Source organism: Parasteatoda tepidariorum, chromosome 4 (genome assembly GCF_982258835.1).
Source record: "Parasteatoda tepidariorum strain Cologne lab strain chromosome 4, Ptep-v5.0, whole genome shotgun sequence".
Lineage (NCBI taxonomy): Eukaryota > Metazoa > Arthropoda > Arachnida > Araneae > Theridiidae > Parasteatoda > Parasteatoda tepidariorum.
Window position 1 is genome coordinate 78,742,658 of NC_141758.1, and position 120,771 is coordinate 78,863,428.

The window sequence follows — 120,771 nt, forward strand, 5'->3', positions numbered from 1 at the left end:
ACGAAGAAGAAGGAGGTGTTTTAGTTTGGCGCTGGATTAGTTTTCAGGGCCAAGGAATTGGCGCTTTGGCTATGTTTTTACACATAAATGCATCAAGTAGTGTTGAGAATCCTGAATATACAGTCAGACCTCTATTTAACGGAGTCACTAAATCCCGATAAGTTTGTTATATGGAGAATTCGTTAAATAGAAAATCACCTTTTGAAATACTTAAACAACACAAACTAGGTTTTAAATTCATAAACACAAGACATAATTAAAATAGCAACTGATGCACCTTTATCTCGTAAACTAGTATCTACTATTTATTTTATAAATCTCAACCATAAAAGAAATATGTAGGGAAAGCAAGGAGCAAAACATTATATCCAGTACATGCTACATACATTTTCAACTAAAAAAAGCTACGTTTATGTGTAAAAATTATAGCTGCATTTATTATAAAAGTAATTTTAAACATACATTACCACATGCGTTCTTAAGTTTAATTACTACTGATAAAATCCGTAAATTTTGTCTGAGTTTTTCGTTTGAAATGCAAACGAAGAGGGAAAGGGATTTTATTGCTTTCTCTAAAAGTTATGTGGCTAAGAAAAACAATTCAAGGTCATTTTCCCCATAAATGCGTTAACAAGTTTAAAATGTTTTGAAAAATTTGGGGGAACAAGGAAAGTGGATCTCAAAGAAAAGTTCGTTAAATACAAAATTCTCTTCTCAATTTGGACGTTATTTTACGAAGAAATTTCAAAAAGTTCTTGGTTACTCGAAAAAAATGCAAAATAACGAAATTGGCAAAATGGAAGTTCGTTAAATAGATGTCCGACTGTAATATATTCTGGAAAGTATTAATCAAATGATAAAAAATACTGTAAAAAAAAAATTTTTTTTTTCCTTAAAAACTTAAGTAAAGGCTATGGCACATGTAATAATAATCTAGTAGACTTAAAAGGTACAATAAATGTACGATTTTAAATGTACCTGAACTGATGCATAAAGAATATTGAATTTAGGCAGGCGGCACATGGTGGAAACAAGCGGCAAAAAAAGAGGCATACAGGTGACGAATTCCTATACTTCTGCATTAGGATGCGCAGGGGTGATGTGCGAATGCTAATACAAAAGTTAGGGAATCTGCTTGTCGTATGCCGCTTTCTTACTGTTTGCTTCCCCAGTGTGTGGCCCTCTTCAAATTTTCACATTGATGGAAAAATATACATAAACTAATAAAGATGTTGGCAATTAAAATGTATCCCTGCAATCTTCAGTAAATATCTGAGATGTGATAAGAATTTTGGTAGACGGAAAAAAAAGGTCCCGGAAAAAAAGGTACGGAAAAGAAGGTCCCGGTAAAAACGGTCCCTGGAAAAAAAGGTACGGAAAAAAGGGTCCCTGGAAAAAAAGGTCCCGGAAAAAAAGGTCCCGGAAAAAAAGGTCCCGGTAAAAAAGGTACCTCCATAGGGAAAATCTGTAGGGATATTTCTCCCTTCGCTCTCTGGGCAGCATGAATGCTTCTCGCTGTTTCAATGAATATTCTTTTTATCTGTAATAATTCAGATTAGATCATTGAGGTAAGGAGAAGGGTAAGGGGGGGGGGACTTATAAGCAGGTTGCATTACGCTTTTTTTAAAAATTTTATTTCATTCATTTATTCTTCTTTGATTATTTTTTAAAGCGGGAAGATACTATTTAAATTTTTCAATAATGTTTTACGTTTTTTTTTTGTAATTTTTTTAAGTGAAAAATGTGATATTTTCAATTTTATATTATATTTTGTGAAGAAGTTGCTAATGTGAGGCTTAAAGTAGCCAATCGGGGAAGTTGGGAGGATTTATGTGTTGGATGTTTATTCGTGATTGGAGGTGAAAGTGTTGGTCCTTTTTAATTAGTTAAAAACGCGCGACACGAGAAAAAAAAAAAAAAACATGCACGGAACAGCAAAAAGCGCTTCAATCTAATCTTCTCATTTCAAATATTTTCCCCTACAGAATTTTCCCTACACAGGTACCTTTTTTACCGGGACCTTTTTTTCCGGGGACCTTTTTTTCCGGGACCTTTTTTTCCTAGAACCAAGTATTTTATCCCTAGGAGACTAATAATAAATTTTGAATACTATGATCTAATATATCATATCAAAATAAGAATCCTGAATGTGGCGCGTAATGTGAAAATCAATGAATAGAAAAATATATAGTTAAAAATAATGTTACATAATTTATCCTTACAAACCTTCGTTAAATTTTGAGGCTTGATAAAAATTTGGTCTCTAAGTCACTACAAATAAATTATAAATCTCAATCATATCGTATTCATAATCCTGAATGCAACTTGCAAAAACCTTTTGACTGTGAAATATATGATTAAAAAGTATTCTAATTTAAAAATTAATCTGCAAAAGCTTTTATTAAGATTTTCAACGTGTTAAGAATTAGGTCATAATTAATTAAAACTAAACTATGTATATTAATTCCATGCATCATAGAGTATTGAGAATCATGAATGTAACTTGAAAAAATACCCTGATTGGTAAATATATAATAAAAAATACGTTACTTAAAAATTAATCCGTAAAAACTCATGTTAAGATTTTTGACGTGTTGAGAGTTAGGTCTCTTATTGACTAAAAATAAATTATGAATATAAATTTAATGCATCATATCGTAGTAAGAATCATGAATGTAACTTGCAAAAATCCACTGATTAGAAAATATATATTAAATGATAAAATATATAATAATATAATTTATTTGCAGAAACTTCTGTATAGATTATTATTTTTTCCTAGAAGAAAAAAGTTCCTAAGAAGTTCAGAAGCTTGTGTGCTTCATTAAATATTTCGTGCAAAAAAGCATTTAAATAACTAAGTGTCTTTCGCTCTTCGTTTCAAAAGCAAATCGTTTTAAAATTTTCACAAGTCTTGCCTTTACACAATTTTATAAAATATTTAATTTTGAAAGTCCCTGAAATGTTTAAAGGTAACCCACACCACAGATTGTGTTTCAAACGATAATTATTTATTCTCGACAGCTAATACAGCGGACAAATTCAAAGAATTATTAATGAGATATCGTCTGAAAATATATCTGTTTCATTCATTGTTAGCTATCATTCGACTTCTCGGGGATTTGATTCGCTTAGAACATATATAATTTACATAAATACATAATTCACAGTCCCTTTCACGACAGCGCGCATCGAAGAAAGAGCCTTTCTCCCTAATTAAAATCTGCATGGAATACTTCATTCGTGTCATTAAAGCGATAAGAAACCAGATTTATCGTCACCCCTATTTAGATAGGAATCGGAAATCCAAAATGTGTAATTATTATCCCTAAAAATTCGTTCATTGTAATTGGCAACAGGAAAGAGATTATTGGGTGGTACTCACAAACAAGACGCGGACTGTCTCTTCTCGCACGAAACTGAACGATTCAGGCTTTAACTTGTTGAAACGGACGTACTGAGAGAAATATTTCAGGGCAAATTGTGTTCTATCTCCATTGTGGTACTTTAAACTTTAGAGTTAGTGGGGGGGGGGGGATGAATTCAGTTAAACCTAGAGTAAATCGTGAAGTTTCAAGGGTTGAAGGAATGTTTTCAAAATATGTATTAAAATGCAAGCAAATTATTGCAGAATTATTTCCCAACTGCGTTATCCTGTCAAAATTTGCTTGCATTTTGATATTTCACTTCTTTTTTTTTTCTTTCTCCAGCATTCGAAACTTCATGATTTACTTCAGGTTTACCCATAATCACTTTTCCATGCTTTTATTTTTCATTTACTTACGACGTTGAATTTGAATTCGCCATTAAAGTTTCAAGTGCTTAAGAAATGTTTTCAAACGAAATGGAAGAAAATTCGCACAAGATTACTTCCCCCACTGTGTTTTAATTAAATCAATAAATTTTCTAAATCTCGTTAAAGAGTTTTATTTATTTTTGATTATTTTACTTTTTTTGCGAGAAATAAATATTTTAAAAAGTTTTCTACCGACAACAAAACAATTCTCGAATTCCCTTCCTTTTAAAGTTCTCGAATTATTTTTAACAGAAAAAATTGCATTTGAGATGCATTTCTATCGCTTAAAATATTTTGATTTTGTGGAAATAGATAATGCCTTTGTAGAAGATCAAAATTGTGCAAGTTTCCGAGATTGTCGATAATAGCCTATTGTGCAACTCTAGTGCACTTAAATAAAGTACCTACCCTACCTAAAAAATCTCTTATCATTCCTTAGTTCTTTGAAAATATTAAAGAAATGCTTCTTATCATAAACAGCATTATTTTTTATGTTAAAAAGTAAATAAATTGTTTACTTAAATCAAAATAAGATAAGAGAAGCAAAAAAGAAAAGGAAAAAAAATGCATCAACGTGATGTTTATTTATAAATTTCTCTTCAATGTTTAGACAAACAACATTTACTTTCTTTTTTTTTTAGTTTATGCCTGTTTTAATATTATATTTGTAGAGGAAGCAAAATGTTAAAAGGATAGTTACATAAAAAAGAATTTTTATTATGACAGAACCAGATGCACAAAACCAAAATTAATTGGTTTCTATTAGAAAATGGAACAAAAACAAATGAATTCAACTTCGTGAATATTATTATAGTGGAAAAGGAGAAAGAGCTTCCGGTGTGCGGTAAAAACTACCTACTCAATGTTACTCCTTCGCTTGAATGGAAGGAGTACTATAATATAGGATTTTTCGCTTTTTTTGGCGCACTACATAATGCAGTTTTTTCTTCTTTTTTTTAAAAAAAAAATAAAGTCGCAAAAAATGTCTTTTTTTCATGTTCCATTTTTATTTTTCTTGCTTTCAAACGAAAATGGGCAAAAATGTCATAACCGATTGCTTTCAATTTTTATTATTTGATTATTATTTATTATTTTACATTAATTATTTTACACATGTTTTTTTATTTTACATAAAAAATAAATGAAAAAAATTAGTGAAAATTTTTTATTCATTGAATGATTTTAAGGTGGAGGAATAAATAAAATTTATAATTTTATACAGTTTTTTTTATTAAAAAATAAATGCAATGTTTTGAGTTAATGACTGACAATGTTCAACTCCATTGCCTCGTAGTTTTGAACCCAATCCTGAGGACAAGGGGACTCTCTGATTAAGTATTCGGAGAAATTTGACTTTGTTGATTACATTTTGCTGGAACTAACCTGCATTTGCGTTACATCCAAAACCACGAAAGAAAGAAAGGAAAACCACGAAAACCTGTCACCGTTACCCTGATGAATGAGCCGTTAGCCTGATTGTATAATACCTTGTGTAACGGCCGAGGATAAAGTTTTCAGAAAGTGGCCGTTTTATTAATATTTCTTAAATAATAATTAATGATTACTCCTTGCGAAAAGAACATCTACTTTTTCCCTCTGAAAAAATTCAATGTGCTGAGCAAAAAGTTAGTAGGAAGGGGCAGTTTTAGTAGTATTTTGTAAATAATAATTAATAATTACTTCTTTTTAAAAGAATATCTATTGTTTGACTCCAAAGAACCAGTGCGTCTAGGATAAAGTTGGTAGAAAGTGACCATTTATACCTTTCTTTAATAATAATTACTCCTTTCGAAAAGAATATCTACATTTTGCTTCTGAAACATGCAATATGCCGAGAAAAAGTTTGTAGAAAATGGCCGTTTTATTAGTATCTCATAAATATTGATTTATAATTACTCTTTTTGAAAATATTTGCTTCTGAAAAGATTCTATGCGCCGACGATAAAGTTGGTAGAAAGTGCCCGTTTTATTAATATTTTTTAAATGATAATTGCTCCTTCTGAAAAGAACATTTGCTGTTTGCCTCTGAAAAAAATTCAATGCTCAGAGGATGATTTTGGTAGAAAGTGGTTTCTTTATTAGTATTTCTTAAATGATATTTAATAGTTAATAATTACTCCTTTCGAAAACTTCTACTGTTAGTTTCTGAAAAAATTCAAAGAGTTGAAGATGAAATGAGTAGAAAATAGCTGTTTCAATAGTATATTTCTTTAATAATAATCATCTCTTTCAAAAAGAACATCTGTTGATCGTCTCTTAAAAAAATATTGCATCTAGGATAAATTTAGTAAAAAGTAGCTGTTTTATTAGTATTTCTTTAATAATTACCTTTTTCAGAAAGAACACCTGCTGTACGACTCTGAAAAATATTGCATCTAGGATAAATGGAGTAAAAAGTAGGTGTTTTATTAGTAATTCTTTAATAATAATTGCCTCTTTCAGAAAGAACACCTGCTGTACGACTCTGAAAAATATTGCATCTAGGATAAATGGAGTAAAAAGTAGGTGTTTTATTAGTAATTCTTTAATAATAATTGCCTCTTTCAGAAAGAACACCTGCTGTACGACTCTGAAAAATATTGCATCTAGGATAAATTGAGTGAAAGGTAGCTGTTTTATTAGCAGTATTTCTTTAATAATAATTACCTCTTTCAGAAAGAACACCTGCGGTTCGAATCTGAAAAATTTCAACTCCTGACATTAAGTGTATTTTTTCTCCACAAATAAATAAATAAACAGAAATGGCGCATACAAACAAATTGCCGGCTCTTCCAAAATGAAAGTATTTTTAAAAACATAAACTAACACGTAATAATACATTTTGAAACTACAGCATCCTCCTCAATAAATAAATAAATAAATAAATAATAATAAAAGATAAAGAAAATAAATACCGATCTGATAACTACTATTAATTTTAATTCTGGATTGAAAAGGAAATTATTTTTTTCTGTTTTGCTTTCAAAAAACCTTAAGAAGAACTAAATAATTTTTCGAATGTTTCGCTCAGTAATGATTGAGTTTATGAAAAGTTAAATGGCCAGTTTGCGTACAACTAAAAATGAATTTTTACTAAAAAAACATAAAATCTCCGTGTTAGGTCGATGGCTTTTTCTTTGAAAATACGTCAAAAAGTTTAAAGCACCCATCATGGACGTATAATAATAAATCTAGCGTAATGATAGATTTTATAAGAAAACATCCATTTTTAAAATTGCATATAATTTAAATGAATCAACATCTTTTCTTAAACTCGGTTTTGATAGCGTTCGTTTTTCGGCTCATGAAAGCAAACCAGCGAACCATATCGACTATGAAATAAAATTGTATTTTCGAAACATGACATTAAAGTTGTTGATGTTACGCGTGTAGAAAGCATTACCCAAAATAAAATACGAAATTACGATGCTCGGCACAAAATAAAGAAATCTTCCTGGTTTAATTTTAAATTTACTTTAGATGCCGGTGGGAAATTGCTCCTTTCGGAGCGAATAGAAAGGATTCTCGAATTGGCGGTATCTTTCAAAACGAATATTTTAATTTTCGTGGACCATTTGATTTGTATTTTAATTAAAAAAAATAATTGAAATTGCTTATCTGAAATACGAAAAAAAAAATTTTGAAAAATAAAATGTGAATTTTTCAGTATATATCATCATTTAAGTGGAAATTCATTTCCATTATTCTTTAGTTTTATACTACTTTCGAGGGAATTTTTTTTTTCATCAGAGGTATTTTATTTTTAGAGACGTTTAAATTTCGTTCTCGTAATATAGAAAAGCTTTTCTCAAAATTTAAATGAGTGTTTATAATTTTGCAAAATAAAAATTCTGAAATAAATTAATTATACGCGAATGTATAAAAATATTAAATTTTATACTTAAAATATAATTATTTACATATAATATTTTATACATTCTTATGTAAAGTATATTTTTTAAATTAAAAAAAAAAATTCACAATATTCTTAAAAAAAAAATTATGCAGAGAATATTTGTTTTACGAGTTTCATAGTTTCGTTTATAAAAAAAATTACTTTGCATCTCTCTACATTAAAAAGTTACAGGGGCCGCAGAAACTGCCGCTGCTATGGGTGTTCAACTTAACGTTATATTTTGTTGGCAGCGCAAAAACTGTAAGACGTAGAAATTTAAAATTATTAAAGTGTGTAGAAAAGTGCGCAGTGATTACGATGAAATAAAAAAATTGAACATTGGATAATTTATTCGAAAATTATTCACTGTTTTATTTATTTGTAAAAATTACATACGGGCTACTCTACAGGCTGCGGGAAAGTTCAATTAGTAATGACAAGTACAATTACTACAGAGTTGAAATTCGGTTTGCCGAAAGAGCCACGTTAGTTTATGAATATAACATGGAATTTTTTTCGAAATTTCAACTTATTCAAAAGTTTTTAAAGTGCTTTTTGGCAAATTTTTTCTTTCTTTTTTTTTTGTTTTTACATTATACTTTGCTGGTCAAAATCTCTAAGACTTTGAAACTTGACATTACCAAGGAGTGTAGGAAAATATACTAGGCACTGCATGGAATAAAAAAAAAAAAAAAAATCGACTACATTAATCGTTCGATAATTATTTACAGTTAAAATTGTAGTAAAAATAAAATTTGTTGGTCAATCTACTGTCCGCTGAATTATTTACATACGGAGGCGAACTGATAGGGCGATTTCATATTATCATTTAAGAAGATTTTTTTTCTTCAAAATTTATAATTGTTAGAAAGTTATTGCAAATTTAAGTGATTTTTCATAATTTTTTCAGATTGTATCTAGGAAACTCATTTGCTTACCTTTTTAATTATCGTTTTACCGTAACTAAACAAATTTGGTTTTGAAATGAAGGGATTTTAAGAATAATTATAATCTTAATTAATAATGACTTTTTATTAAAATCGTTTTTTTTATTATAATTTTTTTTTACTAAGCATTAGTCAAACATTGGCTCAAAAATGTTCAAATGCGATACATTAAATTTGTGATAACTTATGATTTAGTTAATTGTCATAATATTCATTTGAGCAATATTTTAAGCTACATAATTATAAATTATTGTATAAATAACGTTTATAATATTCAGACACCTCTTTTCTTCTTTTAATATCCAATTAAAATCATGAAACAATTTACTTAAAAGTTGTCGAGGACTTAACAACTTTCCACAAACCAGAGTCAAGCAAATTTTTTCAACACCGACCTGAACAACAAATCACTGATTTTTAATTAAAATTTTCGAACACAAAAATTTAAATGCTTGTTCACGACAAACTAATTCTAACTATCTCCGTAGGATGATTTATCATGTTAGGATGCTTATTTTTTATATCTATGTTTTTAGTATTAAAAATTTCAGACTCGAAAACCCAGCCAATAATCGCCAAATTCCACTCATTTCTAGCAACCTTGTTTTCTAGTAGCTGCTCATTGGCCAGGAAGTTCTAACATCCTGACGTCAGAGATGTGAGTAATTCCTAGAGAGTCTCCCATCGTTCTGTGTGGGAAAACGTGTTTCCCAATCTTCATTCATCTTTTGGTCGGAGTGTGTTTGCCAGAACGTGTGAATCATGAATCGCATCTAGGTGAACATCATCTAGCTTGGCTTCGTAGATAGTTTAACTAATTAATTTGTTTTCAGTTAATTGTATCTAACCATCATGCATCTATTACTGTTATTTTCTACTTTTTTAACATTCGGATTAGTTTTTACCACGGAACTCTGCAAGGAGAAGGAATGGTACGACGATATGACAGGTAAATGCCGTAGGTGCGAACCTTGCATGGATAAGTCATGGGAGGTAGCCCCCTGCACGGCGTTCATGAACACGATGTGCGTAGATCTTGCTGAGATTAGTCGTTCATTGGTCAATAACATTAAGGCTGGAGAGAAGGCTATTAATGAGGAATTCAAAGTTGAACGTAAACAACAATGGCATGAAATGGAAGGTAGTGATGTAAACAAGCCTGCACCAGACAATGTAAATGAAATTCCCGTGACCAAGAATTTATTCGATGGCTCTTTTGATCAGTGGGACATGTTGTTTATGACGATATTATGTCTGCTGTTTTTGTTTTTTGTTGTGTTCCTCATTATGGGTACTGTTAGATATTACGGAAATCCGCTTCAGTGGGGTAAGTAAATTTTTATTCCTATTTTTTTAAGTAATAAAATTATACTCAGGGGTTAAGAAGAAATTTGGGTCCGTTAACGGACACTTCCAAATGTAGTATTCTAAGAAAATATGTCTACTTTTACAAGCATCGTGTGCACTTTCTTATTGATATTAAATGATAATTTTTTTGTAAATAAATAATTGATCAATTTATATTCATGCATAAAATTAATTAATGGAATATTACGTAAATAAAAATTACTTTTTAGCAATTTTTTAAATAAAATATTATAAATTTAGAATTGTTTAAATTTACTTAATGCGTAACACATTAAAAGTGATATGGAAATGAGTTTTGTTACTTAAAATATGTCAAATGAAATTATTAAAAATGTGAGTGATTTTGTTTCCATTATTCATCCAAAATAAATAAACTTTGTTGAGCAGTATAGGCTGAATACCAAATATTGAAATATTTGTATGTTGCATCTCTAATTTAGTAAGCAGCAATTGCGGTGCAGAATCTTGCATCTATTTACAATTTAAAAACTTCTTGAAAAGGTTTTTAGCAATTTTTGCAATAACAGGATCCTATTTGCACAAATTCACAAAAGCAGGACCCTGGTTGAAAGAATGTGACTTGACGCTTATTTTGTATTCACAAATTATGCATGTTCTCCAAAACTGACTAAAAAGGGCCGTTTAAATATTATGCAAAGATTACCTGATTAAAAACTTCATTCGCTTCAAAAATATATTAATAGGAAATATATATATATATATTTCTATTTATATATTATTTATGTATATATATTTAAAGCAAATGAAGTTTTTTATCAGGTAATATCTTATCTTACCACTTTAGTTTCTTGGAATTATTTGTTTAATTATGTAAGCATATTTTTGCAATTTGGGACTCCCCTAATACACTTGCCAGCAAGAGTAAGCATATCCCCCTCCGTGCTTACAATACGATAATAAGCAAAATCCTTCCATGCTTACATTTGTAAGAAAAATGCAATGCTCTCTTCCTTGTTTTGCACATTAATTTAGACTTTTATTGCAGTAATCAAAGATTAAAGTCAAGTAAATTATGTAACATAGCACAAAATAAAATGTACGTTTTCATTCATTATATAAAATTTTGAGTTGAATATTCTTTCGCAATTTTTTGTGCTTTCCTTTTGTGGACAAAATGTTGACCTCTGAAACGAAAATTTGTGATACATGAGTGAAAATTCAAAATACTTATTAATTAAACTGTTATTTACTTTTAAAAGAAAATTCAAAATAGCTTCTCTTGTTTTAATTACTAGATTATTATTATGAACCTTAAATACAAAGTTTTGCATTATTCGATTTCAATGCGTGAACATTTGCTATTTAATTGTAACAATAAATTTTATAATTTATTCAAATAACCTTTAAAATATAAGAAATTGGAAGATTTTAATTGACGTTAAATTTTTATTTTGTGCTAGAATTTTTTTGTTTTTGTTTGAATTAATAATATTCAAAATTGAATATTACTTTAAAAAGAATAGTCAGGTAGTTATTTATTATATTCAATTAGTGTGTATAAAGTTGTTAAACATTTTGTTATTTTAAGGAATATAGGTTTTCCACACTTTCCGAGGCTATCTAATTTTTATTTTTACAATTCTTCCTTCCTGGGCTCTGACCAAACCTAGATTAAGACATGCAGGAGTATTAAACCTCAACCTTGTCATAAATTATTTCATGTATTTTATTTTTTGACAAATAGTTACAAATTATGTAAAAAACGAAAAAGAAAAACTTCGTTTTTTTTTTTTATTTATTATTTTTTTTTTAACTTGCGAAATGTACTAATGAGGCGGAAGTAAAATGAGTAAGGCAGAGATTTTTGGAACAAAAAATTATTTGCTATTGTTTAAAAATTAAATTTGGTGATTTTAAAATAAGCTACTTAAATAAGGAATAAATAACTCCAATCTTTAATAATAGTAATTACTTCCTTAAATATCTTAAAATAATATATTTAATTATTAATAATTATTAGTAATAATAATTTAAATAAAAATTTAATTTAGCAAAAGTAATACATCGTAATTATTTGACTTATGTTATTTTAAATCTAAGAGAAAGCTTTCTTTTTACTCCAACAAATGTGTTATTAATTTATTAAACTTATTTCATTTATTGTTATTGGATAATTTAAGTTTGGAGACGGGAAAAAAACTCATTTTAAAGAAAACTCTAGACAGAAAAACAATTATATTTCCTCTAAGTTAACCTACAAAATCAAATGAGTGCTATTTCTTCATTTTTTAAGAAATTAATCATTTCTTTTTGTTTTATTTTATTCGTTTAAATGTATTCCGTGACCCTTATTTCCAGTTTTTAAAGTTGCAAATAATTTTGAAATTTAAGTAAAAAATACAACTTAAAAATTTCATAACTGAGTTAATACAATAAAGAAAATTAAAAGCAATAAATAATTACTTTATGAATAAAGAAATTGTGTCCATAAAATTTTCTTTTCAATTTTTTTCACATTGCCTTGTAATATGTAAAAAATGTACTAACAGTAAACTTATTTGTTTTTATTTGTAGTAAATTTTTGCATTAAAAAAATTAATTAAAAATGAAAAGCATCTAACATTTGTTTTCAGTTATTTTTAAAATCTGAATGACCTTTGGAAGGAAATCAGAGATTATCTTATAAAAGATATAAGTTCATGTTGCCTTTACTATATATTTTAAGTTAAAAATGAACCCATTGCAAAATTTTTTTCTTTCTTTTTCTTTTCTATTTTTTTTTTTCTTTGTTGATAAACGGAATCAATGTTGTCTTTAATTTATAATTTTAAGATTGCAACTCCTTAAAAGGCATGATTTTTGTGTTTTTTTTTTTTTTTTGGAAGAAAGGAACCTTATTTTTACATATTCGCGAAAACTGGAACGTGGTTGAAAGACGATACTTTTATATTCAAAAAATAATAAATAGAGTTTTCCCATAATAATAGACATCAGAAAAATATACATAATAATTCACATACATAATTCTAGTTTGCGCGTTCTGAGGTTCAAAAATTTTTCTGAGTTCTTTTATGCAGAAAAGATCTGATAACACTTAATCAATTATAGTAGTTTTTAAATTTGATTGCTATCGCTACAGTAAAATCTTAAATATGTTTATTTTGGTTATCGTAATTTGTTTTTGGCGACAAGGGGTAGGGGGTAATATATGTGGGCGGTCCCTTACATTTAAATTTATTCTTTGGTTCCGTGGCTTATAATATCTAAAGCTAAGTAAAAAAAATAAGCAAAAAAATTGAAAAATCTGTGGTTTATGACATGATTTCGTAAGGGTAAGTATGGATACTAATTTTATGTATAATCATTTTTGATTTTATGGTTCAGTATTTTATTTAATTTAATATTTATACTGAAAGTGTTAGTATGAAACTAAATTTAAATTTATTGGGTAAATAATAGATGAAGAGTAATTTTTTCATACTTAATACATTTAGTAATTCTGAAGTATCCGAAAAGTGAATAACGTAATCAGTGAATTACTTGGGCTCATAAGTCTGATGTTATCGAACACTTTAACAATAAATTTTATTTTTATCTATATTTTAAAAAGAGTAAGGGTATTTTTATTACTCTACGATAGTTTATTTGACTTAAATAAGGAGAATAAAAAATTAGTTCGATTAAGTTCTAATCATAAGTCACAAAGCTAGTTAGAATTTGATTTGAATAGTTAGAATTTGACTTGGTAGTCGTTTAAAATTGATTATGAAATATTCTGTTTTTTTTTCTTTCTTTCTTGATAGAAATAGTAAGGAAAATTACTTGTGTTATTTGGCGAGGGAAATAAAGGTCAAAAACATTAAAATTCTTTCTAGAATGCAGGGCTCCGTGAATTGAAATGCATGAATACTTTTTTAATTTACTTAAAATTCTAAAAATCGAATTTATAAAACCTGTAATGTTTGTGTTGCAATGTTAAGATAATCAATGCATCTGTAGTGCATATTAATGTATTCTGAGGAAAAATAAAAATTCGTATAAGTAGGCTTCGTTGATATAGTCGTGGGAAAACGCGTAACCTTTGCACAGATTTTGAAAATTTATTTTCGTACCGCTCGCAACTGTTGACGTTTGAGCTCTGATTTATGAATAAAAAAATCGGGCGATGGTTTACATTTTGTTATCTTTCTTCACTGTTGCCATCTGCAAGTACTTTCAAATATGGTTGATAAAAAAGAAAAAATCGTCTGTTCCTCCGAGATAATTTTCTAGTCTGAGATTGTTTATTTATTAAGTACATTGTTACTTATTTTTTCATTTATCGCTTAGATAGCACTGTGTTTACAAATGATTTTTTATTAGTTAACCTTTCTTTTTTTCTTCTTTTATCATGATTCTACCTTCAATAGTTCTTTGACTTGCACTTCAACTATCATATCATTTATCGTTTGAAGATGAAGTATTAAAAGAAGTTAGTTAAACAATCTCTTTTATTAATCCACATGATACGTGATATCCTACAATACGAGGTTTGTTCTTAATTTCTTTCAAGTTCTGTTTTTTTTTTTCTTTTTAAATTAAAGATGGTCGTAACGCATATTAATTTTCTAATTATCTTCAGTCAGTTGTTTATTCTGTTGTATCTTTTTTTCTTTCTTTTTTTTTTCAAACAAGGTTAAGTTATTATTTTTGTAAAACGGGGAGTACTTATTAGTATATAATTGTTGTATATAAGCTTTAATTTAATGTTCGTAAAAAAAATTGGAATGTCTTTCGGTATATGATGAGGTGCTTTTTAAAAATGTGCCTCCGTTATTTATTAATCGTTTTGGTAATCTGCAAAAAACCTTTACAGAAATGTTAGGTGTAATATTTCCATTTTGTATCTTCATTTTTCAGGATTTTAAATCAGATTGTAAGAAGGACGCATTTACTCAATTGGTAAACTTTTAATTTCATTGAATTATTTTAATTATATATGTTCTTTTTTTTATTCCTTGAGTTAAAATGTAGTCGTGATCTTCAAACAAAAAATAAAATTTATTAAGGTTGAAGGTTCTTAAAACATGTTTCTAAGGAAATTAAAAAATTCTGATTTGTGTAAGTTATTTTTTCACAGCAAAACATAGTTTTGAATAATGGAGCTATCCCATTTCACAACAATTTGGTTTCTTGGAATAACCGATTAGCGTGACTTCGTCGACTAGCAAGTGGCAAATTGCTAGTTAAAAAGAACCAAATGCTAATATAAAAAAGCGCAGTAACAAAAATTACTTGTAGCGTTTAATGATCTCGTCTTTCTTTCACGTGATTTTTCAAATTTCGATATTTTAATGCGATGTTTTAACGACACACTAATTTTGAACTAGACATACTCGATTTACGACGATTCCATCGTCAATCTTCATCTTTTTCCATTTTCTCTTTCGATAGTTATTTATAATTTTTTCGGCGATCTAGATATGATTTTTTCGAATTCGATATATTTACAATACGATAATATTGCGACACTCGAAGTTCGAATTTGAGTAATCACTTTTTCAAGCTCGTAATATATTTTCTTTTTTACGGTATTTTTACATGGTCATCTAATTTCCAATAATTTTTATGCAATTTTATTACGACGCGTGAATTTCATATTTGAATAATAATTCTTTGATGTACTCGATTTGCGACGATTCTGTCGTAAATTCGACTCCTTTTTCTGATCGTTTTTTTAGTGTTCTTTATTAATTTTCCAGCCGTTTCAACATAGTTTATTTATTAAATTACGATATTTCGACTCACGAATTTCGAATTTGTGTATTGATCTACTTTATTCGCGACTATTCCATCGTTCATCCACGTCATTTTTTGACCATTTTCTTGGTAGTTATTTTTTGTTTCTAAGGTCTTTTACACAGTTTTTCAAACAGCAATATTTTTAATAATATGTTATTACAATATGCGGATTTCAAACTTGAGTAATCACTTTTTAACGCGCTCAATTCGCCACTATGCCATCGTAAATCAAAGTCATCTTCTAATTGTTTTCACGGAAGTTATTACACTTAAATTTACATACGATCTGGCATTTCCGAATAGTTTTTAATGCGATATTATCACTACCGATGTATACGGAATCGCCTGTTTAAGTATTTAGATATTTATTCGAGTATAAATAATTAATATTTACCCTTGATCGTTTAATCGCAATATGTCAAACAGCAATGATTATGTTGAATTTTCTGCTTTACAAAATGTATTACTTATACCGCTTTAAAAATGCATGTATGAACCCTGTTTTTGATAGAAGTACAAGCAAATTTCGCTGTTGATTTTGAAAAACGAATTTCTGCCCTGTTCGAATCCCATTAATACAATATTGCTATTTTCTTCCTCAGTAAAAATTAACAACGTATAAAAATCTGAAAAACAATTTTCTCTGTAATTTTTCTAAACAAAAAATTTTTAATTCATAAAAAAATTCAACCTATAATCGAATTTTCTTTCCAAAATCCACTCTTTCAAATTTACTCTGAACTAAAAAAATTTATTTCAAAAGACATCTTAAAATCAGCGCTCTTCTAAACAAAATTCATTCTAAACAAAAATTTCCACTCATACAGAATCTTAACCATCTTTTTCCGATTCTCTCTAAATTAAAAAATTTTAATTCATGTAATGTCACGAATTCAGATAGCCAATTTAAATATTATTCTCAGAATGGTATTTACAACAGATCCTGTTATATTATCACTTGCTTCATTTTAAGTTTCAATTAAAAAAATATCCTCTATCAACTTTTGATGCTTAAAGAGATACCCATCATCAACAATTCTCCTTATTAGAGCTGAAAGAGACAAATTCTAACTTGTTAGATCTCGTACCGGAAACAGTGAAAGTGATCGAACACCCTGGGGATACTGTCCCCCATGAATATGAAATGCTTCCTGGGGGTTAACTCTTTTTCCCTGTTGCGCTTTGATCTTTTTATCACCAGAATGAAGATATAAATCACGTTTGCGGATAAAAGAAACACAGTAGGTTCCAGACGATGTCTGTAGTCGCCTCTCCGTTTTATTTTGCTGAAAAATGATGAAACCAAAACCACCAGACCTCAGTGGGGGTTGGTTTATTTTTTTTTTCGTAACACATTCTTTCATCAAAAAAGAAGTGTTATCAGACTCTCACATGTGAAACTGAACCTTTGAAAGTGCCTCTCTCATTGCAACTCAGTGATGGTGAAAACAGAAATGTTTCTTATATATTTCCATTTATTATCACCAAAATTCGTGAATAGAATTAAATTGAAAATTATTAAATAACGAGGTACAAAGCTACAGTTGTAAGATGAATTAATAATGAAATTCATTTATATAATATTCGATTCATTTATTTTTGCTATTGAAGGGAAGAGGGTTTAATATTACCAAAATATGCGTACGAATTATTTCAACAACCTATATAGTGAGAAATCTGAACTCAATACAACAAAACCTGTTTGAATGTCTGAGAAAACAGAAACGAGTTGAAAGCGAATTACTACCTCCGGGTTTTATCAGGCTATCAAATTGGTTTCGATGTTTTTTTTTTCTTTTATTCAGTAATTCTACAGATTTTGATATCTTTTTTTCTCTCCTTTATTTAAATATTAATTTGCGACTCCTATTGCGATACTTTTTTGCAGAAATTTTTAACAAATATTCTAAGAATATTCTTTAAAAATGGTAATTGCGGAACACCTTGTATATTCTATTCGCGTATTCTTGGAATAAAGACAACTCTTAATCTGAAACCTTAATAACATACAGACCATATTATTTCATTTTCTTCGTTTTAATACTCTCAATACTTACAGGAAATCACCTCCAAACAGAATGAGCGCACCTTCAAATACAAGCTCACATTTTTTAATTACTCTACAAAATGTCGCTTTTGCAATCGCGTATATTTATGTTCATTGTTCGGATAATTACTTATCATATAAATAAAAGCATTTGCTTGAAGCAATATCAGGTTTCGTCGAAACGTTTAAGCAAGCAGCATTCATAAATAATTGTCGGTTAGGCTATATGTATGTAGGCTATGTATATTAGGCTTCTGTGATTGGTTGTGCATTCTTTTAGCTTTTTCAAGAAACATCAAATTTTTTCCTATTATAATTTTAAAGATAAATATTTACTAATTGTAAGGAGACTTAAGTGAATTTGTTATAAACTTAATAATTAATAATTATAATAATAATGTTATAATTTTTAAACAATCATTTTTAAACATGGCTTTAGTAACAATCGAATTGTTCTTTATTCGTTCTCTTCATCTTTCTTGACAACTGATGATAGTTTTATTGCCATAGAAAATTATTCATTGTTTTTTTTGTCATAGTTAATTATCATTGCGAGCTAGCGATAATGATTTGCAGGCATTATTAATTTTACATTATTCTTTTAGTGAGTCAATTTTGTCTTCGACTTTTTGCCCGAAATTAAACTGTGTGCATAAGTTGTGCTTAAACGTCAATTATTGCCTTATTAATTTTTATAATTACTTAATAGACTTTCCTTTTTTTTTTGTTTAAATTTTTTATAGAAAAAAAAAGTGTGTCAGCTGATAATAGGGTATTTTTTCTTAATTTTAAAATTTACAAGTTAGTTATTTGAATTTAATTTTAAATAATAGCCCTGCTTCGTAAGTATTATTTTTAAAGATTTTATGTCTACAAATTAAACAATTTAACCCTTTCATCGCTACATAAGAGTTAATAAGCAAGGAAACGTTCAGCGGCGAAAAATCAAAGGGAAAATACGCTATGTACCCCTTCAGTTCATAAGAAAGTTTATTTTGTTTTCGTTCTACAAATAGAAGTTAAGATAAACTAAATATTCGCGATTAATGCTTAACCGAAGTTCAATGGCTTTGAAGTTTTGGTTTTCAAGTACCTCTCCTCAAATATATATGTAATCGCGCATAAACTTTTTTGCCGACAGCATGATTCAATCTTTTATTCTGTCATGTAGTAATATCATTTTATCAAAAATATTTATTCCCACATTCGGAACTCATTATTCTGCAACTTAAAGATTTTAGAATAAAATGATTTGCTAGAAACAAGATGTTTGTAATTTGAGCATTTGTAAGTTTAAAGTACTTATAACTTATCTTTTTACTACAGAAAATGCGAATACATTATGGACTTATTAATTTGCATTTTATTACTACGATATTAAACTTCTTACAGATTAATTTTTATATTGTTATATTTAATTATTTTTTACTAATGCATGAGAAGAATTCTCTTGTAAAATTTGATTTTAAATAACTTTTGATTTAGTGTTCGTGATTAAAATCTTGGAAATTCAGAATATTACATTTTTAATGTTTCGATTTCCATAATAAATATAAATAAAACAAAATTCAACTTCATCGTAATAGAACAAAAATAAGCGAATGAACATTGATTCTTAAAAAGAAAAAGAAAAAAAAGTCTGCTACTATTGGCTCTAAAAATAATTAATCTAACCGAAAGAATAAATTTGATTCGTCAGAATGAAATCATTTTGTTTTTATAAAATATTTCAATATTAAGGAAGAACTTTATTTTCCATATTTGCAGTTTCCATTGCGAATTATTTGATAGCGTTTACATACTTGATAGCAACTCTTATTTTGTTTTGTACGATGAACGAATTTCATAAAGGTTCTGATTCTGATGAATCTAAGGAAGCAGTACGAAATTTATTACTCGCGGAAAATACCAATTTATGCCAGGGGCCAATTCGGAAGCACAGAGTAAAAGCTAACATGACTGAACGGAAAAGAATGCAAACTATTAATGATGGATTCAAAAAACTCAGCAGTCTCTTGCCTGAACGCAATTACAAATTGAGTAAGGCAGCCATTTTGAAAGAAGCTGCGGACTACATTGTGGAATTAAAGCATTTTTTAAAGCTTTACAGCCGTACGATGCCGATGAATGAAGACAAATCGCAAGGTATTTTGCACAACTTGAGAGTGCAACTCCAGCATGAAAAAGCAGAAATACAGCAACTAAAAATGCAAGTTAAAGTTTTAAGATCCTGCGCCAATCTTCCAGTTTTGGACTGTGTGCCCGAAAGTCAAGTTGTAAAAACTGTGCATGAGTCAGGTTCTGCTGGTAAATCTATCGGATCCTATGACAATCGTGAAGTCTTGCTTGGAATGTTGACGAATGAAAAAATAGCTAAAGGAATGTCTTATGAAACAGCTGATTATTTTGAAATACAGTCTTGTGAAAAAAATACATCAGGTGAACCATCTGATAGCGAAACTATAGTTGGAGAACAATCTTGTGAGGAATCAGTATTAGAAGAGTCGCCTTGTAAAGTGGAACTTTCTCTTCAAAAAGCTACCCTTTTAGAACCTACTTCTGAAGAAGCAGCTTTTGAAGAGCCGTTATTTGATAATGGAGTGAAGAAAACAGAAATGATTACGCTTTTCAATAGAAAACTTAAGTCGTCAAATATCACAGTCGAATTAGATCCTTTTGTTCGTTGCGAAATGAAACAAGAACATTGTTGTAGAAGATGCTCGATTAAAGATAACATTGATGAGCGTAATGAAAGCAAGTTTGTTTCCCCTTTTAACGCTGAATCAATGTGTCATGCAGAATATCAAGCGAGACTTGGTTTCGAACCAATATTTGAAGCTATTCAGCAAGTGGAAGGCAATTTATTTGAAACTTAAAATAATATCAATCTTTAATTTTATCATTATCATATTTTGGAAAACGTTAGAGCATTATTTGCTCCGTGCTTTCGTAGGTATAGAGATATTTTTTTAATATACTTATCATTATTACTAAAATATATTCTTCCATTTTATATTTCGATCTTAACTGCTTCTATCATTGTTGATATCATAAAAGGATATAAATGTTTCTTAAAAGTGGACATTTTTTAAAAATGTTTTATCTCTTATTCGTTTACGAATGATTTTGATAACAATTGTTCAATTTGTGATACAAAATAGATTCTTCTGATTACTTAATGAATACTCATGTTTTCTGATAAAAATTGTGTAATGAAAATATTTATCAGTAAAATAAAGTAAAAATTACCTTTTCTTAAGTTTTGTTTTAAATTACCCTTTTCTAATGTTATTTTCATGGTTTCCTATTTTGGTTTTCATGTAAATTGTGGAATTATTGATTAATTAATTTCATTGAGGATTTGGTTTTCTATGTTAATTTTTTATAACTGTGTATTTTTTTTAAAACGTAATATTGCAGTAGAATTTAAGTTCTTCTGTTAGGAAGTAACTTACTTTTTTGTCGATAGTGTGTGTTGTATAGGTAATTAACATTATTTGTTAATTATAGTTATATATTCTAAGTCGAGTTTTTTAAAATTTAGATATAGTCTATTATTGAACTCTTGCAATGCAGAACATCCGAAAATGGAAGAATATTTATTATTTTTAAGTTATTTTTCAAATTACATAATATTTGTTATTCCTGTAATTACTTAATAATTGTTTTCTTTTAAGTTCTAACTATTACTTTAATCCCGATATTATTCATATTTTTTTAATTAAATGACATACAATTTACCTTTTTTTGATAATTGTTTCTTGAATTAATTTAAAAAAATCAAAAATTTTTGCTACATGCATTAATATGCATGTTTTAATTTTATCAAATTCTTGTCTTAAAAATTCGATATTTATAAGTCTAGCATTGTAGTTAAATGACATGTTCAACCGAACGGATTACTTTTGCATTAAGAAACTGAACATTTGTTTCTTTTATTTCTAAATGATATCAAATTTGCAAGAAATAAATTTAAGCGAAGAAACGAATGGGACACAACAAAAAATTAGGCCAGAAAATAGAACTATTAAAAAATTAATACGGAAAAGTTTTAGGTTAAGTTTGCGAAACGTGTCCTTTGCAAGGAATTTTATTTTTAACGTGATAATACAATGGTTTAATATCTGAGCCATTTTTAAACTGAATCACTTTGTTTGATGTCGTAGATAGATCTTAATTTTTAATATGTGATTTTTCTAGCTTTTATTTTCGTGGGAGAAACATAGATTTTAATTGTGCAGCTCACTTTATGTTCTAATAAAACTGTAATCGTTCCAATGATTATTATTATTCTTATAACTTACACAAAGGAGCTTTTTACTAATTCAGGATAGTAATAATTTTTCCAATCTTCGCTTCGCATTGTTTATTTGTTAGAAGTAGTTTTGAAGTAAGAAGAATTGAGATATTTGAATATTTATATGACTGTTGCCATCCTCGTTCACGTAGAGGTTGACCCGGATGGCAGTGTCAATAAATTTTCCACTTTTACCACATTTTTTCTGTGTTTTTGTCCTATGATCATTGTTTTACGACAGCTATTTTCACGTGGGCACGTCTGAACGCACTGCCGCTGATGCGTGGTAACTAAAATTAGTTTTGACCCTATCTTTTCCTACAACAGAAGAAAGTCTTCTTATGATGAATGTGTGACGGGTCTTTGTCTTCCCGACCTCTTCGTTTGTTTTTTAGAATTTTCTACCTATCATTAGGTCATTACCTTTATCACCTAAAGAACTCATTATTTCTAATTTAACTTTTCATTAAAGTATCTAGTGCAGTAAAACACTTGAATAATTTTTTATTGTTATAGCTTTTTTGTCTTAAAGCATTTGTAAACCTCAATTCGTTTCAGTCGTGCATAAATAACCTTTGTTGAGGTTGTGTAGTTTAATTACATTAAGTCTGTTTGACAGTTTATTACAGCTTTTGTTTTATATAATTTATTAATAATTGTTATAGGGATAGTTAATCTAGTCACTATGCCAGTGACCAACCTTTGGTGAGGTTAAAAATTTTAATTATGCCTGATTAAAATTTTGTTGTAATTTTTTAACTGTTTCATCAATGGCTCTCTATTACAGCTAAATATTTAAATGATTTAGATTGCTAATGATTTATTTGATTTGGTACAGTTGAAATTTTTAGTTATTAAAATTTTGTTCAAAATTTTGTGAATTCTGTTTTAAAAGTTTTTTTTGTTTTTTTGAAACCGAAACATCTTGTTTTGCAAATCATTTGTAAAATATCTTTTGTTCGTTTTTTAATCGGGTGGATTGTGGAATAGCCTGATTGTGAACTTTTAATTAAAATTATATCCAAGTAAGATTTTATAAGTCATTTTGACCAAGTTATTGCTTTGACTAAATTCTTGTTATGGCGTATTTTCGATTTCTTAACTTACCATTGAATATTGAATTTAAAAAATAAAAGAATAAACAGCTTTAAAAAACGTAAATGTAGTTCGTTCTAAAGTAGAAAAACGAAGGATAAAATTACTCTCGAAACAATCAATTGTGGATCAGAATAAAATCGTGGAAATTAAAAGCTCCACAATTTTGAGGAACAAAAGCATGACAGTTAGTATTGAGCACTAACCGCCTTTACCTCCTGGACAGGCTATTACCCATCCATCTAACGCTGGGAAAATTTCAAGCCAAGGTCGTGAATCGAATCCCCCCCCCCCAGTCCTTAGTGCATCAACTTAGTGCATCGCATCTCAAACATACAACTTAACTAATGTAAAAATTAATTATACTCGTAGTCTTGTTCAGAATTATTTAAAATTAAAATATTTTATTTAGGTTATTAAAATTTGCTTCTAAAGACGTGTTTTAAATATTGATTTCAAAGTGATAGTTTGATGAATTATTTCTGAGCATATTAAATTATTTTATAATTTTATGCTTTGCCTAATATCGCATAGTTACGATCAATTTCTTAATTTAATCAGTATGTTTCATTATTATTCATTTATAAGAAAACATTTTACTGATTGAACTTGTGGGTAACTTTAAGAGTAAGTTGAATGTTTCTATACAATTGAATGTAACATTGAATGAATTGAATAATATTTATTTAAACGGAAACAGCTGCAAGAAACAGCTGTTCTAACTAAATGAATATACAGATTTATTCCATTGAAAGAACTTATAAGGGGGCACAAATTTAAATCTGCTCAATTCATTTTACTATGTTAATGCAGCTGTTATTTTCAATATCAAACGTAAATGGGAAACAAAATGTCGACTTATTTCCCTAAGTTAAATTGTTTCAATGTACATAAATTGGTTTTTGACTGGTGCGTCGTTGAAATATCAAAAAGAATCTCACTGCAAAATGAAAATTTTTGTTAAAATCATTTTCTTTTTGCATATTCCACAAAACGTCAAGTACATGTTCTACAAATCTAAGTTCTCAACTGAAATCCTTCTATGTAAGTATGCAGGGAACATTATAGCATTTATACACAGAACAACAGATAGAATAGACCTTCACAAACTTTAAATGATTGAGTTTGACTCAAAATTATAACAATATAGAGTAATTTCCATTGCGCCTGTTAGAAATATTATTTTTAAAAAAATTTTTGTATTATTTATTAGTTTGAGTTAAAATTAACTAATTTCTTCCTAATTCTTTATTCCAGACTTTATTTTCTGATTTCTGATGCATTTCCTTTCCATCGCATTATCGAAATTACTTAACAATTCCTTCAAACTCATTAAATAATAAAAAGTAAAAGAAAAAAAAACTAACAGCACTGGAAAAGAATTTTTTTTCGAGTGCTGTTATTAATTTTAGTAATGTCATTTATTTAACCAGTAAATGTCAATTTTTTTTCTGATCTGATACTGATTCAACTATATACAATTAGCATCAGATCAGTAAAAAAAAAATTTAACAACAGCATTCGAGAAAAAATTCTTTTGTTATTAATTTTCCTTTGCTTTTTATATATATTTTCTGATTAAATACTAATTCTATATAAATTTTTTTGTCTCTTAACTTCTTTTATCTAAGACAAAAAATTTATGTTTTTGATAAATTGTTGAAATATGGTACAGTTGCGTATGCTTGGTTTCTAGAAAGTTTCCAACCCCTCCCCATTTTCACAGTGTTCCGAATATCTGAATTTGTAACAAAATCCTCACTCATAGTCATATTTTATTTTAAAAAAATGCTTTTATCCTGTTCTTTAAAAATTATGGTGTTCTTTCAAAAAATGAAAGAACACCATTTCTGGAGGGAATAATTATCTTTTAAACTTCAGTGATTTCAGAATTTATTTATTATTTTTATTTTATCAATTTAAAATTCTAGTTTAGGCTTTTTATATTACTTACTTTTAAGAAGAAATAAAACAGCTTTAAATAACTACATATATCTGACTGTATTTAGTTATTTGCTAGTGTATTTTCAGGGGTCTGTTTAGAAGAAATTTGGGTCCGTTAACGGACCCTTCACAAAATATCTTTTCATGAAAACGGACCCTTCACAAAATATTTTAACTTAAAAACGGACCCTTCACAAAATATTTTAACTTAAAAACGGACACTTCACAAAATGATTTTTCTTTTAATCGGACCCTTCACAAATTTGTTTATCTTCATTATTATTTTGTTAATCGAATAAACCCTTTCCAGGGCAGAAAACAAGAAAGATGGATGTAAACGAATAAGTTTTGTCGTCGGCAGACGATTCTTCCATTATTCGTCCGAAATTAATATCCTGCGTTCAGCAGTATAGGCTAAATACCAAATATTTGTATGTTGCATCTCTAATTTAAAAGCAGCAATTGTTGTTTATTTTTTAAAATTTAATTTTTTTAATTATAATTTTACAGTGTTGAGTATAATCTTGTATGTCTCTACAATTTAAAAACTGCTTGAAAAAGTTTTTTTTTGCAATAACGGACCCTATTTGCACAAATTCATAAAAGCGGACCCTGGTTGAAAGAATGTGAGTAATTTTTTCACAATTTCACGAAAAACGGACCTTTTACAAAATGTCTGGACAGACCCCTGATTTTTTTCAGCTATTTTATTGCTTCAACTCTTTCTTTACAAGTTTAAAATCAATAAAAATGAAGATGCAGAGTATAACAGTTTTAGTTATGCCTATCATTTCAATTAATGTTATTACATTGCCTTTTTAAATTTATTGTTGTGTTTTTGTCGGAGAAAATAGAAACCTCGGTAAGTCATAAAAAATTCTTGGAATTATTCATGAAAAGTCAATGGATTTGAAAATCTAATATGTTGCAGATACCCCTGTAATTAATAATCGTCACTTGGATTTAATTGCTGAAACAGTGCTTGTAACTTTCTTTTAAACTAAATATTGTTCGTCCGTCGACACCGGATTTTCTATTTCATAGTTCTTTGCTTGTAATGCCTGCATATTTTAAACCACAGGATTTTAGTTTCACAGTCGGTAGCCCTAAAACAGGACATAGTAGTTTAGAGTAAAGAAAAATCATGAATATTTGAGTGACATATAACCTTTTCGCAGACTTTTTGCGCAATTAATTCATTTCCCACGTTTTGAACTACTTTTTCTTCCTCTTTCTCCCTGAAGAAAAGGAACTACGCGCTCTTACTACGTGAGACGAGTGACTGATTAAAACAATCATGGCGGATACACTGATCATTTGTTTATATCAGTTGGTGGTAAAAATTTTTTTTCTGCGTTGAATCGGAGAGTCTTATGTAAATTCCTAAACGAATACTTTCAAAAGGCGGCATTAAATTTATGATAATTTGCAGCTTTTTTGTTTGAAATGCGCGATCTATCAGTACGCCTTGTCTCGGCAGAAAGAAAACAATTTTCTGTATTGTTGGGTAATGATTTGGTGATTCGAAGTAGTTGCGAAATGAAATAAGTTAATCACATATTGGAATCATTATATTAATCAGGGGTGATTGTGCTCCGGAAAAAATCCGGATTTTTCGCTAACTGCGACCCGAAAGTTTCCGGAAATCCAAATTCCAGAAGTTTTAAGAAATCATCGATCACATTTATATATGAAAATTCTTGTATATTTTATTTAAAAATATTAGAACTAGAATTTATACTTGGAATCTCTTTCATTCGTAAATATTTTTTCTGGAAGAATAATAAATGTGATTAGAGATAAAAGTAAACTTACACATAATTATTCATTTAAATTAGGCTGCATATAATTCATTTAGAATATCATGTTTTGAAAATTTCAATGATTTAAATTTATAAAGATATTAATTTTTTAAATGATTTTACTCAATAAATTTTAAGGATTTTTGAGTTGGACCCACAATCACCCTTGTATTATCATAGTATAGTTTAATCATTGCATTCGCACCAGAAATCAATTTGATTCAAATCGGGGGATCTGAATGAGTTTAGTGATTATCGATTCAGGGAGTGATTTTAATCTGAAATATTGATTAGAATCGCCTCATTCTATGATTCGAGTTAATTTGATGATCATTCGTTTTGCGCTTTTTTCGTGTCCTGAGTGGTTCGTCACATCAGCCGCTCTTTTGTCCAATCAAGGCTGGTTCAATAGGCTTCCTGTATCCATTTCTAGTTAGAACACTGTTGAAGAGCCGATAATTTTAAAAAATGCAATCAGAGGTCGGTTATTTAGTATTGCACTCCGATTATAATTTATTCAGGGGACGAGAAAAATTTTTTTTTTTACTTATACGAACCTTTCCTTCAATATTTTATCATCAAACTGAACCGTTCACGAAATATTTTATCTTAAAGCAGACTTTGCACAATATTCATTTTGAAAATGGACTCTTCTCAAAATTCTTTATTTGTTTAACGGAGTCAATCTCGACTTTAATTCTTATATTTTTTAAAATTTCAACAAAGATGGCTTTTATAAAATTTAATTATTTTTATTTAGCAAGTAGTTCGTACGTAAAGTTTGGTTTTTTGTTCTTCTAGGATGATTTATCAGTTATAAAGAAAACAATATATATTGTAAACAGTTTTTTATTTTTTGTGTGATACATTATAGGATATATTTGAATCTTTGTATTTTTGTTTAATTGTGTGAGCTTTATTTTGTTTTAATTTTCAATCTTTTTTATGGACTTATTTCTTGCAATTGGCTTATTTCTTTTCGATTTTTTTTAATGGAGAATTTTACAATTTTCTACAACGAGAAACCATTTACTCATATAATAATCATTTTGCAGTGTAGGCAAACATTTTTTAACAATTTAATATTGATTACTTAAGACACAGGAATTATTTTCAACTGTATAACGGATAGAGAAAAGTTATTTTTGTTCCCGAAAATAGCCATAAAAATTGTCATATGCTGGTGCAATACCACGCATTCCATTCACTCCCTAACTTATATTTATAGACTTGTTTTAAACTAGTTAAAAAAAATGAGGTAAATGTTTTCCATTTCTTTACCTCTTTCTCTTAGCATACGTTTACAAGTTAATATATTTTTCGTCAGCAGTTTTTTATTTCTTTAAACATGTATGTTTTGTTTTGAAACTTACTATGTTTTGTAAAAGCATAGTTAAAGATAAAATTTTGAAACGAGCGTATGACTCAAAGCAATGATTTATTTAAACTTCTTTTACGATTTAATTTGTAAATAAAAATATATCTTAAATGTAACTTTTTAAAATAATTTCTGCTCATTATGAATAGATTAATTATGAATCTTAAACCTTGATTATTAAATTCTAAATGTTTTTTGTCTGGCAATTTTTAGGCGCTAAAATAATCATTTGACCAAATGAACTGATTCAAAAAGCAGACGATAGTGAAAGTACTATATTAAAGTATGGAAACGAACGTTTGTATTCTCGAAATAATATGTAATGTCATCGTGTGATATTTTATTATTCAACCAGCATTTAGTGCTAAAGACTTGCTGTTATCCGAATAAAAATAGGTTTGGTTTGGATAAGAGCTATTATTTGTGCTAATCATAAAAGAAAGTGCTATTCGACGTAATAAATTAAACTACGCAAGATCATAAAGTAGATAATCGTTTTTGTAAAATGCCGAAACTATCGTTTGCTTTACTCACGTTTTCTTTACTTTATTTACTCGATTTCTGACCAGTTATTTGTTTTATTGTATTTTGTATTGTAACCAGCATATATATTGACTGTTGTCCAAGCTCTGCCTAATAGGATAGTTGTTATTATCTATTGAGCTGTAACTAGACCATTATTAAATCTTTAGTATTCGAATTTTTCGATCGTTCTGAATTAAATTTTATCTACATCGCATTTCAAAATTAAAATTTTACTGTACTTTAATATTGAATGGAGAATTAATATTGAATGAGTTAAATACTGAGTGAGAAAGTTTCGGAATTAATTTCTTAACAGTCACATATGGAAAAGCTGTAAGTTCATCTATTTCTCGAACTTCATTTTTTTCTAACTTGACAGCTGTTGTATGTAAGTAGTTGGACCTCTCTTCTTTCAACACTTGCTACCACCTATTTACTGTTGACCACCTGGATCTTCCAGCTGCTTCAGTAAACCTGTTCTGCTAGTTTCGGAATTACAAAGGTTGACTATTATTATTATTTATTTTTTTCTTTTCTTTATCACAGTGGTGAGGTAGAAAAAGCTCCCGTTTATATGCCATTGGGTACTCAGGGCTATATCTTTAATAAAGGAGATAGATTTTTCTTTCTTTTTTTATTGTTATGGAGAATGTCTGGGAAGACGCCGATGTGTCGCCATTTTCTTTTGTTGTGGCTTAAATGTTGTTTTGGTGTTTTTGCTTCACAATTTCGGATTTATTTTCTCTCTTTTCCATACATAAAATAAAATAATGTAGAATTCTTCTACTTTGTCTTATTATTCGATATTTTTACTGTGCTTAGAACCCGAAAGTTGCTATGTTCTTAATTAAATTTTAAAATAAAATAAAAAATTGTAAATCATTTTATTCTATTTTGAGACTTATTATTCTTTTTTTGGCATTCGGTCTGTAAAATTGTTAATAGATTGATTTTTGTTTTTGATTTTGTTTGACATAAATAGTAATATTTTCAAAATATGTATTTACCTTTTCACTTTACTGAAGAGAAATCTTTCTTTTAATCATTTTATTATTTTTTAAGATATTTATTTTGTTTATAATTTTAGCATTAGCGATGCGTCACTTTAAATAGACAATTAGGTGATTGCACTGGTTTCACATTCATTGTAATTTGTCTATTGTGTTTTATGTTATCTTTTTCTGACTCTAGTGTAAATCTAATTTTAGTAGCTTTTTAGGTTATACTTAACTCGATAGTCCATGTGATCGAAATATTTCTCTTTTGTTCACTTTCTTGTAAATAAAAATTAAAAATAAATTAGATGACATTAAAGAAAATTAAGAATTTTCCTTAAACCTTAGTTGATCTAATAAAGTTTAAACAAACATTATTTTAGTAAAAAACTCAAATTTTTTATAAATTTGGCCGATTTATGTCACATGCAAGGCCGTTGCCCAATCACTATCTACGATATAAAGCGTTCGGTATTTAAGATTCTTTATAAATTTTTTCTGAAAAAATTATACCGAAAAATTCTGCAATCAGTAGTTTTTAATAGGTAGTTAAATAGTATACAATTGCTTATTTTTAAATTAAGTATCTTTGTTATTCTGAATATGCCTGTATATAAGTATCGTTGTTTTTATGCAATTATCGTTAAACAAATTTTTTAGCGTCGTCCAGATCGGTTTTCATTAATTTAAACTGTAATAAAATTAGATTTTTAAGAAAAAAGGTCTAAAAACTGAGAAACGTCTAGTTTTTTTTTAAAAATTATTTACTCAAAAGCACGAATCGCTTTTCGCATTATTTTATTGCTTTAAAGTTTTGAGAAAAATTTAAATAATTTTGGAGAAAAAAAAATTATATTTAGTTATCATTGTAAAAGAATATATTCTTAATTTAAAATTGAATATGAAAATTAAATTTCACAACAAATCAAATGTACTTAACTTCAAAAATTGAATGAAATGAAAAAAGATCAAGAGAAAGTGGAAGGTATCAGTATCAGAATTACGTTATCTAACCGTGACCTAGATTTTTTTTTTCTAAACGCCTTAGCACGTAATGCGGATTCTTTTTGTATATAGTCGGTTCAACACCTGTGTCTGAATTGGTTTAAAAAAACTGGTCTAACAGCCTATTTTTATTTTTATGGGGTTTTCAGTCTAATTTATCCATTTTTAAAATCGTTTTAAGATATCGAAAGTTGTTACGATTTATTTTCTGGAATTTCCCTCTGTTGTTATTCTACTTCTTAATGAATGATCTCAAATTTGGGTGTTACGTATTTAAAGTTTGGGCATGCGAGAAACCCGTAATTTATTCTCTATTAAATTATTATTATCATTTTATTTATAACATGTAGTCTCCATCCATGTGTAACTATCACATAAATCCAACAATTAAAGCGATTTGGCATTTTCTCCTGTTCATGTATAGCGAGAGAAAAATTCATCATGAATAAATAACATTTGTTCTAATGATCGGATTTTCAAAGACTTTATGGTTCCAACTTAAAGCCAACTTCATGGTTAGAAGTATGTGATCTCAAATATGCTAATTAATTACAGTTAACTTTTTCAAGTTATGGAATCAAAAAGAAAAATTTTCTTTACCTGAATAAACATGCCGTTTTTTGGACAGATTTAGATTTCCGATTTTAAAAATTTGGGGAGGACAATCGCAATCCGGAAAATATGTGATCATAAGATCGGTAGAAAGCTGACCTCACTTAAGTTCTGAGAATTGAAATCAGTCTAGAGAAGAAAAAAAATCAATGAACTAAATTCCATCAATTCATATCGCTTTCCTATTTGTTTTTAAATTAAATTTTCTTTCTTTCCTTACAAATGTAAGAAGTCTTTTCTGTTAAAAATAATTACATTACAATGAAAACATTGCTATTTTTCATAATTATTGCGATTTGATCAAAAAGGAATGCCACACAGAAATGAAAGAATGGAATTGATTGAACTTACAATTATTTGCGTAAACAAAATTTGTTCCATTGTTGAGCAAAGGTATTGTTTGTACTATTGTTATATGGGGCGTAAACTTCCAATCGCATCCACAATTGGGTTGGGACCACGTTTTCTAGATTGCGATTATTCCCATATTTTAATAATCGATATCGGTCACAAAAAAAATTATGTTTATTTAGGGAAAATTCGTTTTTGTGTCAGATTCCGCCACTTATCTAATTGTTAGCACAAATTAATTACCGTCCTTTGAACCATTAAGATATAGTACGTGAAAATCCGATCAATAGAATAAAGGTTATTCAGGTTTATATCTTTTTTTTTTTATTTACTTCGGTTTTTTGCGGGATGTATTACGATATTGTCTTATTTTATGCATCGTTATTTAACTATATTAATTTAACAAAATTAATTTAATTGTTACTCTAATTATAAGAATTGAGTTTTTAAGATTCCAAAAAACAGGTTAGGATCGGAAATGCCTAAGGACTTGAGGGCAGATTATTTACCATTTCCTGTCCATTTTTCGACCAGTCCTTCGCTGTTTCCTGTCTGTTTTTCCCTTAAAAAATGACCGGTAGGACCGGAAATGCCTATCTACCCTGTTTTGGGGTAACTGACCCCCTTTATTATTTCCCGTGTTTTTAAAGGGGGTAGGTAAAGGTATGAAGAACCCTTCGATGATCTCCCTTATGATTTTCTTGTATAGCTTATGCTTGGATTTTAACTTTTTAAGGGGGTTGAGTTTTAAGGTGCAATTTAAAAGATTTCTACAGTTACGAGAGAGAAATTGAGCATGGAATAAAGGAGGCAATATATAGAACGGCAATAATGAGTGCAAAAAGTACAAGATAATTAAAAAAAAAAATGATAATAAATAAATAAATCGAAAAAGGTAAATATCTTCCTTTGTTCTCTATTTGTGTGTTTAAACGATATAATATATTTAATATGATATTTCTATAATGTTAAGTAAGAAAAAATATATTAAAGAAAGCGTTTTATTTCGTGAGTGATGTTGAGTTCAATCTTGTACGTAGTCTTTTTTATACCTATTAACCCTTTGGCACAGAAATTTTAATGAACATATTTTTCATACTTTTTTCCAATTATTTAGTATTAATAAAGGTCAAAATAAGCGAAAAATATTAAATGTAGCATTTTAATAATTTATGGTTATGAAATACAGCAAGAAAGATCGGCGTCTTTTTCTGCATGCATAAGTTAAAATCTTCCAAACGCGTCTTACTTCTAAGCAATATTTTTCAAATTTGCATTTATTTTAGATCTTAGAAATAGTTATTCATCATTGAAATTTCTTTAATTTTCAAAGTAATTGATAAATTTAATAATTTTTTTGAATTAGTCATGAAATTGCATTTCTTCTTTTGTACTATTTTTTTTATATTTTAGTTGAAACATAATCAATAAATCTAACGGATTTTTTAATAACTATTAATTAGACTGTTTTTATTATTAAAAAAATATTTTTGCTTGCAATTAGAGCGTCAAAAACAAAATGTATTAAAGGGACACCGGTGTTCCATCTGCGTCCAAGGGTTAACTAATGCAATTGTGGCAGGTGCTAGGCAAAAGAGCTAGATGCTACTTCTCTCTATTAACATGTGTTATCTAACAAGTTGTAAAAACTAGTAATCTCAGCTTGTAGCCATAGCCATACTTAGAGTTGAAAATTACACTGATTAGTAGTTAAAAATATTGAAAATAAAAAGTTCAGTAAATGGCAATGAATTGCTATCTGACTACATTCTCAGGAAATATTTATAAAGCCAATTTATTAAATTCTCAGAACAAGTAATAAGTCTAAGAATTTTAAATGATAAGTAGCTGCGGCACAAAGATTAAAGAATTTTGTACATGTGACTTCTTCCTATGTTTATCAGCACTGTATATCACTAAGAGAAAGAAACTGGTTAACTAATTTTAATTACAGGCCTTTCGATTTTTATCATTTCACTCTTTTTTAATTTTAATTGAAGGAAATTTTTTTTAATGATCTGTTAATTAATTGGTTACATAGATATAATGATTCTTTTTTTAGAAAGAAAGGAATGTTATAAATAACAGTAAGCTAAACTTAGTTTAAATTTATATGAGCGGCATATATAAATTAATTTATGTGAGCTGAAAAATTAATTTAAATTTATATGAGCTGCAAACTTAATTTAAATTTACATGAGCTGCACTATTATTTATCATCTTATATTTGGCGTATTCAAAACCAATTGTAGCTCTTAGATATTTTAAATCCAAGAAGTAAAAAAAAAAAATAGGTTTGACTATTTATTTTTTGATTGAATTTCACATGAAAGTATGCGCACACCTTTACAAAAGCTTGATTCAAAAGCCTTGAACTACTTTGTGAAATACAAAGAAAATAAAATGAATATTAAATGTGCTGGTGTTGGCTGGTTTGTGTTATGCCTTTATTTGAGTTTTATCAAGTGGAATATAAAATATAGGCGTTGATTTGTTGAAAATGTTATGTCGCCTTATCTGTTACCCTGAATTCGGTATTGAATTTTGTTCTTCTTTCTGCGGCCTCTTTCCAGTTTGGAAACAAATATTTAAACTTTTTCTTCTTATTATTGATAACTGACTTCAATTTTATTTAAAGGATTAAATGATTTTGGGCGAATTTTTCCTAGTCCATCATTATTTTAAAGAAATCGTTCAATTTTTTAGAAGCTTATGTTCATATTTTTTTTTGCAGAATGCGTTTATTATTATTCTTATTTATTTATTTGAACAATTGATCCGTTTCAGTTGGAATGAGAGAATTTTCGGCGTTTTTTCAGTACCTCAGTTATGAATGATGTAATGTAAAGTTGAATCATGTTCTTCCTTTCCTTCTCATTACGCAACATGTGCCGACCCTTCTGTACTAAAAACAGAATTAATAATCTAAATACAGAATTGTTTCTTTAAATTATTTAATATCACTATTAATTTAAAGAAATCGTTAAATTTTATAAAAGGTTATTTTATTATTCATATTTTTTTTTTTTGCAAAATACATTTCTTTTTTAAAAATTTATATATATTAGTTGGAAAGGGTGAATTTTTGGTGCTTTATCAGTCCCTCAGTTATGACGTAATATAAAGTTGAATCATGTTTACCCTTCCCTTCTCATTACTCAACATGTGCCGCTCCCTTCTGTTCTTAAAACAGAATTAATTAACTATCAACAGAATTAATAATCTAAATACAGAAGTTTCTTTTTTAATTATCTATTTTTATCAGTAATTTAAAGAAATCGTCGAGTTTTATAGTAGTGTATTTAGTTCATATTTTCTGTGCAGAATACATTTCTTTTTTAACAATTTATCTATATTAGTTGGAAAGGGTGAATTTTTGGTGTTTTATCAGTACCTCAGTTATGACGTAATATTAAGTTGAATCATGTTTACCCTTCCCTTCTCATTACTCAACATGTGCGGTCCCCTTCTGTTCTTAAAATAGAATTAATTAACTATCAACAGAATTAATAATCTAAATACAGAAGTTTTTTTTTAATTATTTATTTTTATCAGTAATTTAAAGAAATCGTCGAGTTATATAGTAGTGTATTTAGTTCATATTTTCTGTGCAGAATTCGTTTATTTATTTATTTTAAACAAATTATCTACTGCTAGAAAGGGTTAATCTTTGGTTCAGTTATGAAGCAATAGAAAGTTGAATCATGTTCACCCTTCCCTTCTCTATCCGGTCATTATGCAACATGTGCGGTCCCTTCTGTTCTAAAAACATCTCTTTCAATCCCCTAGGTGCCTCACTTTCCCACATTCATAATGCGGGGGAGAAAAGAATAGTTTTCACGCAACTGTTAACAAAACGGAAAAATAAATTCTCTCTCTATGATACATCAAACGATAACGATACCATGTTTTGATTTTTGGATCGATAATTCCAGATCAGGGCATAGATAAATAGTTAGAAGTGATGTGGCAAAGATCATTTTTTTTTTTATCATCGTCTTCATTTAGGTGTTCAGTCTCTGAAATTTACTCACGTGTGAAAGTTGTGGAAAATATTCCAACGATTTATTCTGTGAAATAAATGAAAGTAGTTATTTGATTAAAAACTTCAATCGCTATACAAATTAAATTTAACAGTCGCCCATTTTTAAGACTTGCCAGACGTGAATGAGAAGAAACTAAAGTGATTTGAAATGTTAAGTTGCCAGCCGAAAATGGAAAAATAAGATGAGAAACAAAATTAGCGAAAACCACAGTAACCGAGAGAGAAAAATGAAAAATAGAGCAAGAAAAACCACAGTGGCCGAGAGGGCAAATCAAATCTGGTTTTTATAGCCATTTGTACAGCTCTAGTGCGATGCAAATAATTTTTTATATAATCTTTTTCTCTCTCGGCTACTGGTGGGTTTTCTTTTATAGTTATGTTTCTTACCACTATTTTATCGTTGCCAACTTTACGTTTCGTATTTTAAATCCCATAAGTTTCTTTTCACGTATGGCAAGTTCTGAAATTGGGCGCCTGTTTTTAAGCGCTTAAAACATGTCGATTGTTATTTCAAATTTGTTAATTTTTGAAGCGAATGAAGTTTTTAATCGAATAATATCTTACCTCTTCAGTTTCTTGGGATTATTTATTTAAAATGTAAGTAAGATTAGTAGCGATTAGTAATAGACTTTCCTGAAAGTGAGCTATTATTACTTAAACCCTGTTTCCACTAGCTGTAGGTAATCTGGATTGCCAGTAATCTAGATTACACGAAATCCGATCGTCAAAAGAGCGTTTCCACTTATGTACTCTCGAAACTAGATTAAACTAACGATTGCATCTGGTACCTAGATTATTTAGATCATTCATGTTGAGCAAAGTAAGCTAAAAGCTTGTTACAAGTGTGGCAAAAAAGACTTCGAAACTGAAACCCTACATAGCGTCGTTTGACATCCATTATATCCTGAGTTGCCTGTTGCTATTTAATTTATTCCTCCATCATTCATTATCTTTAAAAAAAAACAGTTCTTTACAGAACTAATATTTTCATTGATTTTTTCTTGTTTCTCTGTTTTACATTTTTAAAATAACATATTTTATTGCATTATCTTCGATTTTAATTTTTTCATATAACCATTTGACTGTTTTGCTGTTCTTTAAAACCGAATTTTTAATTTTCATTTCTATTACTGCTTAATTACTTTACTACATATTTTAACACTACTTTTTTTTTCTTATCTTACTTTCTTCATCTCAAATGTTTTAATTTTGGATGGAGACCTTAGAAGTCAGTTTAGTTCTGCTACAGCAGAATCAGCAGCTTCTACTAAATTTACTTCAGCAAAGAAGAAGAGAGCGAAACAAAGTGTTGCGCTTGTTTTTAATCTTAAGTGCATCCATTTGTTTAAGGAGGCATTCTGTGTGGACTTTAGAAAGACACAGTTACTTTTGGCAAGATTTTGTTCCTCCAATGTCTGACAGCCAGTGGAGAGAAAACTTCAGGATCAGCAAAAGAACGTATCAGTTCTTGTGCGAAAAGCTATGCGTCCTTGACAGAAAGGATACAAAATTCCGGAAGGCTATTCGTAAAGAAAAGCGAATTGCCATTGCTTTGTATGCTTTAAGTTCATCTGCAGAATATAGAACAGTTGCTCACTTGTTTGGTGTATCCAAAAGCATTGTTTGCAAAATTACCCTTGAATTTTGTAAAGTTTTTGTGGAGGAATGTGGTGATCTAATTCATCTTCCATCAACCGAAGAAGAATTGATAGAGGCCAGAGATGCATTTAAGGATCGCTGGGGTTTTCCACAGTGCTTGGGGGCTATTGACGGAACCCACATTAAGATCCAGCCACCGAAAATGCATGCTACGAGCTACTATAACTACAAGTCATTTTATGGTATCGTGCTGATAGCTGTTGTGAATCACAATTATGAATTTACGTACGTGAATATTGGGTCTCCTGGACGAAACGATGACGCTTTTGTATTACAGAATTCTGCGTTCTACAATTATCTGACTGAAAATCCTTTGCTGTTCAAATTATCTGAAACAATCAAAGGGTGTTCAGTCCCACTGTGTTTTCTTGGGGATTCTGCCTTTCCACTTTTGGAAACTTTACAAAAGCCTTATGAGGAACATTCAGCAATGCCCGACATATTGAAAAAATACAATTCTTCTTTATCAAGAGGACGGGCAATTGTTGAAAATGCTTTTGGAAGGTTGAAAGCTCGATTCAGAATTTTAAAGTTGCTGGAGACCAGAATAGACAATGCTGTACCAGTTGTTCATGCAGCTTGCATTTTGAACAATTTATGTGAACAGTTTGGGGATTATTTTAATCCAGATTGGAAAAAAGATGTTGTATTGCATAGCAACGATACAACCTGTGTTATGGGCAATAACAAAAATCAGCCTAAACTAGTAAGAGATGCTATGGCTGCATATTTTTATGAAAATAATGAATGATGTTTTTTGTTATGTTTATATTTTAAATGTTTATTTTTATTACTTTTTCTAATTAAAGATTCATTACATAACTTTAATTAAAAATGTCTTTTATCGAGTTGATTTATTGTTAAAAATCAGTGAAAATAGCTAAATTTGTCAACAAAAAAAGAATTCCTATTCATACATACATCATAATTAGTGTATGCTTACCAATAAAAATTCTTTTTTATTCCTGATACATAATTTTAATCTATATGTATGTACATTCACAACGTGCAAACATTTACTAGGACATCGATTTGGAGATAAAGCAACTTGTTTTGGGGAAATAGTTTTTATATTATTCACTACTAAAGCAACTTTTACATAATTTTAAATTAACTTAATATTTAGTGGCTCATTCTATCTTTTTAATTAATAGCTGTCTTTTAAGAATATAAAAAATATTAATAAAAACTCCGTCTCACTATCTGTCCAAGATATTTTCTTTTGCTTATCCATATCTGTTTCCATTTTCGAAGACGAATCTCGATTTGCGCGCTAATCTAGTTTCTCAAACTAGATTAACTGTAATCCAGTTCACTCAGACTTAATCCATCACGTGACCAACTGAAATCTAGATTACGCTTTAATCTGGATTTACTTGGGCTAGTGGAAACAGGGTTTTATATAATTTATTTTAATGTTAGGTTACTGCATTTACACTTACGATGTGGTTGTTTAATCGGGAGAATGCGCTAACGATTTCGTTTTTCGAATTAATAGAAATAATTTTTTTTTATATTCGCTATGTTATAAAAAATAAGTAAATAAAATTAATAAAAAAAATAAGTTAAACGGTTCCTCAACACTTCCATCATTTGTGATGTGGAGTAGAGGTTTTGTTTATTCGAAACTGTTAACAAAACGGAAAAATAAATTCTCTTTACCCATACATCAAACGATATTAAGAAGCACGTGATCATGTTTTGATTTCCGGACCGATAAATCCTGATCGGCTTATAGATAAATAGAAGTTAACCAACATTTTCCAATTTATTTATGTGTTTTGTTTCTACTTTTACCTACGCGTCGAAAATACGCAGACGATTCTCTTTTTGTGAGATGAATAGAAATGACGTCCTTTACAACCGTAAAAGAGATAAAAATATTCACTGCTACTATTTTAAAATTACATTGTTTTAAGATTTGGACTGACAAACTTTTACTTTATTAACCGTTTTCAGCACCTTGACTAATTTTTGACGCACAAATGCCTTATTTTTCACTTTATTTTATGACTTAGTTGTCAAATGAGTAATAAAAACGTGAGATAATTTATGTGGTTTTATAGTTTCTATGGAAAGAAAGAGTATTGCAAAAATTATTTTTGTTATGACGTTCATCTCTTGTCAGTTTTCATTCATATTTACTAAAATAAAAATTTATTCTATTGTTGCTCAAATGCGCATTTTAAAAATTATTTGGAAAGTAAGAACGATGAATTTGCACCGCATATTGACTAATGTTAAGGTTATTGCCTCTATTGTGTTAGTTAAAGAACAGGCAAGACCTGACAGTCACATTTGGCTTTTTAAATGAGAAATATGCTAATTATATTATATTTTCGTATTTTTCTTTTTTGTAACGCGTCATGCTAGAAAATGTTACGTAGATGAAAGCTGTAATAGTAGAATGAAGAAATTTATGTATATTAAAAAAATAAATAAATAAATTAAAAAAATAATAAATTGAGGTTCAGAAAGTTAGGAGAGAATTTTTCTCGAATTCACGTAAACTGCACTTTTCACAAAATAATTAAAAATAAAGGATGATCACACTTTTGATTCTCGTGGTTTTTCACAAAATTACATCAAAAACCTATTTTCGCAAAATCACAATCATATTGAGATGGTTTTTATTACTTTTAAAAACCAAATCTTTCACATGAGTTTTGATTAACCCCTTATACAACGTAATCCTTGTTCAACTGAAAAGTTTTTTGTCGCTGTTCTGTAACAACCAATTTAGATTCCTATTGTATTATAACTGATACGCGTTTCTAATTAGGTTCATGGTTCGGTTCGTTAACCTTATGTAATAGCTTTTTACTATCATCGACAAATATGAAACAGCTCTAGTTCATTAATTAAATCTTACAACATTATGTTTTTATTGATATAATAATAAGAATGGGTAATATAGAGTAACGGAAATTGATTCAGTATATCACAGACCAATCGGAAGCTGTGCTGCTACTCGTGAAATACTCCTTCGTGTTCTGAGAAATATCAATAAATGCGTTCAGCTAGATCACGCAAGTAGTTTGAAGTTCGGAATCGAATTTCCTTATGATTATAGAAATTATGATTTTTGAACCAGGAAGCTATAGAGGTGGAAAAAAAGAAGAAAAGGAATATCAAATAAATAAATTAATTAAAAAGGGACTATTAAGAATAATGCAATTATATGTTTTTTTTAAAGAAACCATTACTAGCTCTTGTTGTTAAACGTAATTAATTAATTAATTTTTATTACTTGAAGAAAAATTAACCCTTTCGTTTCGGCAGTTCTTACGGTGCACTGAACGGTGCAATGTTCCGCGAAGTGTGCACAGTCAGGGTGCGTAGCGTTTTTAAAAAGTGCTTAAAGGTGCTTATTTTCGATTTTTAAAAGCCCTTAAAGGTGCTTTTTTCATTGGGTGTTTTTAAAAAGTGCTTAATTTTCCCTTTTTCAAAATGAGATTTTTCCTTTATTTTGTTGATTTTCGCTTCGAATTATGCAAAAAGGCACAGTTAACATTGTTCTTTCTATTCAACGTTTTCATAATTAATTCAACTCCAATCTATTTCGGCGTATAGTCAGTCCGTAGCGTATGAAAACGCCATTCATTTTACATAATTTAAAATTTCATGACTTCTGACAATTGTCAAAAACAATGCTGAAAGGTTTTTTTTTTGGCATGACGGTTAAAACAAGACAAAACCGTCGATAGTCAAAATCTTTCCAACCCTGCCTAATTTTGATATATTTTAAAGTGCTTAAAATTTTTTTTTGAGTGCTTGAAAAGTGCTTAAAAGGTGCTTATTTTTTGTTGAATTATTTGGCTACGCACCCTGACAGTGCATGTTACGATATCGTATAAAATTTTACCAAATTCGTCAATCCTAAATATGCGAAATACACGGAAGAAGCTTGATACAGATTAAGCGCATTCAAAATATAATTTTAGTGGTATTATAAAATATATGTATAAGAAATATTACTCTGGCAGCAGATTCGACCGGTAATCAAACGGTATCACTCTGAATCTGGCTAAGTACGCCACCCGTACACCCAGACCATCGCCTGGTTGTAGGCTAAATGCGGCGCTCGTACACACAGGACATCGTGTGATGCCAGCTAAATACGGCTCTCGTAACGGAAGGGTTAATTTAATTCGAAGCGAACGTTGATACGTTTTATTGGATTTATACAAATACAACAACCTCTATATAATTCGTAATTTAAAAGCCGCACTGTACTACAGAACGACTAGGTAAACAAATACTTCATTGGTAAAGAAATACTTATAATTCGTAATTTAAAAGCCGCACTGTACTACAGAATGACTAGGTAAACAATGGTTAATATTTCGAATTATGCATTATTTAACCCCCACTAACTGAAACTCTTGAACTGTAATGCTTTTCTGTAATGCTGTCTGCCAAACTTATAAATATACGTATGGATTGCGTTTAATTTCTCTGTAATTTTTTGAAATGAACGAAACATTTTGGTGTACTATTACTAAACAATTGTTTACTAGAATTAATAAATCAATTTTCACAATCGAGACCGTAGAAGTGAAAGTTTCTGAAATACAATAGCTTTGTCTAGAGCTAGATTGTAAATTACCGATGTGTTTAAAAATCGTAACTGCTTTATGAATTCACCCGATATCTTTTTGAGTACATTGTCTTTTGATAAATATCGTTTAAACAATAATTATTGACATTGATAATGTCACTGTCACTATCGACAACTATTATTATTGAATACAATAATGTAACAAGTATCCATAACAGTAATTATTGTTGTTAGGACTTAAAGAATGCATTGAAGCGAGGCTGGGAAAGCATGATAGTTATGAAAAAAACAAGAACATCTGCATCGCCAATATCAAAAAAGTCTCCTGCGAATTTTATTTTATTTTTAGAACAGTCTAGTCTAGCTTTTGTTTGAAAAATTTGATATTTGTTGCGGTTTTAAGAAGGTTGCATTTGTTGCGTATATATATGTTTTTTTCTTTCTTTAAACTGTCTTCAATGTTTTACAAACGCATTAAATCGAGCCACGGTTGCTCAGGGGATAGAGCGTTCGCCTCCCATTGGAATGGCCAAGGTTCAAAACCTAGTGGTGGCTGGTTGATTCGAATATTCTTTCCGTCTCGCAACGGACATAGTAAATATTGCTCGGTGGCAGACAAATCATGGGCTATATTCGCCTTGCCGTCGGGCTAACCGTGAAAGGTTTCGTGGTTTTCCTATCCATCTAACGCAAATGCGGGTTAGTTCCTCGATGAAGGCTAGTTTGTCCCATTGCTTGTTTGAGAACATTGCTAGTCGTAAACTCAGCTGTAGGTCGGCTGTTCAGCGCCGATTGTAAAATAAAATAAAATGCACTAAATCCCATTTTTAGTTAAATCATTAGTAATTCTGCTAGTTGGATCCCTCTTGGTTATTCGCTGGCAATAGAGCGTGACATTTTCGTGGGTTCTATTGAAAACAATAATTATTAAACATGATATGGTAAGTGTGAGCAAATTCAATTATGTAACAGAAGTATAGAGCAATGTAAAAATAAAACTAATTAAAATGAAAAAAATATTACTGTTCATTAATAGAGCTCATAAATGAAAGAAAGCGGAATATTTCATCCGTAGAAGATCTCCGCCAGAAATTTTTTTAAATAAATTCCTCTCGGTTTCTGGATGACTCATTCGTAGCGGACGAAAAAATGAAAACGTGTGAACAAAACATTTTATTCGTAGTGTACGAAAGAAAATCTGATAAACAAGGTATGACACACGCGAAAATTTCTGTTAAAACGACACTTAAAGAATTTTATCCTCTTAAAAATCTTGAAATTCTAACAAATAACATACACTGAAGAACAATAGTATGTAAATTAGTTCATATTTACTGCCTGTTTTCTTTTGCGAACGCACCATATGAAGTAAGTGCTTTTTTAATATCGGTGTTAGGAATGTCGCGTTAATGATTCACGATGCAGCAGACAGATAAGTTTTGTTGTTTTTAACGCCACTTGCCAATACCAGCAAGTACCTTGGAGAAACCAAGCGAATTTAAGGTAGAGGGTGCGTGCTTTTGTATGTAAGTAAATAAAAACATAAAAGTCCAAAAAAATTTTTTTTTTTCAAAATAAGAAGTGTTTACACAGTTAAAACAATTTCTGTTTTTAATTGTTATTGTTTTCGTACGCCATTAAGGTAAAGGGGGTGCACTTCTTCTTGTTTTTCAGTGGTGCCATGTATGGTCAAGAATACAACTTATGCCATTTACAAGTCACAGCCCGTTTTTAGGGCGGTCTCATTCAAACATCCATTTATTCATCGTTCTCCGATTTGACCTAAATCGGAGAACGATTAATCTCCAATTCAGTACTCCAGAGGTATTGATTTTTTGAGAGAACGTGGGTGACTTTGTGACTCGACAGATTTAATGTGCACCAATCACCATTTACTACACGGGGAGTCTTCGGCCTGCGGGAATCGAACTCACGACCTCTTGGACATGGGCCCGATGCCCTACCAGCCAGGATGTTAATAAGAGAGAGAGTTATTAATAAGAGAACGAAAAGTTGAAAAAGCCGTGTTACATTTGTATTAGCTAAATAACTATCGTCATAATAACCATAAATATCTATTTTCATAATTTCGTCTTCTGAAATACGATATATTTCGGTCACATCGCTAAGTCAAAGTTCCCCAAAAGTAAGATGCCTCGTCCTTAGTTCACAGTTTCTGAAAAACGGAATGTTTAGTACCCTATAATTGTAGAGCGACCAGATATCTTGTCCGTAGTTGAATTTTATTTGTATTATCATTTTAAAAATTCCGGTAAAATCTATTTTTTTTTTTTTTTTTTTTTTTGCAAATGTGCTCAGTGAAAGTGCCTGACAGATGGCATATCTCTCACCTTGACCACGAAAAAAAATTATATGATTAACGAGATATGTCGTATCTTGCTCAGAAAATTTCCCCTACAAACGAAACGATGCGTCATGTATGTAGCAAACGGTGCATTTAAAAACTAACTTTCTATAACCCAAACGACTTTTAAATTTTTTTTCCCCCGAAGCTCTTGAAATTCTAACAAATGTCTTAACTCTAAAGAAATAATATCTAAATTTGTTTCGTCACGGTTATATTTAGTGCCTGTTTCTTTCGGGACCACCCCATAAGATGTAAAGTGCTCTTTTAATATGGGTTCTAGGAATGCCGCATTAATAACTTACGATGCTAAAGCGACAGCAGACAGTTTAAAGGAAGAAAAAAAAATCTACTTTCTTTACTATCTTCCTCAAAAAGAGATGTTACATTTGTCATTCCGGGTGTTTTTCATCACTTGTCAAGAACACACCGGAAGGCGCTCATAATCTTTTCCTTTTTACAAATAAAGGTTTCATACGCCCCCAATTATTCCCCTAAACGCCCCTGCGGAAGTTGAGCGAAAATTGTTTCTTCGAAAAGAGTTTTCAAATGATCGTTAATTACAGCGTCCATAATACCGCTTTTCAAATATTAGACCTTTTTTTTTAATGATTTTTAAGTGTCTTGTTGATAGATGGTATTTGTTTGTGCATTTTGTACGTAGGAGGGAAGGGCAAAAAAATGTAATAAATTAGGAGAGTACAACCTGCAGCCTTTGTATAGTCCATGTGCGGGCCCTTGCCTTTCTGCTGAAAATTATTGGCAAAACACTACATAGTTAGCATGCAAAACTTTATAGCTATTATTTTTAATTATTTTATTTAAAAATTTAATTTCAATAACATTTAAAACAGTACTTCAATAAGAAAAAATTTAAATTTTTCGACTAGTACATACATTTTTTTAAAAAGAAAAATGAAATTATACATATTTAGATAATAGCAATGTGCTATTTTTATAGCTATCATGATTTTTTAACAGTTGTTTCTGACTGTTAAGGCCCATTATGCTAATTATAAACATGGAGAGGAATTTCGTAATTTTGTGAAATCGAAAAGCGTTCGCTATCTAATATATTTAGTATAGCTATCTAATATATATATATTTAGTTCGCTATCTAATATATTCTAATATATTTTATAACCGTCGTTGAACAGCCGACCCAATTTTTGGTTTACGGCAATTAATGTTCAACTCTTGTAATTTTGAACCCAATCCAGAAGACAAGGGAACTCCTGGATGAAGAGTTGGGAGAAATGTGCCTTCGTGGAGGACTTTAGGATGGAACTAACCCGCATTTGCGTTACACGGAGAGGAAAGCCACGAAAAATACACGGTTAGCCTGACGGTAAGGGGACTCTAACTCATGATCCGTCTACCACTGAGGATATTTTACGTCAGCACAGTGGTCGGTGCAAGCTGGATGCGGAATTCGTATCGACCAGTTGTCGCTGGGATTCTAACCCGGTTCACCTCATTGGAAGGCGAACGCTCTATTCCATGAGCCACCGCGGCTCGCTATTTATTATAGATTATTGGCAATTTATTACGCTATTTATTAAAATTTTTTTCGGAAAAGAAAATTGATTTATTTCTTTAAATATTTAAGCTATTTCCCCAGGCAATTTCGGTAAGTTATTATAATTTAAAAGTAAAGCTTTGCTTATTATTATTATTAAAAAAAAAAAAAAAATTGAAGTGTTTTTTCCCGAAAACTTTGGAAGATAAAAGTTAAAGATTTACCCCTATTTTACTTTCTGATGAAATATATTTTTAGTTGTAAAACAAAACATTTCATTATACTATGACATTGGGTGTTTTTTGAATCTATTTGTAGCATTACTAAGTTTACTGTGCAGTATTACGGCCAAAGAAATATTGAATAAATATTCAATTAACAATTTATTTTTAGAGAATAGCATGCTCTTCATAATTAACCTGGGAAATGTAGCTAGCCTTGACCGACATAATCGGTTAATGATAGTTTCTTTTCTTACTGAAAATTTAATGTTCCACGCTAAACCGCGTTAATTTCAAATGCTTTTTCTCTTCTTTTTATGGCTCGCTATCGATAATCTGTTTCTATTTTCAGCACAGCTTATTCCATACTTGCTAAAACAGTAAATAACTTTTGGTATCGATTGGTTTGTTATCTCCTTCAAATATTATTCATGTTCAAATATTATTCATGTATATTGTTTCATGAAGTTCTCTTCAATAATTCTAGATTATTCTAGTGCAAGGGTGTTTGTGTTTCAATTTTGTTAGGAACCTAAATGATTGGATATAAAAATGTTTATTAATAATGAAACTTAGGCTTATACATTTATTTTTTATTTAAAGTGCCCTAATTCAGATTTACATAGGAAGAAATCAATTATTTAATGTAACACAGTTACATTAAATAATGGATTTCTGTTTTGCTGCGTCATGTTTAACGTTTGCGAATTTCTTAACCCTTTTTTTTTACTTCCTCACTTACTTTAAATGTATTAAAGCAGTATGAAAATGTTTTTTTTTCAACTATGTTATTGTGTTTGATTTTAATTAATAAATCTAAAAACCTTAAATTAATAAAGAACATAACTCTAAGTGTTTGCCAGCGGACGTTGACTGGTCGGCGTTTGCCATTCGCAGTGGCAGAGTTTCCCAGGCGAGTTTTAACACTAGCATTCAAAGAATTTTTTCTTCTTTTTATAACCGCCGATCCAATTCTGAGATTTCGACTATCATTTGTCCATCTCCGTAGCCTTATAATTTTGAAGTCAACCTAGAAGACAAGGGGAAAAAGGGATCGAACATAGGGACAAACTAGGAACTCCTGGATCCAGCATTTGGAGATTTTTGCCTTCGTGGTGGATTTTTTGATGGAACTAACCCGCATTTGCGTTAGATGTTGAGGAAAACAACGACAGCTTCTCACGGTTAGCCGAACTGCAAGGGGAATATAACCCATGATCCGTCTACCACCGAGGACATTTTATGTCAGCAGTGTGGTCAGTACGGGCCGGGAGCAGAATTGTTTCAACCAACCATTGCTTGCATTCGAATTCGGGCCACTTCGTTAGGAGACGAGTGCTCTATCCCCTAAGCCAGTGTTTCCCAAACTTATGACTTCTGTGTATCATTTCTAAATTTTTCGTAACGCTGTGTACCACTAATAAAAAAATGAAAGTATTTTTTACTATAAAAACATTGCCCAAAAGTTAAAAATCACAACTGTATGTTGACACCACTAATTATTAAGTGTTAACTCTGCAAAAAATAGACAATTGAAAATACGTAATCGTAAAATTGAAAATACGTAATCGTAAATTTTCATGTCTAGCTTTGTTTTTAAATGAAATTTTCATTTGTTGCAAGATATTTCGCATAAGAACGCGTACCCCCGCTAAACTGTTCCCGTACCCCTGGGGGTATGCGTACCACACTTTGGGAAACACTGCTCTAAGCCACTGCGGCTCGCGTGCGAATACTTTTTGAAAAATAAAGAACAAAAAATAAAATAAATACTTTTGATGAACAAAAAATAAAATAAATAGTAATAACGCCGCCGTCTTCGGGAACTTTGTCAAAGTCCATACAAATTTCAACTTCTCAAATTATATTGAATTTTGGAAACATTTATCAATAAGCAATTAGGTTTCCAGAAATTGCTGTAAGTTTTTATGATCATGATATGCTTGGGATTTAATTATTTCTATTGTAAACACAATAAAATTAAAATTTCCTTTAATATGCATCTAAAATTCCTAATTTTGTTAGCAAATTTAAGAATCAATCCTAATGCAGATGACTTCAACAAAAGCAAAATTTATTTCTGCTTAAAAATGATCTAAAATTTAATATTTCAATTGACTTGTTTTAATTTTGTAAGAAACTTAAATGATTGGATATAAAAATGTTTATTAATAATAAAACTTAGGCTTATATTTTTATTTTTAATTGTCTTTTTTAAAGTGTCCTAACTCAGATTTAACTCAGATTTACATGGGAAAAAAATTTGATATTTTCTTAAAAATCCCATAGTCCGCCGATAAATAACATTGTTTTCACCCTTTCATATTTTTTTAGTATGCTGGAAAAGTTGAATAACAAGAAACGCATAAAAAAAATGCGTTTTCTCCCTCAAAAGGTTGCTCACTTTTTATCGATTTAAATTATGTTGCACAATCACTAAATAATGGATTTAAATTTTGCTGCGCCAGGTCTAACTTCATTATTCCATGCATTGATAAGCTTTTTGCTAAATTTGTTTTGTTTTTTTCTTAAATCTAACCAAGTTTATAACTAGATATTTTCTTTTGTTAGAAATTTAACGAAGTTTTATTTGAATGAAAAACATTAAAAATGATAAGTAAAAACCATTAATCATCTAACATAATTATGTAAGGTATTGTGATGTGATTTATATATAGAGAACATTTCGTATTTCTAGTGTAAGCTGATAATTATTTACAGAACGGAAGGAAAATTTCGTTCTGTACACTCGGCATCTTCAGTTTTGAATCATATTTGAGGCTTCTTTCTTTCTAATTTCCTTCTAATGCGTATCGAAAGCTTAAAAAAGTTAGATAAGCATTGAAAGGTTCGATAAGCATTGATTTATATGTTATTGATTGACTAAATAGCACACAAGAGTGAAAAATCAAATAAAATGTGTATATTTTAGATAAGGGAATTCAGCATTGTTTTTTATCTTAATAACTGGAACAAAAAAAAAAAAAAAGAAAGAAAACGAAGAAAAAAATTACTTGTTTGCATCAGGGACTTGTATTTACTAAAATGAGTTTTCTATTTCATTTCCTACAAATGCTCGAAAATCCTTAAAAAGTTCACACTTAACCCAATAAGTTGTTTTAGTCATTTGAACAAAAATTAGGGTTAATAATTTGCCCGAAAACATTTAACAAATTTAAATATATATATATGCCTGCCAAAAATTTAATTTTGGAAAATATTACACTATATTCTTTTCATATCACTTCCTTTTCTATGCCTCCAAAACAAAAACATAACATCACTGACAGAGTAACCTGCATTCCTTTGGAATCTGCCGGAAGGGTTAAAAAATCAGGCTTATGCTTGACAAGCAAAAACAGACGATATCCCTCCAACAAAATAAACTTACTGAAACTTCCACTGCTCATCAAATAGTTTTACACTCGAAGGCTCATTGACCTTACAGCCACCGTGACCTCTTTTTTAAATATTTCTTATTTTATCTCTTCGAGAAGAGATGATAATAAACACTGCTTAATTCTCGTGCCATTAAATTAAAAGGGTAAAAAAGGAATAGAAAAAAGCTGGGTAATACGATCGGTTTCTTAGGACGAGCTGTGGCTAATGGAGCGATGGTTGAGATTCAGTCATGTTTGATCGTGGGGGAATGACGTTTGTTTACTGCTGATAAATTTTTTTTCTTTCGCTTATATTCTTGGGTTGTCATCTTATATCCTTGTTCATCAAGGTCTCCCGCTGAGTGTCACAAGCGTCCGGTTGAAGTGTTTATTTTAAATAGAATTCCTTTTCCTTTTTCTGAGGAATGAGTGTTGATATTTGAAGGCCCCTCCCCAATTATAAAGGTTTTGTTAACAATTTGTGAATTAATTTGAAGTTCTGCTGTGTTAATCATTAATTATTATTTCGAATAACTGCTATAGCTCACTTAACTAATTTTTTAAACATTAAAGCAGTTTTGTTCTATGCATCCGTTAAAAAGGAGAAATAACACTTTAACAATCGGATTTTTATGCACTATATTGCTTATTGGGGAATATACCTGTAAATGGTAATCAGTTTGTGTATTCTTAATCCCCCCCCAGCTTAATAATTAGTGGTCATACCCGCGGACTAACATTTGTTCAGGGTCAAAAGACTTTCCCTGTATGCCTAAAATGTAATGTGCACCAGGCTACACCTGATCATTTGCTGTCCTGTATGGGGCTAGAGTAGCATTTTATCTTGGAGGGTCCGGCGATGGTATTTGATTTTCTGTAGGTGAACGGTCTTCTGAACTTGGTCTAGCCTGGTTCTGGGCCTAGTGGAATAAGTAACAACAACATACTTAATTTACAAAATCAGATTAGACCAGTCGAATGCAGATTTTTTTTTTATCTTCAAGCATTTGAAGAGCCTTTATCTAAATGTGGCCTTTACCAAGAAGATAAACAAAAGTTTTTGGATAAATACAAAAAAAAAAAAAAATAAATAAATAAATAAATAAAAAATAAAGATGACGAACTTCAGTGGTTTTGTTAAGCTTGTAGAATTATCATTGAATTTATCAAATACACCTTAGAAGATCTCATGACGATTTACTGAACCCTCTTTACCTTTATAGTGATTATTGATAGACTTTCAATCATCCGTGTGATTTAAATTCTTTCTATTTTTCTCCAATTTTTATCTTGAACTTTTAATTTTCTGAGTTTTTGGGCTTTTTACCTTAAACGTAGATTTGACTTTAAATTATCTTTGTAATTTTAGTTTTTACCATCGATTTTAATTTTTAACCTTTAATTGTAATATTTTATTTTACTTCATCTTAATTAGTTTTATCGCCATAGTCATTTTTCTGTATCATCTTTACATCTGTAATTATATATTACCGTTGTGATTCTGATGTTTTGTAGCGTATATTTTTTTATTAATATCTTTCTCCTTATACCCTATTTTAGGAGGGAGGGGTCTGAGTATCTATTGCTTTTCAAATCTATCATTTTGTTGCTTTTACTTTCAAGCAATATGTTTAGCCAATTACCTTTTCCGACAAAAAAAAGTTCTGAACTCGAAATACTGTGTTTTCTTACTTGTCTACGAGGGGAAAGGTGAGTTTATTACCACATCCTGTCTGAGGATGAAAATTGTTCGAAAATTGGCTAAAAGGAGAAAATAAACTGTCTTTGTTTATTTCTTTCTTTTACCACACCTCAGCGGCTTCTGTAAAATAAAACTAATAAAATAAATAAAACTGACGTTACTTTGTACGGTACGATGTAAAAATATTTTTGTTAGTAAATATGTAATCATAAATTTTTTTGTCATGTCTTTGTTATATAATTACAAATTCTTCATTAAAATTACTTGAATTCAGTATTTTAATACATAGCCTAATTTTTGAGAAATAATACAAATATCACGAAGAAAAAAAAAAAAAGATTCCAAAATTTTTCTATTTCTATCATAATCGGGGTTGGCTTTCTGCCGGCAGAAACTGGTTTTTGCCATGCCAGTGGCCGAAACTGGTTATAACCGGCAAAAACTGGCAGAAACTAAAAAGACGTCTATATTAGTTCTAGTAATTGCTTAATGACATTTTGTTTAAGTAAACTGAAAAATGTAACTCCACGTAACTGTAACAAACATTTTAATTCATTGTTTGTAAATATATATTATTTTGTTTCTATTTATTATAAAGAGTGCAGTATATCAAATATTTATATAAAACAAATCGGCCCCATTTCCTGAAACTTATTTTTCCTGTCAAGTTTTGACAACTACCCCAGCTGCTACATGGTGGTCCAGTTTTAAAAAATATGCAATAGATGAAAGTTTCACAAATCTTGCTTGTTCCTTCAAGGCAACGCCTGCTAGTTCTGCTGAACTTGAGAGAATCTTCTCAAATTTCTCGTTCGTGCATAGCAAATTGAGAAATTGTTTAGGTTTAGAAACTGCATCAAAACTTGTCTTTTGTTATAGATTACTGCAGAGTGCAAACAATGAAATATTTGATTTTGAATGGTGATAATTTTGTAAATAAATTGTACTTTGTTTAACATTTAATTGTTTTTTCTATGAATTATCCATTGTATGTCAATCTCAGTATGTCATTTTCTGAATTTCTGCCACAAATGTGGCAGAAAAGGGTTTCTGCCATGCCGGTTTTAACCGGTTTCTATCAGTGGTTTTAACCACCTCGCCAGAAACTTGCCAACCTTGATCATAATGCTTAAGTTTTGAATCCTTGTCAAAAAAAAAAAAAAAAAAGTATAATTTAATATTTAAGTGAAGAAACAAAAAAAAAAAAATTAACGAGGAAGGGGTGATTGCAGTTCGATTGCTTGTCTAAACTAGGCAGTGTATCTAATAATTAATATAATAATTGCATTTTAACTCTACTTTCCCTTTTTTTCGACAATCAAAGAGTTTAAAGTTTTCAATCACCGTCTTCTTCACTAGCATTTAGATTTTGATAGCGATTTTGTTTTTTCCTTCTCTTGAAATATTCACTTTCGTTGCGATTCCTAATGTGTTAATAGACTAAGATTTTACAGTTATAGCAAGGGTGGTCATTACGAAACACTATATTAATTAATACCATGTTTATTAAAATTTACTTATCAAACATTCATTCTTATTTTGCAGATCACAGTAAGGTGACTAGAGCTAGATGGTTTTCAAGAGATAGATTGAACACCACCGAATATATGAACAATCTGGCTACTTTGGACAGAAGACTGACCCTGGATGAAATCCTGGAAAAAAAGAAACGCGCTGCCATATTTGAGCCGCAACTATTGAACGAAAACCTTTACTCGGACGAGGTATTTGTTGACATTTCCGGCCTCCCACGCAACTTAAGAAACAGTCACGATTATGAAGAAATTGATCACAAGAAGTGCTTATTGGAGATGCAAGATCGTCAGTAGGACACAATTCTGCCTTCCATTCATATATACCTGTAATAATTTATGGACTTCTATTTTTTTTGAGGAAAAAACAAACAAACTTATAACTCTTAATAAACATAACAAAGAGTGAACAGAAAAAGTATAAGTAATCTCCGTAATGCATTTAATGCGAAAAACATAGCTCTGCAACTATTTATTTTTAAATAAATTTAAAAAAAAATCTTATTGAAACCAAGTGAATGTTGAAATGGAATATTTAATGAAATGTTTTAAAAATTTAATTGCACACGACAAATTTTCTTTACACAAAGAGTAAAAGTGAGATTAAAATAGTAGGCGCCAAGTGTGTGTAGCTTCAAATTATGTGGAATGGTTTTGATATTTTTTTAATTTAATACAAGAACTATGTCTATTTTCGTGGAAAAATTATTACATAAATCAGTTAAAATAAGCAAACTCGCAAATTTAAAGAGTAGATAAAATAACCCTTTTCTCAAAGCAATTATTTTAACTTTAGTTTTTATGGAAACATATTTTAAAAAAAATGAATATTCATTTAATGGCATTTATAAATTTTATCATTATTAGTTTTTGCCTCAACTGAATAAAGCTGTATTTTTTTCTTTACTAGTATTAAAAAAATATAGGACAACTGTATATATTTTTTTAAAAAGAAATGTAAAATTAGCTTTAAAATTTTGCACAATTTAAAATAAGGCTCAACTTAGGGAGTGGTAAAATAAGCGACGGCTTAGATTCATAAATTTGGAGTCTCAAAAAATCAGTTTAATTCAAGACTTCATTTAAGTTGATTTAATTTTAAAATTGCAACTATTATTAATGTATTTAAAATGTCTATAACATAAAAAGAATTTTAAATTGAGCAAAACTTCAAAGATAATTTTGACATGTTTAGACAATCTGTAGGTTGGGTTGCCCCATAATTTAACTTTAAGTATCAGCTTTAAATAACAGCACTAAATAAAATTCATTACTAGGGGCCAAAATAAATTTGCAGATTGAGGATTTAGTTGGAGTTGGTCACAGCATCACCTGCGATAAATTAACGTTCGGCTGAACATTAAGGAAGGCCTATTCTAACACAGAAAAAAGTTGGCAGCTTTTTTTGGTATTCTATTTTTCTCTTGGGAAGGCATGAATAATCTCAGTATCCTCTTAATGCCATCAACTCTACAATTTTAAATACAAAACGACTAGAAAAAATTCAAATATTATTTTAGAATAATATAAAACTACCACTTTATAATGGTTGATGTGTACCTAAAAGGTTTAGATAAAGTTTAATATTTACTAAAAATTTTCCATTAAAAATGCTGATTACTAAACTAAGCGTTAGAGAAGTGAGAAAAGTAATAATATTTTTGAAAACTTTTGTAAGATAAACGCATTTATGTAAATGAACATCTGAAATTTCAATTTTCTGAATAATGTAGATAAAATGATATATAGGTTATCGTCTTTGCACTTTTTAAGTTAAAACTAATGCATTTACAAAGTTGCAAACGACAAGATTTTCCAAAACCTATATTGTTTTGATTACAAACTTTAAAAAAAACTACTTAATAAGTCCAATATATGGTGAACTTTTTTACATTGTGTAGGATCCTTTTTAGTACTGTCTTGAAAACTATTAATTTTAATCCATATTTTTCTGCCTTTTTTTAAGAAATTTTTTTTGTTTGGATATTTATAAACTTCGAAAATTCTTATCTTTATGCAAAAAAATATATTGAAATTTATTTTTAAATGTTTAATTATGCATTTTAACATTATAAAAAAATATTTCCATCATTATAATTTTCTGAGGTAAAATAGCTCCCGGGCTATTGAAAAGCTTCACTACAGGTTTGCATCTTTGTGCCTGTTACTATGTAAAAAATTAATAAATCACTTTATGTGTCTTATTTTTGTATAAATTTTTTTGATATTTTTTTAATCCAAATCTTGCAACTGGCAAGAAATTGTACTATTGATATCAAAAATTAACACAAAATGAAATACTACTAAGTAAACTAAATTAGCCTGCTCTAACTAAATTAGTAATAGTGATAATTTTTTTGATTGATTTGTTAAAATTTAGATTCCTATTTGTGTTTTATGAACATATCATTCAGTGATGAAATTTTAAGTTAAGATAAAAAAATGTAAACTTAAATTTAGATAGTAAATGTTTCTGAATGAAAAATGTTCGTTTTCTGTGATTTGTTTAAATGTTTGCCATCTATTTTTTAATTTTATGTAATATTTGTTCCTTTTTTTATTAAAGTTTTGTCAATTATGATTCTGAATTGCTTTTCCTGGAATAATTTTCCCTTATTTTGGGATCTAAAAAAACAATGAAAAGACTATTTGTGAGTAAATTAACATTATTTATGCTACTTATGTTTTTGAATTGTAAATATATTTTATTACTGTCCAAGTGTATTTAAGTTTTTTTTGAATAATAAATATTCAAATTTTTTTATATTTGTTTTGTTTCTTTCAAAAGCCATTTGATAAGCTTGGTTCTTTAATAAAAATATTCGTTTTGTATCAAAATGACAGTCCAACTTTAAATTTTGTTACCCTTTAGAACAGAGATGATGTAAAGTGCAAAAAGTTCGTATTCAAATATTTTCAAACTAATGCATTAACTGAAAAGAACATTTCTTTAAAATCATTGAACACTATTCTGGCATTTTTCAGGACTGACTATAGTGTCCCCTCAACTAGGGAAATCTATGTCGTATGATAAACTAGCTTTTTCTTAGGATCTTGGGAAGTATGTGAGTGACATGAGTTGCAAAGAAAAAAATCAAAGCTTAATTACAAATGATAAAAATAATTTGCAAGTGAATTGGCACAATGTTGTGAGCATTAATAAATTCTATATAATCCGCATAAGAAACCGTCTTGTTTTAAATTTAAAGCAGACTATTTACTAAACAGCAAGTTTAGTTATACAATGCTTTTCATTGGATTGAAATCATATCCATGGATTAGTAATTATGGATAAAAGTAGAGATTAGTTCTTAAAAAGAAATATAACAAGTGGCACACTCTGCACTTGAAAATAATAAACCTTAAATGTAATTTAACTGGCACACTATTCGAAAAAGATTTACTATCTCTGCTTTAGAAACTAGTAATAAAGCCTATTTTTAAGCTAGTTTAAAATAGTTACATTACATTACCCATTTTAACCAGTTAGTTAAAATTATCCAAATTTAATCTCATAAACAATTCTATTGTGGGGATAGCATCATAAAGTATAAAAAATGACAAATATTAAGTTACATATAATCCTCTTAACATGTATATTGTTATGTTACTACCCACTACAGTCAAACTTTCCTTTTTGGAGTGCATTTAAATCGTCAAAACTAAACGCTGAATCCATCAAGATTGATAAAACCAGAAATTGCAATTTTGCAAACTTTATTAAAGAAAGTCATTGTTCAATTTTATGTTAGCAATGAGATATTAAGTTTTTTTGATAAATAATAACTGCATCAGAAAAAAAAAAGTAAAAATAATGTTGAATTTGAAATCTAATCTAAAAGTGTATTATTGTCAGAAAAACGTATGCATATCTGATTTGATTCGATAGATAAAAACAAATTTTATTTGGTAAGGAGCCAATCACAGCAACTTGCAGCTCCTTTTAAATAAAAATGGAACCAAAATAGAATTTTATAAAGTGTTTATTAATAAAAAATAACACACATTTTAAACAAATATTCAAGTTTTATAAATTATTAATATGCCTGAGCTTAAACTTTTAAATCCGAAAACATTAAGCTTGAAAAAATATGCTTTGTTCATCACCCAAACTTTTACACCAATTTAATATTTAAAAGCAATAACCTATAATTTGCTGATAACACTCCTGTTTACATAATTATAGGAAATACTTGGGCAAAATAATAATGAGGCAAGAGGTATTTTTTCTGGTAAGACAAACCATGATTACCTTGTAAGCAAAAAGATATTTCTGCACATTCTGTTCTCATCTATTTTCTATTCTTGAAACTTATGAAATGCCTATCCGGAAACATTACTAAGCATTTATATATATATATATAATGATCTTGTACTGTGCCCTTTATGCATATAATTAATAAGACAGTCATACTACAAATTATATGATCAAGCATGGACAATCATTTCAGTATTGTAAGCTTCTATCATTAACTTCTCAATTAGTTATCAAAAAATAATTTTTAAACAAAAGGAAACAAAATCAATAATAAGTAATTTATTGGAATATTTTATATCAATGAGTAACATATTACTTTTAAGACAGATTCTTTTTCTACTCATAAATAAATTTCTTTAATGAATACGAAAAGGAACTAAAATAATTACTAAGGAAATATAAAATTCAAACTGTTGGTCCCATATTATTTATAAATTCATGAATAACATTAAGAAATTTTTTTTAGTTATGCAATATACTAGCAGGAGTTTTGACAAATTATACAATTACTAGTTGCTAACTGTTACTATATAACTACTACATTTCAAATTAAGGATGTTACTCAAATTCAAGGAAAGGTAAAAAATAAAAAAATAAATAAAAACTTGATTTTAGTGCCTTTAACACAAAGCAAAATTTTAATTTTAAACCATATGCCTTATATTCACTGAGCTTTAAAATCTACTAATATTTAAAAATATTACAAATTATTGCAAGAGACTGTTAGAAAAATTATTAAAACTAAAAAATGATTTCCAATGTTTGCATATTTTTATCAACCCAAATCATGCAATTGGAGCAACTTAATATAAATCACAAAGCTTTTCATTTTCTCAAAAAAAAAAAAAAAAAAAAAAAAAAAGCTTTTCTTCATAATTACATTTTGAGCATAGTTCACAGACTAAAGATGGACAAAACTTTACCCAATAGTTATAAATAAATAACTGTTTTATCAGTTATTTATTTATATTATGTTACAAATAACTGCTTTTATCAGTTTTAAAAATAGCATATTATGTGCTAAAAAGTTACCTCATCTCACGAAAGATTCCTAGAACAGTCTCAAATCTGTTTTTCAAAGGCTACATCTTTGAAATACTCTTTTGTGAATAATATGCTATTTTCATAATTGCTTCGAGTTTGCAACAATTACTCATAACTGTTGGGTTAAGTTTAGGCTATTTATAACCAGCGAGTTTATCCTAACTTATTTTGAAAATGGCGCAAAAAGTCACTATGGAGAAAAGCCACATTTTTATGATAAAGAAAAGCGTTTGTGGTCTATTTTTTAACATTTTAAAACTTACACTAATGCTGCATTATCTGGTATTATAAAATTTTGCAAAAACAGAATTTTCTTCTAGGTAGTAAAATTTTGCCAAATCGGGGATTTTTAAATAAGTTTAATAACTATTAAAATATTTAAATTATTTGTTCTAAAGCCTGGATAATTTTTGACACTAAGATGGTATATATAGTTTAAAATTATAGCTTAGTTTTAAGAGTAAAGCACTTAAATTGTGGCTTTATTTATTTTCCTCGATGAACAAGCTTTGAAAAACCATGTTAATTATGAAAAATCTACAATAGACAACTAGTCAACTTTTCATTTTGTGACACAGGGAAGTTCACTGTAAATAAACTTACAGCCAAAAGGTAAATATATGCCTCAATTTTGTCAAAAATCTAGACTAAACTGGCTTTGAAGTATGTTAGTTCACGCAAGGTCCTATTATCGGCACTGAAACATTTAAACTCCTCTAACAGCTACAAATAACAACAAAACTTGAAATAAATATGCACAGAGAAAACAAAAAAAGATATGAGATTTTGCCCATAGTGGTCTATTAACAGTGCTATAAGACAACGTAATTTTCAAACGAAATAGACTCAACAGTACTTCTTAATTATTTCTTTTGTTACAAACTGAATCAAGCTCAAAATTGGACCAGTGTATTTTGTTTAACATTGACATTAAAGTTTTACTAGACACAAAGCACAATAAATTATTAAAAACATTTAAAAAAATAAGAAAAAAAATTGGTACTAATGTAGGAAATTTATTTTTAGAGTTGCACTTTCTATGTTCTTTTGAAAATGTGTCTTAAGAACTCTTGAGCTAAGTTTAAGGTAAGAATTTTTAAATGAAGTTTTTAATATGATAGTATAAAAGACAAAACATTGATTTCTGATCCAAATAAAAGAAAAATTTATATCACAGGGACAACACTAAGAACATTTTATTTACTGAAAATTAAGTAATTTTTCCATACGTAGAAATTGTTTTAGTGATGTAATTTTAAAACAGGGCAAAATGTAAACATGTTTAATATATTTAAGATAGGACCATTAATTTTTGTTAAGGTGCAGTTTAGCACTGAGAAATAATGTTATACCTTTTTCACTCTACCCTAGAATGATCAATTTTTTTTTTTTTAATACAGCATAAATAATTTATCATCGATAAAAATTTATCTATAATAATTAAAACAAAATTTAATATTCCATCAAAATTAAAATTTTTGGAGCAAGACTAATGCAAATTTGAAAAAAATTTGGATGGAGAAATTTTCCAAGTTAGAAGCTACAAAGGAAATTATTTTCTTAACATAAAGCAAAGGAAAAATAAATTTCTGTCCCTAAATTATAAAAAATAAATAAATTAATGTTACATTACAAATCTATTCACAATTTATCATTTTAAGATGAATTTCTTTCATTCACTTTATGATACATACACAATTTTCAAATGAAAACAAACAAGAGACTAGAATAGCAGATCAAAGGCTGCCTAGGACAAAGTCCATCTTCTCAAGGAATGCATTGTCCCATTTTGGGAGAAAGTCCGATGATTTCACAGAAGAAAAATTGTATAGTTTTAAATATAATTTTAATAAAAAAATTAATCCCAATTGTGCTGTCTCAGTTGAATCCTAGCACCAATCCTTTGATGATATGTGCTTGTTTTCAAAGTATGTACTTGGAAATAAACACATATCTTTTAGTACAAGCTTGTAGCGTTATGATATGAAATCTAGAATAATTAGAACAAACTAATTAAGAATTCAGTTATATATTCAATGCATTTATTTCAAACAATTAAATGCCTCAAACGTTTTTGTCTAATTTTAGAAGATTATGTTTTTATGCATGTTATAATCTTGAAATAAATTTTTCTTGATTGAAACATATCACATATCAGTAAAAATGCTAAAATATAAAACTCCTATACTATATGATAGTTTATGAACTTCATAAACTATCAATTACTAAATTTAAAAATTTTTAAGATATAGTAAAATTAAAAATACTTAATTAGTACTTCATTTAATAATACTTAATTACTTAAATTAAAAATAATTTTCTCGATTAACAGAGATAAAAAATTACTAAATCCAAATCGATGTAGCATTTGCCAACTGAACTATTGGAAAATACAAATTCCTTTCTTATTAAAGACTTGTTTTTCAATCAAAATGAGTTTTTAAAAATTATTAAAAAATGAATTTTGTAAACATTAGAAGAGAAAAAAAAACTTCAAAATTCTTAGACATTGTAATTTGAGAATCACACTAGAAATTACTTTAAGAAATATTATGTATAAGTAGCAATTACTATTTGCTATTATCTTAAGATTATTTGTTAGACATTGGATTTTTAAAACAACTTTTAAAAATAAATTACCAACCTAACATAATTAATAAAGGTTAACAGTGATGTTTTAAATAATACAGGAAGTTTTTTTAGTACAGATATAGAGAAACATAAAATCGACATAGTTTTTTTAAAAAACTGATTTTTATTAAAAAAAATTTCAGAATAGTCTAAATTTAACGCAATTGCAAAAATTTAGCATCAAAAAGTTTTATAGATCTTATGTAAAACAAATTTAATATATCATTTACAAGCTACAGAAAGTTTAATAGATAGTTTAATAAATTAGTTTAGTTAGTTGCAATGTTTTTAATTAAAGTAAAATCCTGATTATCCGTGGAATTGCGTAGCCCACAAAGCACAGATGATCTGCAAAACACTTAAAAAAGACATGCATCATCAATTTTTAAAATATAAGTGATAGATATCAATATTATTAGCAGTTTTCTTCACATTTTCTTATCCTACTTTTTCTTATTTCTGTATGAAAAAGTCTGCCAACTTTTTTTGTTTCTTGGTGTTGGAGTGCAGGAAGCTTAAAATAAAACAGCCACAAGCAGACAGCACAACTCTGGAGTTCATACACTGTTGAAAAAAGTGCACAAAACAATCATTGAATTAGTTCTTATAAAGAGTTACTGCACATACACGATTTTTAGAAACTCTTATCAGTAATAAAACTAACTTACAATTTTGAAACCATTCATATGTCCCATAATTTATTAAAGGCCATGCTTCATTCTTTTTCATTTAAGGGTTCAAGTGTTGTGTGGGGACCACCCTCATTCGGTAGTTATCAATTTTATAACTGATTTGAGTTTCAAGAATGTGTTATATGTTCAGTAAATAAATGACTGAGTAAAATTCATTCCCATTCATTATATGAAGACAAGGCAGGAAAAACTGAATTTCTCTACTTGCTATCAATATCATTGCTTTAAATAATAACAATATGATCCAGGAAGAGAAACTGCTTTGATAGGTGCAGAATTTATTAATTGAAATTTGAACTTCATTCTGCATTTGTAGTTCAACAGCTGTAAGTGATAACTCATGTTTTCTTGCTCTTTAGGAATACCTCCCTATTTTCACCCTTTCAATACTCTTTTTAGTAGGTATTGCACTTGAAGCTGCAATGTTTATATGCAGACCCATTATTTGATTAACTGTGAACACCTGAGCGACGAATATGAATGTTTGCTAGTATGTTGTTCTCAAAACTCTTAAAATAGTTCCATCTCTATGAATTTATTTTAGATTCTAATCGTTGTTTATCATTACAAAATCATTGTTTATCATTGTTTATCATTACAAAAAAAAGAAAAAGAACAAAAGTAAAGCGCAGATAATCTACCAGCGGATAATCAAGAGTTTACTGTATGTAGTAAAAAGATTTCCATACATGTAGGCATAAATTTAAGATGAATTTATAATAATTTAAGTAATACTTATTACTACAAAAAGTTTACTAGATTTAATGCAATATAATCTAATAAATGTCAATTAATTTGTTAAAGACAATATAGGTTTTTTAATGCCATAAAATATTCTAAACTGTACAGTACTGTAAGAATAATTCATATTTTATAATTTTAGTAGAGATTCTAAGATTCTTAAATACTCCTATTTTAAATTCATAAAAAAAACTTAAAATCAACTAACAAGTTAAATAGATTTTTAAATTAGCATTGTGAAAATGTAAGAATTAATTTATCTTGCTTTTAATATAATAATTTTTTAAAATTATAATTTATTAAAAATTTATTACAGAAAGACTTTATATGGACATTTCAAATTGATAGCTGATATAACTAAATAATAAACAGTAAAACTGAAGCTCAAATAACAAAATCAAGGAATAACATCTAATTGTAATTGTCACCCAAAGAGACAAAGTGATGCTAATCAGTTTTCATTTGATCTTCAATTCTAAGATTTGATCTTTAATTTACTAAGATTTGTAAAGTGAATCAATAGAACTCAACAAGAGTAGTACTTATTTTTATTTATAAAATAAACATTTTATTAAATGTATGATTTTAAAAATTGGACAATCTATATGAGTTGCCTATTAAATAGCTAAACACCTAAGTGAATCATATAAATTTGAAAATTGATTTGTTTAGATGTAAAACAAATGCTACTGTTAATTATTAATAACAGCTTAATCAAGAATAGTCAGATTAAGTATCTATACTAGTAGATTAAATATGAAACAAAGACAATTGTTAACTACTTTCCATCTTACATAAATTGTTTAAATTAAGAGTAATTAAAAAATCACAGTAGTGTTGAGTTGGCTGTTACAAATTTTTTTTTTCCAATTAAAATAAATGTTTTTAAAAACTAAAAATGCCAAAATAACAAAAAACAATTTTAAATGAGACTTAATGTGTATAACAACTAACAGTTATGAAAATCACAAATAAACAAACTGTAAAAAAACTAAAATAATAAATAGTTTTCACGAATTCCATTAAAAACAAGTGAATGTTTTCTTCTAAGTCATAAAATTGATCCCTCAGATTGCTGGTGCATTTTAATGGTGAAAAGAAATGCACAATTAACTAAAGCTTGCTTCTCAGATAAAGTTATTCACAAGTGAAATGTTTGTGTGATATTCTAATTTTAGTCCAATTTTTCACTTAGTTTTTTCTTGAACAAAATTGGAAGAAGAGATAGCAATGCCAACAGTGTCAGCATAAAAATCGATGTCCCCGATATAGCGTCTTTGGACGAAGTCAATTGATGAAGTGTTGTACCAGCTTGAATCATCACAAAAGAGGGTGGTGCAACACCTGGAAATATAATAAATTTTTACAAAAAGAAAAGATTGACATTTAGTTTTCTTTGAATACAAATGCTTAAAAGAATAATATGTCTATAAAATGTTACATGCTTTTGAGCAGATCCAAAATAAAATAATATTTTAAAAAAATAAAAAAATACTGGCTGGTTTAAAAATTACATCTCTTTAAAGTAATCCCTTAAAATATCAGTTCACCAAAAATTCTAACCGTTAACTGAGTTTTGAAGCTTTTCAATTATAATTAAAGATATAGATTTTAACACACACATTAGCAACCAAAAACATGCCTCCAATTCATTAATTAAAATATAATAAAAATAAAATTATGTGCATCGGATTTGCTATATTTAGCCAAAAACAAAAGCCTGCCTAACATTCAAAAGTTATTTCAACTGTAAATTAGAAAAAAGAAGATAAAAATCTTCCAAACACAGTTCACTTCCAAAAAATAATAGCTCAAAGTTTGCACTCATTCAGATCTAACAGAAACAGTTATGCTTTATTGAAATTTCTATAATTTACAAAATCAATTATTGATAAATTTTTGAATATCGATGAAAAAAAATTATTATCAAATTACTATTTTTATATTTTAGTAAAAACATGATTCCGATAATCTAATAAATATTTTTAGTATAAGCATTAGACTGTGTTTAATTATTACAAAATGCCAAAATATATTCTTGCTTATAACTAGAGTGCTAGAAAAAAATATATATATAAAAGGGCCACCAGTGTCCTACATACATCAAAAGGTTAATGAACACTGATGAACTTTTATAATCCAAAAATTCAATTATCCTATGAACATTTCAGTTTAAGATACTTTAGATGATCAGGGTTTTGACGTAATAATAAGCATAGAAAAAGTATTAAGAAGTAACGAGAAAAAAATAAAGTACAGAAATGAAATAAAAAAGTATGGAAGCGCTTACCAATAAATGTGCCCAGTATGAAAGGTTTAGCAGGAACACCAATAACTGGAGAGGTAATATTTATGAACCAATTAGGTAAAAATGGTGTGATACGTAGAAATATTATGTAATTCAATAAATTAGAATGATGCTTGTTGACCTGCAAAATAAAATGCATTTTTTTTAAAGCTTATTAAAATCATCAATTTAAATTTGTCTGCTACCATAACTCAAGCAGACAAAGACTGTTATTGTAAAATTTAGGTCTAATCTTATATTTATATAAGAGAATTTGCATCATACAGTAGATAAAATTTATACACAAAAATATTTTTGCTGTTAAAAATTTATGCTTAGTTGAAATTATATACAATAATACTTTCAAAAAAGGTAATGAATCTCTCCACAACCTATTACCACCCAAAAGTTTAGGAAAATTATTAAGAATTTTTTCCCCTAATTTTTTCGTCTTTTTTGTTTATTTTTTATAATTCTAATTAAGATAATTTACTCAAAATATTGAAAATCATAAATATTTTTGGCTTATAAATTTGAAGTTTGGCTGACAGATATTATTTAGAAACAGAAAGAGAAAGAATTAGAAATTATAATTCTGTTTCTGTTGCCAGCTACTTTTAATCCTTAAAAAGAAAGAAAGAATTCCCAGATTGCAAATGCTGTGATAATCTGCAGGGCTTTGGGTATCAGGCAAATATGATCAGTCCTGATTAAAGGAGTGGCATTGCTTACAGCCAATTGTATTCAAATGAGCAGGATATTTGATTACTATAAGGCATTAATCAATCTTAAAATGACATGTTTTTCCAGTGATTTCTTTTGAAATGGCATACAATAAATAGTCCAACATAAGGAAACAAAATTGTTTTAATGATAAATAAACAAATAAAAGTAAAATTGTTAATGTTTGTGCGAAAACTATATATGACAATTAAACTTCTATAAAAATAAATCAATGCTAATGAAAATAAAAATTTATTTACTATATTATTTATTTCCTTACAAAAAAATATATAATACAAAAAAAAATTATTACGCATATTTAACTTAACATTTCTCTACTTCTTGTATCCTACATTCTAAACTATGTGTGAGGGAAGTATGTCATCAAAAATTTGTAGACTCGGTTCCAATTATTCTGAAACCTCTTGTTCATTATACTAATTAATTCTCCTGACACCTGTTTAAATTATGGAATGGATAGGTAGATTCCATTGAGGTGACTAAATATGACATATTCTGAGATTAATTGAAAAACAAAAAAAATTCAGCTAGTATACCAGCTCAGTAAATTTCAGCTACCTGTAAATAGTATTAAGTTTTGTATAGAAATTTTGACAAATTAAGATTTAATAAATTCATTACAATAACTGATCTACTTACTTGTCTTGACCATTGTGCAGCTCGTTCAGGAAAAAATCTTTTAACTATTTTTCTCCCCAGTTGTGAAGAAAGAAGGTAACAGAAAGATGCTCCAAGAGCAGAACACTACAAGAATTATAAACTTCTTACTCATACAAAGAGAATAAAAAGTACATAAAAAAAGGAAAAAACTTAAATCACATGTCAAATAAAATTTGTAAAACATAATTTTAATTTAGTAATTAATAAAATTTAAATTTTATGTTTATTACCACTGCATCCAATAATTGCAAAATTCAATAATATTAAAAAATAAGTTTCATGAGCTAAACTCAAATTTGAAATTCCATTAAAACAATAAAATTTTGAGATGCAACATTGAAAAGGATTAAATAGAAGGATTTTTTAAAATTAAATTTATTTTGCTTTCGAATCAACAAAAATGTGATTGTTTCTTTATAATATCATAAAAAAATATTGAAGATGAACTAGATTAACTGTGCACAAGATACACAAATGGGCTATTAGTGACTGTCTGGAATTAATATTTAGTGGTGGTCCAAAGACAAAACTAGCACACTTGTGCACTACACAAATACAATTTAAATCAAAGGGCAAATGTCTAGAGTAATTCGCAGGTCTTTACATTATGCAAGAACTTTTTCAGCTCTGTAACGCTAGGGACATAGCAATAAAGTGGATTCCAAAACAGGATTAGAGAGTGTAGATTGATCAGACAGTCAGGCATCGGGCAATTAAACCTCTCACTTAAGCCTCTGAAGGCAAAGAGCAAACCTATCACCCTTACTGGGTGCCTTACAATGAAAGGATAAAAGTAAACAGATGTTTCTCTTAAAAAAGTCTACAGCTACAAGGTGCTTATAGATAGTGCTAAGGTATCACAGAGGAAAGAATTAAGTATTTCTTTCAAAGTTGCTGATAAAGATAAATAAAAAAAACATCCATTCTAATTAAGCAAAAAATAAAAGGTGCTTTGCACTCATTATGTGATAATATCAAAGGAAATAATAGTTTAAATAATTTATATGAAACTTCACAATCAAATAACTTAATTTGAATTGTTATATGGACATTAAAATAACATTGTATTTGTGTAATAAAAAACGGGACTTCATGGAAGGAAGGTCGCTGTAATTAGCAGTCATAGCAAAAAGTCTAGACAATAAAATCCAATATTTTTGTTACTTCTAAACCAAACCTTATTAAAAATAAGTAGTAGTCTATTTTCCTTAAAGTTGCGTAAAATATATCAAATAGCAAATAATAATGAGCAATTATATATGTTTTTATTAGAACAAGATTTGTTTATGGCCACTGAAATAGGGTGTATATTATTAATAAAATATTTGTTATTTGTGAATAGCTGATATTAAATTAATAAATCAGATACATGTATTTCATAAAAAATTAAATTTCATTATTCAAAAAATAAAGGGAAAACTTTAATCTGAATTAGTGAATGGATTAAAATTGTATTTCATAAATATACAATGATATGGATATAAATGAGTTAAAAAAAATTCATAATCACAAGAATCTTTTTATACTCAAAATTTTCCATTTTGGTAGTGTTCAAAAGGATTTTATGAAGTTCAAAGTGTAGGAGAAATTATTTTGGCCAATAAAGAGTTGTGTCATATGCAGCTCATATAAATCTTAAAACTTTAAGTTTTCCAGGTAGCCATATTTTTATACCTTAAAGTAAAGTGAAGCATTCCTGCAATAGCTCATTGTGGGCCAGGAGACTCGTGGAGTTTAAGGTTCCACTATTTTGTTACCAACGGCTTAATTGTGGTAATATGGTCAGCACTGCGCACAGTCCGCTATTACTTTCCAGCGAAGCTGGTAAGCATTGATCTGAAACAGGGTGGACCTAAAGCCGCTACTGCGGATTGAACCGTTTTGCTCAATGACAGTTCAGTACCTTAACCACTGAGCCATTGCGGTTCATTTTTCAACCTTGTCCAATAAAATTTAGGAAATTAGTCATACAACTTCTATATTATTTAATGAGCTTATAAAATACAAGTTGGTTGAGTTTACTAAAATGCAGAGAAGGATTGAAAAAAAAAAATTGGAAATGGGTAGAATTGTTTCTGAAATCTCGACTGGGAGCAATTGAAAAACATAGTTTTTGGAAAAATGTGATCCAAGTTTGAGTATCCATTTTGTCATATATATTTTTTAATTAAAATAAAATTATAACCATAGCAACTTAGGCTAATTAAGATACAACATAATACTGATTATAATAAATCTCACTTACTGAACAAACTAATAGAATTGCTAATGGATAAGGATACAGAAAACCAGATAATATGCTTAAAAATATGGATCCAGGAATAGCAAAAGATTGTAAGCTACAAATGTAATTAAGGATTAAAAATATACACATATCATTTACATACATTAAAACCTATGAGTGATAGTCCCAAATTTTCAGCTGCGAGCATTCTTGCATTAAAATATTGCTATACCCATGTTATTCAGTGGGAAAATATCGCATAATCAGAGAAATTTCATAATTTTTTTTTTTTAAGGTTTCAACGGTTGGAGGATTGAACTAAACAGGATTTGCTTATTGTGACTGGAAAACATGATAATACATAGTTAAAAAGTATGCACGATGCTAATTAGTTGAAAATTTAAATCGCAATACATAAAAGCACTTAATATCTAATTGACAAAGGATAAAGCTGTAAAAAAATTTTTTTTGATTGTTTTAAAATCAAATTTAAAAAAAAAAAAATATACATATATATTTTTTGCGTGAAGTCAGTCTTAAATGGATCTAAGTGAAGTCAGTCTTAAATGGATCTAAGTGTTTATAGAAAGCTTTAGATTTGCACAATTAAATGGGGAGGTATGCCTAAATATTTTAAAGAATATAAGAAATCCATTAGATGATAATACAAACTAAAAATAAGGAGAAAAATAAAATTTATAGTTTCCAAAATCTTAGTTTTTTTTAAAAGATAAATTGAAAAATAAAAGCTAAACAGTAATAAACCGAAGAGAAAAAAAAAGGAAGATTTGGGACCAATATTTCAAGCTACCACTGAATCAACACTTTAGTTTTTTTTTGTTGTTATTTTCATTACATTTTATTTTAAAAGAGAAACAGTAAATTCATAAAAGGATACAAAATATAAGTTAAGAAAAATGCAAATAAAACAGTGAAGTAGTAACGTTCTTTATATCGAGCAAGCACTTTCCCTAAATTTTTTGCATCTTCAATATCCATGGGTAATTTAACATATTGTGCTTCCTCTCTAAAAATAAAGATAAAATATAATACAAAACAAAAAAGCATTAAAGAAAATAATTACATATTTAGCACAAGAGGAAACTTATTATATATGTTCTCTAGTTAAAATTTAATACATTATAAAGCTTGACATAAATGATACTCAGCCTTTAAGCCACTAACAGATCAATCAAAAATTAAGATCTTATTCGCCAATATTAAAAATAATTAACATCTTAATAGTATTTAAATTCTAAACATAGAGCATTTATTTTGTAGAATGTTACTTAAGATTTAAATATGATTAAAATTCTTTTAACAAATTTACTATATTAAAATAATGAAGAAAACAAAAAATCTATTAAATTAAAATAGATTTTTATACTCAAACTTATATTAAAAGATATATAAGATAATTTAAAGTTACTTAAATTTATAATTTTTAGATATTTTTATACCTTTACATAGATATTCAAAACATTAAATTTTCTTGGATGCAATTTTTGGAGCATTTTAAAAATTGAACTGTAAATAAATTTTATAATTTATTTATTAAAAAAATATATAGATAAGTTTTTTAAACATTAACATTTGTTAAAAAAACAAATTAAGGCAAACAACGTTAAAGAGCGCAAATTTTATTTTTTATTTTTTTATTAACATTTGTTATTAGAATAATAAATTGATGCACAAGGTAATCATTCAAATTTGAAAAGATCAAAATTGTAAACTTACTCCTCTAATTCAGGAAATGATTTATACAAATAAACTAATGCTGATACTGATAGCAAAAATATCCCAACTAAAATTAAAATTGCAGTTCGTGTACTCTGAACTGGTATATTCTCTTTGCTAACATCTAAATTAAAAGAAAACAAGAAATATAAATCATCAAATAATCATAAATTTGTAAATACACTCATACATTTTAAACCCTCATTTAGACGTAAATAAAGCAAAATATCTAAATTATTGCAATGCTTAATATATTTTATCAATGTTTATACCCACACAAAGTTCTCTATGCTATATTTCTTAATTGTATAAGAGTAAACATAGCCCAGAATTATTAAATACCTTAGTAAAGGAATCAGAGCAATGGAGATACACTGTAAACAGAGCCGGATTATACCTTTCGTAGGCCCTAGGCACAGAGCCGGATTATACCTTTCGTGGGCCCTAGGCATAGCCGTTTTTGGGCCCTCCCCTCCTTCTCCCACTCCTCCCCTCTTTTCAAAATATATGCTCAAATTTTCTCGCATAATTTTTTTTTTTTTTTTACATTTTTATTAATATGGAGTTTAATTTACAAATTTGTTTATCGAACTTTATCAGCAATGCCGACATACTGCCGATATTGCAGTTGATATCGATAATACCATTATGATTAGTTCGATCCATAACAATGTTAAAGATAAACTTGTGAATACTTTTCCTACTGTTCACATTGCATTAAGAATATATTTGTCGATTCTTGGATCAAATGCAGAAGGAGAAAGATGTTTCTCCAGATTAAAATGGATAAAAAATTATTTGCGTTCAACAATGATCGTTTGGCATCGCTCGTACTTATGTCTATTGAATACGACATTTTGCGTAGTTTTGGAATTCGACAGCTAATACAAGATTTCGTTGAATCCAAAAATCGCGAAAAAGTAATACATTAGATCATAAGATTCTGCAAAATAATTTATTACCAAAAAATATTTTTTTTTTATGTATCTTCATAATTTTGTGCAAAATACACTTGTTGTTTTTAAAGCTAAATTATTTTTGTCAACAAATTTTTTTCTCCCAAGTTTTTCGTAGGCCCCTGAATTTCGTAGGCCCTAGGCACGTGCCTATAGGTTAATCCGGCCTTGACTGTAAATCAACTGGAAAGGAGTAGGGTCTAAATAAATAACTTATGAACTAAAGAAAAATGTTATACCAATGGTTTGTGGTTAAAGAACATAATCAGTTATTTTTTGATTAGCCAGGTGCAAGCAAAGAGTCTCTACAAAATGCAGACCTCTGATTATTTTTTTTTATTTTATAAATTTTTTTAAAAAAATAGTTGTAGTAAAATAAGAAAATATAATAGAATATATTATAATAAGAGTAATATACTATAATATATTGTAATAGAGAAAAAGTACCTATCATACATTAACTATTTTTTTTAAAAAAAAGATTATTTTCTGATTTCTTATTGTGAATTTCCTTATCGCCATCTCTTAATCTAACTACAGTCGTCAAATGGATTTTAAACTTTCAATTTTTTTAAAACAAATATGTAGATGCTTGCCCAAGGGTGGTTACAAGTTATACCCTTTGAGTTGGTTTACTTCTGTGAATTCTTTTAACTTTTGTAGAAGCCACTGCCTAGAAGTTGCCAATTGTTCTACAGCAGATCATGATATGGAAATCTTACTGCATAGTTACTTTCCCCAAAGCAAACTGTTTCCCTTTGGAGTATTTTTGGACTAAATATTCTTGTCTTTCTCCCAGAATATTATATTGGTCTTCATAATTTGTTTATTTCATAAAAAGGACTTTATATAATCGAATAAAAGTGAAATGGTCATATTTTTATATCTCCTCTCAAAATATAACAGGAATTCAGTGAAGCCGTAGTATTTAACATAGCAGTACATTAAAATTAGTTTGAGTAGAAATAATTCAATAAACAGTTACCAAAGATAAATATCATCAAGTTTTTACTATTATTATTTAGAGGTTTATAATTCTACATTTACCAGAAAAGTGAAAAAAAATAAATAAATAAACTTTTCAGTAAGCCGGTCGCAAGTGGAAAGTCACCAAATATGTAAACATTTGTAAACTCTTTTATTCTTTTACTATTTTTTTAACGCTTAACGAAGTGAACGTTCACAAATTGTTTTTAAAATAAAATAAAGAAAAGAAAAAAAAATACTGGGGAAAATTACAAAAAAAACCCCACTTAATTACAAAGCTTACATAATAGAAAATACAAGATTAAAATTATAATAAACAGTGCAACATGAGAGGAAATTTTGTTGAACAGAGTATTATGCAAGATTTTAAAACGAAGAGATTGCAAGATTTCATTAACAAAATAAAATGAAATACTCAGCAAAGATTACAGTACCATTATCAGTTTTTTTGTAAAAGTTTACAGAGTTAGAGTTCAATTGAGTCATATTGCATTTATTTGTATTAAAAGCACAAGCAGAAATTGGAAATAAACAATCTGAAACACAAGACTTTTTTTTTCTTCGTCTGCAAATGTGCTGACCATGAAAGTGTTGAGAGGTTAATCTACTTCATTTGAAAAATAGATTTGATAGAATTGAATGTTCAAATTTTATTTGTTTCGGATAATTTTAAATGAAAATTCTAATTAAAATGATTAAATTTATATAAATTAATATTCAAAATTTTCGCTATTTTTTTTTTTAAATATTTCAATAGGAATGCGTAAAAACAAGTTTCTGCTCATTACCCATTTATCGATTGCCATTTTTCATTAATTTGTTAGAATAATAGCGCCCCCTGGGGGAGTTGTCTTTTTCTGAAAATGGCTTCGTTCTTATTTGATAACTAATTACTTTTATTATTATTGAAGATTATTCTCTTAATTACAATGTAAAATTGTTGTAGGATATAATTGGGTCTTTTTGTTTACAAACAAAAGCGGGTTAGTATAAATGTCTTTTTGTTCTTTGCTTAAGATTAATTACAATTCAATATTATCTTATGAATGCATTTTTTAAAAAAAAGTTTTATCATTCAATCGATCTGAAAAATGTACTAATAGCATTATTTATTAAACTTTTTCCAAAATTCTTTTTGACTGAATTATTGTTGACATAAATTCTGTTACAACTTATTAATAGTGTTGTCATATGACGTAATATGTTTACGTTTTGATGCTACGAGTGAAGAGATGGATGTCAAAAGATATTACACATTAACATTTAATTAATTGATTTATTGTACTTGAATGAGCTTTTTTTATAGATACTGAATGATAATATTTAAATTATGATACTTATTAAGTGTACTGTAGTTTAAAATACGTAATCAAGGTACATTTTTCTTATATCAAGTTACCCACGTCAAAGACCACAAAACTTAAAAAAATGTAGTTTATTAAACCATGTTAGTGAGCATGATATTGATGCATAGTAAACTAATGTTATAAAATTGTGTACATAGGAATTTTCTTTCATAAAGAGCTCATAATTTTTCATTTTTTTAATACCTATCACTGAATTTATTATTCAATGGTTCAATAATTACTTAATTTTTTAAAATTTATTATTAAAATTGTGTTCTAATGAGAGGATTAAATATATCCAGAAGAGAGCTCACATTGTCTTAACATTGTAATAAACTTATTCAAATTTCTAACTTCAAATTTAGACTAAATTTACTAAATATCTAATATGACAAACTAATATTATGTTAATGTATGTTAAAATACTGCAGTAGTCGAAGTGTCCTATAAAAAATTGTAACCAATTTAAATTATCCGACAGAAATTTTAATTACATTAAAGTTAACAAAATGCTTAACTTTAATTTAAAAAAAACACCTCAATCAGTTTTAAAAAAATTGTCAACAGAACCTGGTAGTTAAGTATCTCGTTTCATCCAATAGTACATGAAAAATGTTATAACCACAATTTTAAAAGGGGGCTTCAATGAGTGATGCTGGTCAATATTTTTATTTTATTATATGTCTTCTTTGTCCTAAAGTTATACCAAATTTTTTCAGGTATGGAGAAATCGTTACTTAATGAACCATCTACTATGAATGATAGTCCTTTGGATCAAATTGATAGTGATGGCAATGAGAGAATACAGTGTTCTTCTCCTGAAAGGCAGATAACTGAAAATACCAATAGTTCAACGATTGAATCACAAATTGAAGGCAAAAAACCAGATAATATGAACATTGAAGCTAATGAAGGACAACCTGTTAGAGAAGCTGTTGATGTGCAAGATTCAGTAGGCTTGATTCATCATACTCAAATTAACGGACCAATAATTCTGGAAAATAGTGAATCTGCATTTTTGTGCAAATATCCTGGTTGTAATTTTACAACTGTTGATGCTGAACTTTATCTTAAACATGAAGATAGTCATGTTGATATTGGAGCGGTCTCATGTGACGCTTGTGGCATGACTTTTAGAACGTACGCAAATATGCGTAGACATCACCTTTATGTTCACCAGGGTATTCGTACATTTGAGTGTCAATATTGCTCAAAGCGCTTTTTACGTAAGGAACAATTTGTAGAACATTTGGCTAAGCATACTAAGCCAAGACCTTATCATTGCACGTTTTGCGGAGAAACTTTTAATTTCCGTGGACATTTAAAAACACACCTTTCAACAGAACATGCCGGTATTGTTGTTGGCAAGACATGCCACTTGTGCAACTTTAAGGCATCATCTCCTAATGCAATTAAAGTTCATTATGCTACTTTTCATTTGAAACAAAATATGGATGTGCCAGGTATTGATATTGATAGAATGAGAGATTTATGTGGCAATTCTCATATTTTAAACAGTCATCATGAAAATGGTGCCATAGATTTAGCTACTGTGTCTCAAAATTTTTCATTTATGAACTCTCATTTTCCAATTTATTCTCTATCTGGAAATGAGAATAATATAGCAATGCCCGGACCTTCAGATTTAAGTTGTCGCACTAAAGTTATTAGACGAGCTACTTCTCCAGTTCCAAATATTCAAAACTTAACAGCTGCTGTCAATGAACCGGCTAAAGAAGATGACAATCGACATACTTGCGTCACATCTTTAGCTGGTTCAACTGTTATTAGTCCACCAACATGCCAAGATGGTGCTTGCCAGCGTATGGAAATGCGCATACGCCAGAGAATGTGTATTAAACCAGAACCACCAGAGCTTACAGTTGATGATAGCCAGAACAGCAGCGTTCAACCTACTAGCACAATGGACTTATCTACCAATGAAGTTGTTGAAACTACTTGTAACTCTCACGAAACACTGTGTAGAAGAAAGGTTCATAAACATTCATCATCTGATGATACAGGCTCTGAGAGTCATAACTCTCCCTCAAACAGACTATGTGTTGATTCGCAACAAGTTGGGAGGACCCCCCATACATGTTTTAGGTACCGGCCTTACGATGAAGGTAGCAGCCAACGTTGCCGAGAATTCTCCAGGCATACTTGTGTAGCTCATAGTCATCCTGAAAGAAGAGCTAGGTTTTCTGATAGTGACATTGAAAGAAGTGCTCATAACGAGCAATCAGATGGTGAAGAGCGTAAAATATTTTACAGTAGGGCTACATCCACAAATAATGCAATAGTTCCTGGTGACAGAATAGATGCTTCTAGAAGTAATCTAGCAACAACTTTCAATACTGAGGGATCCACGTTTACGACTGCCCCCAGTAGCATCTCAAATTACTTCGGTCGTAAAAATATTGTCATTCGTGATATTGAAAGTTGTACTCTTACTTGCACATTTTGCGGGATAATATTTCCAGATCAAACTTTGTATTTATTGCATAGAAGTCTTCATTCTGATAATAGTCCATGGAAGTGTAACTTGTGTGGAAAGATATGTAGTGATAAATACGATTTCAATTCTCATATAATCAGTAAGGGGCATTATTGAATTTGTGGCACACATCTATTCATTAGCTCAATATTTCATTTTTTGCTAATATTCTGAATATAAATATACTATTGCTTCTGATTTTAATGTTATTCATTAAATGTTAAGAATAAGTTTTTAAACTAGAAATTTTTCATATTAACGCACATTGAAAAGTACTTAATTTTGTAAGAATAGAAAATACTTATTGATGTGAAAATCAAGCAAAACTCTACCCAATAAAATAGGCTTTCTTCTAGCTGTTTATTCTAAATAAGAAAAATTTTACCATCATTTTGGAATGTCTCTTTTAACCCGTATAGTGATTTTTATTCTTTTAAAAATAAATGTGTTTTATTCTCATTGTATTTTAAAGAAATGTATCTTCATTCGTTTTGAAACTGCTCTATGTTTTTTTTTGTCTAAAGAAAGACATTATTTAATTAACTAATTAGATTTTTTGTTTATGAAATATTAGTGCCAGCTTTTCAAAAACAAGTTTAATGAAAGAAATTAAAATATTTTCTAACAGTACTTATAACATGATATGAAAGTATGTGTTCTTTGTCATTAAAGTTTTACTTTTCACCAAAAGAAAGCAGCAAAGTTCAGGCATTCTATAAAAACTTCTTTTTTTCTTCAGTTTTTTAAATAAAATAAAAAAATTTGTATCTTATTATTACCAGCTCTAATGGTACTCAATTTAGGTATGACTGAAATTTTGTTTATTTTTACGAAGTATATGTCTGCATGACGAAAATTTGCAATTTCAACCTTTAATCACAAATAGTGAAATGAGGAAAATTCATCCTTTTTAGGTTTTATCACTTGTATATTGTAAATAATTTACCGTCAAAAAATTTTGGTATTGAGTCAATGACGGTGCAAATAATGTCATAAGGTAATGTGTTACTTTTTCATTATTGATTGTTCTATTTCACTTATGAAAATGCATTATAATATTATTAGAATTAATTCTAGGTTGTATGGAATAAAAATTTTATAGTTAAATTTTTTTGATTTAAGATTTTCTCTTTTTGTTCAAGAAATAAATTTTTTTCTTATTCTATGTTTTTTTTAATTTTCTTTTTTTTTTACTATTTAACTTCAAACAACTCTTTTTTCCCCACTAGTTCAATAGGTATGGTCGTTTTTTACACTTTAATTATGTACAATGCACAAATTAAACAAAACACTTCAATAACCTTTGATCTAAATATTGGATTTCCACATACAAAGATGCAATCTTAATGGTTCAATGACCTAACCTTTAATATGCTGTTATATGTCCAGACTATTAGATATATCCAGACTATTAAACAGTACATTAAAAGTTAGACCATTTGTTAAAATAGATACGATGTAGAAACTATAAGTGTGGATTTATGTTTTTTTTAAAAGTAAAAATCCATTAAGTTGGCATTTCAATGTCTTTCTATAAATGTGGAAAGATTTCTTCATTAGTGCCTGCACATAATTTTTGACTAAAATAAGGCGGTTACAGGTGAGAAACTTAAAGAAATATTACAGAATAGGGAAAATTTTAAGGGTTAAGCTCATAGCCACTCCCAGGCAAGCCACTACGCTTAATTGCAGAATCAGGCAGTGGCATTTCTTGGATTTAGAACAGATATAGATTTGAAAGTATCCACAACATTTCAATGTCACTGTTATTGAACATGATGAAGATTTAAAAAACTTGACTGTAGATCATGGGTCGCCAAACTTTTTTGATCATCGACCTCTATATAATTTTTCGAAATCTCCATTGACCCCCATAAAAGTAATTTTCTGTTAATTAAGATAAAACTCTATTAGATACTTTGTTTGTACATTTATTTTATGATTTAAGCATTTATTAAAGTAATAGTACATTGTGTAACAATAGTTCTATGAAAAATATATTAATGTTGAAATTTAAATACCTTAATATTTATTAAATAATAAGTTATTATAAATAAGTAGAGATAATAAGTAAAGTAACTACAGATTTATTGCTTCTTAACCAATGAGATGAGTGTGCCTGGTGTTTTTTTTTGCAAGGTTCGCTATATTGGGTTCAAAATTGGTCAATTTTAATTTTAAATCCCCTTGTAACTCCACGTTTAATTTATTTCTGTACTTAGTTAAGATTGAAGTTACGTGTCTGAAACCGGCTTCAACCATATAGGAACTAGGAAAAGCTAGCATAAAAAGGCTGAGCTATTTCATAAAGTTCTGCATATTTTTGCATTATATTTATATTTGCTCAAAATTTACTTATTGTTAAATTTTTAAAAAGCGTCTTTGCTTCAAGATCCGATAATAATTCAGCAAACTCATCTTGCAGATTGATGTCCATGTTTTTGATGATGCGTTTATTAATTTATGTTCTATAAAGAAACTGATATTAATTCAAATATAAAAAATATTCACAAATTTTACATACTCAATTAGATATGTGTGATTTACGTATTAAGAACTGTTTTTTCTTTGACCCCCAATCGACCCTTCCAATTCGGATCGACCCCCACTTTTGTTAAATAGACCCCTGGGGTTCTATATAGACCACTTCGGCGACCTCTGCTGTAGATGAACAGTGATGGTACTTAATTATGCATTATTAATACTTATTTTTACAAACTTAATTAAATGGAAGAAAGATGTGTGCTAGTTATTGTATGTTTTTTTTTTAAATTTTTTATAAGTAAGCAGTTAAGAAGAGTAAGCAATACTGAAATAAACATTCTAGAGTTACATCTAACTTAAGTTGATTGTTATTTTATTTTGATTAATCATATTTTAGGGTTTTGCTTACACACTCTGAAATTAATGTATTGCTGAATGTCATTCTAATTTGATAGTTTAAATGTAAAATTAAGTTTTTTCCTTAAATGCTATTTTTTTTCTTTTGCTGTAGAGTAGTAAAATACACCAAAAATTTCTTATACTGTTTTGGATTGGATTATTGAAAACAAACAGCTTAACTTGAGATTGCACAATCTGTTTTAGATTAGCCGTTTTTTAATTAAGAGCTCTTAAAATAAAATATTAGATAGTCTTTTTAAAGTTTATCACAAATTTGATCCCTATTGTCCTATAGTATTACTGACTTATTAATATAGATTTGTTTGATTTTACTAAAAACTAAATTGCAAATAGGGAAAGCTATGCGTTATTCCTTGTGGTATTTAGCAGAAGAAAAACAGCAATTTTCATTTAAATGTAACAAAATTGCATCATAAATGTTGTAAAAATACAGTAGGGAACCGATTATCTGGAACGATCGGGACCATCACTATTCCGGATAACTGATTTTTCCGGTTTTCTGAATCGCTACAAAAAAGTTTTTTTATTGTTAAACCCAACTAAAAAAAATTTTTTTTGGAAATAATCTTAAAAGGAAGACAAAACGATGAATTAATACACTAATGATTATTTCCAAAAGGTGAACATCTTTCAAAAAAGAAAGAAAAATCGTAAAATCTTATGAGGGAGGAAATTTTTTTTTTTTTAAATTGGCGGGAAAATTTATCGAATTTCGTTACGGTTTTTTGGTTTTCTGATTTCCGGATAACGGGTTCTGTACTGTATATATATATTTTTTTTTGGAAAAAATTTTAGAAAAAATCTTTATTCTTAAAAGAATAATCAGTTATTCAGTTATATTTTTTCCTTCAACTGCCCAAAGTTTTACATTTGTGAGAGTTAGTGGTAGAAAACATAACTTTCACTTAATTATCGAAAACCGGTATTGTGACTGAAAAAACAATGAAAGGAGGTCACACATTCATCACAAAAGCACAGTCATAATATTTTTAAATATTGCTGCTGAATCTTACGACCTTTATTTTGTTATGAAAATATGTATAAAATCTAAAAATTTTCTTTATATTTACTTTTTTGTTGTTAACCATAGGTTTTGAATTTTTTCATTTAAATTCTTTTGTGTATTTTTTCCCCTCCATTTTCTAAATTTTTAACCTTGTCATTCTTTCATTGTTTATTTTGATGCTTGTAACTGTTTGTACTATTGTGGTGACTATCTAAAACAATTTGTGCTGTAAACAAAGTTAAAGCCCAATTTATTTGTGCTCACAAAACAATATTGACATAGTTTAAAATATACTAAATTTGAATTGAGTGTTAAAAACTACTCCAGAGAGTTTATTTATAAGTTCAGCTTTAATTTTTAGTTGGTCAAAATGCAATATTAAATGCTATATTTTAGACAAAATATATGATCAGATCCTGCGTGCTATAATAAAGTTGTATAAAATTATTTATACATGAATAGAAATATTTTAAGCTGTGTTTGTGTTGTTCTGTGAATTTGATATACTTACATAATTTTGTTTCTCAGTGTTATTCTTTATTTTTTTATTTTTTTTTTTTTAGATTTTAAAATTAATCAAATTTTAAATATCTTTTATTATAATTTTTTTCATTATTACTGTATTGAAGGGTGCTCTTCAATAAGAAGTAGCTATAATTTTGGGTGTTGTGCTTTATACTTGTATGTACCATTTTGTAAGGAAATTTTTTTTTTATCATTTAAGCACTCAGCTTCAAACATTAACTATTATGTTATCAATCTGTGTCCCATAGTAAATTTTCAGTGTTGAACATTTCATAGCCAGTCATTAGTTATTATTAGGGTTGCAAGTTTGACTCCAAAAAAAAAATTACCAAAATTCGCAGAAGATTCGTGAAGAATTTTGAACATTTCGAGGGAAACAAATATAATAAAACATAAGCAACATGTATACTTAAAAAGATAGACCTGGTACAAATAATAAAATTAAAATATGTACATGGTAAAAATAAAAACATAAGCAATAATAAAACAAAATCAAAAAAAAGAGGGAAAAAATATTTCTTTTAATTTTATGCAATATTAATATTTTTATTAAACTGAACATATTTTTGGTATTAAATATAGTACGTTGCTAAGTTATATTAGTTTATATTTGGGTGCTAATTGCTTCAGGCATTTTTATGCAGTAAAAACAATGTTTAAGCATCAATGCTGTTTGTAGGCATTTACGAACAATGAAAAGCTGCTATGGAACGTTTTGAGACAAAGATCCATTTGTTCTTATTGGTATACTCTAAAAATTAACATTTTGCTATGGATCTATTCTCTAAAATGTATTATCAATTATACATAATTTTGAAACTTCTAAAAGTATTAGTTGCAGTTAAAATTTAAGCAATAAATTTTTAAAAAAAAGAAGAAACTTAAAAAAAAATCTGATTTAAACAATTGTTGCATAAATCATAACAGTTAAAAGAATTTATGTACTTTAGAAATAACTCTGATTATTTGTGGAAATCATCATAAAAGTTAGTGTGGTAACAGAATTGCAACCCTAATTATTGTGTTATTTAACTTCCATTCATTTCTCATAATTTAAAAAACTTGGATTTAAAATTTTATTTGTTTTTTACAGCAAATCAAATGAATTTTTTTAAAATTATCTTTTGTGCATACTTGTGATTAGGGTGTATATAATTCTTTGGTGTTAAAAATTTTTTTCTTTAAATTTTATTTTATGCTAGAAATATAATTTAAAAAAAAAAAATTATGTTATAAGTTATCCTTGTAAGACTGGGTGCTTAAGGCAGCACTGAAAATATTCTAGTAATTTTTTGGAATTAATGCATATAATATGTCCCACAAAGAGAATTGAAATAAAGAACTATAAAATTTTGTTGTAATAAAAAATTTATCTTTTAAACCTATAGGCATTTATGATTAATTTTGAATTAGTACTTAGTTAATATTGTTTCAAATAGAAAGATGCTGCTCTGTTGAATGTATTTTTTTTCTTTACTGATGAATAGAGCCTGGATTTTGATGACCTAAAGAATCTCAATTTATGCCCTTAAAAAGTGCAAAAAATGCCCTTACAAACTGCAAAAAATGTCCTTAAAAGTGCAAAAAATGCCCTTAAAATGCGAAAATTGCGCTAAAAATGCCTTATGACATGACTTAAATAGAAGTAAAAATATTGAACTAAAACAATGTTTTACTCTTTAAAATTATTATGAGTCGTTTCAAAAATATAAAGCAATGCAATACTTGTTCTACGTTCATTAAAGTTTGAAAAATATGTTTTATATCCAAAATAGCAAAAAAAAGGAAAATGTATTGACTCTAAAACATTTTCATTTTGTATAGAAACTTAAATGAATATAACAACTTCCATCTCATAATATTACTAAATATCAGAATTACAGTGGATTATTAATTTTTTTTTTAATATTTTGAAATTTAAACGAGTGTCTCTTGTCTGAAAGCAAATTTTTATACCAGGAGAAGCTTCTTTCAACGTCTACTGATATTATTGGTGCGTACTTGAAAAGGACGGTTACACTTACTGACAATTCTTCTTCAATTTGAAAAGATGTTGCTTCACCTTTTAATATCCTAGAGATTTTCTTCATTGTTTGGAAGCCAGTGCAATAATAAAAATTAGAAAAAAATTAACAAAAAATTTAAAAAGTGCTTTAAAATGCAAAATACGCCCCAAAATTTAAAGAAAATGTCCTATAAATCTCAAAAAATGCTCTAAAGGACAAAAAATGTCCAAAAATGCAAATGTCATCAAAATCCGGGCCTCAATGATGAATAATGAAATTTTTGGATTTTTTTTAAGCAGTTATTATCTGATTTGAATGACAATAATATTTTTGACTTCATGCTATAAAAATTTGTTAGAGCAATAATATAAAAATTGTTTGCCTACTTTTCAATCTCTTTGTCTTGTTCGTAATTTTCACTACTATTCTAGTACTTATATTGCTTTGCATACATGTTTATATTATGCTTCGCATACTACATTTTTAATGTGACCAACACGGTGCTAAAAAAGGGGGAGTTTTATAATTGAGGTTAAAGGTGAGGTTTATATTGTGATATGTGTGTGCAATACGCAAAGTGGGTTTGAAAATAAGATTTGTAAAATATAAAATTTAACTATAAATTAGTGTTTGTTTTCTGATGAAATTATTTTATATAGTTCTGAATGTTGTATAATTTTTTTTTTTAATTTTAAATTGGGAATGCAATAGTTATAGACTAAATTTTCATTTTATAAACAAGTGTTGTCTTGGATAGATGTAATTTTTTTTAAAAAATGCAACTACATATTTCTCTTGTATCTGTTGACTGCAAACTTATACCTTTGTGCTTACATATTTCATTGTTATTTAAGTATGTCTGATACTGTACCTTTATGATTTGGTCATGAACAAATCTTAGTTATCAGTTTAAACCATTATTCTGAGAGTCTCAAAACAATTATTCCAATGCACTAAAGCATTAATTATATAGTTGTGTTTGGTTGGCATAGCTATTAAATGTATAAAAGCTTTATATTTGTGGTTTTCTTTTTCTTGTCTCTTTGTATGTCAGTTGCCCAGAAGCAGAACTATGTCTATGTTCAGCATCAAGACTGTTCTGCGCGAATGGGTGAAAATAAACAACTATTACTAGTTAATGAGTAATTAAATTATTTTTCAAAAAGAAGCGTAACCTTAATTTGTTAAGCATAATTATAAATGATATATATATCAATGGGAAAACAAAATTTTAATTTTTTTTTTTTTTTTTTTTTTTAAAGCTTTATGCTATTTGACATTTCTATTTCTAGAATAACTTTTCTATTGTGAGTTTAAGTGCTGAAATTCAGTTAACATCCCTAGAACATTCAGAGAAGAGCAAGTGGAGTTTGAACAACTTTACTAATTGTACTATTTAAATATTTGTCAGAAAATTCTAAAGTTTTAAACCCCTATTTAAATAAAATTTCGTTTAAAAAAAATCGAATTTATGTATCTGATTTAATAATTAAGTACAATAAAGGAACTGATTTAATAAGTATTCAGTACAATAACTTTTCTACACCAGAAAAGAATGTTAAAAAAAAATTGCATTTTCTTGTACTTCTCTTAATTTTCAATGATAATTAATTTTCAAATGATATAATTAATTAGATTTAATTTTTTTATTAAAACATTAATTAAAAAGTGTTCTATTTGCAGAATTAAATTAGAGAACTTGAGAAGTTAGTTTTAATTTTAAAGATTTCTTTCGAATTTGAAATTAGCAGTTGAAAATTATTCATTCTTGATAGTTAATTTAAATAAATTTTCAATTGAGATATTCCAAAATTCACTAGACTAGAACCCTAAATTTTTTGCTTTATATCAGGTTATCTCCCATAGTTATATTACCACCAATTAAGTTTATTAATTAACAAATGCTTGTTTTGTATTTTAGTATATCAAAACTAATCTTGTCAATTTCTAGTTTCCGAGTATGCAAGCAAAAGTTAGTTATTTTGACTAACGGATAAAAGTCTGCTTACCGAAATCTTCGTTGATTATATAATTTATTAAATTCAAGAGCATATTTGATATATAAAAGACTGAATTCTTGTGAATATGGTTTTTGATGAAGTATCATTAACTTGATCGAAAATTAAATATGTAAAACTCAAAACTAACATTGAAAAGAGCAAAGACTTATATTTGAGTTATGTTAATTTAACTTGGAAATTTGGCTTAAAATTATTTCGAGTTTTTTATTCTTAACTCGTTTTTGCTTGAATGAATACGATTTCAAGATGCCCCAAAGAACTTTTCTTTAGAGATTGAGTGAAACTACAATACTTTTTGTCAGGAAATTCAACCCGCCTCAATTCTTCAAATTTTAAAAGGGTTTATGACTGCTTTGTAGTAATTTTTGTTATAAGTTTAAGTCAGAATAAGCAAAAGCATCAAAATAAGAGGAATCGCTATCTAAACTGTGGGATCAGACAATATTTAAATTTTTTGAGATTTAGTTTTCTTTTTTTAATGAGGTAATTTTTTGTTATAATTTTTTTTTAAATGTTTTTAAAATTAATATTTTTACTTTAATGATAAAAAAAAAAGTACGTAGACTTCCTAAATTAGGAATATACTAAATATTCCTTAAAACAATTATAAACAAGGAGTAAAAAATATTTCTTTTTTGTCTGCTCAAACGGAATTTTGGCTTATTCATTTCTTGTACTTAATAAGATGTAAAAAAAAAAAAAAGGATTGGAAACTGATGGTAAGCATGTTTAGAATTCATTTATTATTTCAGAAGTCATATTCTGGAAAAAATCTCATCTGGATATTTGTACTCAAAATGTGCATGCAATTTTATCACTCATAAGATCTTTTTTTATTTTATAAATTCAAGGTTTCGAGCCATAAAACAATTTTAGAAAAATATCAAAGCATAAACTATATTGCTAGCGCCATCTGTACGGTCGTCATCCATACTCTCATGGAATGGATTGTATTATTATGTTGCACTCGGCTCGACTGCCTGTTTGTTTTACTTTTTTTTTTTTTACCGATCACAATCTGGCAACGAATTTTTGTTATTTACATTTAAAAACGAAAACATGGCGTTTGGTGGAACGCCAATTCGTCATGTATCTGTGTTGGAAAATATGCTATCTGAAATATCTTACCACCGAATTAGAGAAATTTCTCAATATGAATATGCAGAGGGTAAGCATATTATTCTATATTCAAGAAAAAATTACTTTGAAATGTATAATAAAAATCAATCAATGACTCATATTGCGACTCAGTTGCAGACGATGATTCATAATATTTATTTGTTATTATGCCTTTTACAATTAAATTCGTTTGGGTCTCATATTGTTTTATTTAATATGTTTTTCAATTTAATAGAATAATTTGAAGTGGTCAATATTTTTCTAATTTAGAAGTGGTTATATTCATAATTTAACATTTGCTTGTTTTGGTTTCGTTTTTCCGTGAAATATTGTTACTAAGAAATATAAAATTCGCGGATTATTTCGCTTCATGGTGCCGCGCTGTTTTATCTAATTTAAAACTTTAAAAAGAAAGCTAATAAAAAAAAGCTCTCAGCGAGCAAACGACTACTTTTAATATCTAAAAAAAAAAACAAGGATATTTCTTTATCATGAGCTGACGCGCCAATCAGTATCGTGCTTAATAGATTTTTTACTGGGGATATTTTCGTATCGTGATCTGTGGCAGAATAATCGCCAAGTCTTGGAAACTTCCGGTCAGCGACCCGCGAGAAATTAAAAAAACATCACCAAAAGGAACCAACTCGAAAGGTATAGCTCGTAGCCTCTCCCGGGCAAACATCGACATGTTTTTTAACATACAAATTTGCAAGTTTAAAATTTAATTGACATCTTGGCGATTGTAGTTGGCGATTTTAACTTGCAAACCTTTAAATAAAAAAAAACATACAGAGGTTTGCCAATATTCACAATTCTTGGCTCAATAAGGTTTCAAAGGGTGTATTTTCCTTCATAGATTTGTCTATATTCATTATTCAGCCACTATTGTACCTGTATTGGCCATATGTAAGTCAATATTAGTGCTATAAAGGATCGATATTAAAAAATCTAGATACCCTCGGTGCATGTTCATAAAGGATCCATATTGAGCCAATTTTGAGCCCAACTGGGGTCAAGGTAAAATTGCTAGGAGAGTTATACCCCTGGAATTGTTTCCCTTATCTGAGTTTTTTTTTTTTAGTTTATCGTGGGAAGTTGCTAAGTCTGCCATTATTTTGCTTCAGTATTATCAATCTGGTGCCATCTTCAAAAAACTGACAGCAGAGACATATGCCTTATTTTTTATGATACAAAATAAAAACAAACACTTCCGAATAAATCCATATTATATCATCGATATCAGGGGAATAATTTCTTGATGCTTTTATAATATTTGATTTGTTATGAAGATTTTTATACAAAGGTATCATCGTACTTATTTTAAGATGCAAATATATATCATATTAATTATTCTTATGGCGTTGTTGTTTTCAACTGGCAATTTCGATTTTTAAAAAATGTCGTGCCATAGTTGCACAACTTGAATCGGTTAACTCTTGAACTCTTTAGAGGCAATGCAGAATTTTTTATACCCGGGTGCTATCCTTTTAATGAAATCTTTTCCTTTCTTTTTATCTTGTTTTGCTTAAATTATGTAAAATATTAAATTGTTATAAATTTTTGACTGATGAAAATTATATTCCAAACTTATAAGTTTATTTTTTTCTTATGAAATGTAAGCAGACATATATTCCGACTGATTAAATAGTTATCTGCGCTATGAAAGATAAAAAAAAAAAAAAAAAAAGGATGACAACAGTGGTCCTGAACATTATGAAAAAGTAGATATAAAATCAAAAACTTTCTTCTAGTTTTAAAAATGGACGATCTATTTGAAACTCGTTACTTAGAAATGGCTGAAACTATTTTTTCTCTCACTTTCAATTATTCTCTCCCTTTTCAAAAAGGAAGACGAAACGCTCACAGACAATGAGGACGGGAGCACTGCACACATGCCCTTTCCATCCTTAGCATACTTTCAAACACTTCTTTTTAGTGTAATCAGGTGGAGTTCGTAACACTCATTTAAATACTTCAAAATTTTTTTTTTGGGATTTAATTTTTTTATAATTTAAAATCTATTTTTTGTCTTTGTTTAAATACTAAATCAACCTGCCAGTTGCATATTAACAAGCTTATTAAACTTCAAATGTATGAATAAATTTGTTATAAAAATATATTATTTGTTATATATTTTTTAAGATAACGCAACAATATCAAATAAATAATAAAAATTAAATTTTTAATTTATTTTTTAAAGTATTTTTTTTCCGTAAAAGTTAAAACTTTTGGTTACTGTTTGGTACTGATATTTTTATCAATGAAATAGTTATAAAAAATTGTAACAATTACATTGTCAATTTTTTGTTAGTTTGCAAGTAAGTTAGATTTTTATATTATAAAATTTTTATATTATAAAATATTAATTTTATAATCTTTTATTTTGCTGCTCTCATCTCAAATTCTCATTGTTTCTAATACATAGTTTCATCAGATGATGTATTAAAAAATCACTAAGTATTGTTAAAATAATCACAATGTATTCTTTTTTTGTAATTTATGTGGGTTTTGAAAAAAACCTGCATCAAAAGTGATTTCTTTCCCTTAAACACTGCTAAATTTAAAAAAAAATTTATCCCTCAATTGATTTTATATTTTTATTATGCATTCTTAAATGAAATTTGAACACTTTCTGTTGATAAAGTTCAAGGGATAATTTATTTTATAGCTGTCTTATCTTTTTATATTGTCATAGATTTCTAAATTAAGTCAAACAATTTATAAAATTAACACTTTCCACAATTTTTAATCAAAAATTGTTTTTGTTATATTTTCTGTGATTTATGTTGTTATTCACCTTATCTGTAGACGGAGCTTATTTTGCTTGCAGACGTTATGGTCCGCATAAAATTTCTATTATAAATTGATAAAATTTCTGTTATAAATTGTCAATAAAGCCATATTTTGTACTTTTAATGTCATATCTAAAAGTTACAAGTTTTAAGCTGTGCTTAACTTAATATTTAGCTGTTAGAGACCAGTGTCTTTTAAAAACTTAATTGCATTTCATATTTTAAACTTTAAAATAACTCTCCAGAAAAAGGATCAGACAACTGAATATTATATGACAATTTTTTCTTGCCATCATCATTCAACTTGTGATAATAGGAAAAGCACATTTCGATTTAATAAAACAAATTTTTATTTCCAAACAACAAACGCTGTCAAGATAAGAGAAAACGCCAACAATCTAATGCAAAACGTAATAATAAGAAGGCTATAGCGATGTAGCAGAAGTTCGCACGGACCGGGGGAAGTTACTTCCGCTGAACTAGCTGTTTGTTTGTTTATTTAGAAAACGAGGTGAATAGCAAGGGGAAGGTGTAATTTGAAAAATCGCCTATCTAACTTTATCCATCGTACTCTTTTTTGACCCAATACTCCACTGATTACTCCTTAATTTATTTTTATTTTTGTGAAAGAAAACAATGTATATATATATATATATACTAATATGCATTAGAGGAAAAACATCCACGTTAAATCAAATTGTTATCAATTTAATTTATTTTTCCATGAAATTTTGTTTTCATATTTTTTCTTTCCTAAAAACTTGATTCAAGTTTTAAAAAGCATTTTATATTATTTTTAGTCATTTATTAATCTCATTGTTTGTCTCACATTTTTTTTACTTATAAAAAATAGAGGGATATGTTCCTGACATAATTTTGTTGACTTAAAATTTGTTGTAGTGTGACAAATAATTGATTTTTATTTTTAGAATCTGGATTTGTTCTTCTAAATCCTACAAGGTTTTGGACTGATTTATTTGTGAGGCACTTCCTACACTATTGTGATGATAAGTTTAGAGATGATTTGTTGTTTTTTGTACGTAAACATCAGAAAAGAACTGCTGCCAGATATATTCCTAAATTTGAGGTATGTAATGTGCAATTGTATTTACTTCTACTTTACTTCAACAGTAAATTTTTTTTTGTCATAAGCATTATTCCTTTTATTAAAACTTGATCATAAATATATTTTTAATAAACAGGTAATTTTTCATTTCCGTCGTTGTAAATTTTTACATTTAGCGTTTTTTCTTAATCAGCTGAGATTTAGTGTTTATACCTTTTTTTTTGGAATTATATTATTGAAAAACTAAAATATTTATATTTCATTTGTATTTACTAACAAATAACGTGCGCCACTCTTCAGTCCTGCAGACTGAAATCAGTTTTGAGAAAAGATCAATAGGCTGAATTCCGTCCAATTATTATTTGTTTCTAATTTTTCAAAATTAAGTATTCAAAAAAAAAAAAAAAAAAAAATAATTAATAATATTTTTTCTTTAAAAAAAGAAAGAATAATGTATGTTAAATTAAATGAAAAATAATCTCATTAATGAAATATTGTTATTTTTCATTATTATTTCAAATGATGTCCCACCACAATGAAAGAATGGGATTCGAACTTTAACATCTGCTTGTATAAACAAAATTTGTATTGTTGAATCTTCTTTTGTTTGTTATCCCCCCTCCCCGACATTTTGAGATCCCGGTTAAAGTTAATATAAAATTATTTAAAAAAAAGAAAAATGAATTTTGTGGCATTAGGACAAAACATTAATGATGCTGAGGTAAAAATTAAGTAAAGGTGTAAATGGCTCCAAGAAAAAAATTGGTGATGTAACTCTGCTATTGGTGTAAAAAGATATACAAAAGTTTTTTTTTTGCTGTAAAAAATAAGTTGATAAAATTATGAAAAATAAATGTTTTTTTTTAAGAGAAAAATAATCCAAGTCATTGATATAATATGTGAGCTATTTTCTTGGAAAATGAATTATAAATTTTTGAAAAATTCGGCTAAAGAACATTAGACTGTGATAGTTGGTCAAATAATAAGTTTAGTCTTGCAAATAATTTTCCCATGCAAATTATTTTCCAAAAATTTTCATTTTAGTGCAATTATGTAATGTGGCTTAGGCACTTTTTCAGCCCTTATTAAATTTTAAAATTATGTTAGAATACTTTGTCTAAATTAAATTAAATATGTAGTTATTTTTCTTTTCTTTATGAATGTTATCTAGATTGTTCAGTTTCTTTTTCATGTTTTTTCTATTGCAAAAATCATACAAAAACTGACTAACTATATTTCACACAATTTGTAGCAGATAAGTATTATGTCTTGATGTTTATTGCTTTTTCTGATTTATTCTTACAGACTGCTATTGAAGTGTTTAGAAAGGATTCAAAAAAGCTTCCTATTGGTGATCCTGATGTAGATTGGGAAGAAACTGTGTATCTTAATTTGATTTTACAACAAGTGAGTTGTATGACATTGTAGTCATGGTTTTTATTTATTAATAATCTTGTCATACTAATTTCTTTCTTTTTATTCTCTAATGTACAGAATCCATAAATTATTAGCCAATAAATTAGCCAAATATCAAAAGTATTAGCCGAATTTCAAAATTCTTAGCTAAAAAGAAATCTTACAAAATTTTTACAAAATTTCAATTTTAATTCAAAATACAAATTTACTATAAATAAAATTATTTTGTTAAATGCAAATTCAAATTAAGAGCAATTTGCATTTGGGGAGGAGTAAATGAGCAATAAGCAATGAATGGGAGAGAGGATGAAAAATGTAGATGTTTTATCGTCTTTGGGGAAAAGAAATAGGGATAGGTTGGGGTTAATTTTTGATAACTTCTTAGACTAGTGCAGTAAGATAAGAATGTACCTGGAGCAATATTATGTTATTGTCACATTATTGTATATGTCATTGTCACGAGAAAACATGTCTTCTGTAAAAAAAGTTGGTTGATAATATGGATCTTGCTATCACTTAATCTGTATTGTTGACACAAACAGTGAGAAAAAATTTCAACAATAAACGAAGTGATCTTTATACGGTAGTTTTTCTGATGCTTACATAATCTTTCTTGTTGCTTAATATAATTCGACTATATATAATGGACTTAATATAATTCGAATTGGTTATGGGACAAATTAAACGGAAATTACTGTAATCGAGTAAAATACAGGATTAGTTCAGAGAGATTCCCTTTGACCTTTTCCCCCCAGAACAAGGGGAATAAAAAATTTCCTTTAGGTAGAAAAAAATAATTTGTTTATACTATTGTCGAAACAAATTTTTTTCGCCAAATTTGCAATTTTATCACATTTTGGGAGGTAAAAAATATTTAGTGCGGGCCTTGACTGTATTGTTTTTATCACATTTTAAATCATATATTTACCTGTGTTCTTTTTTGTAGTTTGAGTATACTCTCACTTGTGCTGTATGTACTAGAACAAGTCCAAAAGATCTGCAAATTCTAAAAAGGAATTCACAGGTTATTGTTTACTCTTTCTTATTTAATTTTAACTTCATTTTATTTGTTTCCAATCATTTTTATTCTAACAGTTATTTAGAAGCAACCAATTTAATTTGTTTATATTTAAAAAAAGTTTAGCTCAGTTATTTTATTTAAAAATAGTATTGTAGTTTATTACAATTAAAATTATATATATCATTATATTTTGAATGAAAACCATTATTAGTATCAGTTTTTAAATACATTAATTAGAATTAATCATGACTCAAGTTTGAGTTACAAACTCGATGGATTAAAGAAAAACCTCACGCTCTTGAAGTTTGACGTAAAATTAGTTAGGAATTTTGATTTTTACGCAATAATAATTTTCAGACATTTTCATTACTACATAGGTAAATAGTTAATATAAAGAAATATGATTTTGCCCTGGTGGTGTGTCATATTAATAAGTCTTTTTAAAAGTTGTTTAAGATTATATCAAAAGTTAATGAAGTTATCAATTTATATTCTTTAAATTAGCTTGTACTTCTTATTGTTATACAATAACTTTTTATGCAGAAAATATAAATGCATGTATATATATTTTAATAGAAAGTTTATGCTTCTCCAAGTAAGCGCAGCATGGATTGTAAAGGTGAAATGGAAGAAATTAGCTACCCTAATATATTTTTTACAGTTGACAATTATGATGAGGCAAGTATTAATTACAGTTTCACTTTTTTACAGGACAATTATGTTTCTCATTAGATTAAATAATTCTTAAAAATAAATGAATATAAAATAATTAAACTAATTATTAATTGAATTTCTCACCTTATAAAATGTCTTATTTTAATTTGGATTTTTTTTAAAAATAAAAATATTACTTATTTTCTCAATTCGTTAACTTTTGCATCCTTAAGCAATATTTCTCATTAAAATGTTCATTTTAATTATTTAGTGGTATATTTTGCTTAAAATACTAACAAGAAGTTAAATAATATACATCAGATGCATTTTGTGTTTAAATTATATTTTTAAAGAAATGAAATGTAGGTACAATGTCATTACCATCTCTTGTATCGAACTCACATTTCTGAACTTCTTAAGTAATTTACTATGATATGAAAGTGTTATAGACATAAATGCATAAATATTCTGATGTAGTATAACTGTCTATTTAAATATGCATAGTTAATTTTTCTAAAATAACTTAAAAATTTTAGTCTACACATCACTTGGTATGTACTCCCCACTTTTATACATTTACTGTCCCAAGTACAAAAAGTGTCAATAAAAGACTATAGTTGACTCTAGTTAAATAAAGTATAACTTCCAGGTTACAAAGAGCACTCTTCTTGACAGAACAGCAAAGTTTAATTGCAGTACTATTTCTTTTAGGGCCAATGTATGATACTTTAAAAAATCTGTGAATGACTTTTTTTTATGTAATTACCACCCCCCTAAAAATACTTGTAAGAAATTGCAAAAAATTAAAAAAAATTTCTTTTGTACAAAATTTAATTACTATTGACTATTGAAAATGTTTTTATTTGAAAAACTTTTAATGTGTTTGATTCATTTGGTTTTGTTGTTTCATATTTAGTTTCTTTTTTTGTCAAAATTCGTGCAATAATAAAAGAACATTTCTAATTGACAATAATAACATTGTTAGTAAGCATAAGAATACTAAATTTTAAAACTTAAATGCAAATTTATGACTTATAATATTATTAAGATAAAGATAAATTGGTTCTTGTATATTATACCATCAAGCATTTTTGCTAATTTTAAATTAAATACTTTAAAATAATTTAAATTAAAATACTTTCTCATTTTTTGCATGCAATCAGTTATATTTGCATTTTGTCTATTTCTTTGTAATCAATTTCTAAGTAAAAATAAATTTTAAAGATACCAAAATGATTTTGGCAGGCTGTAGGAGAATATGGTTGACGGGATGATACGCGTGTTCCATGAAAATAGGCTGTCTGAATTCTAAAGTAATCTAAAATCTGAGGAGAAGCTTTTTTATTTTGGCAATGAATGCAGAGAATATAGAACAAAATTCAGCTATACTGTGTTTTTCTTGAAATATTTTTAGATGAATAACTTAATTTTGAAAAATAAATTTCAGGTTTTTGAAGATATTCTTGTTAGAGATGGTGAAATGGTTTGTGTGGAGCTAGTTGCTGAAGATAAAGAGGGATCTTTACAAAAAGTTTTATTTTTAGGATCTATACATTATGAGGCTGTAAAAAGAGTTTATGATGCCAGGGTAATATTATTAGGATTTATTTACTTGTTACTTTTTTTTATAAAAAATCTGCCTCTTTTAGCAATGTCATTAACATTTCCTTTCTCTACCTTTTTATTTATTTTTAATTTTAACATTTTTACTTTTGTTTCGATTTGAATTATTAATACTTATTTGTTTAATTAGTTTCTTATTTATTCCTCCATTCAACCTATTCAACTGATTTTTGTTCTAGTTATTTCATTAGAACTTACTAAATTTTGTCTTTATTTAAAAAATTTGATGTGAATTAGTGAAAAAAGCAGGAGAAATTAAGTAACATTTTTCATGAGATAAATCATACTAAGATTTGTCTACAATGTAATATTCATTATTTAGATTTGCTTTAGTACGAAATTGTTTAGGGAAAATATTTGTGTTTTTAATTAATTTACATGATTTTTCAGTTTATGAAATTGGGTTGTAATGTTGAACTGCGTGAAAGTTATGATCAAGTTTTCGAGAAATTTTTTTGATTTGTACCCCAACAGTGATCTTTATTGCAAACAGATACTTTGGGGAATTAAAAAAAGAGCAACTGTGATTTATTGTTAGGAATTTTTTTTACTAGATTTCGTCGTCCCTTTTTTTTGGATTTTGTGATTCAAGTATTAAGTAAAAATTCTCTGGATGTTATTTTTTTAAAAATAAATATGGTTAAATAATATTAGTTCAATATATCATGGGATTTACTGATTTTGAGATTGTTGTAAACTTTCTATATTTTTCTAGTTTCCAAATTCTTCTGCAGTTTGTTTTTATGTTATTTTTAATTTTCAGCCTCTTTCGATATTTTAATCTTTCAATTTTGAGTTTAGCACAGTACAGTCAACTTCAAAATCTTGAAAAATGAAAATGCAAGAGGTTGGTAGGTTGTGACATCTGAATAGCACTTTTTCCAGTGTTAGGCTGGTGGGTAGTGGCTCTAGATATGGAAACGCTCCCTGAATTGCATACCACAAATTTAAGTTAGTACCAAGATCAGGGCTTGTGTAGGCCAATGCCGAAAAAAGGAACTAATTTTCTAACTCAACCTTTACAATTTTATTTGTATGGTGGGGCACATTATCCTGTTAAAAATGCCACATCATTACAGGACATGCTTTGTCTGCAATGTTAATTAATTATGATGTGTTATTCAGATTACCATGCATATAAAATTTAAGTCATAAGGCATGCAGATGAGCATTTTTTTAATACATTACCCATGTAGTGATAGCACTGTTACACAATGACTTATTTGAATAAATTGTGCAGTGGTCATAACAGATTGGCCACTTAATGTGTAAATATAATGTATTTGTATGCTTCCCATCTCAAAATATATTTTTATATTTATGTATGTATTACATTTTTATACTTATGTATGTGATTGTATTAATTTTAAATAAAAAATAATATTTTTATCTATATATGCTAGTTTTAAGGAATTTAAAGTAATAAACTAGAAAAAAATAGTTTCCCCCTTAAAAAACTATTAATAAATTTTGTTGTATGTTAATGAATGGATATTTATTAAATATCATTTCTAGTTCCAATATTAAGGTTACTGGTGAAAGTTTTTATTATTTGTTAATGGTTGTGTCTATATACGAGGCATGTTTGGAAAGTAATTATCATTTCTGTAAGCTTAAGTAAAAAAAGTTTTATTTTTTTCTGAATAAAATGTATTTTTACTAGAAAGTGCATTTCAGAAACTATTTTTTATATGGTTATCAATATTGTGCAGACATTTTTCTCAGTAGAAACTTAATTATCTGTACCCTCTTTAAAGAAAAATCAATCATTATCACCGATTTGTGACAATATCATACAAAACAGTTTTTGAAATTTTTGGAAGGTCACCACAAAGCATTCTTATTGCGAATCGTCTGTTTTCACAAATTTTCACATTCACTTTGCAATCAAACCATTATTATAACAATAGAAGGTTGTCTTGTACACTCTTTTTTCATCATGAACATTGAATTGTCAAATCAACTTTCTCACTATTTTACCACCCTTTCCATTTTCTCCATAAATATATCTACAAGTGAATGATGAATTTCAGGTGCCTTAGCATTCAAAAATCACATTGCAGAATGCATTTCATTGGTCTTAAGTGTTTTGTGACAGTGCATGCACTGAAGTGTGACACTGGGGCTACTATGACAGTAAAATGAAACAGTAGTTACTTTTCGAACGTTCCTCGTATGTGTGATGTCTCCATAGAAAACCATTTCAATTGTGAAAAATACAGTCAAACCCCGCTATAGTGAACTCCCGTATATAGTGATCGAAATGCTCGGTCCCGTGCCTTGCTATACACGTATAATGTTATTTTTAGTGGATATAGTGAACCAAAAAAGTGAGGAAGTTGGATATAATGAACTTTTTTCTGTCTTTGACTGATTTCCCTCCCATTTTCTTTGTAATAATTTTAAAATTTGTACTTCAAAATAAATACATATATCGATTTTTAAAACCATCTATAGAAACTACTTTTATGTGCTCGAATGGCAGGTTAGACAGGTTTAAAAAGCGGAATAATAGAAATTCAGGAAGAATTATCTGAGAGTCGGGAAGTGTTTCCATATCTGATGTTGAGGATTGCTCATCAGCTAAAGATTACTAATTTTTACTTGTTCGCAGGACGAAGAGTGATGAAAAATAACACATTTTTTGCTACTACATAATATTTTTCAGTCATTTATATGAGTATAATGTAATAAAAGGGAGGAGTTTGGGAACCATTAGTTAAATTGCCTGCGTAACGGATATAGTGAACTCCCGGTTATAGTGAACCAAAATTTCGGTCCCTTGAAGGTTCACTATAGCGGGGTTTGACTGTAAAAGCATTTTTAGAATAATGTTTTATTTAAACAAATATATTATAAATGTTTTTTTAAAATAACTTTTACTTGGTTAAATTTTTTTTTTTAAATTATAAGATTTCTGATTTTAATTATTGTTTAATTTTATTATTTTGTGTTTATTTCATCTTAAAGTATTGGTCAGTACCATAAAGCTGTCCAACTTTTGTGCTCAATTAAACTCTATACTTACTTTAATCATTTATTTTGTAATCAATGTTTTGAGTTTTATGCCATGAACTTCAGTAATTAGGTAATATATATTATTTATTATTCTTGTAGGCAAGTTTGTCATCTCGGTTTGCTCAAAAAGTGTCTTTGGGATGGTATCAAGGACAACAAAGATTAGAATTTGTACGAATGAGGGGTCCCAAAGGAAAAGGTCACGCAGAAATGGCTGTCACAAAACAGAAAGGATCAGGTGTTGAGACTCCAACATCTGAGCCTGGTTACTCTATAACAGATTATGATTGGGATGATATGGAGGTATGCTTATCTAACACTCAAGATATAGTTTAATTTTTACCCATTAAAATTATGAAATAATGCTTAACAGAGTATGTCAGTTCTTTACAATAAACTATGTTTTTTAGTACATAAACAACTTTTCTTGTCACAAATGATGCAATAAAAAATCTTTTTCTAATTTTTAACTGCATCTTAGCACATTGAAAAGCTCTGTTAGCTGAAGCGTCTAGACTTTTGTTAGTCCTCAAGGTTGATTTTTGTACGTGATAGGTTTTAAAGGTAATATGAAATCAAAACACGCACTATACAATAAAAATTGTCAATTTTCATACAAAAATGCTTTGCTTTTGGTAAAACGATATTTAACTAAAGAATGTTAATGTTTAATGTTAAAGAATGTTAAAATAAGTGTCACTGATAAAAAAGGAGAGAATAGAAAAAAAAAGCAGAGGATAATTCTAGTCTAGTCTTTCATACATGAAGACTAATTTTCTTTCATATTTTTTTTTCATTTGATGTGAAGGATTTTCAGAGAAGAAATTCAGATAAGTTAGATAAAAAAAGGTATTAAGAAACAAGCTTCAAATTTGAAAAATTAATCAATATTTGTCAGACCTTTAATTTCATGGAATTTAATACTTTTTCAATGGATAACACCTTTTTGAAAAATTTTTGTGTTTTTTTTCGGAAAAAGAAAGAGATTGTTTATTTTGATTGTTAAAAAATGTCTTTAAAATAGGTACTTCTGTAAAAAAAACTTTGCCTTGATAAAATTTAAAAAAAATATTTAAAAATGAAATTTGACATTTTTATTATTTTAAATTAATTCATTGTTTTGTTATCAGTATTTATAGTACAAAATCTGAATGTTTATTTTTCAGGATAATCCTTATTTACAAAGACGTATGTCAGATCCAAGCTCTAATTTAAATAATTTTAAAAGTTGGAAAGGTCGTCAAGATAGTCAAACCCAAAAATCGCAGTCTGAAACAGAAATAGATTATTATCCAAATGGTATAAATGAAATAGAAGCAGGTGATATAAGAGATGGTAAGAGTATAAATAAGATTTTTTTTTGCGTCAGTTATTAATAAAAAAAATATTTTTGAGTGTATTAGATTGTGTGTATTTTTTTTGAAGATGGTAAAAACATGTTTATTTTATTAACACTGTAGGAAAAATAATACTTTTTTTCGATGGTAAAAACCATGAGAAAAATCATGCCTACCTTGAATAAAATGCACTTTTTTTTAATGAAATTAAAGAACACCAAATCCAAGGCAATGATGAGTTATGTCAAATTTTATATTAGCCCTAAGTATCATTTGATGAATGTGAAAGAATTAATTTTTCTTATTTTTTCCACAACTTGGTTTTTAAGATAGGGTTTTTCCTTTTACATGGTTCTTAATATAGCCTTTTAAAACTGCAGGAAATGAAGTTTTTATTTTCGCGGATTCAGTTAAGTATAGTACAGTATTTTATTATTAAATGCAAAAAAGTTGTAGCATGTAACTTTGTGCAGCAGTTCTATTTTATTTTTAGTTATGATTTGGATGCTTATTTTTTTTTTGCTGATTTATTATTTTAAGTTACATTTTTTTCTTCTTGTTTCTTTTATAAGTTTGTCAGTTTTTTATTTTATAAAAATACCTCTTTTACATTTTTTTATTATTTTTTATTTTAAGGAAGCATGTTGCATGTTTTTATATTTCAGTTTTATTTTCTCAGAGCCTGTTTTATCAAAAAAGCACAAGAAAGTTAGTCAAACTAAGCAGCCTCTGCTAAATAAAAAAGATCGACCTAGAGTTGTATGGAGAAAGGAATCAAAAATTGAAGTTTTAACAAATAGTGATAATCATTCCAAAACAAGTAGTTATTCAAGCGAGTCATCTGCAGGTAAGATTAAGGTGCTATAATTGAAAATGATTATCTTTAACAAAATTCAAGCTTTGTAATTGACTTTGTAATTTGAAAATAACGTACACATTTCGTGTATGAAATTTCCAAAGTTCACTTTAACATTTGAAATCAGTTGTTTCTAAAAATAGATTTAAACTAAGTTTTCTAAAAATTCATTATTTATAACAGCAGGTCACACTACTCTTCGATAACCAAGCACCTCACTAAATTTTTTAGCTCTCTAAGTGTAACAGTTGTGGTCAAAATGCATTTGAATTGATCTTGATAAAGAGAGTTCTTGATAGCAAACTTTCACTCCTTTCCAACGAGGAGAATTTCAGTCACAACAGTGTTAAAGTGCACTTTGCTACATATTATTGCTGGTTGTTTAGTTGGGCACCGTTATAAAACTCGTGATCAACAGTGATGTGAGACAAGATTTAATTGGCTATGCCACAATGATGGGGAATGCTCAATAACAGTAGGACATTATATGCAGTATTTCATTTCAAACACTGTTGATTTCTGAAAGTCATGTGCATTTATACCTAGATCGTAAGGAGAGTTCCTGATCGCAAATCCTTTTCAAAAACTTTAAGTGAATTATATTTTCTGTAAGTGATGTAGATTTTTTAAAATGTTACTTTGCTCTTAAGATGTCAAAATAGGAATTCACTATGAAACAAATAAATGAATATTCTGTGCAAAAAGATTCTAAATTGTACAAAATTTTTCTGAAATACTCAAAAACCATGAAGATTTTAAACTACAGTACCCAGAGAAACTCTCAAAATCCTGTAGTCTACTGTAAAATCAGTAGAGATGGTAGCTATGAGTGCATTTAAATTTCTTTTATGAATTCTGAATTATAATGTGTAAACATTTTTCTTGTAAAATGAAATACACTTTCTTAATCCCTTTTCTGTCAGATTTTGTTTCGAATTTTCGACCCGAAAAAAACTCATTTTTTTATTGCTGAAAATTGATATGTGTTCTATCCTAAATTCGAAAATGTAAAATATTTTTGTTAGTAAGCAGTTTGTTGCTTGAGCTATTGGTGGTGAAATATGTTATGTCCTGTCTGCTGATCTCCAGTTATCCGTGCAATGCACCCAAGTTTTTTCTTAAAAAATACACTGTGATAACATATTTATTAACTCTATTGATTTAAGGTGTTTAAGATAAATATCTGCTTAAAATAACTATTAAAATCTGTTAAAAATATTTTGGAAAATTTTTTTCCCCACCTTACCGTTAAAAAAGCTTTACAATCACTCTTGGGTATCAGAGCGTAAAAATCATATTTATCACAAAACTATCATAACTATTTTGACTTGTAACAGTAACACTGATAAAAGTAAAATTAGAGAAAATACAAAACGATTTTGATTTCAATTCAAGGCGGGAAATCTCACTGCAAAAATTGCGAAGAAAATGGGACTAGTTGCGCCATTTCTTAACAATATTTAGAAATACGAAAATAATCACAATATTTAGAGTGGTGATGAATTCAATTTCGGTGAATTAATTTTTCTCTTCGTCGTATGGCATGTGACGCTGAAAATACAAGCGCAACAATTTTTGAACGTGTTAGATGCGATGCCAACAGAGAAGGGGTTAGGTTATAGAGTACTAAATATTAATAATTTGTCTAATAATATTTATGAATATTGAGTTCCTGTTCACCATATTATAGAGCTTGATGATACTGGTTATAACAGACTATGGACCATGAGAGGTTTTGGCCAGGCGTATCATTTTTGGAAAGAATCTAAGAGAGCAAGCTCCCCAGCTCTAAATGCTTATTTGACATATGTAACTGTACCTTGGCATTCTATAATTTCTGGTATGTGATAAATCATTCACAAATTTATAATTATTTCAGTGTCTCATATTTGAATACAGTAAATCATTAACTTTGTTAGTCTTTTTATTTAATTTTTAACTGCAAATTTTTTTTTAAATAAGATGTTATTGAAAATATTTTTCCAATCAAACGTATTAGAATCAAAGTTTGCTCATAAATAAATGATCTTATCGAAAAAGAAATGTTCCCTATTAAAAATTTCTTTATATTGTTATATATTGTTCCATCTTTTCAACTTATTAATAATTTAATTGCATTGTTTAATTAATTTTAATTGCATGTTAATCTGAATATATCATGTTGGAGATAAATAATTATTTATTCAAGAGATTCTTACATGTTGATTGCCTCATTGAATAAGATTTTAAGTGGCATTTATGCGCTGATCAAAGATCTTACAAATAAGGAACTGGAAAATAGAGGCGAAACCCAGACTACTTGGTAGTCAAATTGTTTGGGAGGCCATACTCTATCTTGAACATGGCAGAGAAGTTTTTATACAAACTTACAATTGTGTGCAATTTCATCTATAATAATAAAAATTTGCTTTTTAAATTGATTTTGACAACTTAACAGATAACATTTTACATGAAACTCATCAGGAGAAATTAAGAGGAGATACTTTTCTTTTCTTTAGAAACAGAATCATTTAAAAACATGTATGAATAAATTATAAAAATGTAATTGTTCTATTTAAGTATTTATTCTAAAGTCATTTTATTTATTTTTTCCAGACATTCTAGACGATTCAAAAATGAAACCAATATTAACCTTTTAGCAGTCAAGAGGCATAGGTCAAATTTTTAAAACTGTATTAAAAATGTGATTTTTTTTACTTCTTATTTTCTACGCAATAAACATGTGCTTGTATGTATTATATTTATAATTGCATTTCTAGTCAGATTTATATGATAGAATTTAATGAATGTAGGTATGATTGATGTTTTGAAAGTTCAACAGTGCTGTTAGTTATCTGTTATTTTCAAATTTGTGATCTGAAGTTTGTGTATTTGTAATTTTCTTATTTCTATATTGACAACAATTTTAGTTATTACACAAATAACTAAGTTTTGTTTAGTTTATAACTTTTTCAGCATAAAATATATTCAGATGCTAAGATTGAATATAATACATATTACAGAAGTATAATAAAATACATTGCTATTGAAGGTGCTGTAAATTAATTTGTAAAACTCTAAATTAAATTTTTCAAATATATTTTGTAACTTTAAAACGCCGAACATTCGTTAAAATTTTTCGAATTACCAAAAATGTTTCATTGTTTTATTTTATGACTAACATTCTTGAATTTTGAATTCAAATTATTTATCTATGCAAACTTTTATAGTTGAGTAATTAGGTGTATACTTGTTACTTAATTATAAATTTATATGAAAAGTTATATGGCAGCTTATGAACTCCAAAATAGTTAGATATGGCATCCCTGTATATTTTCACTTATTTTCTTTTTAAGGCCTTTTACTTACAGCTTATCTAGTGAATATTTTTTTTTATTTGGTTGGATAGGAAAAAATGTTTTTTCTTTGAAATATTAAAATAAATTTAGTATTGTTTTTAAACTCGTGCATTTTAATATACTGAATATCTTTTTATTATAAAATGCAAACAATGAATTTTTTAAGATGTGATAAAAAGTTTCTTTTCGGTTTCTCTATACATGAAAAAGTTAAATGTTTGGATTCAATTTTGATTTTACGTGTAAGAACGAAATCAATTATTATTTTGCCATATATATTGCTACTTAAATTTAGTAAATATTTGTATATTGCTCCTTAATTTTAGTAAATATTTGTATTTACATTTGTGAAGCATTTTTCTTTGTAACTGTTATTTCAAATATTGCATATTTTTGCAGAGCTAATATATTTCATAAAAATTTTTATCATTTAAAATAAATTATATTTGTTGCTTATTTTTTATTTTAGAACAGTATAAATTAAGAAAATAAATTATGAGGTAAAAAATTTTAATGTTGAGTTTCGCAATGCAAAATTATTCAGAATTTGCAATAAATTTAAGGGAAAAAAATTTGCATTTTGTTAAATATCTTTTTCAAAATCTAAGATCTAGAATGCAATTTTTTAAATTTATTGATTTTACAATTTTTATGCTTTTATTTAACTTTTGTGATCATTCTATTTCAAGCAATGTAGTGCTAATATATATTGAATATACTTTTTTATTTTATTTATTTAGCTGCTATCTTGTAGCTATTTTCTTTTTAGATTGCTCAATTTTTTGATAACAGGTAACTCACTGTACTGACTTTTTAATTATTAGTATTTTATGAAACATTGAATTTGTAGTTTTATAAATGTCTACTTTGTACTTAATTTATGAGGCCATATTTTTTTATATATTTGTATGTTGTTGGCAGATACATTAAATTTTATTACTTTTAATTTCCTCGACTTTAATGTAGAATTTTATTGTCATACTAATTGTCTATTGTAAAAAACTAACTATTACTTGATCATTCCAAGGGTGCTATTAATGATGTTAGTTTTTTCCCCATTGTGTAATTATATTGAGGAAAGTATTTCCTTATAAATAATTTTTAATAAATGCATTAACTTTTATGTCTATAATTTTCATCCCTTTCTTGGAGGCAGGAATTCTTTACCCTTTTATTCTCTCAGAAAGCTGGTCTTTTGAAGTTAAACATTAGTCCCTTGAGTCTGAACTATTGACTGTGATAATTTTTTTCTTCTTAATGTGAGACTTTTTTATAACACTGTTTGATTTCATTACCTTGAGCATATTATATAATTTAAGTTAAGCGCAGCATAGCTGATTTCAGCACTCCAGATTTCAGCCATCTTAAACTTTTTAATGTTCTCTGTGCTTTATACCTTCAATATTTTAATACATTATCTGCCATTTCACGTGATTGCTTTGGAACCTAAAGGTATTGATACCAAAAATATATACTTTGCATAAGAAATGAATTTTTTCAGTTTTGCATATCATGACGAATATAAATATATAACAGGATTCATTAAAGCAAATTTATGTGTATATCTAATGTCAAATTTCTCAGAAATCTTAGTTGAGCCGGTGAAACTGTTTTAATTCAAATTTAATAATAATATGGTTAAATTTACACATATTGATGCCACTTTTCTTTGTTAATTACTAGTGTAACTGAGAAAAAAAAACTATTTACTAGCGTAGACAGAACTAAACAAACAAAGCCTGTCTTTTTGTTTTTGTTTTTTGTAAGAGCTCCTTCTTCTTCCTTTGCACCCGCATATGATTTTTCTGAAGTTTTGTAATTAAATCAAAATTTGTTATTTAAATAAAGATGAAAATTACTAGCATATTATTATATGATTCTTGAAAACAGGACCAAAAAACATTTCTAAATTTTCACATGTCCTGCCAGGCATGTTAGTTCACAAAATATAAATCTGAACATCTTTTTTAATCGCATATTAATAAAAACAAATGAATTTATCTATTAATCTTTTGAAAAAAAAAATCAATTAACTACACAATCTGCATTTACACAAATACATTTAAGTATAAATAAGATACATTAGGTATTATTTACAAGGAGGTATTATTAAAAAAAAATATTATTATTAACAAAGAATGCATTTGAAGATGTTAATTTAAAATGGTATTATATCTTATTTATAACGCTTTGCTGACAAGTGTGGGAAACTTTCTTGTTTTTCAATAGTCAGTTGTAGGTGTGCAGGATGGTCAGCTTATACTCAAACAAATTTGTTTGGTTGGCAAAGTGTTATTTATTTTCTTATGCACAGCAATTGGGGTAAAAAAAATTTAAATATAAACGGGATAAAGAAGAATAAGCTTACTTTATTTAATTTTTTCTTATTAACGTAACTAAATTCAATAATATTAAAGCTTTATTAAATAGAATTAATTTTCATTTTTTACCCTCTCCCCCTTAGCTGTAGTTTTTTCCTCAAATCCAACACCTTCATGATTTTTATCCAAATTTTTTCTGGTATTCTAAAGGAAAAAAAAATTGGAACCCAATTGAAATGTTTGCATGTGTTTCAAGTAATATAATTTTCGAGCCTTGCTTCTAAACAAGCAATTTCTTAAAAAAGCAGATGCAAAACAATGCCTATAACCCTTTGACACAAATTCTCTTTAACTTTTAGTAAATTTAAATAAGTAAGTTGTTTTGATTAAAATATCAGATGGATGTAAGCCTGATAACTGAAGAAAAAAATTTCTATGTTATCAGATTAACGATGTCATTTTTAGAAATTTGATGACTGATTCCATAAACCTGTGAATTTGGTATGTAACTACACTGTTTGCACTAAGCCCATTCCACTTTAATTAGAAACACAGGTAAATTCACTGTATGATTAATTAAAGTGAAAAGTTGTTCTAAAAATTATTATCAAATATAATTTGGATGTAAGTTCAGTAAGGTAAAAGGCTTATTTTTAGAACATGTGATATAGGAAGTGTATTTTAGAGATGTTTATATAACAGGTCTCATGGCTTTTTGTTGTACTCTTGCACAATTTTAGTTCAAGTGTTTGGTCGAGAATCCTGCCTTTATAGCTGAAATAAATTATTTCTATTTCCATTTTTTAAAAATGTATTTTGTTACGTGATTATTTTGTTTTAGGTATATGTTCTTAATGTTTTGTTTTGTTGGAATGATCGTCGGATTTGATTATAACAAATGTACATGACATATTATGTATTTTGTGTTTAGTATATATCTTATATTATTATTAGGTATTTTAGGTATATCCCTTTACACGAGCGAGAGGATTTCTATTACTAGCTTTTTCATTGAATCTAAATTCGTAAAATAAATAAATTTGTACACATTTTGATCACTGAACTTTTCTCAAAATTCATTTTCTACATTTTAAACACACACAAATCAAATTTGATCTCTAACTCTAAACTTTCTGTAATCTAGAGATGAACTGCTCATAAAATTAAATAATAGAGTATTAGATTTTTTACAAATTAATTTAAATTGCCCGAAAATTATTGATTTGGATTAAAAAAAAAACTATAAATCTCTGGATTTTAAATTTGGCAAACTATTCAGCTGCTTTATTTCCAAGAAATTAAATCCTTCTAAATAAAGAGAAGAAATTTTTATTGCTACACTAAGTTTTTTTCTTTAAACAACTTTTATATGGGGAATAATCTGAAAATAAGACATACTACTAAAATTTATTTCGATTTTCGTCTTATTTTTTGGTATATTGCCAACTTTTAAATTCAAATAATAATAAAGTTTAAATTCACACAAACTTAATGGATAATGAATGACAATCTTTATACCTATAGAAAATATTTACATTATGTGAGAAATGTTTTTGTGATACTTAATTGAAGTAGAATTTCCAGTCCTTTTACATTTTAGTTGATTGACGTGTTTACGCAATGCAAATAAAAAAAATTATATTAGTGATGTAGCGATGCTGAAATCTTTTTACATCAAAAGCGGAAGTAGTTGAAACGATAAAAGTATGAAATAAAAAAATAAGAATAAATGGAAATTATATGCATATTCTAAATTTGAAAATCAAAAATTACTTTGTACTGAGTTATATATTTATTTTTTGCAAAGCATTGGAGTAAGAATTTTGTTAAGGCCTTTTCTCAATTATGAACACAGCACAATATCAATTTAGTATAATTAGATTTAAAAAAAAAGTTTTATTTATTAGCTTGGTACATAAAGAAAATTTTTAATGAAAATATGTACAGAAAAATTACTAAACTGTGATTTCATTCAAAATGTAATAATAGTTATTTGACATCATCTTGAAGCATCTATAATTTTAGGAAAAAACAAACTATAGAAATCACTTTAAAATATTTTTCTGCATTGTATAGAGCTGTAAAAATTATAAATATTGCAAAATAAAAATTTTATCACAATATTGATATAAATATATTTTTATGCACAATATACCTTAAAACTATTGATATTTTAATTTTTTTTTGTAACAATGTGCTACCATCATATTTAGTTTTTTATTTCAAGATACTTTCAGCTGTTTGTTTTTATAATATTTATGCAGAACTTAATGTTTTAATATCTACTTATTTAGTTCTTGTGATAGAAAATTTTTATATACTTATTTTGTATTTAAAGTGTGTGTTTTGAATTGTGTCCCATCAATCTTAGTGTTGTAAATGTTTTTATTACTTCACATGTAAAACTGTTAAAATGTGAAATAGAAATACTTTTTCTGCTCATATTTACAAAGTTTGAAATATCTTTTGGATGTTTTAATAAAAACTGTTAAAAAAAAGTCTGTTTAGTGTTGTCTTTTTATAATTATATTGTTCATCGGGGAAAAAAATGATTAAGCTCAAAATTTTTTTTTTTGCACAACACCACTATTTTTTTTAAAAAATATATATTAACACTAAAATACAGTCTCGACCAGTGTTTCCCAACATGGGGCCCACGCCCCACCGGGGGGCAATTTGAGGGTAAAGGGGGGCAATTCAAAAATGGACTCGACATGAGTTTAAACCTTTTGCTCTGGGCCATTTAAATGCAATGCAAGATTTCGGTGACAAAATCGAAAGAAAAAAGCAAATTCTTAAATAATTGCAGTCAATAAATATTATGTGACAAATCTGAAATGAAGTAACTGTTTACAGTTGATGGTAAAGCATTTGTGAGTTATTTAGCCAATATCTTTGAAAAACTGAATATATTAAATAAGAAACTTCAAGGAACAAATAAAACTCTTGTTGATGCAAAAGCGAAGATATTTGGCTTCATTACCCTTATTGAGTTATGTCAGAAATATATTAACAACAAAAACTTTGAACAGTTTCATTGGCTCCAAGAATGTGAAGTAAATGATACCGCTTTACTTGTTATTGTCTATCATCTGAAAATTCTATCGGCTGATTTAAAAGAAAGATATTCTGATTTAAAACAAATTTATTTTCCAACATGGATGTTGCAGTCCATGTTAGTGGATTTGTCTGATATATCAAATATATCAAGAAGAACTTGCAGTAATGCAAAATGATGAGCCAGTTAAAACTTTATTTAATATGAAAGGAGTGATGGCATGGCTTCGTGAGGAAACAGAAAACAAATACCCAAATTCAATCAAATGTGAAAGAAAACCATTGTTACCGATTCCATCTTCATATTTAGCTGAATGTGGATTTAGTGCTGTAAATGATTTTATTGGTAAAAAAAACAAATCGTCTGGATATAACACAACGGGGAGACTTGAGACTGAAGCTAACCAAATTGGAACCTAAGATAAAATCTACGTGCAGCAAGCATCAAGGGCAAGAATCTCACTAAATTAAAATATTAAATTATTATAGAAAAATCGTTATTAAAATTATTTCGAATTTGAATTTTAGTTTTTCATTATATGTTCTGAAAATTTAGTTACTTTGTTTCGCTAACAATTTCCTAAGTTTCTTAAGTGAACAATTCGATTTTTTAATATTAAAAATTATGTATATGTTACATAGGGGGGGCATAAGAATTTTAGAAAGGCTTAGGTGGGGCATGGTACAAAAAAGGTTGGGAAACACTGGTCTAGGCTCTTTAATACAAGCCCCACTGCAACCCTTCCATTACAATGACCCTGGGGTGTGTCCAGAAATTTTGTGAAAGGTCCTATTTTTCAGGGATGAGATTTTTTAGCGGATTTCCGCTTTTTTCATTTTTATCTTATAAATTTAAGCTTTTTTTTTTTTTTTTTTTTTATCAAAAATTCAGATTTTCTAAAAATTTTATTTTTTTATAAGTATTCCGCTTTTTTAGAAAATTCACCGATTTTCAAAGAGAAGCAGAAAATTCAAACTACGTAGCTACCAATCCTTTCTCATTTTTACCTGTTTTCACCCCTTTTACACCCAGCTGATAAGATTTTCTGAATTTTTTACTCGCCCTACAGATAGATACGATTTTCATAGTTCAAATGACGCTGCTTCTGACAAGCCTTTTAAAGGTCCCAAGCCAGGAATCTGCTAATATTTTGATTCTTATTCACACGATTTTAATATCAAACATAGCTTTTCATATTTGCGTGTTGCGATTCTTATTCAAGCGATTTGAATATTGTACGTTGCGATTCTTATTTACGAGATTTAAAAATCCGATATTGTGATTCGTATTTACGTTTTTTTAAAAACTTATGTAGCGATTCGTATTCACGCAAGTTTAAAATTCAATGTGTTGATTTGCTCATGCGGTTTATAATATCAAACATTGATTTTCGTATTTATACGTTATTTTAAAATAAGGCATTGGGATTCGCATTCACGCACTCTAAAAATTCATAATTCTTATTTATGCAATCTAAAAATTACGCATCATGATTCGTATTTACGCTATCTAAAAATTATGAATCGTGATTTGTATTTTCGCATTTTAAAATTTCTATATCCCAGTTTGTATTTTCTCATTTTCAAAATCGTATATCTAGTTTCATATTCATGTGATTTCAAAATCCATAATTGTTATTCATATTCACGCAATTTTAAGATCAACTATCGCGATTCTTGTAAGAAGTAAATTTTTTTAAAATTAGTTACTATAAAGGTGACTGTTTTTCTAACGACGATTATTAGTATATGTAAGTGTTACAACATCAGAGAAACTGGAAGGGAATATATTCAAAACTTATTCTGTGCTTGCAAAGAAGAAAAAATAGGATTTGTCACAAGATGTTTGAAGATGGACTAACGACTAAATATAGCAAACATAAGAGATAAAGCAAACAAAAGCAATCAGTTAAAAAGGGATTTAATTAAAAAAAAATTTGGGGGAAAAAGAGTTAATTAATCAAAATTTTATTTATAATTGCTGTTATTTATGCTATAAAATGCAAAATTCTTATCAAATAAAAAACAATTATCTAAACAGTTGCTGATTGTCATGTAATTTTTCAAACTAAAATAGCAATTTTTGTATGTTAAAGAGTTACTATATATTTCTACTTCACTGTTATTGATATGTTTCAGAGGGCTGTAGTTAGATCACACTATAATATGAACATAATGATTCAGTCCATTGTTAAAGTTTTTTTTTTCCAATATAATTTAAAAAGTAATATTACTGATATATTTGCTATAAATCACATAACAGTATTTATTAAAAGAAATGAAATATTAATTTATATCCTCAGTATTTTTAATTTGCAAAACCAGGTAGTTTTTCAAGTAGATATTGTCTCTTACGTGAACTGAGGAAAAATATAATTTCCAGCTTTATTTTTTCAATTGGTAATTTTATTTTCACTAAATGTTAAGTATCAATGTAATCGTTTTTATAATAATAGATTAGTACACAATTGAATGTCAAGACATTATTTATTACCTTAAACTGTCTGGAATTTATTATTAAAGGGTTGCGCTTGCGTAAAATTTACTATCGTGGAAATTCAGCTTTTTTGCGTTTTGGCTAATCTCATCCCTGATTTTTGTAAAATTATTAAAAAATTACTCGTAATTTGTGAATATAAAATAAACGTTAAGTCACATTCTTTCAACCAGGGTCCTGCTTTTGTGAATTGTGCAAATAGGGTCCTGTTATTGCAAAAACAATTTTTAAGGATTTTTTAAATAGATACAAGATTATGCTCAGCACTGTAAAATTATAATAAAAAAAATTACACTTTCAAAAATAAACAGCAATTGCTGCTACTAAATTAGAGATAAGACATACAAATATTTGGTATTTAGCCCATACTGCTGAATGCAGAGTATTCATTTCGGACGAATAAAAAAAGAAGCGTCCGCCGACGACAAAACTTAGTTTGTTTATATCTGTCTTTCTTCCTCCCCCCTAGGAAGGGCTTATTCAATCATCAAAACAATAATGAAGATAAACAAATTTGTGAAGGGTCCGATTAAAAGATAAGTTATTTTGTGAAGGGTCCGTTTTTATGAAAAGATATTTTGCGAAGGGTCTGTTAACGAACCCAAATCTCTTCTAAACAGACACCTGAATGAGCGATACAGGAAATCCTGTTGATTATTACATAGGTGCTAAGTTATTTTAACGCCAAATAGAACATACAAACTGGATTATTCATTCCAATATAGTTACCGAATTTTTTTTTATTCCAAGAATATCACTTCAAAATCATTTCTGAGGTTTGTAAATAAACATTTTTCTTTTGACAAAGATAAACCACTATTTCTTTTCATATTACCTGTAAAACATCTTGAATTTTCTATGAAGAAATAGTGACAGGACCACCTATTCTTATCCTAGATGGCTTTTGGCAATATCTATGGTCAAAAAGTTGGTGAAACAATAATTACTTTCTTTATTGAGAATTCGAATTGTATGCTGAATACAAACCAGGAAAGAGTATTTAGTATGCATTCATTGTCTTCATAAATTTTTAAAAGATTTTAATGGATTAATTAATATCTTTTTTGTCTGAAAACTATCTTCACTCATTTCGTGAAGTGTTGTAGTAGATGGTTTATTTTGGAGATAAAATACATGTTATTTGCATATTTATTGATTTTATTTTTTCGTACACTAATCAGTTTTCTGAGCTTATTCGTAACCAGCATAGCGCCATTGGCTTTGGGCAGATTTTTAAAAAAAAAGTTTTGACTAGATTTGTAGTGTATTATCAAAATAAGCCTTAAGCCTAGTATTTATAAGTAAATATTTTGCTATAGTTTTGAATACTGGCATAACATAAATTTTTCAGGGGTCGTACTGAGTAACGACTGTACTTTCGATTAAACATTCTAAATCACACTGTACTAAAAGTCTGTTAATAGCATCAAAGAAATACATTCTTTATTACTTTTCATCTATGGCAACTGATAGAAAATTTGGTAGGGCTGTTTTGTCAGTTTCATGATACTTAATTTTAGAATGTGGCTTTATTAACCATGGATTTTTAGGTAGTTATTTAAAAATATACAATAGATAAAGCCAGAATTCAAATATTTATTTTTAAGAATTTATGCTTTAGAATGCTTAATGTATTTGCCTATTAAGAATATTTTAAGTAACTATGTTTATAAGAAATTCTATTTATTTTTAAGAATTGAAAAAACTGACGACTTGGCACAATGATTATAATAATAAAAGTATTTCATCTAACACTTTTCAAAAGCTAATTTTTTTTTTTTCGAAACAAATTCTTTTTATCCAAATGTTAATGTAACCTTATGAAGATAACTTATAAATGATGTTTAATTTAAGAGTTGACAAGGATACAGACCAATAACTTTTGATCAATTTTTTATGGTCCCACAAATTTCAGCAATTTTGTTGATTATATATATTTCATTTATAGCAATGCATGATATCTTATTCTCATAAGTACATGGGTGAGATGAAAAAAAGGTTATCGACAGGATAGTTAGTAGAGATTGCGACGATAAACAAACTGTCGCAACACGAGATTCTCTCAAAATCTTCCTACCTGTGATGATGATCATAAGACTAATTTTAATGAGCAAAAGAGAGCAGAATTCTTGATTTCTGCCAAAGAACTTCATAATACACAATTCATTTTGCTTAAAATTAAGATGTTGATAAATTATGCATAGAATTAACACATAGTTATAAATTAAATCAGACTAAAACAAGTCTATTATACAGACAACCTTTATTTCAAAACTATTTACAAATATAAGTAGTCATTTTCTTTTAGTAAAAATATCACACTTGATAGGTTGAAGATGAAAATTATATGAACAAAATTAATATGAGATTGAATTACATTTTAAAATAAAACAAATCTTTTATTGTAAGAGAAAGAAAAAAATTTCACACCAAGAAAATCCCCGATTCTGAATGATTTACATTATAAAAGAACTCGCTGAAAAATTATTTAAACTCTTTTAATAATGTAACTGAGAATTCAATAATAAAATGAATGTCTCAATTGCTCAAAAACATTTTTAAGCAACTTCTGAATTACTAAAATACATAACCAACTTGATGTACAAAAAAAAAAGGAGAAAAGTTGAGTAAAGGTTTTATTTATGACATTTTAGATAAGAAATTTTCCCACATTTTTTTTTTATAGTTCACTTTTAAAAAAAATTAATGGGGTGATTGACTGTGAACATAATTCAATATCACACAATAGGTAGAGACAATAACCTAAGAGATGCAAATCAAGTGCACCTATTAATTCAGATCTGACTTATTATTACTTATTGATTTAAAACAAATCATTAGATTTTTCTATCATTGATTAAATGCTCAGCCATATACAATAATGATATTTCTTATTTACAGATGAATATTTGATAAAATATTTTTAGACCCTTTTAACAATTTTGTTGATTTTAACACCAGCCATAATCTTGGAAACAAATGCTAAATTATTCTTCTTAGCAAGTTCTTTCATTACAACAATTTGATCTTCAGTGTATCCAGAAGAGAAAGTTAATTCTTTTTCATCAGATTCCATGAATTCATTTATTTGCTCTAGTACAATGTCAACAAACTCCTGCGTTTCAGGCAACACTTGTTCTTTTGTTGCATCACTTTGTTGAGAACCACCCAAAGCATATTTAGAAAATCTTTTTTCCCATTCATAATGTTGATTCCGTTTTTGTTCTAGTTTAGCTATAGCTTCATTTATGCTTTTAGCAAATGGTTTCTCCTTTTTTGCTTGGCTTAGGTAATGTTCGGCTCTTTCGTAATCACTTATCATGTGCAAAGCGCATCCCATTCTAAACAAACCTTTGGGATTTTTGGGTTGTATTTTGAGAGCTAAATCAGCATAAATGACAGCTTTATTAGGAGTTTGAATATTAATATAGCATTGTGAGAGATTCAAATACAATTTTAGCAAATAGCCATTCCGCTTTTCGTCTTCTTCTTCATTAGCTACATTAACCTCTTGGAGCATGTTAGCAGCTTTACGATACCGGGCAATAGCTTGTTTATACAGTTTTTTATGGAAGAGATCATTAGCCATGTTGTGCTCACAATGGTAAACAGCAACAACTTTTTCAAATGGCGCCTTCTTCTGGTCTTCTGGTGCCATGTCCTCAAACTCTATGGCATCTTTACTATCATAGAAGTTCAATACTTCAACCTCATACAATATCTCGGCTGACGGAGGGATTCGAGGGGGACAGCCCATGGCACCATAAGCATAGTCAGGGCTGACCAAAAATCTTGACATTTCATCTTTCTTCATTGTTTTGATGGCTAATTCCAAACCAGGTAAAAGGTTATTGTCCCCAAATCTAAAAGAAAGGCAGATAATTCAGTAAAGTAATATCATAATTTGATAGTTCATTAAGAGGAGGAAAAGATAAAAATTGATCCAATTTTTAAAATAAAATATCTAAATAAACAGCAGTTAAAATCTGTATTTTTTATGGTTATGTTAAAGAAGTACTAATATAACAGGTCAAAATTAATAAATGTATGCAATACCACTTAAGTTCCGAGGTAGGTAAGTACTTACAAAAACTTATAAGGTCTTTTTCTCAAACGTGTAGAATCAAATGGCTCTCTTTGATTTTCTAAATAAGCATCATAATGCATCATCACCACAGATTTATTAGGAATGAGTATGCCTGATCCATGTTTCATAACCTAAAATGAACAATAACATGAAGATAACACACAGGATTCAAAGAACAAAACTAAAAATAAAACTGTGCAGCTCAGTACTTCTGAATTGTGGATGAATCTTCCATGTTTTCTAGAGTTACATTCTAAACAAATTTTCAGAAAATTTTCATTCATAAAAATTTTCAGAATCACTATTTTTACTAGTTAGTAAAAAAAAGAAGACAAAAGTGATTTTGAAAATAAATAAAAGATAAAAGTGATTCTGTAAATAAATTAGTAATAGTACTAAATGAAGCACAGACACACGAACAGTAACTAAACTTAAGCACCAGTTAAAAATTAAATATATTTGACTTTGCCAGGCCTTGAAATATATTTGACCATGCCAAAATCTCTTGCCAGTAATTAGAAATTTCTTTGATTTTAAAAATTTCTTTGATTTCCAGAGGATATTAAGATCATTAGAAACCATGGTTCTTTAACCAGAGCCTAACAAAGGTAGGGGCATACGGGGCCTTTGCCCCGGGCCATACATCAGAGGGGGCCTCCAAATAGAATTGAAAGTTTATTTTAGGTTCCTTTCTTTAATGAACCTTTTTTTAAAATAAAATATCAGTACAGTGTAAAATGCGTCAGTTTTACGCTATCTTCTTCATTAATCAATCGTATGAACACAAAAAATCTGTATTTCGTAAATCCATGACTATTAAGTGCGGAACTCAACTAAATTTTCACAGTTACTCTGGAGAAATGTGGCCAATCAAAAACCTGCATTTTTATAAATCGCAAAATGTGTTATCTTTGCAAAAATGCAGGCTTCTGATTGGTTTAAGTGAGCCATCGTAATTGCGAAAACTTAGCTGAATTTCGTCCATGGATGAATTTTTCGCAGCTAGATGACAAAGTTAACAATCAGAAAATTGCATTCGGCATGATGGACCAGAAAATCAATAAAATGAACAGAATGAAGTTTGGATAAAACATTGCAGGGGGGGGGGGTTATAGTTATTTTAGGTTCTAGTCAATTTTCTTGTTACATATGTATAATGAGGTGAAAAATTTAAATACCTCCTTATAGTTCAATTTTTCATTGCTGAAGTAGTGAAGTAGGGGGGGGGACTGAAAGAAGTTTTTGATCCGGACCCCAATTAGGCTAAGTCGGGTCCTGTCTTTAACATACTGAGCATTAACCCCATTATTTTCTTTAGATGTTAGCCTTCCTACTTTAAAAAACTAATTTTTCTCATATTATTTAACAAGGTAAAAGTCCAGAACAGAGAAATTTCACCCAAGGGCTTAACGTTGGGAAACTCTAAATTTTGCTACAAATAAAACCACTGGATTACAAACTTAGGTGCTAAACCAAATCTACAAGAAAAGAATCTTCAGTAAATCAAAACATGCAAAAGCCATCCTTTAATAAAATGATTGATGTTGTGTTATAAAAAATCAAGCTTTTTGAAGAGCATACGTTTTAAAATTGAATGAAAACAAATTATGCATTTTCTTCAATGAGTATTAACTTTAACTCTTTCTCCCAAGTTTTGTTTAAATGTGTTGCATAACGATAACAAACTGTATCTACTGCTCCTTCCCCCCCCCCAAAAAAAAACCTAATGACGCGGATCACAGTGTATAGAGAAATTGAAAGGCCAGAGTTAAAAAAGAACGAAACAGGGAGAGATTGAATAAAAGACATATTGCAAATGTGATACGCTTAAGTTCACATTACATACAAATGTAAATAAACTAAATAGATTGAATTCCCTATGTATTTAATGAGAAAAATGCATTTCAAGGATATTCATTAGGTTAACTGATTTATTAAAAGAAAAAAGTGGGACCATATTGATAAACATTTGGAAACTATTTTGTGTCCATGCTTTATAATTTAATCAGAATATATGTTTGTTTTTTTAAAACTGAAAATTTGTTTGTCAAAATGCCTAAATGACAAGATTTGAATACAAAAAGAATGCAAAACTAATGTGTTCTATTACTATGAAATTTACAAAAATTTTTCTAACTTCTAAAAAAGCTTTCAAATCTTTAATTTAAAATTTTGCTAATCAAATAACAATACACTAGTACTTAAAATTTTTTATCTAGATTAAATAATATAACTCACTTTTAAGCAAAATATAAATTAAAAAATGAGGATATAAATGCAGTAATCATTTTTGTTTTTATTGTATTGGCAAAGCTCAAAAAAAAAAAAAAAAAAAAAAAAAAAAAAAAAAAAAAATACCCACCTAATTTCTTTTATTATCTAAGAACAGATTTTACACTTATTCCATATTTCCTTTATTTTTTTTTAAAAATAAGGGGGGGAATGCTTTTCAGTGTTATATACTTAAAAAAACAATTTGTCCTATATTTTTTCATATTATACAAATTTGAGTTTGGTATTTTCATTGTTCCCTTGAAATGTAGTATAGCAAAGGCCAATTTTTAAATGAAAACTTAATTTCACTAATTGCTTGGTTTAGATGGAGTTCAATGACCAATTAATTTACATGCTAAGATATAAAAAAAAAATATATTTTAAATAGAGTAATATTGATGGTTTTTAATTTGCTTTTTAACTTTTTCGAACCAATAGTTTTCCTTGCTTTTGTTTAAAATTAATTTGGCCACTTATTTTCAGTCAAAGAGTACTTAAAATTATTAGAAAACCTCATTACTGTTACTTTGTTTCCATAGCAAAGAACAGTCCATTTTCATAGAACGATATTTTATTTTTTGATATTTGTTTATTTAGATGATTTAAAATAAGATGATATAAATAAAATATATGACTTAAAATTGTTTTAAAATCTTTTTTGTGGCTTTTGTTGCTTATTTTTTAAATTTTTTTTATTTTGTGTGGTTTGCTACTTTTTTTTCAGTTAAAATAAGCAAGCTTATATAATTTTTTACTTATTTTCATGAAACCACAATCTATTTTCAATGTCTGTTTATTTAAATAAAATAAAAAAGTATTCAATATAACATATATGCAATTCAAAATAATGATTCGTAAGTTATTTATTTAAATTTTTTTTTTTGTATCAACAGCTTGTTACTTTTGTAATCAAAATTTAAGACACTGAATAACTTTACTTTTCTGTAAAAGCCTACCTTTTCAAATGATGTAAAGCAGAAAAAAATATTCAAAATGTTTTTATTCGTTAATAAATAGGGGATATTTCCGTATCTTGATGTGTGGCAGAATAATCGTCAAATTTTGACAACTTCCGGGCAGTGACCTGCGAGAAACTAAAAAAAAAAGAACACAAAAAGAGACAAACTTGAAAGGTATAACTAGTAGCCATCCTAGGGCAAAGGTCAACATGCTTTTTCTTTGAAAAAAAAATTGCAAGTTTAAAATCTATTTGGCACTTAAGCAATTGTAGTTGAAGGGACAGATCACGATAAGTAAAATGCAGCTAATTAACATAATTACTTAAAATTGTATATTCATATATGCGTTAATCATGGGTAATTCAATTTGAGAGCTACCAGTCATTTTTAAAATTTCTCCTACATTTTTTGGTTATTTGTGAAAAATCATATAATATTTTTTATGGCTTTCCTGCTAGGACTCCTTAAGTGTTAACATGTTGGTTTATAAATTTTTTTTTAACAATAAAATTTTCTTATTATCAAAATGTTTTTCGATATGAAAGTCCAGATATAATTTTTTAACAGCAAATCATTCTGAGCAAGAACACAAATTTCATGCAGCAATACAAGAAAAAATAATGTTAATAAAAATAGGGATCTAAAAACTAACAGATGAGAAATACATAAATCCTACCTCTTTCAATATCTTTTTATCACTGGTGACAGGTTCCATCCTTTCTTTGTAAACAGAAAAAGGTTCATTAGCTCCACTCAAGAGTTTTGGTTTATATTCATTTTCAAGATTGGCAATTTCATCTTTAAATGTCTTAAATGTATCATCATCAAAATATGATTCATTTTCCGAATCTGAGTAGACTTCATCGTTATCAACTTGAAACTCAATACCCTTGCTCAATTCGCTGAAAATATATAGAGAATTCCAACAAAATAAAAATCTACCGTACAAGAAATAAAATCTTTGTAATTCAACTTACATTTAAACAACTAAAAGTAAACATATTTCTGAAATATTTGAAATTATTAAAGATTATCGGGCATCGATTACGCTGGACCATTATATCTCAGGAATGGTAAGAAAGCATGGATAGCTCTTTTTACTTGCGCAGTTTATAGATGTCTCCACCTTGAACTCGTTAAGGAATATGGGAGAATATTACTCGTTATGGAAGAAAGATAAAAATACCAAATAAACTGGACTTGAGAACTATAAAACATTTTTACATTAGGACATTAAGAGTTAAAAATTTCTTTATAATCAGAAATTGTTGCTAAACAAAAAAAAATAAAAGTTTAAAATTTATTTTGTTGGTGGGGGAGGATGTTGCGGGTTAAGTTCGACATCGCAACAGTGTGGAAATATTAAATTTTAATTTATGTCTGAATAGGAACATAAAAAGATTTTACTTACTCTAGTGTAATTTCTTTATTTAAAAAAAGTTTTTCCATCGTCGCTTTACAAATGCAAACAGTTGTATGTGAATTAGAGAAAAGAAATCCAAGGAAATATACAAATAATAAATGCAAATAATTATAAACTTTGTTTCACCACTCTTGCGAAAAATCCTAGAACAACCACCAGATGCTTTTGGCGGCTTGTTTTTGTTCATGATTTGTTGTCCCTTTCTATTTAATGGGACACAGGCGCGTGAGGTCACGAATATTGCTTACAATAAATTGGGTGGCAAGCTTACTAATGAAAGTCTATGGGATTTTGATGTCTCTTGGGGAAAAATGAACAAATTAAACATTTTCTTCAATTTTTTAAAAATAATAACGGTCAATTTTTCTGTTGAGTTTAGTTATAACAAACTATTAAGTAAGTTTCGTATAAATTGTGACATTCTTTGTATGAAAAAGAAAGGATGATTTTCATGGGTTAGTAAGTGAGTTCTGTCTCTCCTTAGAGATGTTGTTTATTATGACTCATAAAAGAAATAGTTGTTGATTTTCTACTTTAGATGTTAATAAGGTAGATTAAGTATATCACCTGCATCATAAAAAGAGTAAAATAATGACCAATTTCTTTTTTTTTATTTTGCGTAATATTTACTTTGTTTTTGTTGATAAACTTCCAGGCGGCACATCTTTGAAATGTACGGTATTTGATGATATTTATACAAATACACATTGCTATTAAGGTATTTTGTATAATAAAAGTAAAATTTATTAAAATTAAAGCCAAAAATATAACAACTATATCTTATATGAATCATAATAAACAATGTAAAGAAAGACGAAACTCTCTTAAGGTGTCAACACACCGAACGCAACAGTGATGCGAAACACGATTTTTCTCCTCTGTTGCAGTGTGTCTATTGCAAGTGATTGCAAGTACTTTCACACCGCATGCAACAACAAGCCTGTTTCTTGGCTAGCGTACGCGCACTTTTTTTCTGTATCTAGTTTTTGTTTCATACCTCATTTTATTGTTATTTTCACCGAAGTAAAGCATCACTGGCTGCGGTCAGTGTGCGGGTGGGTGACCAATTGGATCAGTCTGCGTAGAGACCGAGGGTGTGCGGTATTGGTCCTCGTTAAACTGTTCTACCTTAAAGTGCTCGACTTCACGTGCTGGTTGTCGGGGTACCGAAGCAGGGGTTCCATCCCCTTTGCAGAGGATCGAAATTATGGTGGCATGTCTTCGGATCATCCTCAGGGATGTTACCCAGACCGTTGCCAATAGCCCATTGTGCAGCTGTAGTGCGACGTAAATGAACTGCAACAACAACTGTTTTATATATATGCATTATTTTAATATTTATATTATTTCATGATTTCAGTACAAGATTCTTCATAAATTGCTGAAATAAACTTTGCTTCACATCTTTACAAATATTGTATCAATAATTTATACAAAAATTATTTAATTTTTGTAATGTTTGTCTTATTTTTTGTCTACCAATTTTTAATACTTAACTAAACTTTTGATGAGAAAAAAAATGCTTTTTTTTCTGTATAATTTTTTCCGGCTACGTATTTTTATTTTGTAAATAAATTAAATTGCTGTAATATTAAGTAATTCAAATAAAGAAAGTTAGGAAAAATGAAAAACAGAAATTATTTTATTATCAAAAGTCTTGTTAGGAAATTTTTTTTTTCAGAACATTGTTGTGAACAATATTTTGAATATTACAAATACATCAAGTTCATTTTATATCAACTTTACATTCTATATAGAAGTGATAAAAAGGATTTTATTTCCATATGCAAATGCTTCAATATAGTTTTTTCTTTCAAGTTGATAGGAATTTATGAGATTAATATTTCACTCTACGGAATTTCCGAGTGGTGTCACTTACACAACA

General features: G+C 28.2%; 6 protein-coding genes across 8 annotated transcripts; 4 read left to right on the forward strand and 2 right to left on the reverse strand.

Annotated features, from left to right (window-relative positions):
• The first annotated feature begins 9,236 nt into the window (after positions 1–9,236).
• Positions 9,237–55,526, forward strand: LOC107446595 (uncharacterized). Its single transcript, XM_016061279.5, has 2 exons — positions 9,237–9,944; positions 52,776–55,526. The coding sequence occupies exons 1-2, from the start codon at positions 9,470–9,472 to the stop codon at positions 53,057–53,059; spliced, it is 759 nt and encodes a 252-aa protein (XP_015916765.3). The 5' UTR covers positions 9,237–9,469; the 3' UTR covers positions 53,060–55,526.
• Positions 36,824–38,877, forward strand: LOC147811816 (uncharacterized). The gene has a single exon (XM_087161428.1). It carries the CDS (start codon positions 37,037–37,039, stop codon positions 38,231–38,233), a length of 1,197 nt encoding a protein of 398 aa, XP_087017554.1. The 5' UTR covers positions 36,824–37,036; the 3' UTR covers positions 38,234–38,877.
• Positions 55,527–62,659: 7,133 nt separating the features above from the next.
• stas (Transmembrane protein stas) lies at positions 62,660–72,517 on the reverse strand. The gene is made up of 7 exons (XM_016061278.4): positions 72,158–72,517; positions 69,781–69,904; positions 68,942–69,070; positions 68,065–68,158; positions 65,799–65,903; positions 64,419–64,557; positions 62,660–63,472 (listed from the first exon to the last, which is right to left on the reverse strand). The coding sequence occupies exons 1-7, from the start codon at positions 72,207–72,209 to the stop codon at positions 63,303–63,305; spliced, it is 813 nt and encodes a 270-aa protein (XP_015916764.1). The 5' UTR covers positions 72,210–72,517; the 3' UTR covers positions 62,660–63,302.
• A 25-nt stretch (positions 72,518–72,542) lies between these two features.
• On the forward strand, positions 72,543–75,945 carry LOC107446593 (uncharacterized). 2 transcript variants are annotated; one of them, XM_016061277.4, is made up of 2 exons: positions 72,543–72,706; positions 73,789–75,945. In XM_016061277.4, exon 2 carries the CDS (start codon positions 73,791–73,793, stop codon positions 75,681–75,683), a length of 1,893 nt encoding a protein of 630 aa, XP_015916763.2. In that variant the 5' UTR covers positions 72,543–72,706; positions 73,789–73,790; the 3' UTR covers positions 75,684–75,945. The 2 variants fall into 2 exon arrangements, with proteins under 2 accessions (XP_015916763.2, XP_042909919.2); XM_043053985.3 differs by lacking the exon at positions 72,543–72,706 and adding an exon at positions 72,907–73,097.
• A 9,057-nt stretch (positions 75,946–85,002) lies between these two features.
• Positions 85,003–103,388, forward strand: LOC107446584 (uncharacterized protein KIAA0930 homolog). Of its 2 annotated transcripts, XM_043053986.3 has the most exons (11): positions 85,003–85,196; positions 88,869–89,026; positions 90,311–90,412; positions 91,368–91,445; positions 92,019–92,120; positions 93,544–93,684; positions 96,837–97,040; positions 97,904–98,072; positions 98,754–98,921; positions 100,621–100,770; positions 101,526–103,388. In XM_043053986.3, exons 1-11 carry the CDS (start codon positions 85,088–85,090, stop codon positions 101,567–101,569), a joined length of 1,425 nt encoding a protein of 474 aa, XP_042909920.2. In that variant the 5' UTR covers positions 85,003–85,087; the 3' UTR covers positions 101,570–103,388. The 2 variants fall into 2 exon arrangements, with proteins under 2 accessions (XP_042909920.2, XP_042909921.1); XM_043053987.3 differs by lacking the exon at positions 98,754–98,921 and having other exon boundaries at positions 85,010–85,196.
• Positions 103,389–112,389: 9,001 nt separating this feature from the next.
• On the reverse strand, positions 112,390–119,091 carry LOC107446599 (inactive peptidyl-prolyl cis-trans isomerase FKBP6). Its single transcript, XM_016061283.5, has 4 exons — positions 118,875–119,091; positions 118,140–118,365; positions 114,231–114,361; positions 112,390–114,006 (listed from the first exon to the last, which is right to left on the reverse strand). Exons 1-4 carry the CDS (start codon positions 118,910–118,912, stop codon positions 113,067–113,069), a joined length of 1,335 nt encoding a protein of 444 aa, XP_015916769.3. The 5' UTR covers positions 118,913–119,091; the 3' UTR covers positions 112,390–113,066.
• Between the last annotated feature and the right edge of the window lie 1,680 nt (positions 119,092–120,771).

Coding starts and splice junctions, on each gene's coding strand:
- LOC107446595 (XM_016061279.5), top strand. CDS start 9,470: ATGCATCTATTACTGTTATTTTCTACTTTTTTAACATTCGGATTAGTT. Junction 9,945..52,775: donor CGGAAATCCGCTTCAGTGGG/GTAAGTAAATTT, acceptor CTTATTTTGCAG/ATCACAGTAAGGTGACTAGA.
- LOC147811816 (XM_087161428.1), top strand. CDS start 37,037: ATGGAGACCTTAGAAGTCAGTTTAGTTCTGCTACAGCAGAATCAGCAG.
- stas (XM_016061278.4), bottom strand. CDS start 72,209: ATGACTCAATTGAACTCTAACTCTGTAAACTTTTACAAAAAAACTGAT. Junction 64,558..65,798: donor CTGCACAATGGTCAAGACAA/GTAAGTAGATCA, acceptor TTTATTTTGCAG/GTCAACAAGCATCATTCTAA. Junction 63,473..64,418: donor CATACTGGGCACATTTATTG/GTAAGCGCTTCC, acceptor TTATATTTCCAG/GTGTTGCACCACCCTCTTTT.
- LOC107446593 (XM_016061277.4), top strand. CDS start 73,791: ATGGAGAAATCGTTACTTAATGAACCATCTACTATGAATGATAGTCCT.
- LOC107446584 (XM_043053986.3), top strand. CDS start 85,088: ATGGCGTTTGGTGGAACGCCAATTCGTCATGTATCTGTGTTGGAAAAT. Junction 97,041..97,903: donor ATGATTGGGATGATATGGAG/GTATGCTTATCT, acceptor TTTATTTTTCAG/GATAATCCTTATTTACAAAG. Junction 98,922..100,620: donor TTCAAGCGAGTCATCTGCAG/GTAAGATTAAGG, acceptor ACCATATTATAG/AGCTTGATGATACTGGTTAT.
- LOC107446599 (XM_016061283.5), bottom strand. CDS start 118,912: ATGGAAAAACTTTTTTTAAATAAAGAAATTACACTAGA. Junction 118,366..118,874: donor AATAAAGAAATTACACTAGA/GTAAGTAAAATC, acceptor ATATATTTTCAG/CGAATTGAGCAAGGGTATTG. Junction 114,362..118,139: donor ATAAAAAGATATTGAAAGAG/GTAGGATTTATG, acceptor TGTTCATTTTAG/GTTATGAAACATGGATCAGG.